The sequence below is a fragment of the Vombatus ursinus genome, unplaced genomic scaffold, assembly GCF_900497805.2.
Source record: "Vombatus ursinus unplaced genomic scaffold, bare-nosed wombat genome assembly UNPS02006779.1, whole genome shotgun sequence".
Classification (NCBI taxonomy): Eukaryota; Metazoa; Chordata; class Mammalia; order Diprotodontia; family Vombatidae; genus Vombatus; species Vombatus ursinus.
In genome coordinates this window covers 17,506,764-17,648,795 of record NW_020946557.1, presented here as the reverse complement: position 1 = coordinate 17,648,795, position 142,032 = coordinate 17,506,764, and the positions used below count along the sequence as shown (strand labels likewise).

The following is a 142,032-nucleotide window of genomic DNA, read 5'->3' as shown; positions in this document are numbered from 1 at the left end:
GAGAGAGAGAGAGAGAGAGAGAGAGAGAGAGAGAGAGAGAGAGAGAAAGACAGAGAGAGATCAGCACAACTAATCATTGTATTGAAGGTATCTGAAAACATGTGCAACTGTGGACTTCCCACCTCCATGAAGGGGGGGAATGGGAGTGTCATATTTTTTTTTTCTTCTAAGTCCTGCTTGTTCTTTAGAATTTTGCAACATTCACTTTTGATTATGTGCATGCAATTGTTCTTTTCATTTACATTTTGGTAGTCATTGTGTATATTGTTTTCTCGGCTCTGCTTACTTCACTCTGTATCAGATCATATAGATCTTTCTATGATTCTCTGTATTCATCACACTCATCATTTCTTATAGCACATTAATATTCTATTACATTCATGTACCACAATTTGTTTAGCCATTCCCCCAACAAATGGGGGAAAACTTTGTTTTCAATTCTTTTTCTTATAAAAAAGTGCCCCTAAAAATATTTTGCTGTGTATGGGGATTTTCTTCATATCAATGGCTTCCTTAGGGTATAAGGCCATAGAATCTCTGGGTGAAAGGATACAGACATTTTAGTCACTTTATTTGCATAATTCTAAACTGTTTTCCAAAACAGTTGTACCAATTCACAGTTCCCCCCAGCAATGGAGCAGTGTCTCTATCTTCTCACAGCCTCTCCAGCATTGACTATTGACATCTTTTGTCAACTTTTCCAATCGGCAGGGTGTGAAGTGAAACCTCAGGGTTGTTTTGATTTGCATTTTTTTTTAATATTAGTGATTTGGAGTTATCTTTCCTGTGGTTGTGAATATTTTGCAATTCTTCTTTTGAGAAAGGTTTGTTCATATCCTTTGACCACTAATCTATTGGAGAAAGGCTTATTCTTGAGATTTGATTGGCCTAGTTGGGCTAAGGCTCCGGCCATTGACTTGTCTTCCTGGTTACCTAAGGGCATAAAAGAGGCCAGCCCAGAAGGAATCAGTGCTGTCCAAACTTGGCACATCTCCCAGTGCCATACAACTCACCACATTCTGCCCTGCAGGCCAGATGAGTTTCTGTTTAAAGAAAGGAAGGGCCTCATCTACCAGTGATCACTCAGTATACTCTCCACGTGATAGGTAAATAAACCTCCTTCTGCTAAATGTAGATAATCCATGAGTGCCTCATAGTCTTCAGTCTCAAGCCTAAAGTATCAGACCAAGCTGAATCAGACCTGATCTGCAACACCCCACCCTTAGGAGAAAACTGAAGCTTATGGAGATTAAGAAACTTGCCCAAGGTCATGCAAGGTAGCAGATGGCAGGTAGCAATGTTGGGTCTTGAATCCAGGTCCTCTGCCTATAAATCCAACACTCTTCACCTCACCATGCTGCCAATACAGGCAACTATAACATACTATACCACGTGACAAGTGCCTAGAAGCCACTTTTTTAATGGAATTTTAATCCTGTCCATAGTTAAGTCGGGTGTCCCTATCACAAACCAGGACACATAGCACTACCTGCAGTCTTTGAAGAGGTAAATGGGCAAGGAATCAGGGCCACTATCTCCTTTGGAAGCGGTTTTTCCAAGGCAACGCTCAGACACACACATGGGGCAGTCAAAATTATCTCTACGCCTTGCTGCATATCTTCTGTGGATAGAGTGAGGGCCTTGGTCTCCTGAGCTATCAGTCTAGCACCTCTTCACACATGCCCACATAATTATACATCTGATTCTGCATTCTTTTCTAAAACAAAATTTCTTCTGAAGCGCAAGGCCATTTTGCCTCCGGAAGGATAAGACCAGGACTATAAAAAGGGGTTTGTTAGCACTCCATATCTTTTTCTTCAGACCGAGGTTTAAAGTGTCATTTCTGTTTCCTTTTTTTTTTCTTGTGTGGAAAGGACACCCCCTCCTAGACAAACCAAGAAGGAATGGAGCACCCCGGGAAATAACACACTAGGCTGCTGTTGACCCCAGAGGTGACAGATCAACTCCATAGAAAATGAGCCACATTCTTTCCTGAGGTCTGCACCTCAAAGACCTGAGCGCTTATAGCTAGATGATGGGAGAATTATGGAGAGGATTTGAAAACTGACAGGAAGTAATTTCACCTTTTGTCCTGCCCTAACCCACTAAGTCTGTGTGCTAGGAGCTTTGACACATGAAAAGGTTCGGAAGGAAAAACCATTCTGACTAACTCAATTCCTCCTCACCATAAATATAACCAGTAGGGTTTTGGGGTTTTTTTTGTTTTGTTTTTTACTCTTTGAGATATATTTTTGTCATTTACTTTGTTATATAATTTTCTAATCTTTTATAACAATACTTTTTGTTGTTCAGCCACATCCGACTCTTCCTGACCCCATTTGGGGTTTTCTTGGCAAAGATACTGGAGTGGTTTGCCATTTCCTTCTTCAGCTCATTTTAGAGATGAAGAAACTGAGGCAAACAGGGTTAAGTAACTTGCTCAGGGCCACACAGCTAGTAAGCGTCTAAGGCCAAATTTGAACTCAAGTCTTCCTGATTCCAGCCCTGGCACTCTATCCACTGCACTACTTAGCTGCTCTATAATAATACTTTACATCTATGTAATGCTTTATGCCCTTAAATATATTTCCATAATATTTTCACAGGAAATACCTCTAGCTTGCTTATGAGGTAGGGCAGATATACTCGGACACACACTGTGATTTCCATTTTATGGCTAATAAAATAGACCCAAGTTCACGCTTTACAGCTAAGAAAAATAGACTTATCCAAGGACACACAGTGAGTCAGTCAGGGATAGAGTCAGGGCTAGTGTTTCTGAGGCTCAGCTATACACATCTCGACAATCTCATGCTGGTATCATGACTAGGATTTCATCACTTTTGAGTCCTCTCAGGTACATAGCACTGAACTAAGAGGTTTGAAAAATACCTTACAAAATTCAGAGTAGGGAATAAATTCAACCTTCAACAGAACAGGCTGCAAACATTGCCAGTTAAGTGTAATGGAGAGAGCAGTGGGCTTGGAAGGAAGGAGGTCTGTGTTCAAATCCTGCCTCAGACTTTTTTTTTTTAATCACTGTGTGGTTCTGGACAAATCACTTAACCACTCTGTGCTTAGCTTCTTCATCTGTAAAATGAAGAGATTGGACTCCGTAGCTCTAACGTCTCTTCCAGCTCTAAATCCATGATTCTATGCCTGGAATTTTAACTTTCAGTGATTTGAAGTCAGTAAGCTTTGAAGCTTAGATTCAAACCTCTATGCTTGACTCCAGTCGTGGCTTTCTTTTTACTAGACCAACTTTGCATTTTGTGTATTTGGGAATGTAGTTCCTTGGATTTGGGGGACAACGTTCAATATGTATTGCATGCTCTGGGGTGACATCTCAAACTTCCTTCCCATTCATACAAGAAGGCTGGGCCTCCTAAGGGTAGTTGCTGCATTTTCCCTAACTTTCCTAAGGGTATCTCTGAACATTTGGGGACAGGTGGTTTTCTAACGCTGTTTCTCCACCACAGCACTCCATCTCTTGACTCTTAGTGTTTTCACAGGCTGTCTCCCATTCCTAAAATGCTCTCCCTCCTCACCTCTGCCTCCTAGCTGCCCTGGCTTCCTTCAAGGCTGAGCTGAACTCCCAATCTTCTGCAAGAAGCCTTTCCCAGTCCTCTTTCATCTTAGTGCATTCTCTCTGAGACTCTCTAATTTATCATCTCTCTTTCTCTCTATCTCTGTCTCTCTCCCCTTCTCTGTCTCTATCTACCTAATCATTTATATATAGCTGTTCTTATGTTGTCTCCCCCATTAGAATGTGAGCTCCTTGTGAACAGGGGCTGGTTTTTTAGCCTGTCTTTGTATCCCCAGAACTTAGTACAGTGCATGGCACATGCACTAATAAGTGCTTAATAAATGTAAGATGATGATTTGACTTGCCATTGTCCATGAGCCCCCCAGTGTACTTCTCCATGAATATCAGTTGATATCAATTAGCCAGCCAGACTTAAATTGCTTTAAAATGAGTATTTGCTATGGTGGTACACAAAATAATCCTCCTCTCCTCCCCTATCTGCAACAACACAGATTGCAGGTGAGGGACTCTTACACATTTCCTGGGTGAAGAAGGATGCCCAAAGGTGGTCTTGAAATTCATTCTTGCCTTATTAAAAAGAGTTAAAGGATATAGAGATGTAGAAAGTGAAGCCAGCACAGCGATTCAAACTCACCATCAGCATTCTAAGCACATAGAGAGTCCAAGAGGAAATGGGCTCCAGCTTGGAGCACATGTGATGCAGCTCCTAGAAATCCTTTTGGTTTGAGGCCTCAGGATGTTCTCCTTAGGTATGCTGTAGCTTTTTTGCTGGGCTCCTTGTAGAACCATGAATCTACCTTTCCTCATCACCTTCAGTTTCCCTTCTATTCCTGATACAGACACTTCTGCCAGTTACCCCTGTACTAGGGATATTGCTAAGATGCCAATGAAAAAATCCAAATCCTTTGGTTCACAGGGTCCTTCTCTGGCCAAGGAGGAAGAGGAAAAAGAGGCTGAGATTGGGACTGAGGCCCTTTTCTCCCCTTTCCCTCTCCAAGCAATTCTTTCTCAAGTGTTTGGCTGGAGGTAAGCTACCAGATATTCAAATCCTTCTGTTTTAAGCTGGCTCAATAGTTTGTAAATGTTCCACAGGGTATGACCAATTTCTCTCAACCAATTCAAACATACTTCTGGTACAATATCACCCCAGCTTATCCAATAGCTTTCAAAGACATCTAAATTAATCAAGGACTTTTCCCACATAATCTAAAGCCTCTAATTTATTGATTGATTAAATGGAGGTATCCATATCTTGTTCATACCTAGTGAACAATCAAGATGTGTTCTTCCCTGCTTAAGGTATCAGAGTATAGAATGTGCTTTAAGTGGGATGGGAGCAACTGTCTAGACTGACCACACTATCCTATAACATACCCTTACAAATACATGGAATAGCATTTGAAACATGAAACACATATATTTAACACTTGAAAGATGAAACACTTGCTATATTTAGAATATAGCAAGGGTGACCAGTTTTATCCTGGTACATTATGGAGTACTGTGGTCAGTCTAGACAATTGCCCCAATTGAACCTCCATAGAGAGCCCCTGGCTCCTGGTTAGTCCTTGTGTATCCTTGATTGGGAGCTGTGCCAAAGAAGATTGGTGAATCAACCATTAGTGAATCAACTATTATAGCCCCAAAACTAAGTAGCTCAGTATGCCCAGGTCCATAAGAGGTGCTCTGGACCATCCATCAGATCAAGGGGTTCCCCTGTTCACCCCCTGTTACCAAAAACATGTCATATTCTATGGGGTGATCAATAAAATTTCATTTTCTGAAATTTTTTTTACATCTCAAAATTGTGATCCTTTCACAGGGAATTTTTTAGATGGTTTCCAGCAACACTTAGCACTCATGGTACCCTTAATAAAAAGGACAAAAATATACCAGCTTATATTTTTATTTTTGCCAGCCTGCTTTTCCTCAAATCTACAGCATCAATTTTGCGTAGATTGTGAAATCAATAGAATAACTTTCCTATTTACTGGCTGGCCTGCTACAGGCTATTCCTTGGCATATTGGCAAGAGAATTCTTATTGGAGAAATTTCTATACAATTTTTATGTGAAATAACTTCAAGTGCATTAGGTAGAACTAATAACAACTTATATTTCACAGATCAACAGAAAAGCTATCATTAGTCCAGGATCACAATAATAGAGTAGGAGTTCTACATTTTTGTAGATAATACAGGCAACTTGAGAAATTGTATATGTTGATTCCATCATCTCCAGCAAATTGAAGTGGAAGATCGCCCAAAGACCGTGGAAAGGCAGGTGGTGGGCATGAGGAAGCACATTACAAATATGGAACCATGTGGGAGAAATGACATAAAGGATGTATTCAGAGAGACATGATTGGGGGAAAGTTGGACCAGTTGTACAGTGAAAGTAAACAAGAGATAATTAATAAAAGAACTTATGCATTTCACCAGTACCACAAAATGTCAGGAGATCTAAAGCAAGGCCCCTAGCACTTGAGATGGACATCTAGTGGCAGATTTGCCAGAAGACGTGGATAAGAGTTAGACAGGAAAGACAGGCAAGGGGGAGTGTGGTCAACATTGTTAGAAGCAATACCCACTTTCATGAGATCACAAGCTAAGTATCAAAGTAAGGTTTTTAAGGATAGCAACATATCAAATCTATGCCTAAACTCTTCTTGTTTCCTCCACACATCTCTTAAAATTTCATAGCCTTAGAATATGAGGTATAGAACTAAGAGGTCTGGGAAATATGGAAGAAAGGCAGAGGTATAAGACCACTCTTCACAGGACACAGTGTGCTTAGAAAGGGAGTCCAGGGAAAGCTAGGTGGCACAGTGCATAGAGCTCCAGCCCTGGAGTCAGGAGGACCTGAGTTCAAATCTGGCCTCAGACATTTGACACTTAACTAGCTGTGTGGCCCTGGGCAAGCCTCACCAAAAAGCAAAAACAAAAAAAAGAAAAAGAAAGGGAGTCCAGATCTTGAATTAGTTCAACTGTTCTTAACTATGGAAAAGTGCTGACTTGAGAATCAAGAATGTTGGCATTACCATTCACTTCCTATGTGCCTTGGGGCAAGTTATTTCACTTTCCTAGACCTCCATTTCATCATTTTAAAAATTAGAGGGCTGAATCTTTACAGTTTAATCTTTAAGATTACTTCTAGCTTGAATATTCTATGATTCTGCTTTTCTTTACCACAGTTTTGCTATCCAGGGGGAAAAGAAAAGAAACAGCAAGAACCAGCGAAATGCCTAAGACAAGCAAATGAGAGGCACCATTGCTCTATGTAGAGGCACCCCTCTCACCAAGAAATCTGGGCAAATTGTGAAATATGAAACATGAGGGACAATATGGTAGCAACTGGCTTGAAGACTACAGGCAGTTGACTTCTGATGTATTACATGACTTTGTGTAGACTGAATACTTATAGGATTAGAGATTAGAGTTAGAAAGAACCTCTGAGGTCCTCTAGTCTAAAATTCCCATATTAGACTTAGCCCCATACAGGTGGGAAAGGGAGCCATAAGAAATCTAAGTGACTTACCCAAGATCACAGGTAGTAATCATTAGAAACAGGATTTGAACCCAAGTCCACTTAACTCCAGAATCAGGGCTTCTTCCACTGTACCATGCTGCCTCCCTTGTGAAAATGGCAGCAAAAACGTTCTAATCTGAATCTTTCACCATAAACTCTACTTATAGTTCATCAAAGTTGCCATTTCCTTTCATCAGAGTCTCACTGGAGTCATGATCATTGCTCTAGGAGGGACCTTAGGCCATTGATTTCAGCCCCTTCATTTTATACATGAGGAGATTGAAGTCTTTAGAAGTAGATTGACTTGCCCATGTATCCACAGGTCATAAGGATCAAAGGCAAAATTTGAACCCAGATCCTCTGTACAGAGTCAGTGCTCTTTCCATTGTACTACATCGCCTCCAATGATAGAAGCCCTCCTCTCCCACTGTGAGACACTAAATAGTAATGATCCTTAGAGGTAAAAAGAAAAATATATTTTCCAAAGATCTCAGTTGTTTTAAACCCTGAGCTGTATTTGTATTCCCCAAAGTCAAAGAAAGAAGCTAACAAATGGAGGATTAAGAAATTATATTTTCCTAACTTATTTTGCCTCCAAAGATAAGAACAGTTTGGAGAACTAAATGCCAAGGGACCTCGGCATATCTACTGCCAGGATTTTGCTGCATGAGATTTTCTACTGGCTAGCTTAATCCAAATTAGTAGGAGCTTCAGAAAAGGCTTTTGGCTGATCTACAGCTGGAAAGGGTTTTGTCATGAACTCTGCCAAGTGCATAAGAAAAAAAAAAAAAGGAGGAGGAGAAAAGTGAATAAAGATTGGGGGAAGCAGATTTTGTTCCTTTTAGAATAAAATATAAAAAAAAAAACAAATGAAACCTCAGATTTAATTAAAATTCTCTCCATATTTCTGGCCTACCCCACAATTTTTATGTAACTACCCAAAGTTATTAAGTGCTTATTAAACAACAGAAAGAATGGGGAAATACTTTAAATTTTAGAGTAATGGGAAAGAAGGGAAATACAATTTTGAACTTTTCTTTGTCCTTGACCTTAGGACCAACAATACAACCTGCAGTTTGTATTTTGGGGCAGCTAGGGGTGGAGCAGGCCCAGCCCTGAAGCTAGTAAAAGTAATTTATCAGCTCCTCTGCACTTGGTTCAGCAGATCACAGCTGGTCCTTCATCAGCAGATAAATGTAAGGAACAATGAGAAGCCAACCACCCACCCAATTCAGGAAGATAGGACTGTGTTGTACAACTGGGTCCTTTCATCTTAAGTAATACTTCAATGCTGTAAATTGCTTTCAATTAACTTGAAATTATCTAACTGAATCTCATGAGGATTGTGTCATGCCAAACCTCTTTGCCAAAGATTCTTGTGATCTGTGAAAAGGAGATAATATTGCAAAATCAATCTTGGAGCATGACAGTAGATTTCAAATCCATGTATATCTGTCCTACATCCTGGGCTCTTTGTCACCTTCTGAAATTTCCAAATGATTATCAACTTCAGCTTTAGAATGTCTCTACCCTCTTTTCCATTCCTAAAGCTCCTATGGTACAGTGGAAAGAGCAATAGATTTGGAGTAATAGGACCAGGGTTAAAATTCCAACTCTGTCACTTACTACCTGTGTGATCTTAGGCAAGTCACTCACCTCTCTAGACCTCAGTTTGTTCCTCTGTAAAATTAGGGGGTTGGATGAGATGGCATCTAAGTTCCCATCAGGGTTAAATGTATGATCTCACAATCCACAATAATTTAGAACCTAAGCTGGAAAGGAACCTTAAAAATCGTCACATCCAACTAACTCCCTTACTTGATAGATGAGGAAATGAGGCCCGTGGAGGGTAAATAGAAGAGCCAGGTCCTTTAATTCCAAATCCAGTGCTCATCCCACCGTGCTGCTCCCATGTTCATAAACCTTTGACACTTCCCCACTCCTCTACACTCAAGCCATGCTGGTCTAACCAACAATCCCTAAAACATTAACACCTCTATACCTCTGCACATGCCATTTTGTTCATGCAGAACACTCCTCCTCTACACCTGGAACCAACCTATCATCAATGGTTCAATTCAATCATCTTCTCTACAAAGAGTGACCATTCCACTTCTTGTCTATATGTACCACCCATTTGGCACCATATGTTACCATATCTTGTTTGTCATCTTTGGGTGCATATGTTTTGCCTTCTCAATTAAGGGCACTCCTTAAGGGCAGTGACTTTTTCTTCTATTTCTTGAGCCACCAAGGGTAACTGCTGACCAGTTGCCCGATCCTTTTCCGTTAAAGAGGACTAAGTGCTGTCAAAGCAACTCATCTCCAGCAGTTTTGTGTGCCCCTCAACACCAGAGGGCACTCTAGGGTAAGACCAAGCTCTTTCTGGCTCTCAGAGAGCTGGCTACCTCTCTCCCCTTGCTCCATCCCTTTATGGATGGAAAGATTTATTTTAGTAATTTAAGGGTATGGTGTGATTTACTGAATCAGATTTTAACCTCAAATCCTATTCCTAGACCAAGAAAACTCCCCATCCTATCTATTCCTGTTGCATTTTAATTGAGGTTTATTATATGTAAATTATATGTAAAAGTACAATGTATGTATATACAGATCTCTCATCATAATTCTACTGTATTGTCATTTCTTTTTTAATTTTTATTTATTTTTAATTTATGGAATTAAACAAGCATTTCCACAACAGTCTTATTTTTTTTAAAAAAAAAAAGATGATTGTACATGAAACTGCATCTCTATTATGTACCTTTAAAATGTACATTTAAATTTCTTTTAAACATATAAAAAAGTTATCATGTAAATTTCCTTTTTTTTTCTTCTGTCCCCCACCCTGGGATTTAAATGATTGAAGAAATAATAATTGTATTGCCATTTCAATTGGCCTATGGGGTTCAGTTCAGGGAATGAGCACATAGAACTCCCTTGAAACTTCGACAGAATCCAGGGACACGGTGAGTCAGTACTTGGACCTTTGGGGGGTGAACTTTGTGGCTGTTTCTAGACATATGGTGGCCCAGCACTTAAAAGAATCTGACAGTCTGCATGACACAGAAAACTGTAAGTGATGCCCTTCTTCTTTCCCCCCATCCCCTACCAGATGACAGTGACAAGGTAGGGGGAGGAGAGAGGACAAAATTCCTTGTCAATTAAAAGGAAAGACAGCTTTTGTCTGGCTCTCTTCCTTTGATCCTCCAGGTGGCATCATGTAATTTCTGAGATTTACAATGAATGATAGAAGATGAGCTGACCCTTCCCCACCCCAATATCATGGGGATACTTTTCATATGAGCTAGAGTAAAGGTACTCCACTAAATGAGCTTCTAACTGGGCTCCTGGACCTTTTCTATTTTGTGTTTCTTCTTCTGAGAAGGTGACCAAGCATGGAGCTTGAAGTAGACATTTCCAGGCTTGGAGATGACTTTGTGAGTTCCAGAGGTCCAGAAGTCCTGGATCCATGAAGTGAGGCTGACTATAGGAAAGAGAAGTTTCTTCATCAGAGAGTAGGACCACTGAAAAGACAACAGGCCCGTGTCCTAGTTTACCAGCAAACATGGAGTTTTGGGGACAGTACAAAGCAGAGGTAAAATGTAAAATGCCTAATTAACAGTCCTGCAAACTGCTTTACGTCCTGATGAAGTTTTAAGTATCACTTTCTAGCAAACTGTAATGGTAGGATTAAGTTAAGTTACTAAATCTTACTTTAAATTGCTCTATCAACCTTTGCTTTTTGGGAGTCTTTTGTGTTTAGCATTTCTCTTTTTTGTGTGTGTGAGACATATACTTGATCCATACCTGACTTATATTGTACAATGAGAACTTTTTTACTTCCCATTTTGGGGAAACCGAGACATGAGCCAAAATGTCCTCTGAGTGCTGGGATAAGGGGTGTATGAGCTGAGGAGTGGGAAAATAGAGCCTAATCCCTCTCATCAGAGGCTAGGCTCTCCTAGGATTGAATCAAGTCATATGGCCTTCTTGGGTCTGGAGCAGAGGGGCCCTTAGTGGGAGAGGGGCAAATTGCCCTGCCCCTTGTGTTCTGCAGCAGTTTTATTGTTATGTTAGAAATAGAAATATTCAAGCAACCAGCGAAGACGCACAAAGTCTTCTCTCACCAGGTAGCCAATCCTTCATCTTGGTGCAGGTGGGCCAAAAAACCAAAAGCACAAGGAGACTGTTCTAATTAGATTCTAATCTCTCCTCCCCATTGCTACAGAGAGGGAAAGACATTATTAGCTTCTTAAAGTCCCAAGACTAGACTAGACACTAGTGTTCCTGGCTTTATCCTACTGAGCTCCTGCTCATCCTAATTTGCTTCCTGTCCAGTTTCACTCTGTTTTCTGCTGGTTATTGATTACCCTACTTTGACCACACCTTTCCCTTTACATTTGACTTAATATGCCATGTATTCTCTGCTTGCCCCTGGGCCTGGGCCTTATTCCCTTATTCCCAAGGGAATAAGCGTTTATATAGCATCTACTATGTGCTAGACACTATGCTAACAACTTTACAGATATTATCTCATTTTTATATAAAGATACAAAGACAAAAATGAAAAAGTCATTACCCTCAAGGCGCTTACATTCTATAAGGGGAAACAACATGGATACTTAAAAATATATACAACATACATACAGAGTAAAGAAAATGTTATTTGGAGGAAAGGAGGAATTAGAAGGTGAAAGGATCAGCAAAAGCCTTATGTAGGAGGTGGCCCTTTAGGTGATTTTTGAAAGAAACTAAAGATTCTAAGAGGCAGAGATGAGGAAGGAGTATATGAGGGACAGAGTCTGCAAAAGCATGCAGATGAGAGGTGGAATGTAGTGTGTGAAAAACAGCAAAAAATAAAAAGTGCCATTTGGCTGGAACACAGAGTACATGACCGGGAGCAAAGTGTAATAAGTCAAGAAAGAGAGATGAGATCCAGGTTTTGAAGGACTTTATAAGCCAAATAAATTTGTACTTGATCCCAAAAGTAATAGTAAGCCACTGCAGCCACTTACTGAGAGGGGTGACATACTCAAACCTGTGCTTTAGGAATATTATTTTGGCAGCTATGTAGATGAGGCATTGGAGGAGGAAGAGACAAATGAAGAGACCAATTAAGAGGTAATTGCAATAGTCTAGGACAGGTTTCATGCCAATTCCCATTTTATTTCTGTCTTTTCTTCCCCTCGAGTCCTGCCATTTAATGGCACCCCCTGCCATTAAAATTGTGAAGTCCTTGAAGGCAGGGAAAATTTTTTTTTCCTTTCTTTGTATCCTTATCTTTGTATCTTTCAGAAATTACCTGGAGTGCCAGCTCCTACATAAGGCTTTTGCTGATCCTTCCGCCTTCTAACGCCTCCTTTCCTCCAAATAGCACAGTGCCTGACACATAATAGGTGCTGTGTTGCTTTGTCAATTTGACTCTGTCCCCCTTCCCCTTCCCAAAACCTCATGCTGCCTCAGCTGCTGTAAAGTTCACATCCTCCCTCCCCATGTAGATGAATGTTTTGTGTCCAGCCATCGAGGCTTATCACCTAGGGGAAGGAAACATAGCTATGCTAATGCAACACATCCCCTATCCTCTGTTCAGTCTATAAGCATTTGTGGAATACCTACTATGTATAAGGTAGAATGGAGCAGTGGAAAAAGAGTCAGCCCCTAAATTAGGAAAACCTGGGCTCTCAGTCATACTTCTGTGACATACTGACTGTGTCAGTGAATAGGTAAGTCACCTAACCTTTGGGTACTCTAAGAAACTCTTTAAAACCATACATTGCAGCAAAAGTACCCACTTGCATTGGTGGAAGGAGTTTCTTCATGTGGGAGTTCCCTATACTAATGGAATCACAGCTCCAGTTCCTATCTCTCTACATAAAGATCCATGCTGGTGGATAAACTAAATAGGACACTGTTCTTGTCTTTAAAGCAGGAACTTGAGCAGCTAGGTGGCGCAGTGGATAGACCACCAGCCCTGGATTCAGGAGGACCTGAATTCAAATCTGGCCTCAGACACATAACACTTACTAGCTGTGTGACCCTGGGCAAGTCACTTAACCTCATTGCCTAACCAAAAAAATATATATATAAAATAGGAACTTGTATTTTTGCTCCTCTTCACCTATACATTATACTTGGTAGGCATTTTTCTGATAGAGGGGTTGATTAAGGTTAATTGGAGTTCTATTGCTCTGAAGACTTGAATCATAAAGCAATCTTCGATACTCATCTGTTCGTCCACGGAGAATAACTACAGACTTATGCCAGGTGATAAAGAATGCTAAATTCACTTGTTTCCCTATATATCACCCTCTTGTAGAAAGTCACTTTAAGTAGATGTTTTTATACAATTGAGTACTTTTTAATTACACAATTTTCACAAAATTAAATTTTATACAAATGTATAAAAATTTTATACAATTTTTTACACCATTTAAGACACGTTCTGTGTGTTATCACATGGAGAGATGGCTTTCAGTCTAACAACCAGAGTGACCAAACCTCTAACGAACTGCTGTGACTTTCCCTCTTGGGTGCCCTGCCCAATGTACCAACAGGAAAAAGAAAAAAATGGCCCTTTCTCCTCACCACCTTCTCCAACAGGCAACAGAATGCCTGTGTTCATTGGACCTAAATGTCTGGCCAGGAAGAAGGGAGAGGAGGAAAGAGGAAAACAAAGAACCCACAGTCCTGTTTGTTTTACACAAAGTTGGTGAAAGGAATAGAATATACGTATGTGTATATGTATATACACACACATATGTATGTGTGTATATATATGTGTATATATACATATATATGTATATATATTGCTTCATTTTCAGCTATGACTCAGTCCAAAAATGGAAGAGAGACAAGAAACCTCCTCCTTTACCTCCTCCCTTCTTGGGGCAAAAATGATAACATATGGAACACTAGGAGCCAAGGTTAAATAGTAGCCAGAGGTATGACTGGTGCATATTTCCCACTATAAACAAGGACAGAGAGGTAGGAATAAGGTGGTAGCAGCTTGTGAAAGATGTCCAAAATTATGGAGACCTATTTTTTATACATACTGTGCCCTATCATCATTCCACCATTCCTTGCTTTCCCAATCCATCATCCTTGCTCTGGCCTTCATTTTCTTGGCCCCACAGTTAATAAATTTATCTTTATGCTGTGTTTTGCCCTTGCATCTCTTTTCCCCTTATTGTACTGCTGTTCTTCCCTTTCCAAACTCTAGCCTGGGTCACCTTCACCTTCTTTGACTCCTACTTGGATGCTGCCAAATTCTGTTGGAGGAAGTCACATAAGTCAAGTGAACAAGTATTTATTATACATAATTATGTTGACCAGGTGCCCTGCAAATTTATGCCATTTAATCTCAACTAGCTTCTTGTTGTTACATGTAGTTCCTTTTTACTCTTCCCTGATTAACTCCATCAAACCTTCAATAGTCTTTAAAATCCTCTCTCAAACCACCAACGCAATCTATTCCACCGTCCATCTCAGCAGAGGATGACTCCTCATACTTTCTTAAGAAAAACAGAGGGCATTCATTGCGAGATCCCTCTTCTCCCAATCAAATGTTACACCTCAAATCTAGTCAACATCATCCCTTCCCAATTTTCTTCTCAGATGCTCTAGTCTCATTGAGAGAAATGGCTCTTCTCCATGCCAAGGTCAACTACTCTATTTGTGCCCCAGATCCCACCCTTCCTATCTCTTCTGGCAGTTTGACAGTCCAATTACTATTTCTCTCTCTTCTCTCTGTCTCTGTCCCTCTCTTTTTCTCCCACTCTCTGTGCTTCTGTCTCTGTGTGTCTCTCTGTCTCTGTGTGTCTCTCTCTGTCTCTGTTTCTGTCTCTGTGTCCATCTCTGTTTCTGTGCGTGTGTGTGTGTGTGTGTGTGTGCCCCTCCAACCTCTCTCTCATTTTTACTCTTTCTTTATGCATTGGATCCTTCACTATTGACTAAGAATATGCCTAGATCTCCCCCATCCTTTAAAAAAAAATCTTCACTTGACCTTGGTTTCCAACCCCACCACTTGACTGGAATGACTCTCTCCAAAATTGCCAATGATCTTTTAGTTACTAAATCCAAAGGCTTTTGCTCTGTCCTCATCCTTCTTGATTTCTCTGCATTATTTGACACTGTTGAATACACTCTGCTCTTGGATATTTCCTCTTCCCTGGGTTTACCTGGGACTTTTTCCTGGTGGTCCTCCTGCCTGACTACTCCTCAGTCTCCTCTGCTGGATCTTCATCCATGATGTTTAGCATAAACTTGAGTTCTGTCCTGAGCACTTCTCTCTTTCTTTTCTATACACTCTCACAATGACCTTATAGGTTCAATTATTATCTTCATATGATGACTCCTAAGGCTATCTTCTCTCCCCCGAGCTCTAGCCTCTTGTCTTCCACTGCCTACTCAATAACTCCACTTGAACGTCCCATAGGTATTGCAAACGTCACATTTCCAAATGGTGACCCATTCTCTTTCTGCCTAAACCCAACCTCTTCCTAACTTTCCATTACTTCGAGGGCACGCCTTCCTTCACCCAGATTTGCAGCCTCAGGCATCCTTCGCTCTTCATTCTCCTTCACCTACCCCATCCAAGTAAATTAGTAAGTATTCTTTATTCTCTTTCCGCACCATTTCTCATATGCATCCCCTTCTCTTCAGGCACAAAGCCACCACCCAAGTTCAAGCTCTTACCACTTTTGATCTGTGATATTGCAACAGCTCTCTCTGCTTCCAGTCCTTTCCTTCTCCAACCCATCCTCCACACAACTGCCAAACTGATTTTCCTAAAACACATACCCAGCCTCCACAAGACGCTTCAGTGGCTCCCTAGTGCCTTTAGGATTAAATACTAACATCTCTGTTTGGCGTTTTAAGTCTTTCACAATCAATTCACATCCTCCTTCCAGACTTATTTTCACATTACTCCTTCATGTAAGTTCTATGTTCCCCACCCCTGTTCTAGCCAAACTTGCCCATTTTATGTTCCCCATTCAGAATTAATGAAATTCCTTCTCCCACCTCTCTTTGAATAGGCTGTCTCTAGCCCCGTGTCTGGCATGCTTTTCTCTCCCCCGTCTGCCTCTTGGAATCTCCAGCTCTCATTAAGGCTTAGCTCCAGTGCTGTCTTGGACATTAGGCCTTTCCTGACCCCCTCCCCAGCTGTTATTGCTCTACATCCCCATCCTGAAGTTATTCTCTATTTACTTACCTATGCACGTATTGCTCCTCCTTTCCCCCACTACCCCAAGTAAATTATAAGCAACCTGAGGGTTGAGACCATTTTAGTTTGTCTTTGTACCCCCAGCACGAAATATGTGCCTTACACTTAGTAAAATACTTGAATGAATGAATGAATGAAGTATGGTTTACAGGACTTAGAGGTAGCCATCTTCTAGAACTGAGTACAGCATTTAAATAACGGCCTGAGCTCCAGTTCTCAGTCAGACACCACCGGTGAAACCATGAGCAAATCACAATGTCTCTAACCTTTTATTCTCATCGATGAAATGAGAAAGATAGTGCTGATACTACTATTTTGCAGAGTTTTTTGTGATTTAGCACCCTGAGTCTTTTCAATTCTATTTCTTTCACATAGTCTGCTTTCTTTTAAATCTGAACTGACTTTTGGGATGAGCTCCTGATTCCATGCTAAGTTGCACTATTGGTACTCTGCCAATACAAGAGTTCCCTTCTTAATAATTACCCAGGAGAGTCGGAGAGGATGTTTGAAAGAGAAATTTCTAAATTATTGAGCTCAAAGCAGAGTCCTTTTTTGGCAATTTAAAGTCTGGCATTACTGCAATAAGACTGTCTTTGTAAGAACATTCAGATGCCAGAAGGAAAATGTACTGAGTACATTCTAATACCCTGTGAAGTAGGGCTAAGGGCCTGAAGTTGCATAAGGGCAGCTGGCTTATCTTGACATTCATCTAGTAAAGCCTGATTTTGATCTGCGGCCCAGGTTACCTAAGATATTGCTGAAACAGTTTAACTTCTATCCCCTAAGGCCTTGTCACCATTAGCTTACTGATGGAGGGATAAGAGCCAAATACCAAGTTGGCCTCAGTTACAACAAAACGTCAATTGGCTTAACCAGCTGAGGTAAACAGATGAACATCTTCATGAAGACCCTTGCAGAAAGAATAGGATCAGGGTCCTTAGTGAGTTATTTCACCCCAGTATAGACAAGAACATGCTGCATCTGTGATTCTGTGGCTAGAAATGTGTTTATCCTTCTACTGCAATACTTGACACTCTAGACTTTCTGTTCCCAGACCACTCTGGTATTAAGGAAGATCTAAAATGTTTTAATGAAGTGCAAACACCACACCCTTAGCTTAAGTTTATTGTGTCCATATATATACATACACATCATGGATTAAAGGATTGGGTTGTGGGTTTTTTGGGAAGTGGAGGGAATGGTAAGGGGCAGCAAGGGACTGGAGAGAAAACTGCATCACTTGACAAATTGGCGATGGAAAAGTTTGAAGTTGGGGGCAGCTAGGTGGTGCAGTGGATAGAGCACCGGCCCTGAATTCAAGAGGACCTGAGTTCAAATCTGGCCTCTGACACATAACACTTACTAGCTGTGTGACCCTGGGCAACCCCATTGGCTAGCCAAAAAAAAAAAAAAGAAAGAAAGAAAAGTTTGAAGTGGACAGTCCTTCAGGGGGACCTGGGTTCAAATTTATCCTCTAATGCTTAATATCTCCCTGATGTTGAACTAGTCCCTTAACTGCCCTGGGCCTCAGTTTCCTCATCTGTAAAATAAGGGAGGGTTGGACAAGATGGTTGGAGGAGAGGTCTCTTCCAGCTCTAAATCTATCATCCTATGACCCAGAGGGAATAATTCTCTCTGCACAAGTAATGTGCTCTGCTCATTAATTTGTTAGAGTATTACCCTACTCTTATCTTCTCTGATGACCCAAAGTACTTATCCTGACACCAATAATAAAGGAAATCAAGTCCCCAGTTCTCCCCATCATCTATCTATTATCAGTTAACAGACAAGAAGAGACAAAGGCTATAGTTAAGAGGAGGCTGCTGCTGCCACACAATCTTCAGGTCAGAAATCAATTCAACTAACTAACTAAATGTCATGTGAAAAGTCCTCCCAAGACTCATCTTGGTGTGCAGCTTAGAGTGTGAGTCCTAACAAAAGGGAAAGGCTTCACGTCTGTTATATGAGGACTACACTAGTTAACTTCAGAAGGTTCATCGCCAAAAGGCAGGCCCAAGGATGCTGAATGTTTCTGAATATAGCAATTCACTAAGGAACAGAGTGAATGCTGTCTAGACTCCACAGTGCTTCTTAAACTGTGGGTTGTGCCCATATGGAGTCACGAAAAATTTGGCAACAATAAAAGGTTTCTGAATGTGCAATGACCAAAAATTAATTCAAAATCAAACACATAATTAAGAGAAGATGTTTCTGGCAGTGCTTGCCCCTGTTGCATGGCACAACTTCACTGCATTTTGCACTGCATGTGTCCTCAGGCCACAAACACCAACAAACGCTACTGAAACAAGGAAAGGGGTCATGAATGGGAGAAGTTTAAGAAGCCCTGATCTCCAAGACTAGTGTTAGAGTCAGAAGACCTTAGATATACACTTACATGACCCTAGGAAAGTTATCTAACCTCTCAGTGTCACAGACGACTCTCGAAAACCGTAAGTCACAAATATGTTGTTAATCTTCATCACGGAGGAAATTTCTGGAGGTAAGGAGATAAGGCTGAGTATTAAAGATTGTGAGAGACAAAAATAAGGAGGAAGTGCATTCCTAGCATGGCGGACAGCTTGCCCCAATTTAGGCAGGCAATAGATAGGATGTTGAGTTCTGGAACAGCTAGCAGTTCTCTCCAATTCTCTCAGCTGACTGCTCACACTGGCAACCAGATCACTCCATCTTAAAGTCTTATTTCCTGGATTTTAAAAATAACATCCTTGCTTCTTTCATTTACATTTTAATAAGAGTATAAAAAACACATGAGTCAAAAGCGATTTCCATGTCTCCATAAAGCATGTGCTTAGAGACTTTTAAAGCATATTTTTCACCCAATAATATAAACACGTTCACTTTTAAGGAATCCAATTATGCTACCTCGGGCTGTACCTCCCTCCAACCACAAAGCTTGGAATAAGATTCTTTTCAGTTGTAATATCCACCCCTCTCAAGTGTATAGAGAACGGCCAACTTTATGAGTGCACATTTCCTTAGCCCATTTCCTTAACAAGGAAACTATGATAAGATTGCCTTACCTCCCAGAGCTTGCAAACACTCTGAAAATGCCACATTACTAAATCCCTATCTTTAAAGGGTTTGTCATAGGCAGGTTAGCCTAATGCTAGGTCACACCCAGGGTGGGAAGCTCTTGAGAAAACATGGCAAAGAGTTCTTGAACTTTTTGTGTCTGCTGGTTACTTGGGCAAAGACCACCTATTCTACCTACTCCTCCTGCTTGCCACCAGACACAAAAAAATGCTGACCAGAATTAACAAGGGTGTTATTACCTTTGATGAAACATCACTCAGGTGGTCTGGTTTTTATTATATGTTAAATAAATTAATTTATACCAGAAACAAAACTGCAGACTTTTTGTCATATTATAAACATTAAAGAGACTGGTCCAGAGACCACCTGGGGGACCCGTACAGACCATATTTTGAATCACAGAGCTACAGGGCTGTTAAGTGGATTAATGTTTAGTTAATTGGCTAGGTGATATTCCTGCTGCTAAATACATAAAGAAATGAGCCAGCATCCACACATAACGTTGAAACAACCTACTTTGAAGTGATGTTGTAATTGCTACACAATATTACAAAATATATAATAAAATAAATTATGGATTCCAATGATTGGCTCCCAAGCTGGTGACAAATTAGGAGTTTAAGGGTGGTTCTGCTAACAAAAACTCCAAATAAATTCAATGGAGCTTCTGCAGACTCAAAGTTTAATAGACTGATTTTAATAATTAGCTCAATTAAAAGGATTATTTGGAATCTGAAGTCCATTTATAAGTTATATGGCTTTTATTTTTCTGTTGTTTTAAATGGTGACCAAGTTAAAATTCATTTTAAAATGCTGCAAAATTTTAAACTAAGACTAATTTTTGTTTGCAAAGCGAAAAAAAAAATCAGAAGGCTCAAATCTGTCATTCCAAATTTTGCCAGTTATAAAAATTCAAATTTACTCCAAAACAACTTCCAAATTTTTTAAAATAAGATACAGCAGTTTATAATAGAAATTCTTAAAATAAATCACTGTTGGATACTTTTAGATTTTCCCCTAGTGTACCACAAATCACATCCAGAAGCCCAAACAAAACAATCATTGAAATTTCTGAGACCTTCCTGCTGAGATTCAGAACCATAGCAGAAGAGGACAAAAGGAAGACTCCACGGAAGCAGGGAGCCTTCTGCATGAGCCGCACTGGTCTTTGGAAGGTGATGATCAAGGACCCACTAATGGGTGGCCACAACTACCAAAGGTAACATTAAACAAACAAACAAACAAAAAACCTTTTAAATCCACCAGCATCTGGATAGATTGAAAGACTCCACTTTACCACCACCCTGCTGAGGTACATTTGACCACCAAAGGCAAGGAAAGCCATTAACATCCTGAACTAATGGGGTTAGTGGTTTCCCAATGAGATACTTTCATGACACAATGTGGATTCAGCAAAGTTTCCCCTTCAAGAAAAATAAGGCTTCGATTTCAAAGAGCACTGATTAGACTTAATACCATTAGGGGACTATTACGGCATTTTTTGTTGTTGTTGTTGTTACTGTGCTTCAGTTGCTGAACCAAAAATTGTGGGCAGTTGTCTTTACCAAAAGTCAAGGTTTAGGAATGTGAGATCAAATCCAAGGTACAGATGAGCTTCAGATGTGAACAGGCTTCAGACAGTTTGAGAGCTTTTTGCAGTTTTAACAGGTCCTAGGGTTTTTTATTATCACTACCAGAAGAATAAGAAAACTTAACCAAGAAAATAACAACCACAAAAAAAAAAAAACCAAGAAACTACTGAATGTGTTACATGATCTTTAAGAAGCTGCATAAGTTTTATTGGTTGCAATGAATATTTCTTACAAATAAAAACTAAACAGCTAGACAAATCTACTAAAGAAATAATTCTTGATCACTTCCAATAAGTACTAAAATATACAGGAGACCCCAAATACCAAAATACCAAAATACCAATAGAACTATTTCCTTTTGCAAGTTAATGGTAAAAAAATATAACTTTAAAGTCAATCTTCATTAACCCTTGAAAATACAAATATAAATTAAATAATGTTTGCAAAAGACATGTACAAAAAAATCTGCTATAAACAAACCCACTTTCAAAAGAATTGCTCAATATACTTTGTCGTATTTATTTTGCTTTTCTATTTTAAAAAAAGTTTAAAACAGTACATGTTCTCTGGGTCATCCATGAATATCCAGATGTCTTTTCTCTTTAAACCCCAAATCTTCATTCTTAGTTCATTTGATGTAAACTTAATTTTCACTCCTGGCTGGATTTTTCTTCCTTGGCAATTCTTTTTGTTACCCCACTAAAATACTTTTCACGAAATGAATTAAGACCTTTGTATGGCAGAAACTGGTTATCTAATAGGTGAGAATATTGGTCCTGGTCCTGGTAGATGGGAAAATAGAGAAAAAAAAATACAATTCATTAAATTGTTTATATATGACATAGCAGAAACCCTATTAAGCAAATTCTCTATCTTTTCGTTATTCTCTCACTACAGAATATATTTTCAGAACACAAATATGAATAAAAGGATTGTGCCCTGAGAGTGCTTCTGCACAAATCAGACAATCAATAAGAATTGATTAAGTTCTCATTAGGTGCCAGGTACTAGAGATGCAAAGTGAAAGATGAAATCAGAGAAAAATGGTCACAAAGGGTTGCATTCATGTAATATCCAACGAGTAAATGAAACTTTTGGTTTACCCCTATATTCAGGCATTAAAATGGATAATACACACTATAGTGAGTGCCTTTTAAAAATGGTTAAGTAGGCTAGACTACTGAGAAATGGTGTACCAGGATGAGATATGTTGTTGTTGTTTAGTCGTTCAGTCATGTCTGACTCTTTGTGACCCCATTTGGGATTTTTGTGGCAGAAATACTGGAGTGGTTTGCCATTTCCTTCTCCAGCTCATTTGACAGATGAAGAAACTGAGGTCAACAAGGTTTGCCCAGGGTTAAAGAGCTAGTAAGTGTCTGAAGCCAGATCTGAACTCAGGAAGATGAGTCTTCCTGACTCCAAGCTAGCACTCCATCCACTGTGCCACCTAACTGTCCAGGATGAGATAATCTAAACCTGACAGTGAACAATGTTGCTAACTCCATTACTTCTCAACTAGACCTACTCTTGTATAAATCTATTTACCAACCACATAAAAATTGTGGGGAGGGGAGGATCCACTTAGAAAAAGGGTCTTCCTACTTACTTAAACAAATTTATATTGACATGCACATGGATTTATGTTTTTCCTATAAAGAGAATCAACTAGAAAGCAGAAACCTAACCTCTCAATCCTTAATTTTAATATCAAAATGGTAGCTACAAATGAATCTGGAATATATCAGCTGTCAGAATGTTTTCCTATTTCTGCTTATTTTATGAGAAATCAATATCTTAGTCCTACTTCATTGCTAGAGTTCATAAATACCCAGAATAGCTAATATGAAATTTCATTTTTTATACTGTTAGCCCATATGTTTTCCTAGGAACCATTTTAGCCACAACTAAATAATCCAAATTGTGCAATAAATATTTCATAGATATGTCTAGCTTTACTACTGCATTAAGCATAAATGCGCAACTACTTGAATTTTAAGATAAAACAGTATACATGTGTCCCAGAAGTTTGTCAAATTTTCTAAAGAACACCAATGAATAATTCAGGCAACAATACAAAAGCATAATGAAAATAGCAAAGAGTCAACAACTTCTGGGAATATACAATCCAAGAAACACGAGTTTGTTCCTAGCCACTTGGTGGACACTCAATACATAAACATTTTATCTTATTTTTCTCTTCTCACCAAAATAAATAGGACCAATTGAGGCACACATGGCTGGGGAGGGGAGAGGGGTGGATGAGAAGTATGGCAGAGGGACCTGCATGATGGGGTCACCTCAAAACTGGAAGGCAGAAGTGGATCATAAATACAATAATATGGATAGAAATCTGTGGACCTGTGATTTCACTGGTTTTGGAAACTTCCTGGTAAGGAAACACCTCCCTGTCAATGCAGATTGGTATCTTTTCTATAATTTATAATCTTAGAAAGTTGCCTAAAACAATGAGAAGTTAAATGACTTGTCCAGGGTAACAAAGCCAATATGTGTAAAAGGATGCATGCCAACCATACACTATGTGGTTGCAAATACTTATCAAATACAGATGTAATATACAAAATACTGGAAATGTGTTCTAAGATAATATTAATAATAGGTAACATTTATATAGCATTTTATGTTTTGCAAAGAGCTTTAGATATATGATCTCATTTGATCTTCACAATAACCCTATGACCTAGGAGCTATTATTATCCCCATTTTGCTGATGAGAAAAATGAGGCTGAATGAGATTACATAACTTGCTTGGAATCATATAGCTAGTAAGTAACTGAGGTAAGATTCAAATCCAGATCTTCCTGGCTCCAACTCTAACGCTATCCAATATGCCAAGCTACCTCCCATATAAAGGTTCTCTAAGATGCCATCCTTCAGCTGACAGTCAATCAATACACATTTTTAAGCACCTACTATTTGCCAGGCACCGTGCTAAATGCTGGGGATACAAAGAAAGGTAAAAAACAATCCCTATTCTCTATAAGTCTTCTCTTCATCTCTTACATACCAAGCAGGCCACAACTTCCCAAACTCCATTGGGGAAGGAAGAGACCCAAGTAATATCTCCCTAACTCTCAAGTGACTTGCCCCAGGACCTGAACGGAATGAGAGAAAGAGCTACTGACCCATTTTTCTCATCCACTACTGCCACTGACCCAGTACTAAAGAGATAGAAATTTTTCCCAGCCCCATTGCACCCAGGCCAACTTTGTGGAAAGTAGTTGTGTTCCCCGAGAACGTGTTATTTCAGATATCACTATTGACAACTACCTTAAAGACAATTAATGAATAATAAAAGTGTTAAAGGCTTATCTTATTTGATATATAGGAATACCCAGAAGAAAGAAAAGTCTAGTCAAGGAATTTCTATAAGCGAAGACCACCATAATGAACCAGTAGACTGGTTACAAATCAATTTCTACCTGAACCTAAAGAGATGGGGTTTTAACAAAAGCAAAAAAAAAGATCTCCCTTCAGGGCTAAAATGAAATAATGTGGTCTTTAAAATAAGGTGAATTTAAAGAAAGGTCAATAACTTCAAGGGTCATGGCTGTTATAGGAACCAATGACTGAAGGTGAAACAGGGAAGCCCCCGAAAACACAAAAGTAACGCTTTCAACACTTGCCTAATGAAGGAACATAAAATTACATAATATAACTTGCATTCTACATATAATTTATATCCCAAGATCTCCTTACAATGTCTTAAAATTTGTGCACTAGAACATAATGTAATATGTTTTATACTGACAGGATAGAGAAGCGGGAAGGATGTTGCTGAACAAGACAGAAAAAACCATTAAGTCACATATAAATGGCAACAGCACATTACATATATGTGTGCCAGTCTATATGAAGAGTTTATAAATTCAGACATTTATATGGTGCTTTAAGGTTTACAGAGTTCTTTCTTGTAACAACAATGCTGTGAGGTGGACAATGTTGTTAACCCCATTTTCCAGATCAGGAAACTAATCCTCAGCAAAGTTAACCTATATCTCCTGACTTCAAGTCTAGCACTCTTTGCACACACAAGCACACACACATGCATACATACACACACACACACACACACACACATACCCTACAAAGCTATTTATGACAGTAAGAATTTATAGTGCCTCACTTCAGATAAATTCAATTCTCAATCTCCTGCTCCTCTTTATCTACTCTTATCTTTTGTTAATGCCAGAGTAAACACTTAAGATGTTGATATTCAACTCTACATATCTTTCAACACCTTCAATGACTCTTCTCTATTCACATTCCCTGTCCATTCTGACCAAGTATGTCTGTGGCTTTGTTTCTACTCTCATCAGTTAAAACATCTCAAAGACAAAAGTGTTTCCTTTAAAGAGAAGGAGGACCTTCGTACAACACAATCTCCTATCTCTTTCTCCTTGACTCAGGATTTCTATTTGTTTGGACTCTGTATCTTGCTTCTCCAATTTCTTTAATACTCATGAAACTGCCTACAAGCTTAAATTAAATTAAATTACTATCTCAATATTACAAAGCCTTCATTCAAAAGAGCTTCTTCTTTTTCTTTAGGATTACCATTTTTCAGTGAGAAAGAAATGTGGAGGGAAAATAAAGATACCTAGAAAACTAAAGACTACTAAGAAAGGACGGGATATGGAGTAAGGATTACATTTGCCCTGGTTTGTTGTTTCACACCTGGATCCTTTAAGTACTAGATGAATACAGGGTGGCTGAGTGGCAAGAAAGACAATTTGTTGAACTAAGCTCTGTTCTCAGAACTGAGAAGTAATATGGCATAGTGGATAAATTCAGAAAGACTTGAGTTCATGCCCTGAATACACTGTGTGCCTACAATTGCAGGCTAGATGCTAACTTGCATTGGTGGAAGGAGTTTCCACACTTGTAATTCCTGAAATTAATCCCATCTCACCCTGAAAAAAAAAAAACGCTGACAAGGGAGAAGGAAAAGAGGATAAGATACAAACAGATAATTATCATACATGTTACATGATAAATACATTAGAGAAGTATAAGATAAATGCTATATGATTGGTAGGAGGGATTCACCAGATCATTCTTACAAAAGCCAACATTTGAAATGGACTTTAAAGTATGGATAAGAATACAACAGGTAAAGTGAGATAGTGAAAGTACTCCAGGCACAGGAAGCAGCATGATGAAAGGCATGAAGGCAGTAGAATGTAGTGGATATTCATGGGACAAAGAGTAGTTGAGTTTGGCAAGAATAGAGAGTACCTGGAGGGAAGCAATATAAACCAAATCTGTGAATGTAGGCTGGTCCTAGATTGTGGAGGGCCTGTAATGGCAGGCAAAAAAATGGAAACTTTATTCATTAGATAACAGAGAACCACTGAAGATTTTTGAACAGAGGCATGACATAATCAAATCTTGCATAAGAAAGGTTTCTGGCATAAGAAAACTTGCATAAGAAAGACTGGGAGAGGGGAAGAGGGAGAGCAGAGAGGTACAAAAATCTGTTGAGGCCATGTAAGATAGTCAGAACATGTAATGAGGGCTTTTACTAGGATAGAACAGTGGGAATAGTGAGAAAGGGATTAATATGTTGTAGACAAGAAATCAACAAGAGTTGGTATATGACTGGGTATGAGCAAAGAAGAGGGAAGAATCCATATAATCCTAAATTATTAACAAAGGTGGTGAATCAGACAAATTATAGCTAGAATAAATGCTTCTAAAAGAAAAATGATGCTCACCACAATTACTCCACAATGGAAATGAAAATATCTTAACCTTGCAAATTCGTGGGTAATTTTACAAATCGTGAGAAATATGCCACTTCAGAGTCTATAAAACCAACACAACTGAATAATATTCAATTCCAATTTGTACAAAATAATTGCTAAATAGTGTCCTGTAAAGAGCACTAGACTTTGAGTTCGACCTAGGTGACTTTAGGTAAATCATTTCATGTCTCCAGGTCTCCGTTTGCTCATCTGTAAAGTAAGAGTGCTGCACTAGATGACCTCTAAAGTACCTAACTCTAAAACCTATGATCCATATGGTTAATTTTTCTAAACAAAAGGTTGGTGGGGTTTACAAAACAAAATCAGATTTAAAATCTACTAAATAGCAAAAAATCTTAGACCTAAACTTTTAGACAGGATCCTGTTAACACAATGTCCCCACCAAGTCAATTTCCTGTACCATCAATATTGCTAATTCTAAACATAATCCATAGAGAGAAGTGAAGCACTATCCCCAAAGTAGAAATGTAATTCCAATTCTTTTATGTGTACCACTGCCCTCTGCTGGCTAAGATCAGAGAATCCTTTATGATCCCTTACCCCATAGGTTACAGTAACAGTTTAAACCAGAACTGATCACATATCCTGGGGCATAAGAGGTAAGGGTCAGGAACTTTTGGGTCTCACTGCTGTTAGATATCTGACTATGCAGCTCTCCATCATAAACATGATCCAAACAATCTTTTCCCCATTGGAAGGTCTAGTCATTATTCATACCAACTCATTTCTTAAATATACAAATACAGTAATTGCAAGAGATTTTACATTCCACTAATCTTCATCTATGACCAACCAAGAACTGAAAAATTCACTTTAAAACAAGAGTAAAGAATGGACCTTATATGCAAATGAATCTTTAACTGTTTACATATATATATAGTATATATATATATAGTGTATATATATATATAGTGTGTATATATATATATATATAAAATCCATCAAAGAATAAAATGGGATGTCCAAAACAAAGGATAAAAGGCATTAAAAACAACTGACCTCAATTCCCAAAGCATACAATGCCACTCCATGATGTAATAAATATTAACATAAAGGTTCAAAAATGCCAAATTAAAAGAAACTTCATGGAATATTTTGTGTATACACATTTAAAAATAGACACTTAACCCAGGGCTACTGAAGTTGAGGATGAGTATACAAATGCATTTCTCAACCTGAGCATACACTTCTGAGAATTAGACATAGGTCTTGGGACAATGGGGGCTAGAGCAAGAGAACACAAAGAATAAATCCAAATAACCTTTTTTTAATCATATTCTTAAAATCTACTATTCAATTCCTCTAATCACCTAGTCCTCAGAGAAACAAAAGTTTTCTATAGTTCTTAACTTTATGGTGATTCTGACACCTTGCTGCTGTCCACTAGAAAAAAGTGAAGTTAAATCATCAGCGTCACTGGTTGAAAAAGTTTAAAACTGGCTCCACCTAATTTTGATATTATAATACTGAAATTAAGTGAATCACAAAACAGAAAATTCTGGATTCTGGAGCTATTGGTCATATTTACACACACACACACACATACACACACACACACACACACACACACACACCCCTCTACACCCTTTTTCATAAACAAGTGGCATTATTTAATTAAGCAAGAAACAAATGACTGTATACTGTGTGCAAGACACCAGGCGCTGTGAGGAATACACAGTAGTTTGACAAGACCTACTCCCCACATAGACTAATTCCTCTCTAACTCGGCCCTAACTCTCCCTAATACTTATTTCCTTTTGACTTCACTTCCACTGGACCCCTTGGAACTTCCATTCAAATATAAATAGTCTCCTCTTTACTCTCAGTCTCATCCTCTCATAACGCAACCTGTTTGCATTAAATTAAACCTGACTTTTTTCTGAGGACGTCACAGCCCTTCAGCACTCTCTCCATAACTGACCACTTCTTGTTTCATTCCTCCTCACACCGACTCACTCCATAAACTGGTTGGGGTCAGCAAGTTTGTTATACTCCTTATTCTCCACTGCCATTTTGGACTCTTGAACTGCCACCATCAATCAGTAACCCTTTTCCTAGGAAACCCATGCAACTCTTCCTGCAGCTACACACTTAACTAGGTGGTCATGCTTTATAAGTCACCATTACTTGGAAGAGTTCTACCCCCAAGAACTTCAGTTCTTTAAAGTCCCTCTAAAACCATAATCTCATCTTTCCACTTCTCCCACACTATCATTCCTAAGCCATCTCATCATTCTCATCATGACCAGCTATCTCCTGATCCTTTTCTGTTTCCTCAGACTATCATCAACATTTTGGCATCAAGAAACTAAAAGCGGGAAGATACCAGAGAGGTTCTCTGGTCCAACCTACACCTGACTGAATTCCTTATGCGTCACCATAGACAAGTGATCATCTGTCCTCCACCTGGAAAATTCCAATGAGAGGAATACACTGACTACTGAGGTTATGAATTCTATTTCTAAACAGCAATCATTGCTAGGAAATGTTTCCCTTATAACAAGCCCAAAATCTGCCATAAGAACTTCCACTCCCTGCTTCTAGTGTTGTAATGTGGGGCCAAAACAAATAAAAAAATCCCTATTACATACGACAGTCCTTTAAATACTTTAAGACTGTTACCATGTCTCCCTTCTACTCTCTCTAAGTCTTCTTTACTCCAGGCTAGATAAGCCCAGTTCCTTCAACCAATCCTCTTATAACAGTTCTTTTCCTTTTTTATACAATGCATCCCTTTGGCTGTCTGGTGAAGCCTATGGATTCCTCAGAATAATGTTTTTAAATATATAAAATACATAGGATGACAAAGGAAATTATATTTAATTATCAAAATACTTGTAAAAAGTTGCCAGACCCCTATTTTATGATATGCATTCCAGTACTCTTACCATCTTAGTCACAATCCAGCTTATATCCTTTCTAAAATGTGACACCTCGAACTGAATATAAGTCCAGATGTAGCTTAACCATAACAAAATCATTCCATTCCTTTTCCTGAACACTATGCCCCTCAAAGTCTCTTTATAGAGCTTTGGGCTCTGCCATGTATCACTGTTGGCTCATGTACTGAGGCTATAGTTTATTAATGTTCCTCTTAGCCCAGTTTCTTTTTTCAGGAATCATTACCTAGCTATATTTCTCCCATCCTATCTTTGTAAAGTTAATTTTTTGAACCCAAGTGTAATGCTTTGCATTTATCCTCATTAAATCGCACCTTCCTTGATCTGGCCCATCGTTCTAGCCTAATAACAGCTTTGTGGATCCTGATTTTGTCATTCAACATTCTAGCTATCCCTTCTGGCTTTACGAAATCTGCAAATTTGATAAGCAAGCCATCTAAGGCCTCATCCAAATTACTTCCCTATCTACAGAGTCTTAAATCAAAAGTAGGCCATTTCAACAGTGTTTTATCATAAACCCTTAAATGTCATTTTTTGGCTAAGAGCTTTTCCCATTCCTACTCCCCAAATACTATATGTCGCTATACTGAGTCACAATACCATAATGAATCCTTTTATTCATCTTTTATTGAGTCTCCATCATATTCAAGAAGTTTGGCAATGGAGAAGAAAGATAACAGTCTGAGATATTACCAGGTCAAGGAAAGTTTTCTTGTAAGATGAAGTGAGTTGAGTATTTTTGTAATCAGAGACAAAGGAGCCATCAGAAACTAAAAATGGTTGAGATAGAGGATGATTGATGAAGCAAGGTCCTAGAGGGGACTGGGGGTAGATGAGAGGAAAGGTGTCAAGACACAAGTAGAAATTATGCTTAGCAGTAAGAAGAGGGCAAGGTGAAGTGAGAAAGTTATTGAGGTACAGGAAGGAGTTGGGGGAGCCTGTCACATGAATGTTTGTATTAAGAAAAAAAAAGTATGGAATTGACCATTGATTGGATATGGGGAAGGAGAGAAAATAAGGAGAGAAGAACATCTAGGTTGTGAACCTAGGTCACTAGGAGAATGGTAATACCCTGGATGATAACTGAATCTAATGCCTCCTTTAGGCTCATAATGTAACCAGACTGGGTTAAAGTGCATATTACTTCTAGTCTCAACTACTGCAACGGCTTCCCAACTGATCCCTTTAACACTGGTCTTTCCCCTCTTCAATCTATTCTTCTAGCCACCACCAGAGTAATATTCCTAATATAAACATTTAACCATGTCAGTCATACTTAAAAAAAATTTTTTTAAATAGATATCTACTGCCTACTGATTTGTCCTGCAATTCAAAGCCCTCCACAGGTGGGCTACAATTTACCTTTCCAGGCTTATCACAGATTAATCCTAGGCAGATTCCATGATCCAGCCAAACTGGTCATTATTCTCCCATTCTGACCTTTCTCAATTCTTTTAAAAGCCTAACACACACACACACACACACACACACACACACACACACACACACAGCGGCCATTCTTTTCAAGCTTTAACAAAACTGTTAAAAGTGCAATGTTTTTTACAGCATCATCGAAGTTAGCCCATGTATAAAATGCCTTGATAATTAAGTCTTTTATCAAACTATAAATTCCATGAAGGAACTGCTTCGACTTTAAGATTCATCTCATGGTCTGCAAATGAAATATACTTAACTCAACATTTAGTTGTTAAATGGCAAATGGCTACACCTATTTAGTATGCTTTATGTAATTAGCATTTGAAACTATTTATCCGACATAATCCTCACTGAAATTAAAATCCCATCTTTCTGATAAGTTCTCTACCAAAAAAACAAAAAACAATAATGTTTGTTAATTTTGCCACATAATCATAACATTAGTGACAATTTCCAAGGATAATTTTCAAATTATAATATGGCTATTTGTAGAGAACAGGTGATTGTCCCAAAAAGGCATCATTTGGAACATGGACAATCAGAAACTCAATACTAACCTAAATAAATCTATAATGATACTAGAGGAAACCAAATGACTTTTACTTTATTTATGAGTCAGGTAAAGTTGTTTCTTTACTCACTGTCACTCCTTGATAATGTGATAATGATTTCTTCCACATCACTGGCACAAACTTTGGATCATTTATATTTTCCTAAGTGACAGCAGTTTATATAAAACAGCAGTTTCCATTGCAAACTTCTGAATACAAATGGCTTATGAAGCATTTTATGATAAGTGAAAGCCAGTGATGCTGACAGCAAAGTGAAAACCACCTAATGTAATACTTACCTAATTTTGTCAGCTAACATTAAGAAAAGACTCTTTAATTACAGTGGAGACTGGAGGTATGTGATATATTCTTAAAAATATTAAAGTGACAGCAACAAGGGAAAAAAGATGAAGAAGGGAGAGGAGGAGTAGGAAAGCAGCAGGTAGTTTTTCTTTTTTAAATTAATAGAGAAATGAAACATAAATGATGTTGCTGAATTCAGTGGGCCTCAGTTCAGCTTCAGGGTAATTACCCATGTCCGGCTTTTGTTTAAAAATCCTGCTACCCTTATCAAAGCTTCCTACTGTTCGACATCTGGTACTGGACAGTAGCTATAGAAACCACTTGTGCTGAAGTTATACAACTATAAACAGCACTAAGCAATTTCCAAACCAAGGACAAGCAGGTCAAAAGTCTGGCACCCAATACTGGTAAATAGAAACTCCCAACATTAATCTTAATGAGAACCTGAATGTCACAAGGTGAGATTGGAAATCTTTATTCAGTAAGTCTGATGCTTATATATTTGCAAATTTGTTCTCTTCAAAAGTTCATTTTTCAGTTACTCTCATCTATGCCTACATCTTTTATGGAATTTTTTTAACATAGTCCTAGAATTCTAAACCTTAAACAATATTCTCCACAAAGTATTAAACTTTAATGTCCAGGACTCTTAGCATCAACTACAGGAACCAATTGTAATGATGATAGCTCATAGTTCTATAGTTTAAGGTTCATTCACAACGAAATTCAGATACTTCAGGTATTGTCTCCATTTTACTGATGAAAGAATTGAGACCATGAGAAGTTCTATGACTTACTCAAGGTTACATGGCTAGTAAGTGCTGGAAGCAGAAATCAAACTTGGGCCTCTCCATCCTTTTCATTACATCAAGCTGCCTCTCTCAGAATGAGACTTACTAGATTTCTAACAAAAGGCTCTGTACTCCTCAATATACCATGGGGTACCCTACTCAGACATCTATAGCTTTATGTAAAATCTCAACAGCTAAACTGGAGGCCTGAAAGAGCACTAGGCAAGAGTTTACTGCCAACTTAATGCACTTGCTATGCGTTTAATTATATCAAAGAAAATGTCTTCCTTACCGAACCAACAAAAAAAGGTTATATTTTTGCCTATACATGCCAATAGAAACAAAGTATTATAAATAGAAATTAGAATTATAATGGATTTTTATGGTTCGGCGTTTTGCAGGAGGGGTGTGATGGTCTGTATTTGACTTAAGAAAAATGCTAGGAAGACTAATCTAAATTAAATATTAAATAAAGAACAATAGGAAATGCTACAACATGAAGAAAATGTTATTCAAGTAATTACACAATGGGCAAAGTACTGGTATTTCTATTTCAGCTTAGAATACTGCTGACTACAAGATAATAAATGTTGATTAAACAAAATTGAAATTTACCTCCATATCCATAATCATGACACTACATATAATTCTTCCATTTCCCTTGTTCAAAATTCACTTCCATTTCTATTTTATCATACTATGAGTCACACTTATACCTAGGATTCTACTATCACTGGTTCATGAAGAATGAATTTCTAAAGACTGTTTAAGTGGAAGAGAATATTGTTCATAATGATTGACCCTCTATTTCCCTTCAGAGAAACAAATGATCCTGTAAATAAGATTGAATAATAACCAAATTATGCCAGATGTACTGGGATCCAAGTAACTCAAAGGAAAAACAAACTGGCCATTAGGAAAATAAAAAGTTATCATACTTGTCTTGGCTTGAGCAGGAATCAGAGTTTATAACCCAATGTAAAGGAATATAAACTGTATTTATCTATATCTCCCTATGTGACATATATCACATATATGTATACAAATATATTTCTCCTAGGCAAATATTTCCCAAGGAAATTGTACATCCCTCTACTATATAATATTTAATATAAACTCATCATCATAAGGTTTAATTATTGCTCTCCAAGACATTCTTAAATCATCTCTGTCTCTGGGGATACCACCATCTTGCAAACAAGTGACCTCAAGGTCATCCTTGATTCCTCTCTTCTCTCTCACGTCCAAATAATTGTTACAATCTGGACAGTTCTTTCTCCACAGTTTTAAAATAGGATCCCTTTCTCTACAGCAAAATCCCTAATCTTCGGCCACATTCCTGTCTGATTTATTACAATCTTCTCATCACCCTTTCCATTTACAAGAGTATTCTTCCCAATATATCCAAAACAGAGAAACTAACAACTTTTGCCTTGTCCCTATGTCCACTTTATTTTCTGAATTAGGGCCTCTGTACTAGTATATTAACCTATCTATGAGAATAATCACAACATCTTGTACAATACACTTATAACATTTTTCTGAAATATAGTTAAAATATTTATAATAAATACAGGTGCTTAAACAATTTAAAGAAATAGATCCCTGCTGAACTACAGTTTTAGCGAAAAGAATGTTTTCTTTTTATTTATTTATTTATTTTAGGCAATTGAGGTTAAGTGACTTGTCCAAGGTCACACAGCTAGTAAGTGTCAAGTGTTTGGTCTGAGGCCGGATTTGAACTCAGGTCCTCCTGACTTCAGGGCCGGTGCTCTATCCACTATGCCATCTAGCTACCCCTCAACAGAATGTTTTAAAATAAGAATTAGCATAGTACACAGAATATAACTGTTTACATTTTAGCAACTTTCTTTCTTAAATTTACTAGAAATAAAACTGAGACTAGAAAAAATAGCACTTTGATATGTGCTAAACAAACTTGGGTTTCAGCATTTTCCTCATACTAACTATAGATGATAACGACTACATAAAGAAAGCAAAATGCTAATCTACTGATAATCATCACAAAATGAATAGCACTTTAACTCCAGCATGGAACAACAAGGGCACTTGTTCTTCAAAAACAAAAACATAAATAACCTGAAGATGTACAAGTTAAGACAACAAAATTCCTTAATATCCATTAAGAGCTAACTATGAATTTCATTGGACCCCTGAGACAAAGATATTTACATAGCACCTTAAGTTTTATGTTTTAAAAAATGTATTCTCCAAGACAAAGTATTATTCTCATTTTCCAAATAAGGAACCCGACGTTCAGAGACTAAGTGATTCACTGATAGTAGTACAACTTAATGTTAAACTCAGGTCTTTCAACTCCAACTGCTGTTGGTCCTCGCCTGTAAAAATTCACAGTCTAGTAGAGGGAAGTAAGGTAACTATACTGAAAAAAATATAATATACTTTAGAATACAAGTATATACAATGACAACAATATGGTAAAGACAAACAACTTAGGAATTAGGAACTGTAATCGGTGCAATGACTAATTAGGATTCAGGAAGACTAATGGTAAAACATACTTTCGCTAGACTATGCATATTTGTAATAGGTGTTTTACTTTTCTTTCGTTCTCAATTGGGGAGAGGATTGGGGTAGAAGCATGAAAAGAAAGATTCTTGCTGACTGAAAATATTTTAATATAATTTTTTAAAAGAATATAAGTTTACATAAGAGAAGAATAAAATCAGAAACTAGATCAATAATCCCAAAGGGCACTTACAAGAATATTTTTATAGTTACAATCTTTGTAGATCTTTAGCGGGGGAAGATGTGAGAAGATAGACACATTATTAATTTATCATTAAGACATACATCACTGGGGAAGAACAGATTACTCAATTTGTTTTTGGCTCTATAATGGACCTTTATTGAGTTCATCTGGGTTATCAAGAAAACATTTTTTACTACTGAGACCCAGTCAAGTTTAAATAGTCCATCCAATAACATAACACAAATATATTTTTTATAATCCACATTTTCACCAACCACCAATTTCAAAACTAGTCTTTTCAAATTTAAAAACAGAAATTTCAAAAGGGTAAAAGGAACAACTTATATCAACATAACAAATACACCCAAGTTGCAGTGATGTTAAACATGTCTAACATATTACAATCTAGAAATGGAGAGAAAATACACAAAAGTATAAAAATTTATAATTAATGGTATTCTGTAGCCAAAGTCAATAGTGCTGGACAAGCACAAGTGCAATTTGTTAGAGAAATGAGACCTGTTTGACAGTTTTATGTCATCTCTTGTATTATAAAGGACTAGGACCTTTAAAACAGTTACATACATTCCTCTTTACAAAGTGAAGGTAAAAATAAAGCAATATATTTCCAACTAAGCACCATTACTTAACATAACAAACAGAGAATACTTGTAATGAGTTGTAGAAGACTCTAAATGAGGCAATAATGAAAATAGGAAATTCAATTCTTAGACAGCAAAGATCATGTTACAGGGAACAGCTATAGGATGCTTCTTGGCAAAGTAGCATGAGGCGGCTAGCCAATTATTAACACTAACATTAATGCCTATAAAGTACCCTGGAAAGCTTCTCTTTACATCTTTGGTATGTGGTTTAAAAAAAAAAAAAACCTAAAAGATACCTCAACTTTATCCCTACTGTTTCTTTTTAGTCCCAAATGAATTTGCCTAGAGGAAGATTATAACTTTAGAAAGAGGATGAAATACACCAAAATAAATTAAGCTCCAGGAGGGAAAACAAAAGTAAAAGGTCCACAACAGATCTTATTTCTGCCATGAAAATAGAAATTATGGCCTTATTTTGCTGGTCAACTAAGCTTGAAAAAGTCCTATAAATTATTCCTGCTATGTCTCACTTTCCATTTCTTTGGAACAAAGTTTCAAATAGCCATCATCATCCAGAGTCAAGGGACAATTTATAATGTCTAAACAACAACAAAAAATGTTCATTTGATTTGTTTTACTTCCAGCACAATACTGGTGGTAAGATTACACCTCTGCTCCTTCCCAAAGTACTGTATGTCATCTATACAAATGGCGTAGTTAAAAAAAAATAAATCAAACATGCCAAATTTATACAGCTAAATGAATGTTGACCTCTTCAACATAATCACCAAAGGAGATTTGCTTATTCCAATGATGCTACCATTGCTCAAAACACTTTAGGAGGAATTCCTTGATTGGAAATGCCTTCAGAGGTAGCGTCACATTCTTCTGAGTGTGCTCAATGATAGCAAATATTAATTTTTGAAATTAAAAGTCACTTGAAGCCAAATACAGCTAATCAGGTGAGTGATCAAATCAAATAATACTTTGGGAGGCAAAAAAGGTGATGGGATAAAGTAATGAGACCAGTAAGTTTGGCTTTTATTTTTTCATGTCTCAAAACATAACTTTGAAAGTCATCTGTTAGGATAGGCAACTTACAAACATAATCATGGAGTAGGGTCAGGCTCTATGACTCAGGAAATAGAATACCTCCCCCCACACCACAGTATTTCTCTCATGAATTAAAATCTTAAAGGGTGAGGTTCATCGGAAAAAGGCCCCTCAAAAAATAAACTAAATAAACAAAAAGATAGAGAAAGAAAGAGAAGGCTGATCTGTGATCACTAAGAGATGACTGGTACATAGTAAAACAAAGCCTTCGTCCTTCAAAAGCCCTTCCTTGAATGAATTATACAGAATGAACAAAGCATTTATGTGTGTGCCAAATAATGAAAGACTAGGTTTCAGAATAGCCTAAAAGGTTAAAATATTAAGGAGAGAATAGAAACAAATTAACAGTTCTTAGATAAGGACATCACAAATGAGTGCTCAAGTTAAGAGGAAAGCTCAAGGATGGGAGTGGGACAAGGAGAATTCAGATAATTTCATCATCTGAGCTAGAAGATGGGTAGATAGATGGCCAGATAGACACAGAAAGAAAGATATATATACACACACACATAAAAGGGAAAAAAGATAATAACAATTTAAGCATACTCAATTTGGGACAGGAAAGGAAAACAAGGCAGAGGAGTAAATCTATAGGTTGATCAATTTATTGGGATCAATACTAGGATCAAATTATTGTAAGCAAAACTAATTGCAAGAACCACGTGCTAATTTAAGGGAGGAGAGAAACCACTAAGTTAAATGTACTTTTGGAAAAATTATATTTTAAAGGCCTAAAAGTTAAAGCATAGAGAAAATAGAATATTATCGCATTATAATAAAATTTAAAAAGGACAGTTTCAGAGAAACCTAGAAAGACTTCTATGAACTGATGCAAAGTGAAGTCAGTAGAACCAGAAGAGTAATTTATAGAAAACAATACTGTAAAGAAGAAAAAAAACTTTGAAAAATATAAAATCTCTGATTAATGCAATGGATATTAGAGGACTAATGATAGAGCTAGCTACCAGAGAGGTGATGGATTCAAGATACAGAATAAGATATATGTTTTTGGACACATAGTGGGTACTTAGTAAATGCTTTTTGGAACAATCAATGTGGGATTTTGTTTTGCTTAATTACACATACTTGTTATAAGGAGTTTCACCCATCCCAGCTATAGGGTGAGAGTTGGGAGGGAGAAAGAATCTAGGGATATGATAGACTAAAAAAAAAAAAGAAAAAGAAAAAAAACAAGAGAAAGAAAATAGAGTTGATGAAGCACAGTTTTTAAATGAATGAAAGAGAACAATAAATAGAAAGGCCAGAAAAAATCACTGACAATCAGGACAGCTTTGAAAGTTACATGCTGAATGTATTACATATTTTAAAAGATAAACAAGCCTTACATAATATAGATTCACAGTTTCATTTACAATCTTCTTCTACTATTATACTATGTAGATGTAAATATATTTAGTGTTAGTTAAGTTCAGAATAAAAATAAATTTTTCAAAAAAGAAAATTTATGCTCCACCAGGCCTGGCTGGTGGTATATTTACACATGGAGATATTACTTTATTTATCTTCATTCTGTTATTTCTAAATTTATATATTCTTCTTCTTTCTCCTTTTAAATATGCCCCAGAAAACACATACACACATTTACATCATGGTCTAAATGGGAAAATTGAAGTATATACAAATTTCTTAGCATCCCATAATATCTTTATCAAAATTAATAATGAACCAAAGCAGGAAGTCATTTCCTGATAGCTAACTGATAAAAATATATGAAGTCTCCAAAAGAATTGCAAATTACAAAAAAATCATATGAGAGAATGTTCCAAACAACTAGTAAGAGAAATTAAAATTAAAAGAATTCTGAGGTTTCATCTCACAACCCTCAAAGTAGCAAAAATCACAAACAGACAAAAATAGTCTATATTAAATAGGGCAGCTAGATAGCACAGTGGATAGAGCACTGGACCTGGAGTCAGGAAGACTCCTCTTCCCAAGTTCAAATCTAGCCTAAGACACTTGCTATCTATGTGGCCCTGGGCAAGTCACTTAACTTTGTTTACCTTAATTTCCTCATCTGTAAAAACAGCTGGAGATGGAAATGACAAACCAACCACCCTAGCATCTCTGCCACGAAAACCCCAAAAGGAGACACAAAGAGCCCCCCATGACTGAAAAACAGTTAATCAACAAGTCAATGTTGAAAGTGCTATGGAGAGGCAGGCAAGTCAATATTCTTGCTAGTGAAGCTGAAATGGTTCTGCCTTTCTGGAAAACAATTTGTAAATATGTGAGAAAAATTACTAAACTATTAATGCTTTTCTGACTCAACGGTTCCACTACTGAAATCTTCAAAGGGACCAAAATAGAGGGAAAGGTATCGTATACACCAAAATACTTACAGTAGCATTTTTTGTGGTAACAAAATACTGGAAACTATATGAGTATCCATCCATTGGAAGATGGCTGAACAAATCACGATGTAGGAGTATAATGGAATATTATTGCAACACACGAAACGACTAACATGAGGAATTCAGAGAAACAAATGACAGCTTGTACAAACTTATACAGAGCAAAGTAAGCAGAAGCAAGAGAACAATACTCACAATGACTAAAGTAATGTTAATAAAAACAACACTAAAAGGCAACTGAATTCAGATTAATTGTAATGGCCACTCTTACACCTGGGGGTATGATGATGAAACACCCGTCCCTCCTGACATGGAATGTAGCATGCACTATCAGAAACAATGGTTGCATCAGCTGGTTTTACTTAAGTGTCTTTCTTTGTTATAAGGGAGGGCTGAATGGGGGACAGTGTGTTTAAGGAAAGATGACTGTGGTATGAAAAAAAGAGGCAACAATCGGACTTTTAAAAAAACAATCCATACTTCTAAAAACACCAGACCGATTTACCTCAAAGTCTTTCACCTTTTCCATTGTTATCAAACGCCTTGCTGTATGACTGGAAAGCCTCTGCTCACAGTTGCTAATGAGTTTCAGGCAAGGGTGGCGTGGTATTATCTCCTCCATGTATCTGGAAAGAATAAAGCCACTGAAATAAGCTTAGGAACATGTGTGCCCCACACTGAAAAATAGGGATAATTCAGCTGTACTTATTTTACACACTCCCACCACTTTACTTTAGTAAAGTAGCATATGCTAATTGCTCTCAAAATTCATGACAAAAATATACATTTATTTAAAATAACAGTATTAATAATAATAATACAGAACATAAACTCAAACAAAGAAAACTTATTTGTGGTATATAAAGAAAATATACAAGCACTATAAGATATTCATTGAACCAGAAATATGTTAGTAGCTCCTTCATTACAATTTACCTAAAATGGGAAAATGCTTTAAAAAAATTTTAGGTTAGACAATGAGCAAAATATAACTAAGTCTCTTAGTAATATTCTCTCAGTTCTGGAAAAGCACTAGACTGTGAGACAGACGATCAATGTCTTGACCCTATTGTTACATTAACAGCCAAAACTTAGTAAGTTGCTTAAAAGAACCTTCTATGAAATAAGGGCAAGCTGAACTAGATGATGATTAAGATTCTTTCCAGTTCTAACATTCTATGATGCCTTCTTATATGAACCCTTGGCTTCACTGAATGTTAAGTTGCCTTATATATTCTTATTTTAAAACTTTAACTAGAAATCAGGATTCAACAATACAAAATATGCCAAGAATAGTACTAAGACACCATGTCTACTTAAATAAAAAGAACAGATGTTCTCAGGGTATTTTTAGTTAAGTTGTGCTTAAGTATAAATTTTAAACTACTTAAGTCTCCAAAATTAACTATTTCAAAGTCACTTTGCTAAAACCTATTTCTTCCCCTGCGAAATAATCTTTAGAGATAACATAGTATACCTAATTCCAAACTGGTCATCTTTGGATAAGGTTTACAAGAAAACTATTATATCCTTCAATAAGTTGAATAAATAAATTTTTAAAAATATAGGTAAAGGACTAGAGATATAGAATCAGACATGATTCTATGCCTCAGATACAGTCATTATCTTGATTTGTACTACATGGTTATACATATTTGTCATAAAGGATGATGTTTACTTGGTGGGAAAGAAGATGGTAGGTTAGTGGGCAATAATAGCTATGAAGGGAAAACAGCTTCAATAAAACACCTTTAAAACTAAACAGAGGGTGGGGCAGCTAGATGGTAAAGTTGATACAGCACCGGCCCTGGAGTCAGGAGGACCTGAGTTCAAATCTGTCCCCAGACACTTGACACTTACTAGCTGTGTGACCCTGGACAAGTCACTTAACTCCACTGCCTAGCTTCCCCCCCCCAAAAAAAATACACAGCGGGTAGACTGGATGAGTGCAGAAGGGGTCAAAAGTAGAACAATCTGTTACTACCTGGTTAAACATATACTTAAAAAACAAAAGAAACATGTGGTAGAAAAAAAAAAGAAACGCGGTAGAAGTTCAGTTTCATGTTCCCCTCTTCCTTCTCCCTCATTTCTTGAGATGTTTGTGATTGTCCATGATTGTTAAAATCACAATAAAAAAGACTACAATAAAATATAAATTTTAAAAATTTTATAGCACTATTTTTTGTGGTAGCAAAGAAAGAGAAGCAAAGTAGATGCCCATCAACATGGGAACAGTTAAATAAAATGTGGAATATGAATGGAATGGAATATTACTGCACTGTAAAAATCTATGAGAATAAGAAGAAAAGTATAGGAAGACATAAACTGATACAACATTAAGTAATCTACACCAGGAAAACAATTTGTTGTTGTATATATACACCTTTGTGTATATAGATATATATGTGTATGTGTGTACAGACATAGATAAATATATACATTTTTATATACAGATATACACAAACACATACATAGAGATACACTGACTTATGCACCTATTGGATGAGTGGTTTTGCTTTTGTCCTCATATCCACAGTATTTAGCACAGTGCTTTTACAGAGAAGGAGCTTAATAAATGCTTGTTGACTTGGATTGTTAAATTCATGTATTCTGTGTTTTATCTCCATTCTCATACTGTTCCTGTCCATCTTTAAGTCTTTCATCAGAGAGATGACTGAAATCTACCTCATCTTTCAAGGACCAACTGGCAGATCATTTGAATTGTGACCGCTGAAAAAACTTGGAATGGGAGAAGCACTATGAAATCAGAGATGGGCATTTATCCCTATTTTCAAATAAGAAAACAACATGGATTCTGCAGATTAGAGGCCATTCAGCATGAGCTTACTTTTTTGGCAAAACTCTAGACTTTTTTTAAAAATAGTTAGTGGACACCTCAAAAACGAAACTGTGATCACAAAGGTTCAGCATGGCTTCCTCAAGAGCAGGTCATGCCAGACTGAAGATCTGGGAAGAGGGTGGAAGTGGAGATATAGAATTTGGATATAGGTAAGAGGTAAAGCTAAAAGAGCCAATGAAACCACCAAGAGAATATACAAAGAGGGGAAAAGAAGACAATGAAGAAGAGAACCTTTAGTTATACATATTTAGAAAGAGACACTTTGTCAAAAATTATTAAACTAAGAAGCTTGCAGACAAAAATATCCAACATAACATCCTTTACTATCTTTGAAATACTGTAAACAATTAAGACAGCCTCTAGCTTTACTTTTGCAAAGGTGAAAAAACTAGCATAAGGATTCTAAACTACTGCTTTACCAGACAGAATTTCAAGCACAATTAAAAGCTGGAAAATAAACCATGGAAATGCAGGGTCATATATTTACTGCTAAAATTTATCCTATAGAAAAAAAACTATATGAATAAATACTATAGAAAAAGGACATCTAATTCCCTTTTAAAACTCAGTTTGCCTAAGCCAGAAGGAAAACACTTCCACATACATATGTGCCAATAAACTCCTTCTCTGACAGATGGTATATGTACAAACCCACCTGTCATTTCAGACATCAGCAGACCCCAAGAACTGATCTTGGTCTTCAGTCTCCGTGTGTTGCTTATTAGCTACCCAGATACATACTCAGAATAATAAGATCAGTCTAGACAAGGAAGTCCGTGGTCTCATTAGCTATTATATCAGAAGATGAGCAAAAATAACTTCCAATAACCTAACCCACTCTAAAAAATTCATTAATCTCAATGCATGTTACTTCTAATATGTAATGGGCTTCCTATTATTCCAACAAAAGCAGACTCCATGCCACTGCTCTTTAAAACCCTGTTTATGATCACGATTATGAGAGGCGTAATATGTGGCATAGCAAAAAGGGCAATGGACATAGGGTCAGAAGAGCTGACCCTCTCCCTCTCCCAGCTACACACTCACTAGCTGCATGGCCACGGGGTAATGAGTTATCCTTTCAGAGCTAAGTTTCTATATCTGCCAAATAGGGCTAATAACACTTGCATGCCTGCCTCACAATGGATTGTTGTGGGAAAAGCACTTTGGAAATATCATAACACCATATAAATGTAAGTGTACAAGCTTGACAGAAAAAGAATTACAACAATTCTAAAATAACAATTATTTCTTTTTCAGTTTGAAAAAATAAACTTCTTTGGTGCCTGAGACTGATGATGAAAGATGATTTTCATTACTTATACAAATACTTTATTATCTCTAATCATTAACCTAGAAAATATTTTTCTACAAAGTATGATTATTTATAAAAGCAAGGGAAACCCCTAGAACACTGAGAGACCCCCAGATACAAAAATCCTGGCAGAATATAGACAAAAGCTGAACAGGATAAAAAGGCACAGATACACATATCGGCAAGATGACAGATCCATCTGAGTATAACTACATCTGTGCCAATGACAAAGTACATAACTAGGGCTTTCACAAATAAAACTCCCATTTCAGTTTAACCTTTTGTTTTTCCAAAAAGCTTTAATGTACTCATGACGATGACCAATATTCTGAGAATACCAGTTAAAGAATTCTGCCAGACCACTACTGATCTGTACCTTCGTAAAGTAATTGACAACTAGGCTTTGGTTAAATAAGAAATTAGACCTCTGGTACAAAGTAAAGTGAAAAGGGCCCAAGAGTCAGTGTTTTAATTAGTCTTCAGTGGGTACCCAGGGACCTTCCCAAGGGTCTCTGGACCTCTAGTAGTAGGATGATGATGAGAAAAAATTTTTTGTCGCTTTTGGATCTGCTGAACCTAGCACACCATTTTGTATATCACAGGCACTTAAATGTGTGTGGAGTTGAATAGCTACAAACAAACATGTCTATGCAAGTCTAGGCTTTCCATGTGAAATTACTTTGGAATTGATGCATTTTGTTTTTACATTACAAATATTTACAGATTATTCCCACTTCGTGAGAGGTCTCTTGCAGCAAAGTAAAACAGTTAAGTAAAACTAATAACGTGATGACTTTATCTGAAAGTACACGCATTTCCCATCTGCAGCACCGACTCCCATTTCTCTTTTTTTAAATTAACTAAAATCTATTTTCTCTCCCTCTCATCTTTCACCTATTTACGAGGTAAAAAAAAGAAAAAAATTCTTATAACAAATAGGCACTGTTAAGCAAAACAAGGTGTCTCAATGTCTGTTAAAAAATGTGTATATTTATATGTGTGTGTGTGTGTATACATACACACATGTACACATATATACATAAAAACACACATATATCTAAGTATGCCCTTCAGTCAGTTACTTCTCTATAATAGATAGCATGTTCTATCATCAGTCCTCTGGAATCATGGATGACAATTGTACTGACCACAATTCTCACAGCTCTCAAAAATATTTTTTACGATGTTGTTGCTATTGTATAAATTGTTCTCCTAGTTATATTCATTTCATTCTTCATCAGTTTATAAAAGTCCTCAAAATGGTTGATTAAAAATTGGAAGCCACAGAAGGATGGGGGAAAGGATCAACAGAGAAGGAAAATGAGAGAGAAGAAAGAAAGGGAGGGAGGAAGGAAGAAAGTGTGAAAGAGAAGAAGGAAGGAGTAAAGCCAAAGAAGATGGAAGAAAGCAATGAAAATCAGCAACACTATCAGAAAACAGCAGATTCTAAAAGCAGGAAAGATAACAGCCAGGAACAAAGACTAGAAAAATTAAGAAAAGTAAGAAGAAAGTAGCCTAGATCAGTAGTGGAGCCAGTGATAATGATTATAAGTGGTGACAGAGGCAGGGAGCAGCAGACAATGAACCTGGAGAAGGAAGCTTCCTAAGACACTGAAGCTGCAGCAGCTCTGTGGTTTGCAAATGGCATCAGTAAACACCTCAAAACAATAGCTTTGAAGGTCAAGAAAACCTCTACTTTATGTGTATCTGGGAAGAGGAGAAGGGAGTACCAGAGCAAATGGTTTCTTGTACCTTATCAGCCCCTAAAGCTATAGAAAAAGGAATACCAAATGGTACATAATTCAGAAGCTAGAGGTATTAATATACCGTATAAACAGTAGAGTGACATATTAAGTCATTTAAGTCTATTCCATATCATTTATGGATGCATCTATAACTAGAGTTACAGCATAGTACAATAACAATGTTGATTTGGAGCCATCAAAAAAAAGCTAAATTAGGTATGGTATATTTTGAGGTTTATACATTATAGTTCATCCTACAAAATTTCTCTCGGCTACTTAAAGAAACTCAGACATCCAGAATAATTCCCTCTCTAAGAGTTTCAGACAGGTAAGAATTTATTGTATTATTAATTAGTGGTTTTCCCAACAAACAAATTCCTGAGAAATAAAGTACAATATCCATTTTCTTCCTAAGGAAATACACACAAATATAAGATGTGAACCCAAGTATGTCTCTTACAATAAAAAATTATAATTTGAAAAGTTCTGGGTTTCCTTGATAAACGAAAGCTACACTGTACAATATGGAGTAAGATGAGTTTTTCTTTTAGCTAAAGTACTGAGAGTGATATATGTTAACTTAAGAAATCCTATACTGAGTCAGAGCAATCATCTATCCACTCTGATACTTTCTCTGATGGAGGCACTAAGGATGTGGGTTGCCTTGTATGATGTCACCTCGAAACAATGTAAAGTAATCCAAACATCCCTAGCATCCTTTAACTTTTCATGGCTCTATCATTCCGAAATTTATCAAACACCTTTCAAAATTTTTATAATTTTGGCCTAGAATATTTCTTAGGATGATAAGTTCTGTCACCCACCCTGTGATGCAGCATTATCCTTTTTACTTGCCCCCTCTATCTCCTCCTTTACTCCAGTCTCTGAGGAAGAGTAGCCCCTCTTCTCACCAAGACCAACCTATCTACGCTTGATCTCATCCCCTCCTATCTTCTTCAGGGTATTTCCCCCATCATTATCTTGTCTCTTTCTAATCTTTAATCTCCCTCTATAAATTAATTATTTCCCTGATGCCTATAAATATATCTTAGTCTGTACTGTCTCTGTCAGCCATCTTCCTTGGAAAAAGCCATCTGCCCTGTTTCTCTACTTCCTCTCCTTTCGCTCTCTTCCAAACCTTCTTCAATCTGGCATCGGACCTCAGCACTCAACTGAAACTTTTCTCTCCAAAAGTACTGATGATTTTTTGATTGTCAGATCTAATGTCCTTTTCTCAACCCTCATTCTTTTTACCTCTCCACATTTGACACTGTTGACTATCCTCTCTTCCTGGACACTCTGTCCTGGGCCCTCTTCTCTTTGCTCTCAATATCCTTTGATTGATGAGTCTCATCAGCTCTGATGGGTTCAAGGATCATCTCTATTCTGAAGATTCCAAGATCCATACATTGAACCATCATCTTTCTCTTGAGCTTGAGTCCCAATCATCAACAGCTCATCGGACATTTTGAACTAGATGTCTGGGAGGAATCTCAAACTCAACACATTCAAAAGAGCGCTCATTACCTTTCCCCAAAAGCTTAACCCTCTTAGAATTTTCATATTACTGTTGAGGCACCACCATCTTTCTAGTCACTCAGGTTTGCAGCCTCAGTGCCATCCTTGACTCTTCACTCTCATTTACTCCACATATACAATGAGTTGTCTAATCTTGTCACTTCTATCTCCATGTTTGTCGTACACATCTTCTCTCCACTCAGACCACTACCCCTCCAATTCAGGCCCTCATCACTTTTGGACTGAACAAAACAATAGGCTCCATATTGGCCTACCTGTCCAAGTGTCTCCCCACTCCAATCCATCCAACATACAGCTGCCAAAGTGATTTTTCTAAAGGGCAGGTCTGACCGTGTCACTCCCCTACTCAAGAAACTCCGATGACTCCTTGTTACCTGAAGGATCAAATACAAACTCCCGTTTGGCATTTAAAGCTCCTCACATCCTGGCCCCTTCCTACCTTTCCAGTCTTTTTATACATTATTACCCCTCCTGATTTCCTTCAAAACTCAGCTCAAGCTTCACCTTTTGCTGACGGCCATTCCTGGACCCCTAATTGCTAGCACCTCCTCTATGACGTATCTACTTTGTATAAACTTACATATGTCTATAAATGTACATGTTGTTTCTCCATTAGAATGTGATCCCTCTGAGGGTAGATCTTCACTTCTATCTTTGTATCCCCAACACTTAGTACATTATCTAGCTACAGCTGGGGTCTTATAAATGCCTGTTGATTACTTAATTTGTTAAAATTACTCTTTCAATCCCAAATTCTAGTATTCTGAAATTTTCACCTTCTGCCCTTCTATTCTTCAGTTTTTCAGACTGAACCCTACTTTTTTTGTTTCTTCTTATGTGAAAGCACCGTCCTCCTTGGGTTCCCCAACTCTATACCTTTCCAGTCCCATTACATTAGGTGTAGCAAAAAGAATTTAATTGGTATTCTAATAAACTCCTATAACTCTTATCCAAAGACTTTACTGTGGACTAGAGCACACATCTCTTAAAATTCTAGTTTTTAAGTAATATTAAAGAATAAGCTGAATAACAAAAATAAACCAAAAAAACAAACCCCCAAAACAAAGGATCTCAGGATTTATAAAAGAAAATAAAACTTACACAATAAATACTATGTTCATGTCATTAATATCTCTAAAAAGTTAATATAAAATAAAGAAGTCTAGTAAAGAAATTAAGTAAATACTAATTGACAAGTACCAGAAGGAAAGTATAAGGAAATAAATAATCATAACTTTTAGCTTAAAGCATTCTGAGTATGATGGAATATTACCAGAACCACTAAGAAAAAATGTTAAGAGTACTGGCTACAGGTTATAGGAAGAGAAGGCAATGAGAGTAACCCCTCTGTTGTAGCTTCTCCCCCAATAATAACATTCAGTCTAACTGCTCACATTTACCTGGAAATCTAAATTTCCTTACTTTATACCTCTACATTCATTGCCACAGCACTTTGTTTTATGCTCCAGAATCTTACCTGTTTTTAGAAAAAATAACAAGCTTTGTCCTAATAAGTAATTAATAGGGTAATTCTGTGGGTATCTCTTAAGGCTCCAGACCCTCTTCTCTTTGTTCTCTATACTTTATGACTTGGTGATCTCATCAACTCTGTGTATCCCTGCTCTGGTCTGTGTAATCATTTTTCTTTTCAAAAAGACCTCTTTTGCAAGGCAGTTAGGCGGTACAGTGAATACAGCACTGGCCCTGGAGTCAGGAGGACCTGAGTTCAAATCCAGCCTCAGACACATAACATTACTAGCTGTGTGACCCTCTGCAAGTCACTTAACCTCAACTGCCTTGCCAAAAACAAAAAAAAAAAACAAAACTCATTTGGGGATATAGCCTATATTGAGGTCAATTTATAATATTTAAATTGATTAGATAGGCAGGATCCCAAAATAAAAATGTCTTAAGAGCCTAAAATTAAGAGAGAAGCTACAGTGTGTTGCAGGCGGCTAAGCTTTGCATAATAAAGCATTCATTCAACAAATATTTATCAAGTCTAAATAAACCAAAGAGCTAGAGAGACAAAGGCCAAATAAACAAGATTGTGCTGTGTATAGAAACTAAAGGCTTTCACTCCACTTGAAATACCAAGACTCTTACTCCAGACACAACTAAAATTAAGAAAAAAAATCAAAAATACAAGATAATCTAAGAACATAGATATACTAGAAACAGAACAGAAAGATAAAGTTCTCCAAAAGATACATACTCTGGTATATACACTGGCAGCCAATAGACTAGTCTTCCACCAAGTACAAGAGTTTCTGCAGCAAAATTTAGAAGGTCTATAAACATATCACTCAGATGATAGTTGAAAGAAACAGGGATGTGGCTTTCTGGGCTAAACAAAAAATACCAAAATAATATGCTTAATGAAAGACTGTGAAGATATTTTTTCAAGATAAAGTTAAATAAAGAAAAGCAACAAGCATCCCAAAGTTAGAAGAGTTTAAATTTTAACACGTACATAGTTACCTAAAGTTTACTTACCATTTTTCTATTCCTTTTGGTATTTCTTTCTGTGAACCTGTTTTTCTAGAAGATTCTCTGATACCATAGGGAGCTAAGCAGAAAACACAGGTAACACTGATAGCCAAAATTCATCCTTGTAATTTCAAAAAATATACCTACATTGAAATAATAATGTCTGGGTAATTTTTCTACATTCTTGTTAGCAGAAGTAATTCATTTAAATGACTAACAAATATTTATTAAACTTCTGTTATGTAGAAGACACTGCTTGATACTGGAAATACCTAGATAAAAAAGGTCTTTGTCCTTGCTCTTAAGAAGCTTTCATTTTATTGGGAGGCGGGGAAGGTGGGGGTGGGAGTGGGTAGTATTATAGCATAGACATAAGTAAATATAATAAAACTAACAGAATAATTACGGAAAAAGAGAGATCACTATAATGTTTCTGAGAACATGTGAGAGAAAACATTTTCAGTAAGAAAACTGAAGGAATGAAAAGAAGATACAAGGTGGCCAATGAATGAAGACTTGATAGGTGCCTCATTAAAAAGGCAAATCTGGTTCATTAACTATAACAGTGGAGAATAACACCACTTTCATAATATGGAAAAATCGATTTCCATCTGTAAGCATGTATTAAGAATCTACTATGTGTCAGGCAATACACTAGCTTTTGGGGGTATAAAGACAGAAACAAAACAGACTCTGAGCTCAAGAAGTTTACATTCTATGGAGGTAAACAACTTGCATGTTAAGTGTATACAAAATAAACAGAAGGAGGTTGGGGAAGGGGGTAGCACTAACCACTGGAAGATCAGGAAAATACTATTGCAGGAAGTGATGTTTGAGATGACCTTTGTAGAAAACTAGGGATTTTGAGAAATAGAATTGAGGAAGGAATGCATTCCAGTAAAGGGAGACAGCCTGTACAAAGACATGGAGACAGAATGAATAAAGGAAAAAGCATTTATTAAGCACTTATTATGTGCCAAGTGCTGTATTAAGTACTAGAAGATGGAGTGATGTGTTAAGGAATAGCAGCAAGGTCATTCTGCCCTGCCTGAAGTGATGCATAATAAGGATGAGGAGGCAGACTGGAAACAGTTTAAGTGCCAAGAGAGGAGCCTGCAATAGGCAGAATGATAGGGAGTAACTGGAGTTTCCTGAACAGGGAAGTGATCTGCTCAGAACTGTGTTTTAGGAATATCACTTCTGCAACTATGAGGAAGACAGATTGGAGAGGAGAGGCTTAAGGCAAGGAGACTAACTGGAAGATTATAAAAATAGTCCAGGAAAAAGGTGGTAAGTAGGCAAGGTAAATGGAAAGAAGGGAAAAAGAAAAGGAAAGAATGTACAAAATGTCGTGGAGGCAGAATCAACCAAATCTGTAACTGCTTGGGTATGTGAAGAGAGGGAGAGTGAAGGCTGGAGATAACGGAGGGGTTGCAAACATTGGGTGAATGGAAGGACAGGGCTTTCCTGGATAGAAACTGGAAAGTTCAGAAGAGGTGGGTTTGGGTGGTGGGAAAGGTAATGAGTTCTGTTTTGAACACATGTGGTACGGTAGACAGAGTACTAAAGCTGGAGTCAGGGACTTCAAATCCTACCTCAGACACTTATTGGTTGTGTGACCACTAGCAAGTCACCTCTGCGAGCCTCAGCTTCCTCATATGTAAAATGGGAATAACAGCACCGGCCTCCCAGTGTTGTTGTGAGAATCAAATGAGATATATGTAAAATGCTTAATACAGTGCCTGGCACACAGCAGGTATTTAATAAATGCTTATTTCCTTCCTTCCTATATCAATGGAAGGTCGCTGTGAAGACCAAATGAGATAACATATTTTAAGTAAATACAAGGTAATTTAAGGAGTGGGATAACACTAATAACAAAGGGGACCAGCAAAAGCTCCCCAAAAGAGTTGCGTCACATATAATAAGTATTTTTTTTACCCTGCAAATATTTATTCTCTTACACATCAATCTCTTTGAGGTTTTTCCCCCATTTGGTTTATTTCTTCTTTTGTTTTTATTATAACATTTTTTGCTATCTTTGTTTTCACATAGTCTACATTTCCTCTGGTATCCTCCCTCTGACTAAGATTACTATTATTACTAAAGTAGTATTATCAAATTATCCCATATCCATGGGAATTCAGTTTTCCTCTTATTGCATAGTATAAGATATCCCGTGAACTTTGTTTAGGTAACAATAAGTGCTACAAAAATACAAAGACTTCTATTTAAACAAACATGCGATATTTGCATGTTGTCTTATTAAAAATCTCAGGTTATAATTGTAAATGAACTAAACATCTTGCTTCTAGTTTTTTTCTGAAGACAACTGAATTATCCTAACCATGAAAATAAGTGTATATGTACATACGTAGAGTCAAAAAGAAATTAGGCTAAGGGAAATTAAGAAATTAGAAACTAAACCATGAATCATGCTGTTAAATTCTGCAATCCTCTTCAATCAACTACTTGTGCTACTTCCGTATTTTTTTCCCTTAGGCTTCGTAGAAATACCACTGATAAGTTGTGTATCTTGGTAAATGTTTTCCCCAATACATAAAGCTACTTTGCATAATTCTAATTGTATGCCTACTATGGTATAGAAACATACTTACGATCAGTGATAATTGCATCAAAAAACAATCCCTTCCTCCAGGAAGGCTTAGATGCATCTGCAATGAGGACATCAAGGTAGTATTTCTCTAAGCCATACTGGCGAAGATTTGCCTTAATATTTTCATCCGGACCTCTCCATTTCTGATTTTTCCTACTAGCCTTTCCTAATGAATAAAAGGAATGGGAGGAGAGAGAATGTCATGTGTGACAAATCATTCTTATTCCTTATCATGAAACTCATAGCAGCACTTTTAATTCTTTGTTCCCCAAAGAAAAGCTACTGATAATTTCATTTACATCTTATTTATCCAAGTAAACAATTACTTTCATTCAACTCATTATAAAACTACTTCACTACAATAAGATACATTATACATTGGGCTCCTGCAATCATTCTATCCTTAGGCAACAAAATACAGGGCCTATTTTCATGAAAAACTGCCTTCCTGGATATTTTTCATGCATTAGGAACTAAATCACCTTGGATAAAGGATAAAACAGGCCAACTCTTAAAATTTATTCTACCCTTTAACACAGTAGTGCACTGTAGAATAAAGACACACTATAATATTTTTAGAAAAAAATTTTAAAGAACTTTTGGGAAATTTTTCCTAAAGGAAATATACCTACTATATGAAAGAATGAGAAAATAATAATTCACTTGAACACTGTATTTCAGTACTTCAAGAATCTATAATTTCTTTAGCATGGATATCCCCTCCACCAACACTGCTACTGTGACACAGTCTTCAAGAGTTGCTGTGGCCTCTTTTTGTAGTAGCAAAGAACTGGGAACCAACAAGATGACTATCAACTCAGGAAGAGCTGAACAAATTATTGTATATGAATGTAATGGAATGCTATTGTGACATTAGAAAAGATGAAAGGGATATGTCAGAGAAGCCTGGAAGGACAGAATGAAGTGAACAGAACCAGGAGAACCACTTAGACAATAATGATAATATATTAAAGACAAGCAATTTGAAAAACTTAAGTACTCTGATTAATGGTATGACCAACAACAATTCCAGAGGACCACTGATGAACAGCGCTACCTACCTCATGACAGAAAGATAATAAATGTAAGATGCAGGATAAAATATACATTTCTTGAAATGGCCAATGTGACAATCTATTTGCTTAATTATGTATATTTGTTAAAGTGTTTTGTTTTTCTTTTCTTTTTTTTTCCCAATGTGGGGAGAGGTAGTGAAGAAGAATAGGAAACTAATGCTTGTTAACTGAAAAATTAAATTAAAATTACATAAAAAGGACTTTTGCTATAGCCAAAAAACTCATTACTCTAAGAACAACCTGGTAATAAGCCTCTTTGAACTTAGCAAGACTGATCCTCAGACAAAAGATATGCTATCTTTCACCAAGTCTATATTCAGTGTCACTTTATCTACCCTAAATTTTTCTTGTGACTGTATCTTTTCTATGTTACTAACATATAAATATAAATATGACAATAATATAACAAGCTTCATTTGCTCATTGTAAATGTTACAAAATCTCTTCTATTCAATGAGGAAAAAAAGACAAGTTATCAAGTAGGGACACTTAACTCTGGCTTGCTCTAACAAGAGAAAAAGATATAGCACAAGAAAATCTCATCCCATACGTTGTACACAAGGCTAACTGACTACCATCCTCTCTAAGGCTCTCATTCACATAATAAAGTGAATCACAAAGAACACCTCTTTCCTAGAAAACGGTTCATGGAATAACTTGCTTCTCCTTACAAATTGTTAGGGAAATAAAATAAAAAACAAAGACAAAATAGCGCTACAAACCATTCTGTCAAATTTACTCTACTGAACAGCTTCTTACGGCTAGTTCTACATTTAGCCAACTCAACAGAGCAATTTTGGTTTCACTGTAGGAAATGCTTTAATCAATAGCTGCCAACTTTTGACTAATAGTACTAAATTCGCCATGGCAAGATTTATAATACTGCCTCCAATATGTCAAGTAAAAGAAAGCTATAAAGGTCACCTAGGAAAGATGAGTTATTGTTATCATATTTATTCATCTATGTCATCCCTCTCACGTACATTTGAAAGAAAAAAATTAGAGAAGCTGGGAGTGAGGGAAGGTAAGAAGAAGGAAAAAAATGTTTTTCTTGTCTTGGAGTATTTGTCACCTACTTTGGTACTAGTAATCTAAAGATGACTATATCATAATAATACCAAGAAATTTCTTTAACATACTATTATCTAGAAAAAGAAACTTTTAATATAATAGTAATACATATTAAACTATTTGGAACCACAACTTACCCAATCCATGAATTGTATTGTAATCTATGTCTGTTCCACATACATAGGCCCCAAAATGAGCAGAGGGTATCAAGAGGCCACCTGAAAATTTAAGAGATGATAACAGTGCATGACTAATTAGGAACAAAGTTCTCTATTCCCCGCCCTTCCTCCTCTTCACTTAATAAGTTCCAGAGAGCCTTAAAATACAGCTGTATGAAAGGTATACTGGATTTATTAATCCTTGCTAGTAAATTAATCTGAGCTCACCAGAAAATAGAGTATAAATTAGTGTGCTCTTATCATTACTGAAATGTATTGTTGATATGCAATTACTTCTTCAACAATTTTTTTAGTATCTCCATTCTATTCAAAGGGGCCCCTACAAACATATCCCGCTCATTTCTGAAAAATTAGCTCATGGAGTTTGCTACACAACCACAGTTGGCATCCTTCCCCCACATTAAAAAAAGGACTAACTTCTGACATTTGGGCTTAATTCTCAATGAAGTCACAAAACTATAAATAAATATCAGAGGGCAGAATTTATGCCACTCACGTGCCAACCCCTACCAAAACGAAAGGAAACATGTTAGGACAAGTTATAGCTTCTCAAGTAGATCATTATGTAATTTTCCTTCATATTTTAAAATAACTCTATTTTTCAAAGTTAAATGTCAGCATGAAAAAGAAAAATAAACACAATAAAAAATCTGAAACTTTACGTATGTCATAGCCCACAGCAGAATAATCTGTCAAACTACACATTTGCCCAGCCTATCTATAATTTGACAGAGGTGACATGATTTAGGCTATAAAATATACACTGACTTGGAAAAGAAAAGATATGGATCTTCAGCCCCAGAGCCTTCTCAAATGTGATCTCTCACGATAAAATGGGTAGTACCTCCAGAGAATCAATTGCCCTCTCCAGAGAGTCAAAAACATTACACCTGTATTATGTGTATATGTATGTATACACAAACACACACACACACATACACACACAGAAAGAGAGAGTCGTCCTTTAAACACCACTTAGAATAAAGTATTGAGATTCGTACAAAAATACTTTAAAAAAGGAAACAATATTACCACTAAAGAATCCTGAAAGTGAAAGATGAAGAGAAAAGAAGTTTCAAAAGTAATCTGAAAACTAAATCCAAAGTCCATTCATAATGAAAAAAAAAAGATTTAAGTGAAAGATAAGGGAATAAAGCCCTGATTAACCTACTCATAATAACAGAACAGTCACAGTAATCTTTATGAAATGTGAGTATAAAATGTGTCATGCTGAATGACTTGTAATATTCACACTATGACTTGAATTACTATAATTCTGCCCAAGGACATAGATACTCACCTAAGAGAACTAGTTGCCAAGGGAAAAAGAAAAACTTCCCTGTGCTTCCTTAAATACAAACTTATCTACTTGGCTACAATCAGTTTTGAGAAGACAAGATATACTTTATAGTACAGTATACTGCTCAAAGGACATCAATAGTCGGTTTAATTGTTTCTTTCTACTTTTTAAGCTTCTTTAAAAAATGAGCTGGTCTCACTGACTTAGTCACTGGATGATCAGTGGCAGCAGGCGGCCACCAAGGTTGCCGCACATCATCAGAATTAAGTTTATAAGGTTTCCGCATCAGGAGGACATGACAAGATTCACCTGCTTCTTGCTCTCCTTGCAGAGTCTGGGATGCCTTAGCTTCACACGATTTAGCAGGAACATTTTCAAACAAAGGTAACATCTTATATGAAGAATTTTAATTTAAAAAACACTACTCAATGTGCTATCCAAGTATAGCCTGGTTACAACTGATAAATAAAATCTTTCCATTTCTGGATATTTAGCTATCAATCATAACATGGAAACGAATAGTTGGTCTTTGGTTTATAGATAAGAAAAGAGGTGAAATAAAAAAGAAAGGTAGAGTCTAATCATATTGTCAGTTATAGCACTTAAAACACATACAAACAATATGAAATGCCATGCACAATTAAATCGATTCAACACGATTAGTCTGAAGGAACAACATTAGCAGAATGACATGGATAATACTAAGCAAAACTGAATTACACAACCAGACTAGTTAGTTCCATAAATGTCCACACTTTTCAATACTACACAGTGAAAATTAGTACTTTCTTCAAAGAGTTTACAATCCAGGGAGGTCAGTTAGAATTATATCTAATTTGAATTTTGCCAACTTGGAATTTTAATTCCAATTCCATTTAACAGAGACTAGGCCATTGGCAAGGTCAAGGGAAGAAGTCAAGTTTACAAGAGTTTAAAATGAGAGTTTCCCACTCTGGGTGCCATGCATCAAATCCTGAATAGTGAGGAAAAAACCAAGAGAATCTGGCTCAGCACTCATTGTCCAACCCGAATAAATACTACACTATTCAAAGAGGAACAACTGAGGGTATCTCTTGTGACTTCACAGCACTGACCCCTGAAGCTCTCTGTAATATAAGTGTAGCTTACAAACAGAAAATTAGAGTTTTCCAAACTGAAACCTTTATTTTCTTACCTTCTGTTCTATTTTCACAAAGACAGAATAACTATAGTTCTAAATAATCCCATGCAAACTTATGGGAATTAACCCCAGAAATGTTCAATTGTACTTCAACAGAAAATGAGTGCATAATAAATTTGTTCATTATAACCCTATACTGCATCTGGCATCTGTTATCAGTAGTAACAATAATGAAAGCTCAAGATTTGCTAAGTGCTTTACTAACACCATCTCAGTTTTATCCTCAGAACAACACTAGGGGAGAAGGTGCTATTATTATCCCCACTTTACTTTGTGAGGAAACTGACCCCAGGATCATACAGCCAATTAAAGTTCTTGAGGTTAAATTTGAACTCAAGTTGTCCTGACACCAGTCCAGCACTCTATTGAGTATGCTCTATCAACTTTTAAGAACTTGACTAACACTGACCCAAAACCAATATTATCTCATCCATTTGGTAAAAAAGATAAGAGTATGAATAAGATAATTTATGTAAAAATATATATAGTTAGTGAAAGTGCTGCAAATAATTCATAAATCTGCATTTATAACATAATTCACAAACAAAAAGAAATCACGAAAATATTTTAAGTGTGAAAATTTACTCTGAGTATACAGCAGGCATTAAAAAGATACTTTACTGATTGATTAATCTTCCACAAAATTTTGTTCTCCGGATGTGCTTGGGATATTAGAATAATCATATTTCCTACTGATAGTTATTAAAAGTAATTATTTCATTCCTTAAATAAAAGGAGATATGCATGTTTCTAAAATCCTGAAAAATTTGGTTGCTGAAATGTAGAGGAAAAGTGTTTTTCTACACAGCTCATAATGTCATTCTAGAAAACAGTAGCAGATTGTCTAAAAGAACAAGGAAAGTTATTCAAATGAAAAAAGATTAAATCTTTCTCCTTCCAGTTTCCTAGAAGCTTTCTAACCTATTACTCTATAACCTTGAGAAAAACATAGCCTGTGAGTAGAGGCAAGATGCTGGGCCTTTAGAAAACCAAGTTCATTTCAATTCTGCTTTTCTATAAATAAACATTTTTAATATTAAATGTTGGAAACAAAATAAATGTCAAAGAAAAAAGAACCAGAGCTAGAGGAGGTGGAGCAGTGCGGGTAGGAAGAAATAATGCCAAATCTATCATCTAACTTTGAGGAAAATGTGACTTCAGAGGCAGGACTATTTCATTTTTCCAATCCTCACTGCCATCTATAAGAAGGCAATAAAATCAGTAACAAACAGATTAGGCTTAAGAATTGTTCTCACAGAAAAATGAAACAATTCATTTAACTATCATTGAACTAAAACAAGTTGAAATTCTAAAGCTATGCCTGAATCTTAACAGGTCTGTACATCAACCCACTTGGTTTAACTGCTCATCTCTCTGCCTGATGTCATGGTTCTCTTCGAGAATGAAGGACAAACCACACAACCTTCCACTAATAAGCCTAGGAGAATGACTGTTAAAAGAACCAAGACGCTTTTTCTATCAATCTTAATACCTCAAAACAACTTCAATACACAAGTCTACTCTCATCCACAATAATAAAAGCAAGTGAGAACTTTTATTACTAGAGAAATTCATCTTCTATTCATCTGTTTTAACTTGCGTAGTCAACAGAAAGGACTTTTCACTATAATACCTGGAAGAATCAGACTTTCCTCTATGTCTGGTTTAATTTAAAACTAAGCTAATAAGACTTAAGAAAAAAAAGCCAAACCATGACACTATGTGCCTATACTCTCCAAGAGTTCCTCCCACTCCACAAAGTATTATAAAATTCCCAAGATAGGGCCTAAATAATGGTGAGGATAATGGTCAGTAAAGAAAGATATGGGGTCATAAAGGTAAGGGAAAAATATATAAGCAATGTGGTAGGAATATATTATCTGTATAAAAGATTGAAAAGATGGAGGTGTTGGTTAATTGGGAAGGATACAAATTAGTGGGCTAATTCATTAACACAAGCATATAAAATAATTCCCTAAATTACATATCTCTAGTTCTTATATCATTTTATTATGATATACTAAAAGGCAGCATAGCATACTGAGCCCTGGGTTTAAGTTGTAACTCTGACACATACTATTTATGTGACCACAATGCCATCAGGATGTCCAGAAATTATACTTCAAGGAACTCTGAAAGGATTATAATAATGAGAAATTGATATCTGGAATTTTCCCTAGTAGCATCCTGGTATCATTTTCTCATTACCACAACAATCCTTATGGAGCTCATGATGATGAAATTTCTGGCCATCCTGATAATGACCGGGGGGCTCCAATTCCATAATAACTGGGAAATGGCATTGTGGTCACAGATAGTCTTTTCCCCAAATTATATTCCATCAGTCTCCACCTTTATACTTTACTTTTCTGCCAACTCAATAGTAAACTATAACTATTTTTAAACTAATCACTTGATTATCTCTTTGTGAAGTGATTATAATTAGTTATCTGATCAGGGCACGCAAATCTTTCTTTCTGAAATAGAGTCCTTGAAGCCCAAAAGATTATCATGTTTCAAGACACTTTGGTCTTTCAAATTTAACTGTATTATAATGTATGAGCTGAAAGCTCCCCCTACTGGCTCATCCGACATTACAAAGGATTAAAAAAATATATATCCTCTTTACTTTTTAAGAAATTACTATTTTAAAAGTATTTTAAATCTTGGACTTCACAATTTTCTTTTCGTAGTTTCTGTTTTCATACATGTTTCCACTCAAATGGCAAATGAAACTCTTCAAAAGTTCAACTTCTTTAAAATATGTTTAACTTGGTCTCATCTAAAAGAACATCTTTGATAATGTTTTCTAAAATAATTAAATAAAAATACCTGTTCCAACAAATGGATCAAAGACAATGTCATTTTCTTTCACTTTCCCATGATTAGCCATGATGAATGATAACCCAGCATCCATGCTTGTGTTTCCAATAAAATGTCTCTTTTTTACACTGTATGACTCAATAAGTTCCCTCTGTCCATCTGCAATCTGTGTCAAAACAGATTTTAAATTAATATGAAGACCAGTAAAGGACTGCTTAAGACAGACAACCCGGGCAAAACCCTCATGCAAAACATCTTGATGCTGATGAAAATGAATTTCCTAAGTACAAGATGGGGAAGGCATAGTTAAACAGCAGTTTATTGGAAAAGATCTGGGTGTTATAATGGATGGATGGCTAGTTCCATATGAGTTTGATTTACAGACAAAAACCTAGTGCAGTCTTGGGCTACATTAAAAGAGGAATAGTTTGCACAAATAAAGATGTGATAGTACCTTTGTAATGTGCCCTGGTCAGATCACATCTGAAGCATTAGTTACAGAGGATGGTGATGGGCCTTGAGGCCAAGTCATATGAGGATCAGTTAAAGGAACTGGCGATGTTTAGCCAGAAGAAAAGAATCAGTAGGACATAACAGCAGCTTTCAAATATTTGAAGAGCTGGCCTGTAAAAAGGTGATTAGGCTTGTTTTATGTAGTCCCAGGGACCAAGGGTAGGAGCAATGGGTAGAAGTTGTGAAGAAGCAAATTTAAATGTCAGGAAAAACTTTGTAACAACGAAAGCTGCTCACTCTTTTTGTGGTGGCAAAGAATTGGAAATTGAGGAATGGCTGAACAAGTTGTAGTATATGAATGTAACAGAATACTATTGTGCGCTAACAAATGATGAGCAGGTGGATTTAAAAAAAAAAAACCAGAGGGGCAGCTAGGTGGTACAGTGGATAGAGCACTGGGCCTGGGGTCAGGAGAACCTGAGTTCAAATCTGGCCTCAGACCAGACACTTGACACTTACTAGCTGTGTGATCCTGGGCAAATCACTTAACCCCAATTGCCTCAACCAAAAAAAAAAAACTGTCGCCCACTAAATCACAGGGGGCAGCTAGGTGGTGCAGAAGACAGAGCTCCAGCCTTGGAGTCAGGAGGACCTGAGTTCAAATCTGGACTCAGACACATGATATTCACTAGCTGTGTGACCCTGGGCAAGTCACTTAACCCCCATTGCCTTGAAAAAAAAAAAACCACCTGGAAAGACATGAACTGATGCTGAGTGAAGTGAGCAGAACCAGGAAAACACCGTACATAGTAACAGCAACACTATGTGATGATCAGCTATGACTGACTGAGCTCTTCTCAGCAATACAATGATCCAAGACAATTCTAAAAGACTCATGATGGAAAATGCTACCCACATCCAGAAAGAGAACTGATGGAATCTGAATGCAAATCGAAGCATACTATTTTCACTTTTCTTTGGTTTGTTTATTTTCATGGTTTTTCTTTTTGTTGTTTCTTCTTTTGCAACATGACTAATGTGGAAATATGTTTTACATGATTGTACATGTATAACCTATATCAAATTGCTTGCTGCCTTGGGGAGGGGGAGGGGAGGAAGAAAATTTTGGAACTCAAAATCTTTCAAAAAATGAATGTTGAAAATTGTCTTCACATGTAATTGGAAAAAATAAAACACTATTAAACAATAAAAGTTGCTTAAAAGCAGAATGGGCCACCCCAGGGTCCCTCATTGGACTGGCGGGCCACTTGTCAGATATGGTAAACTGTGGATTCCTTTCTAATGTATGTTGGACAAGATGGCCCCTAAGGTCTTTTCCAACTCTAACAATTCTGAGATTCCATGACTCAGATTCTTTCCAATTCCCACTGTTTTAACCTTTCCTTTTAGTAAAGGTAATGGAGATGGTTACGGAAAAGTTCCTCACCTACAGCATGACATCTTTACATTCCTCTTATTCCCAAAACAAACTCAGATTTGAGCTTGAAATAGAATCAGCGTTAATATCACAAGTGCATAACAGCCAACCAATGGAAATAATTTACTTTTTCCATATCCGTACACTTCAAAAGTAAAGTTATTCAGTTAACACTTGCTATAGAATCTTTCTCACTCAATGATTTTAGAAAAGATTGTTCTTTAATAACTATCCTTGCATTTTGGATGAAAGAGACAAGACACAGTGGGGAGAAACATAAATAGCACTGGGCCTAAGAGTTCTGTCCCCATTTAACAGTTATGTGACCCTGGACAAATCAACTTACCTTTATTGACCTCAGGTTCCTCATCTGCAATACAGGGATAATGCTACTTGCATTATCTACTTCACAACAATATTGTTGTGAAGCATTGTAAACTATAAAGCATTTTATAAATCTGAACTACTATTATGGAAAGTCAATAAAAGTAGTCTCTATAATTGAGGTTCTTACCTAAAATGACACAAGAACTCTAACTTTTATCACTTCTGTAGAAATGAAGTATGATAACATTTTTCTTCATGTCTTGTCTTAATTATTTCTGGGGCACAATTCACAATTGTGTCTAAGGTACAGACAACACAATTCTAATAATACTAGCCAGTTCTGGCTATGTTCAGGTACCTGCTCACTGCCCTCTGTCCCACTAGGTTACCCTATTTCTTCTCTGAGTCATGAGATGGGGAACTTCTCTTGACTTTGTCCTATATATACCTGGATGCTTAGACCTAATTAAAATTCTATTTCCACTTACGTAAAAATTCTTGGCTCTTCTGTACCGTGGGCCTCTAAGGAATGGGGCAACCTAGACAAAGAGCCAGTTATTGTTGAGAGTTTTCGATACAGGAGCTTACCCACAGTAACTGAAGTAAGGTGGCTTGTCAGATCAACACAAGTATTTCATGTGGACTGCTCACTTGGAACTTGGAATAAACTCCAGGTATCACCTTAGTCCAGGTCAAGGAAAGGGGGAACTCTTCCCAAAAAATGTTTTCAGCTCTGGATTCATATGGTCTAGATTCACCCTATGGATGGTCTACTGTCAAAGAGGCCTTATTACTAAGCCTCTAGATCACTGTCTCCATCCCAGAGTAAAACTCAAGGGAAAAATCTTTAAAAGAAAAAAAAGCGTAGCAGTGCATAGCTACAGTCTTTGCAGCTGGGGAAGCTAAGGCTGATGGAGAGCTTGAATTCAAGAGTCCTGAGATACAGAACAGCTAACGTTGATCAAGTGTCTTCACTAAGTCCCACATCAATTCAGTAAGCCCCAGAAAGCAGAGGACCACAAAGCTGCCTAAAGAGGTGTGAATCAGCCAGCTTCCATTGCAATAAGTATTGGGATGGGGCCCATGAGTGGCTGCTGTACCTCCAGCTTGGGCGACAGTCAGGGAAAAAAAAAAAGGAAAAAAATGTTTTGGGGAACAGTACTTCCTCCTATTTACTACTTCTAAGTCTGAATATCTTCCTCTCCCTGCTTAGTGATTATACCTACATGAGTGTGGACTACGCCATTCAATATTTTAGCTGTAATGGTTTAGTTCTTTTAAGCTTTTAATAAAAAGGAATCAAATTTGTAGTGCTATTTTTTCCTAAAGATAAACAGAAATATAAAGAAGTAATGTTACTTACCCATCTACCAAAATAAATATTAAGTGGTTTCTCTGGGATATGGTTTGGATCCAAGCCATAATCTTCCAGGATAGAAAATACATGCTGTGGATCTTTTAAATTCACCTTTCCTTCAAACGGCAGAAATTCAAGTGCCTAAAATAAAAAAAAAAAATTCTAACATCCTAGTAAATAAATTAAATTTAATGTTTATTTTATTATTTATAATATTGTTATATGTTAATAATAAATTTTTAAAAATAAATTTAAATGAAATTCATTAAAATATTTCAATAATTGTTATGCTGAGTTAAAATTATACAATTTTAAAGTCTACTTACATCTATTCGCTTGACTTTTTCTTCTTGTGTTAATGTTTTATTAAATGTGTGAATCTTTATTTTATATGTAGTGTCTGAATGTAGAAATGGAGCCTAAAATAAAACAGATAATTTTCTTTTAATGTCTGCAATTCTACTTTAACTATATGTATTCTTATGCAAGACACAGCTTAATACATACCATCTTTTCCATGGGATAACTTTTTAGAGAATTGTATAGTTCTTCTGGAGATTTTCCGTGACCCCATAGTTCAAATATAGACCTGGAAATTTCATGATCAAAGTTACTTTCTGCTTGAAAAAAATCCCACCAAAAACACAACAATGATTTTTGTTTCCTTCTTTTTCATTACTGTACATTTAAATAAGAGACTTGGGTCCTAAAGCTACATATAATTCTGCTTCTGCAACATCCAGATTTGGAAATTAAATTGTCCTCAGCTTAAACAGGGAAGTCATCTGAAGATGTATATAGCAGGAAGGAAAAACTTTTCTAGAATCAACCAACTATTTTTTAAGCATTCATTGTGTGACAGGCACTGTACTAAGATCTAGAGATACAAACAAAAAGCAAAAACAATTCCTGCCCTTAAGGAGTTTACAGTCTAGTGGGGAAGACAGCACATACAAAACGCAGCACATATAAGCCTGATGAATACCGATGAAAAGTAGCCTTAGAGTGGAAGGCACTACTGCTGGGAGAAAAGTGATAGAGGAGAGATTTCCCTCCAAAGGGTGTACTGCTGCATCTTCAGAGCCAAAACGAGAATATCAGGCTGGTTATGCTACAAAAAATGGTATTTTCCCCAGTTTCAACCCAGTTTTTGGTCCTTGTTCTCCAAAACTATATAGAAAGTATCCCTCCCACTAATGTAAATTTCTCTGATGGGCTCATTAATCTATATGGTACATAGTATTATATTCAAAATTATATCTTGCCAATAATTCAGAATGACTGAAATATAGGCATACAACAATAATTCATACACAATCTAAATCAAATTACTACAAACTTTAAGGGATATTCAAGTGACCTGAATTTGTTAACTATGCCTAATACTTATTAAAATTTACTGGGCTTTAAAAATATTTTTTTTTGTCAGAGTGGTATTCAGAGTAACAGCATTTTATCCTTCATCCTTGGCTGTAACTGTTTTAATGCAAAAAAAAAAAAATAGCAACTTAAAAAACTCCTTCTCCTGAATAGTCTAAATGTTCTTTTGAGATTGTTTAACTCCCATTTCACAATACTACATTTGTAGAGCACTTTGCTGTTTACAGAATTTTTTCACGTATAATACAATAGAAAGATGATGATTTTAGAATCAAAAGACTTGGGTACAAATCAGATTCTTACTAGATGTATGACTTTGGGCAAGACATTAACCTCTGAGCCAGAATTTCCTCATCTGTAAAATAAGGAGTTTATACTACATGAGTTCTAAGGGCCCTTATAGCCTTAAATCTATAATCTCATGAGCTGTAGAACAACCCTATGAAGCTGGCAAAGCAGGTATTATTATCAATATTTTACAAATGAGAACATGGAGGGCTACAGTGGGTTAACTGACATGCCCATGGTCATACAGAAAGTAGGTATCGACAAGAGACCCAAACGCAGGCCTTCTGACTCAAAGTGCCCTTCCTCCCTTTTCTACTACACAATAATAACAATAATAATCTCTTACATTTGTACAGTGTCCATCTTCTCTGCATAAGTTGTCAAAATCACTAATTATTCTATCAGAAAATTCAGCAATGTGAAATATATAGGCTGCCTTAAAGGGCCTTTTTCCTCATTCAGGGTGAATTTTCACAATGAGTCTTAAAATTACTGTATTTAGACATTAACTTAATATTAAGCTTCTAATCACCTTAACAAATAAAATTAATAGTAAGCTATCACTTATTTTTAAAACTACATCATTAAAGCTTTTGAAAAGGATCAGTCTTTAAAAGGCACTTGTAAATCCAGATCAAGATGGAAGAAGGATTTCAGTCTCACAAAGCAAAAGGTAATCAACTAAAAGGTTTGTCATTTGATTACTAAGTTCAATTATCTGAACAGTAACTGAAACCAGAATTAATTCTGAAAAAGAAAAAGCAGTTTCAGGACAGTGTTTCACTGTCTGTAGTTTCAAAAGGTCCTAACTCCTAAGTAGGCTATAACTTCTAAATAATTCTATAAAAAGTCTTAATAATAATAGTACAACTATATGGAAAGTTTGCAAAATGTTTTGACATTTTAGAAAAGATCCTCATACTCAAAAAAAAAAAGTTAGGAGTTATTGCAATACAGAATCGAACACAGACCAAAAGCTATTACTTTACCTTTAAGTTAGTTCAGGAACTTTTCAAAGATCTTTACATGTATATGCAACAAAACACTTTTAACGTCAGTGCTTGTTCTTCCATTGAACTTATTGCAGAAGGAGAAAGACAATAACTCCTCACTTATATGTTAACTTCAAGTATCTAGAACTTCATTGAAAGTCAGTAAGTAAGCAAAAAACATCTACAAGCAGTCCTTAGGCAAAGTGCTCAATGCCTTCAGACCTCACTTTCCTCATCTTTAAAGCAAAAGGGTTGGACAACATGATCTCTGAGGTCCATTTTCCCTCTGAGATCTACAAATAATTATGGAAAAACAGATATTAATAAGTCCATGCACCAAAGTTTATTTGCTTTACTTAGAGAAGAACTTCTGGGCCGCCATTTACATATATGTGTGTGTGTATATGTATAGTGTGTATATGTATACAAACATACATATGCACACACATTTTTTAAGTTGTATACACTTTTCTAAAGAGATTGGTTATCTGGTTTTCAGGGTTATCACAAACTAAATACAGTTACAGGAAAGTAGCAAGAAAAAATTGATAGGTAAGAGCAAAAGAGGAGAGAAAAATATATAAATAGCTGACTATAGACTTAAAGAAACTAAGGCTATTCTGAGGTTATTCAGTGTAGGACTATTCAACAAATAGTCTTACACAACTTTATAACCCCTATATCACAATATAACACAATAACTAATGATCATGATGATGACCCTGAATCAGTAAGGGGCAAACTATGTTATAGAAGCTATTTACAAAGACAGAAAAGTATATCATGTATTTTTTTTTAAAGGAAATTGGGGTTAAGTGACTTGCCCAGGGTCACACAGCTAGTTAAGTGTCAAGTGTTTGGTCTGAGGCCAGATTTGAACTCAGGTCCTCCTGACTTCAGGACCGGTGCTCTATCCACTGCGCCACCTAGCTGCCCCTATCATGTATTTTCAAAAACTTGCCATTTTTTTCTTTTCTTCTTTTTTTTTTTTTTTTTGCATGAGGCAATTGGGGTTAAGCAACTTGCTCAGGGTCACACAGCTAGCGAGAAAGCTTGCCATTTTTTTTGGAAAGGCTCCAGTAAAAAGTCTGGATGCTACGGTGAATGCATATATGTGTATATGTATGTGTGTGTGTATATATATATATATATATATATATATACACATATACACACACACACACACAAAAGCTCACTTATAAAGCTAATATTTCCATTTCCATTGAACTTATTGAGGAAGGGGCTAGATAATAACACCTCACTTATCTGGTAATATGAAAGAATCATTTCTGTGAAACATTTTGTTCCCCAAAATTGCCAAATAACAGAATTATTACTTCACATAGTTACAATGTAAAAAATAAACAGATCTAAAACATGTGATTGATGGTAGCAGTACATGAAATCTGGCTAACAGAGAAAGATGATTTTGGAATACATTCTCCCGAATTCCAAATTCACCACAGAAAAGTATAAAGTGGATGACAAATCTGCAACTAAAGATGCACATTCTGTCATACCATTATGCATTCACGTTCCAATATGCACCACAAGTCAAGAGCTTTTATGTCTAAGAATGCTCAGCCCCAGAACAGAAAAAATCACACCTAACAAATCATATGGCTTTAGAACATTTGATATTTAAATAATGACAACTTATAAAGTAATTTAATCAGAGAAATGTGTTCATAGTAATGTGACATTTTAAACAAAAATGACTAGTTAGGGAAAGACGGTTCTCTAACAAAAACAAATCAAAAAGATTAGCTTTGGAGGTTTCAGTATTTTGTATATGAATACCATTCAATATCATAGAATTTGTACACAATAACAAAAATAGCATAAATGACACTTTAAGGCTTAAACAGTAAATGTATCTCGTATCACATATATGAGAAATTCACCAAAGTTAAAATAAGACATAGTCTACAAAGATATGTTCACACTACAATGCTAAATAGTACAATCCTAGACAAAAGAGAAATCTTTGAGCAATTTGCTGAAATATTCCCCCCAAAACCTCAAGAATATCACAAAATGTTCAATTTTCAAAAGGCTATATGATACTCTCACTTAAGAAAATGTAGTCCATTAAACATTTTTGTTGCGATGCAGTCATTTTTCAGTCATGTCTGACTCTCTGTGACCCCATTTGGGGTTTTCTTGGTAAAGATACTGGAGTGGTTTGCCATTTCCTTCTCCAGCTCATTTTACAGATGAGGAACTCAGGCAAACAAAGTTAAGTTATTTGCCCAGACACAGTAAGTGTCTGAAGTCAGCTTTGAACTGATGAAGATGAGTCTTTCTGATTCTGGGCCTGGCACTCTATCCACTGTGCCACCTAGCTGCCCCTTCTACTATACGTAAATTATTACTATTATTATGCTTATTAATACTGTTTGTTAAATTTTCAAAAATAAAAGATATTTCTTTAGTGAAATAATCTGTGTCAGTAATTAAATGTAATGGCATTTACATTAGCTGTACAGGTAATTATACCACTACACTGTTAATTAATGGTAAGACAATACAATTTGGCTTGCTGAGTATTTTACTACTGAAAATTCTTATAAATAAAGAATTAGCTTTGACTTAGGAATTCATTTCCCTAACAAATAAAGTTGGCAGAACAAATATGTTCAGACAGTCCTCACTTTTCTCTGCCTTGTACTTTCCTGATGTGTTCATTCAACAGTATTTCACTTTTTTGCCAACTTCATCCATTCATTTATCAGCTTTAGGATCTGACTATCCAAAGTATTCCCTTTTCACCCTACATAAACTTGCCTTTCTCATGCAGAGAACCATCTACTTATGACAGCAGGTAGCTATTACTCATATATTACTCATATACTCATTACTCATAAAAATGTTATGTACTTCTTCCTTCTGTTTCAGACTGTTTTCCAGGAAAGCACTATAGCAAAAAAAAAAAAAAAAGCAGCGATTGCCTGTAATTACCTAGAGGATATTTTAGGAGGATGTACAAATGAAAGAAAATTACACCTTTTCAGAGTTGCTCTTACTTTGCACATACTGTCCGTTTCATTAAATTTCTGGCAATATCTTCTGAAGGAATGCTAAGAATCCAAAATGGAGACTGAAACAGAAATAATAAAAACAGTAAGATAATTTGGCTGTATGTGGCCCTAAGTTTTGGTACAGAAGAAGATAAAGAGAGTTCTAATTTGCCTCTTTTATGAGGAAAACCCAAAATCCTACAACCAACACCCAAACCTGACCTTTCTATAAAGACCAACTGAATACAATAGGAGAGCATTGGCAAACCAGCCCAAATAATGTTAAAGATTTCATTAAGATTCTTTCTCATTTACCCTTTATGCAGAAGCATCCATTTCTTAAAGACTGAATTGCAAACAATACCCTGGAATATAAATTACCTCTTGAATTATCCTACATGGAAATTAAGATAATAATAAGCCACATTTATTATCAGTGTTTGCAAAGCACTTAATAGTCTTCGAGAGAGCTTAAGGCTCTTGCCCAAGGGGATGTAACCAACAAATTTTTGAGGCAGAATTTGAAAACCAGGTGTCCCTCACTCCAACTGCAGCATTCCATACCATGCTACCTCTCCGAAGAGTATTTAAATGACATATCATTTGCCATTTTCTTATCCTTACAATTTTACTTTGGACTTTGCTACATTTAATTTCCCTTAAAGCACTGATCTTCCAATAATATCCTCTCTTCACCGGGGCCTGGAGTTGGCCCTGGGTTCTAGAAGAGCATGCCAGTAGAATGCACACTCCAGCAAGTCTAATCAACTTGAAAAAGTTTTGAGAATGGAACTGGTGGCAGAGTTTACTTCTGTCACTGAAGGATTGTCCTAGGTAAGTTCACAGAGACTGCCCCGAGCCACAGCATCTCACATAAATACTGGTGACAAATGCTTGGAAAACCTTTAATGTGCAATGGTACAAGAAATCCCTACAAATTATGGATCCATGAAATGTTACAGTAAAGTAGGAAGTCATTAAATATTTGCTGTTGTTCAGTCACATCCAACTCTCTGTGATCTCATCTGGGATCTTCTTGGCAGAGATACTAGAGCAGTTTGCCATTTCCTTCTCTAGCTCATTTTATAGATAAGGAAACAGGCAAACAGGGTTAAGTGACTTGCCCAGGATCACACAGCTACTGTGTGTATTATCACTTTACTTTCTTGAATAATGGCATACATTAAATTTAAAAATAAAATGCAAAAAGAAGTTTGCAGTCTAGTAGTTAATAATATTCATTCTAGTTCTTTAAAATCATAGTTAATCAATATTAGATAGAATTATCTTCAAAAGAAAGACGCTGTGTAAGAATTAAAGTCTTCTATAAGAAATGGAAAATTAAGTGAAAATAAGTCCAAGAGTAAAAAGAGAAGACTTTTTTTTAAAAAGGTCTTTACCAAGAGTTCTTAATCTGGGGTCCATAATCTTGTGTTGTTTCTTTTTAATTATTTTGATAAATGCATTTCAATATAATTAGTCTCATTGGTAATCCTATATATTTTGAGAATTCAAGTAAAAAAAAATATTCTGAGAAGGGATCCATAGGTTTCATTAGATTGCCAAAGGGGTCCAGGACACAAAAAAGTTTAAGAACCCCTGGTCTATACTAAGTAGGACACTTTTTCAAAATATGCTTTATCTTCTAAAAACACCTAAGATTTTAAAATGCTCTCACAAATATAAAATGTTCCAAAGAAAACTTAGTTTCTTCCAGTAAAAAGCTAGCATTGATATATACTGTGCACAGTCTTGTGAATAAGATAAACTCTCAACTTACATTTCCATGGATTTCCTGATGGCTGCTGAATCGACCTCCAAAAAGCGAAAGTAAAGACTTTATTTCCTGTTGTGAAAATTATAGGGGAAATTCAATTTATTCTTCATATTAAACCTGTTACAATTTCAATTACTACTTCTAAAGATTATGAAGAATTTCAATGTTTTTCCTCTAAAAATATAACCAGAATCTTGCAATACACATAGCAAATATATGTCTATGTGTGTATATACATAGATAGATAGATATAGATATGTAGTACAACAGTTTGATGAGGGAATTATGGGAATTAAATGAACCACACTGACTCTATCTTGTGAATCAATTCTGGATCTAGCTCAGTTCCCTTTCTATTCAGTTAAGGGGCTAGTCCAATTTTTGTCTTATAAGAAAACTTTATTAAGTTATGGGAATTGCATTATTTGTGTGGCTGGGAAGCAGGACCACATCCACCTGCTACTCAAGAGATCCTTAAGTAAGGACCAAGGTGATGCTGACCCGAAACCCAAGTCAGATCCAAAGATTAATATGAGGAGTTTTCTCACAACTATACATCTCAAGCAACCCATATGTCTTATCTGTAAACGGGCCCTGGACTAGCCAACCAGTTACTGTTTCCATGTTTCTTTGATTGAATATAGGCACTTTGAGGAAGCGAAACACCTCTTTTTCTTATTTTCTGGGAATTGCACCTGTTTGGTCTCTCCTTCCCAACATGGAAAACCCCTAATCTTTCTTCCAATTAGAAATCAAATTACCTAATAGTATATCCTGTTTTGCATCCTGTTTATTGTTATCCTTTAATGCATAAAATCTGTCTCCTCCTGCATTTGGGGTCCAATGCTAACCTGAGGAAGGCCTGGTCCCAATTTCTTAGAAACTGGCATGTATTGCTTAATAAAGTGAAATGCTCCAAAGATCAAATCTGTTTCCTCAGTCAATTATTCTTTCACAAGCCACAGTGAAATTTAGTGTGGCATGTGGATAGAACTGCCCTTGGAGTCAGGAATGCCAGGTTCAAGTGCCACCTCTGACACAGATGGGCTTGTGTTACCATGGACAAGTTTTTAATCTCTCAGTGACTCAGGAAGCTTATGAATATTACAAATTGCAGATACATTGCTGATTAACATTAGAAAAAGGAATTTCTACACCAGGAGTTCCTAATGAGTGAGATTGGTGAAGACCTCTCATAAAATCTAAACTTAAATGAGTAAAATAAGGTAAAGACCCGTAATAATAATATATGTGTATCCAGGTCAGGAAGGTTGTAAATAGCCCGGATAAATATGTTCAAATTGTTGCAAAGACAAGTATAACCGCAAATTGTTCCAGGAACTGAAATGAATAAATAGGATATACCAAGAGGATACTTGAAGGGGGTGGGCAGGTACAACCAGTGTAACGATTCTGTAATTTCCACTGCTGTTGCTGGGGTAGTTTTGCCACCTTTAGACTGCGCCCTCTGAAGGCCAGCCAATGGGATAAGAGGTAAGGGTTAGGCAGGGGTTGCGGTTAGAACCTATAAAAATGCTTGTTTGGCCAACACCACCCCGGTCTTGCATTGAACTACCTTTAGGTGCCAGTCGCCCTTTCTCACGAGATCGGAATAAAATCCTTTCTACTTTCTACCTGGAGAAGCCTCTGAATTAATCTGGGTAAGGGTCGTAGCTGTCCCACACACCAACAACAATGAAATTACACATTTAGAGAAAACAAAAATAATGGGAGATAATGTAACGATTGGGCAAAATGCTTAACCGAAGTAACCATCACCAGCACTCAATTTCTTCACTCTTACTCCAGGGCTTCTTTGTAATTGGAAAAAAAAATATATGCAGTCAAGATGATTTCACTCAATATATATAATATGTATATGTATACATAAACACACACATACACACACACATATATGTAAAACAATAATAATAACAATAACAGCTAACATTTATATAGTGCCAGGCACTATGCTAAGCATTTTACAATTATTATCTCATTTGATCTTCACAACAAGCCTGGAAGGTAGGTACTATTATTTTCCCCATTTTACAGATGAGGAAAATGAAGCTAACAGAGGTTAAGTGACTTGCCCAAGTTCACACAACTAGTAAGTACCTGAGGCTAGATTTGAACTCAGGTCTTTCTGGGTCCAAATCCAGAGCTCTAGCCATTGTACCCCCTAGCTATACAACTTAAGATGATCCTTACTCTAACTCTACCTTAACCACTCCTCATCTCATTCCAGAGAGCAACTACTGTAAATGTTCTGACAAACTCACCTCCCTAAACCCTTTAGAGCAGATGACTGTGCATATTTCTTTGAGAAGGTGGAAGTCATTTGGTTTATACTCCATCAATTCAGTTCAACCCAACAAACATTTACAAATCTCCTATTATGACCAATGATAAAGCATGCTACCCACATCCTGACAAAGTGGTGATGTACCCAAGATGCAAAATAAAGTACATATTTTCAGACTTGGCCAATGAGGGAATTTGTTTTGCTGGACTCTTCATATTTGTAACAATAATTTATTTTGTATATGGGGAATGGGAGAGAGAAGACTAGAGTAGGCCAAAAAGTAAAATAAAAATAAAAATCAACTGATCAGAGTGGGGGAGTGTGACTAAGCCCGTGACCAGCCTATGCAATTTCTGTTTGGGTGAAATAGGGAGATTCAGTCTTTAAAAAAAATAAATAAATAAAGAATTCCCAGAAGTGAAGGCCAGAAAGAATCACAAACAAGCAGAACTCTGAAAGTTACACACTGAATTTATTATAAATTTTCAAAAAAAAGAAAACTGTACAAAACAGAGATTCACAGTTTCATGTGCCATCCCTTTTTCCTACTGTACTGTGTAATTTCCTAGTATGCAGGAAATTATCATTTTATTCAATATCTAAGTTCAGAACATTTTTAAAGATGCTATCTAAAACACTATGTTAGGTACCAGGGATATAAAAAAGGCAACATTCCCAGGCCTAAATTCTTCTAGAGAATATACTGTATATACAAATGACATGACACAAATGCTGATGAGAAGACAAGGTAAAAGACTGGATGCCTCATCTAAGGAACAGCAATTAAGCCACTTTAGCCAGAGAATAGAGTGCATGGAGGAGAGTAATAAAAAACAAATCTAGTTAAGTCAGACAGTGATTTTTATTATTAATTATTAGTTATATAAATCACTTTCCTAAATTGAACCATCTTTACATTTTCAAACTGGGAGCTCAAGTGCCCACACTGGGACCCTGGGTTTGCGATTAGTGAGCATTCTCTTTACCGTACCCAGCCCCAGACCTACCTTGCCATGTCCCAGCCACATCTAAGCTGAGCTGCTGCCATGCTCCTCCTTCCCCTACTTCCACCTCTAACTCTAAGAAAAGTAATCAAATTACACTACCAATTCTAAAAAGGATTTGCTCTAAGGGCTCAATCACCATTTTACTTACTTCCAAGTCCAAAACACTCTTCCATTCTTCCTGGTCCAACACTCCTCTATGCATACTAACTTCCCCTATCAGAATGTTAGTATTTCAAAGGCATGGACTGTCCAGACCAGGAGTGGGGAACTTGTAGTTCAAGGGCCACACTTGAGGCCCTAGAGGGCCACATGTGGCCTCAAAGCCGCAAGTTCCCCACCCCTGGTCCAGATTATTTGTATCAGATTCTCCAGCTCTTAATGTGCCTGCTGGCCCATGATGAACACTATCCATTCTCTCATTCCTAGTATGATTCCACCCTGGTCATAGTGAAAAATTTGTAATGCTGTGCTATAGTCATTTTGCCAATATTTAATTTAATATTGTGTATCAATATTTATTAGTATCACTGGTCTCTGCTTTCTCTGTTCAAAACCACACTGAACTCATAAATGAATCAAATAAAAGATGCCTTTCTTCCCCATTTCTTAAATAAAGCTCTTTATCCTGGAAGTTTCAATACATCCTTGGATGTCTCACATTGGAAGTACCTTCTTTTCCAGCATCCTCTCCCTCTGATTGGCTGGTTCCTCCTAGAACCCCCATTTTAATGAGGAGGCCCAGACATCTCCAAGAGGCAGATATCTAAACATTGTCTTCAACTCCTCTCCTCCCCTACCCTTTTAAATATTTTTATTGTGCTTTTTTCTCTCATTAGAATGTAAGCTCCTGAGGGTAGGCCCTGTCTTTTTGACTGTTTAGCATAATGCCTGTTGCCAGTTAGTAGAAGCTTAATAAATTATTGTTGATGACTTTAGGGAACAAGGATATATATATTTTTAATGTTCAACAGAATTCACTTTAAAATTTATCTAAGCAAGGAATTTTTAACCCCTTTTGAAGTTCATTTGTTGCTTGTTCAATTTCTGAAATTGAGCTGTTTAGATTCTTTGTTTCCTACATGTTTTTTTTAATAGGAGTATATCATATATTTGCAAATGTTCATCCATTTCAATTAAATCTTTGCTTTTGTTGGAATACAATTGCCTCTAATAGTTTCTGAAAATATATTTCCTCTTAGAACCAGAACGTGGCCTGTTTTAAATGCCATACTGACAGACCTGCATTTTATGCGAGAGACAATCCTAGGACTCATTAAAGATTTTTTAAGAAGGAGAGTGAAGTAGTCATATTTATATCTAAAGATTAATTCTGGTACAGATATAGAGAATTGGAAGGTAGAGAAATTGGAAGCAAAGAGTCTGATTAGGAAGCTATTAGAATAATCCAGGCAAGTGATGATCAGACACTGAACTAGGGCAGTAGCTGGATTAGTTTAAAAAAAAAAAAAGATAAGTGATGAGTGATATGGTAGAAGTAAAACCAATGACATTTGGCAACTGGTTAGATTGAAAGGCTGAGTATATGTCTTCTTCTTCTATAAACTGAGAGAAGGAAATGTCCCTTGCATATAAAAGGCAAATATTTATTGAAATCAACTTTTCATTGTGTTGATAATCACTGTGAGAAGAAATGAGGTCCCACCTGGCCCTCCTACAAACTGCCACATTCAAAACCTCAGGGTCATCCTGACTCTTCCCTCTCCCTCAGCCCCCATTCCCAATACTTTTGCCTGGCATTCAAGGTTCTCTATGATCTTATGCACCCTATCTTCCTCATCCTCTACCTTCCACACATTCTAGCAAAAATTAAGTACCCAAACACATACTTCCCTCCATGCTTTGATACCTTGACTCATACTGTTCCCTATTCGTAGAATGCTCTCTCTGCCCAGTTCACCTACAGAATTCCTGAACAAATATTAAATCTCAATTCAAATGTTAATTTTTCCACAAAGAGGACCAAAAGCTAGGATTAAAACACAGGTCTTCTGATACCAAATGTAACACCATTTTCCCCACACCATGTGACTACTTGCTGGTCCCCCCCCGAAGAATCCAGAAGCCTTGCAGACCTCAATTGGATAATAAGGTGTGTTGTCTTTTTGCAATATGTATCTGAGACATAATGTATAACCAATGCTTATCAAATTCACCAAGTAGGCCAACTACCACTTCTACAGATACACGTCAATAAGACAAACACCTATGATGTCATCAGGGCAGGATCTCCCAATGTGAAAATTTCCTCCACTGATCCAGATCAAAACCCAGCTATAATTTGCAGTCTTAGGCAACTGTCTACACAAGTTGCCTGAAACTTTAAAGAGGAAAATAGATTTGCCCATGGTAAAAACTTGTAGATGTAATAAGTGGCATTTAAACCTGTGTTTTCTGACTTCACATTCAGCCCTCTGTCTATTATGCCTAGCTGTCTCTCCACCGCTGATGAAGTGAGAATAATACCAGCCAAAGAAGCCTAGATTGTAGCTTTCATGAATGAATCCCAGGTTGGTTGGGATTGGAAACTAGATGACATTCCTCTAAATGAATAAGTGGCGTTTTCATCTTATCTTCAGGCAATGACATGGTATATAAGAAGTGAAAAACTAGCTATATGGACAGTGCGACTATGAGTAAAATCCATCTATAAACTGAAAGGTGAGTATTTCCTTTGCTCTCTCTGAACATACCATTCTATTGCCCTGGAGGTCACCTCTCTTTTATTCCAGTCTTTGATTTAAAGTCCTTTTCCTCTCCAAGGACAACCATTTTACATGACCTCTGGATCCCATTCCCTCCTACCTTCTCCGACAGATTGCCACTATCATTCCCCTTCACTCTATCCTTCAATCTTCTCTAATGCTTCCTTCCCTGTTACCTATACACAACCAAGTCTTCCCCAGTATTAAAGACTCTCTCTCACCAGATCCTACCATCACCAACAGCTATTGTCCTATAGCTATCCTTTTTTTCTCAATTAAACTCCTTGAAATAGCTATTTATTCTTGTCATTGTCTTCTGAACACTACAATCTAGGCTCCAAAGTCAACCTTTTACTACCTTGGTGTCACCCTGAATTCCTCTCTCTCACCTCACATATTCAATCAGTTGCCAAATTTTTTCTATCTCCATACCACCTCTCTCATACTCAAAAAGTCACCACACCTGCTTAGGCCTTCAGCCCCTCTCTCCTACTGTCTTCTCACTGGTACCCTCCCTACTCTAATCCATCCTCCACAAAGCTGTGAAAGTAATTCTTTTAACCTGCCAATCTGACCATATCTGTCTCTGACTCTGTCTCTCTCAGCTTCAGTGGCTACATATTACCTTTAGGACCACATATGAACTCCTGTTGGGCATTTAAAATTTTGACTCTTTCTTTCCTGGCCCCATCCTACCTTTCCAGCCTTCCTAAACATTACTCTTCATCATACACTCTATAGTCTAGCCATAGTGGCTTTCTAGATCTTACACAAAATGCTTCATTTCCCCTCTCTCCATGACTTTGCACAAGCTGTCCTCCAGGCCTGGAATACTTTCCTTCCTCACCTCATGTCTTGCAATACTTGGCTGGCTTCAACACTCAGCTCGAGTGCCATCCTCTGCACAAGGCTTTTTCTGGGTCACTTAGCTGCTAGTACTTTCTTCCTCTAGGTTCTTCTGTTTCTGCTATCTGTTCTGTGTATACCTACATAAGAGCATCATGTCTTCTGCTTAGATTGTTAACTCCTTTGAGGGTTGAAACTGTTTGTCAGGACCATCTTGGGATTCTATATTCAAAATGGCTTTGACATTGATCTCTTCCCTTTCAATTCTCACAATCTGCACAACTGGCTAGGAGTTCATCCTAACCAAGAAGTTCAGGGCTTTATTACCTACCAAAGGAACATCACAAGTATTGTCAATGTGTTGCCCCATTAGAAAGAGTACTGGATTTAGAGCCAACGAATAGAGTTCAAATTCTGGCTCTACTACTTACTATGTGGCCCTGCTATCTGTAAGTGACCCTGGGCAAGTCACTTCCCTTGTCGGTTTCCTCATCAGTAAAATGATCAGATTGAACATTGGAAAATGATCTTCCAAGCCCCTTCTACCCTTAATTCTACACACTGTAGCTATGCCTGAAAAAGGAGGGCCTGGCATAATTAGAATACTGGAAATCTGAAGAAGACTCAGGTGCTCTAGCTCTACTAGACTGTGTGCAATCTTAGGTGAACCCAACCTTTCTAGAACTCAGTTTTCTCCATTAGGTTGTGAGGCTCAAAAGAGATAATGGATCTTTGAGCTCTATGAAAATGCAAATTATCCACCAGTAGCCTAGCCTCTAGGGTACAGGTTCATAGATTAAGAACTGGAAGGGACTCTGGAGCTCAACAACTCCACTACACTAGGTGGCGCAGTAAACAGAACGCCAGGCCTGGAATAAGGAAAACTTGAGTTCAAATCCAACCCTGGGCACTTAGTAGCTGTGTGACTCGGACAAGTCATTTAAGCCTGTTTGCCTCAGTTTCATCTGTAAAATGAACTGGAAATGGCAAATCACTCCAGTATCTTTGCCAAGAAAACCCCAAATAAGGTCGAGAAGAGTCAACAAGACCTAACAGCAACAAATACACTGCTTTAAGGTTTGCAAAGCTCTTTTCACATTATTTCATTTAATCCTCACAACCACCTAGGGAGGTTAGGTGCTACTATTCTCCCTTTTTTTTTTTTTCTTTTTTACAGATGAGAAAACTAGGGCTTAGGGTGATTAAGTGACATAGCTGGTGATCGTCTGAAACAGAATTTAAACTCAGCTTTTCTTGATGCAAGTCCCAACGCTCGTTCCACCCACCTGTCCCAATGCATTTTATAATTGAGGAAACTGAGGCTTAAAGAGGTGAGGCCATTCGACTTAATTAATGTCAGGGCTGGGAAATGAACTACAAATCCAGCCTTCTTTCCACGTGGCCTCCCATCTCTGCATCTCTCTTAGTACCAAGCACCGTTACCATACACACAGTAAGAGCTTAATAAATGCTTAACAGACGAAACGAAAGTAAGGAATGGTGGATGGACTTGGAACTGTTTCCCTAACAGCCCCGGGACCTGGCCCTGGGGGTGGAAATAAGGGGCCCCTCAGTTTTGGCTGGAAACACGTGCGGGGGCAGGGCACTGTGCCTTAAATTAAGCCGCCGGAGACAGGCGGGGGTAAAAAGGCGGCACTCTCAGAGCGGCACGCGCACGCGCGTTCCCTCTTCCTCCCCATCTCCCCCGTCCGCCACCCCACGAGCCCCGCCCCCGCGACCACCCTCCGAATGATGAGGCTGCGCGCGCCGTCCCTCCTCTCTAACCTCCCACTCTCAAACAACACGAGGAGGAAGCGCGGCACTGACCGGCAGCCGGAACTCCAGGTGCTCCTGCGCCAACAGCAGCAAGTATCGGTTCAGCGTGCTGGGAAGCGCCATGTTCCGCCGCCGCCGCAGCCTCCTCCTCAGGCGGCTCTGTGCGCATGTGCGGAGCGGGGCTTGGGCGTGGTCGTGGGATCCGAGGCCACGCCTTCTGTTGGGGTGAGGAAGAAACTGTCCTGGGAGGCTGAGCCTAGAGTATATTACAGTAGCACCCACTTCTCCTCATTTTAACAAACACTTATGTTTAAAAGCTTTTTAGTGTTTTCTTATCTCCTGGATTTATCCCGCATCCCTCTCCCCTCCTCGCAGAAAGCCATTCCTTAATGGTAAAGAATTTTTAAAAATCAGCTAAACCAATGAATCTGTATTTTTCTGCAGTGTCCCATACCCATGGACCACCCTCCTTGCAAAAGGAAGGGGGGAGGCATCTTCTTATCTCTCTTTTTGGGGGAGGGTGAACTTTCAACCAGAATTAATTAAAGTCAAAGTGTATTGAAGCCCACTGAAGCCAATTGTTAATTTTTCAGGGTGAGCATTTATACCTGGTATTGTGCAGTCCTACAAATAAGAACCTGATTGTCTAGATTTTAAAAAGTGTTAATAATGCAGATTAAAAGTGTTTGTGCATACATTTCCCCCCCACCTCACAGCCCTCCATAAACATTTACCAGCGTGCTCCTATTTTGCTCTATAAATATTGCCTAAGCTTAGCAGGAGTGCTGAAGTGATGTCATCACCAGACTAGAGGCCTGGTGGCTACAGCTTAATAATCATCATCATAATAATAGTGAATTGCACTTATAGAGCACTTTAAGATTTGCAGAGTGTTTTATATACATTATCTCATTTGAGCTTCACAACACTACTGATTAAGCCTATAAAATACCAAGCACTCTGCTAGGTGATGAGGTACAGAAGGAAAAAACAACAGTCCTTGAGTTCAAGAAGCTTAGTCTGGGGAAAGGAGGGAGGAGGGAAGACAGTACTTGTACATGGATAGGGAAGATAGGAATGGTCAAATAAATTTGCTCTGCACTCAGTTAATTATTTAGATAATGTCTCAGGCAAGGAGAGGAGTGGACACAAGAAGTGAATGACTAAAGCTACTTACTACTTAAGTGACATTAGGAAAGTTATTAAAATGAGGGTGCTGGATTAGCTAATAACTAAGGTCCCATCCAGCTCTCATCTTATGCTTCTATGGTGATGACAAGAAATGGGGAAATTGGGAAGGAGAACCAGTTTGAGGTTTGGAACATGTGAAGTTTGAGGTGACCACAGGACATGGAGCTGAGTTAGGCAAGAGGTCAGGATCTTCTCCTTTCCTATGGCTTCAGGTGCTTTGGGGAGAGTGTTAGGTCTAGAGTCAGAAGACTTCGGTTCAAATCCTAATACATGTGTGACTTTGGGCAAATCATTCAATCTCTCTGGGTTTCAGTTACTTCAGTAATGTGGTGGGGCAGGAGTAAACTACATGAACCAAGGTCCCTTCCAGCTCTGAAATCTATGATCCTATGACTTTTATGTGAATGACTACCAAACCTATGTTTCTAATTATAACTTCTCTCTAATGCTCTGATCCCAAATTTCTGCCTACTGATATCTCCATTCAACATGCATGAAACAACATTTCATCTCCCTCACCTCTCTCCACCCTTAAACCAGTTCCTCCCAACTTCCCTATTTCTACTGTAACCACTAGTCATTTTTAACTCATCCTGTAAGGGTCCCAGCATTTCAGGCATTCCAGTGTCTTGGGTAAACTAACAATATTGAGACAAAATAATCAAGGATTAAAAATGAATTTTAAAAAGAACTAGGCAAAATCAATCTGCAATTTGCCAAGCAAATAGAATGTAATCTGCAATGTATATTTTCACCCCTTTGCAGTAAATCTTGTTCCTTTAATAGATACAAAGAATTATACAGTGTTAGAGCTGGAAGGAACTTTAGACATAATCTAGGATCTACTCCCTCACTTTACAGATAAGAAAATTGTCTACTCTGTAGTGATTAATTGTGCAACCAAAGAGCTAAATTGTTTGCTTAGACATAGAAAGAAAACAAAGGAGTCTACAAAATATATACTAAACTACCAAATGAACTAATTGTCATAATAGTTATTAATAAAGGACTTCATAATTAACAGAAATATGAGGATGTTTATAAACTGAAATTTTGCATTCCTGGTATCTGGCCCACAGTAGACACTTAATAAATATTTGTTGATTGATTAATCAATGAGCAAGACCAGAGAAAGAAACAAGTTTAACCTAATAAAGACCAAACATTAAGAACTTACTCCCATCTTCTGTATTTCTTTATTGTGTGGTTAATTTTACTTTTACAGCTAAAAATCTTGATGCATATTAATAACTGACATGATAATCTGTTAAATACAATAGCTCAAAAACAGTTGGTCTTTGACCTTAAGGAACTCCTTAATATATCCCTTAATAATATATCCCCTACCCCCTTTACAGAGATCTCCAAAGATACCAAACCTAAGAATTTATTTCATTTGTCTAAGACAGGAGTTCTTAACCTGGATAGATTTTGGAAGGTCCATGAACTTGGATGGGAAAAAAATACTGTATATATTTATTTTCACTAAGCTTTCACTGAAATTTAGCATTTCCTTCATTTTTTCAAAATAAAATGTTATTCTGAAAAGAGGTCCTTTGGTTTCACCAGATTCACGAAGCAGTTTTTTGTCCTGCTTAAGAGGCATTTTACATTTCATCTTGGCTCTGCACTGTACAAATAATTCCCTCCAAGTCCGGGTCATCTAACGATCCATGCCTCCTCTGTAACTCCTCTTAAAAGTGGTCATCCTATCCAATCTTAGAGCTCCTGCTACTGCTATTCAGCTCTAATGAAGGAACCCAGAAGTTCCAGCTTCCTAAACTCATGAGACTGCTTCCAAGACTGGAAATTGCCATCTGAAAATCACTGTTTGGTCACCTATGCTCAGGAAAGAAATCAAGCAGAAAAGATAGTCAGGGATGTTCATCTCACCTAGCCAAGTTCCTACTTTAGCTGCCCTGAACTTGCAGATGATAAGCTGCTGGGGTGGAGGGAAGGGCAGTCACCCTCCCCACTTCTACTCCCCTTCCATCCTCCTCTCTCAAGAAGCCTAAGGAAAGAGAGCCTCTTGACAAAGGCTGAGACTGTTTGGAGAAGTGCTAGAGGAATGGACATTAATGCCTACTGTAATATGCATGAACATCATACTGTTTTCCTACTTTAAAAAAAATGTTATGGGGGAGGATGGAGTGTTTTTAGTGATATATATTTATCTTATCAACCAATCAACAAGCATTTATTAAGTATCAGGCATTGTACAGGAACTGGAGACCCAAATACGATGAAGCGTTCCTCCTCTCAAGGAATTTACATTCTAATAAAGGAGATAACAAGTATATTTATAAGTGCATACAGGATAAATATAAAGATAATAAATACAAGTAAATACAAAAGTTAAGGTAGTTTGAGAGAGAGGACACCGGCAGTTAGGAGAGGAAGGGAAATCAGAGAAGGTTTTGTATAGAAGTTGGTGCTTGAGCTGCCTAATGAAGGAAGAGGGATTCTGTGAAGCAGAGAGAAAGGGGTGCATCCCAGGCATCAAGGATAGCCAATAGAAAGGCACTGAGATAAGAGATAGAGTAAGGCACTGAAGAAACCAAGAAGGCCAGTTTGTTTGGATCCCAAAGTTCAGGAGAGATAGTAAGGTACAATGAGGCTAGAAAGATAGATTGGGGCAAGGTTGTTTGAAAGCCAAAGAGCAGAGTTTACATTTTATCCTAGAGGTGATAGGGAACCTTACTGAGTAAGAGGAATTACATGGTCAATTTAGCACTTGAGGAAAATTCCTCTGGCAGCTATGTGGAAGATGGCTTGAAACAGATAAAGACTTGAGGCAGAAGAAATCAATTAGGAGGTTGCTGAAATAATATAGGTGAGGAGGACCTAAGCTATGGTAGTGACTGTGTAAGTAGAGAAGACTCAGACGTGAGAGATATTGGAGAGATAGAAATAGTTAGATTTGACAGCTTCTTGGAATATAAGGCAAGGGAGAGTAAGGAGTCAGGAATAACCTCTGGATTATGAACCTGAATCACTGCGGGGGAAAATGGTGGTGCCTTCAACAGAAATAGGGAAATTTTTAAAAGGGGTGGAGGGGAGATAAATAATGACCTCTCTTTTGGACATGTTTAGTTTGAGATGTCTGTGGAACATCCTTTTTAAATGTCCAATAGGCAGTGATGTAGGACTTAAGCTCAGAGGAGGGTTGGGAACTATATATGTATACACATATATACATGCACACATACATACATATACAAATATATTATGTATACATATTTGACTGGCTATCCTCTGCAAAGAGATAATTAAAGCCATTAACAATAAATACTTGATTTGGTGTTCCAGCTGAGTTCTAGTGCCAGCACAAGCTCTATAACCTTGGATAAATCATTTCACTAGAACGAATAATTTCCTCTTCTGTAAAATACTGGACTTAGGCTTAATAAAAGGATTTGTTCAGTAAAACTTGAACTCAGTTAAAATGCTGCACCCAAGGACCTAGAAGGCCACATGTGGCCTCGAGGCCGAATGTTCCCCACCCCTGGGCTAGAAGATGACCTCTAAGGTTCTTTCCAACTCTGAAATTCTATGATGCTTCAATATAACAAAAAAAAATTCAAGGTAAAAGAAGCTCTATTTTTGCTTATGAATCCTCTTTTACAATCTTCCCCTCTCAAATTCTGCATTACCCCTCTCCCGACTCCTCTCTCATGTTATCTTTTATACTCTTTGTTACAGTCTAAACTACAAACACCAGGTAACAAAGCCCTCTCTAAATAACGTTTTCTATTCAAGTCTTTTGAACTCTGTTGAGCTTCATCCACCTTAAAAAATAACGGAGGATATAGAAATCCCACCTTATTTTAGTCACTGATGTGTGGCTCTATAGGGATTGGTCAGTTCTACTGTCCATCTAAAATGAGATCTGCTGCATTGAAAAGAGTGCCAGGATGAGGAAAGATTGCAGACTTTAATCTCTACTGCTGAAATGAACAAATAAGAGAATATATGACTTAACTGAAGACATTCAAAGGTAAGTTCTTTTCTAATAAACATATCCAATGTAATAGGTTCGTGTGTAATTTATTATGATTACCTCACTTAGAAATTGGGGAATCAGGAATGTAAAAAAAAAAACCCTCTTGGTAACAGACACACCCTTTATTACACCATGTATGGCTTTCCTGGGTTAACTAATGTTGCTCTATGACTAGAATACCTTTTAGGAGAGTCCTAAAGGAACTGTAAAGAATTTTTTTCCTTCTTAATACTCATTAGAAAGGGCTGATGCAGGCATTGTGGTATGTGCAAAGGAAGGTGTGTACAATACAATCCAAAATTTTTCTAAAAGTAAAAAAATATATAGAAACATTTTCTTTTCATACTTACATTTATATCTTGCTCAAGAAAGAAATCAAGCAGAAAAGGTAGCCAGGGGTGTACATCTCACCCAAGCAGGTTCCTACTTTAGCTGCCCTGAATTTGGCAGTGACAAGCTGCTGGGCTGGAAGGGAGGACAGTCACTCTCCCACCTTCTACTCCCCTTCCATCCTCCTCTCTCAGGAAGCCTAAGGAAAGAGAGAAAGAAGGACGTATGTAAATGATGGTGTATTTAACTTTTGGTTCTGAAGGCATTCAACTATCTAACAGAAAAAGAGAGCCAAGACTATTAGGACCCAACAAATATCTTAACAATAGATGCAACATAAAAAGGAAAATTATTGTTTCCAGTGAAATAGCAATCGAGACATTTTCCATCCCTACCCCCTGTCTTAGAAAGGTGAAGATTGAATTTTCTGAAACCGGGGTGGCTACAGAGAGGACAGCCGGAGTGAAGGAATGGAAACATGCAGTACTTGTTTCCATCCTGGCAATGTGGCAGAGGGAGGGCTCCTCATCAAATTCTGGAGTCAGCTTTCTAAAAACTGATCCTTGGTTCAGCTCACAACCTTAGCACACCATATCACATCACGTTGATTCTTTTTGAGTTCTTCAGTCTTCACAATCAATCAGTCAACAAGTATCTATTGAGTGTCTGCTATGTACTGAATAGTATTCTAGAATTACAAGACATGATATCTTTCCTCACGAAACTTATGATGTAATTGAGCAGGCAAGATGCCACACATGAAAGAAACAGAGTTCTGAAGCAAGGGAGATCAGTGATCAATTAGGGTTATAAAAACCAGAGAAGGCTTCAAGGAAAATGTGGAACTGGAGCAAGACCTTAAAAGATGGGCAAAATTTGGATAGGTGGGAGAGAGAGGGAATGAATAGAGCAACATGAACAAAAGCACGGGATGGGGAAGAAATGAGCATATCAGAATCCTAAAGCATTGAGGAAATTAACCTAATTAGAACAGGGAGAACATGTTCTCTCTCCTCCACCACTCCACTTCACCTCCTTCCTCAAGGGTGATTAAGACTTCCTAATTGCTATGGCCAGGCAACTAGTGCATTACCCCAGGCCACAGGAATCATAGGGCACTGACACCCCTTGCAGTCTTTCAGCAGCTAAAAGTGGTAGATATTGGCACCTAGTTAGGAAGAATAATAAATTAAAATATGAAGTTCCCAAGTAATACCTGCAGTGAGCTCTTTCTTTGCCATTTACGGGATGGCCCCTTCTTAGAAGCCTCTCCCAGGAATGAGTCTCATGCTAATGCCCCAGAGTCTCTGTCTGTTACCTTGGTAGCAGTTACTTCCTTTGTCCTTTTCCTCTGACTGACTGCCACTTCCTTAAAAGCTTACATATATAGCAAAGTTGACTATTAGTTTGGTTGTCTGCCTCACAAGGCTATTTGGGTTTTATTACAGCTTTTCTTTTTTTGGTCAAGTTTCACACCAACGAGTTGCTCTATGTTTAGCTGGAACTTCTCAAGAGATGGAGAAAAATAAAGAATGTGGGGTCCACTCTGCCACAACCTCAACAAATGCTGTGGATGACCTCAGGAAAAACTGGCAGGGTTGGATCGAAAACCATATTGATTATCAGAAATGTAATCCATTCAGCAATGATGCCAGGGCCACAGCTATCAAGAAAGGAGACCCCACTTATGGGAGACCACCTGAAGGTTCTAAAACAGAGCAAAGAGGAAAGGATGCCCATGTTCATGTAGAGAAAGAGCTGGAAGAACTCTACTGGATCATGAGAAACAATGGAGAAAAAGGAGAAGATGGAAGCACCAGAATGACATTCAAACAGCTCTTTGAAAGGTATGCCACCATTTCCAATAAGGTTGTGGGACTTCTTCTAAGGGCCAGAAAGCACGGAATGGTTCATTTTGAAGGAGAAATGCTTTGGCAAGGACGAGATGATGATGTAGTTATAACATTACTCAAATAAAATGGTTTTATTGCATATAATAACCTTTTTTTGGAGGCAGCTAGGCGGCTCAATGGATAAAGTGCTGGGTCTGGAATCAGGAAGACCTGAGTTCAAATCCAGCCTCAGACACATACTAGCTATATGAACCTGAGCAAGTCACTTAACCTCAGTTTGCCTTAAGCCACTGGAGAAGGAAATGGTAAACTACTCTAGTATCTTTGCCAAGAAAACTCATGGACAGTATTGACGTGTTATGGTCCACAGAGTCACGAAGAATTGGACATGACTGAATGACTGAACAACAAGCCCATTGTTACACTCAGGTATCTAGAACCTGCATTCATATCTACTCAAATTAATGCTTCAAGCTCCTGCTCCCTTTGAAATTCTTCCCTAATCAGCTACTATAAATCACATGCTATCACATGGTAAAAAGGGACAGTTTATTTTAAAATACAAGATAAAGCCAGGAAAATGCATTTTTTTTAACACCTATGGTCTAAACTTAAGCATCTCCCTTAGAATAGAAGATTGTGAGTCCAGCCAGGGCCTAGACTTAGCCCCTTGTTGCTGCTGCTCTCAACCTGGTATTCCCTGGGACTTGAGAAGTTAATACTTTGCCTCTTGGGCAACTATAGAAGATCCTGCCTCTTGATGTTGGCTTACTACTACAGATAACCATAGGAACACCAAGTCTAAGAATCTGCTGCCAGCCAGCACTGAAAGTATGATGTCTGCCCTTGGTGAGCAACATGGGACTATATCTGACTACAGTCCTGCATCACAGGACAGAGAGGAGAAACCTCAGTGTCTACAAACTGTAACAGGATGAGGGAGAGAAGGCTCTTTCCACAGCCATATCCTTCACTGATTTCCCTCAACTCCTCTCCAAACCTTGGAGGTGCTCCTATGCTGCATGCCCATAGGAGCTACTCTGGTTTCAAAGCCTTTGGCAAGAAGGCAAATGTCCAGATAGCCTTCTTTACAAGTGAATCAGTAAATGTTTTTATATTATATTCTCTTTTGAGAAGTTAGAAGGATCAATCACCCATATTTTAAAGAAATACAGACATGAAACTGTCAAGTGAAGCATACAAAAAAAGTGAGGACTCTTAGGTCTAAGTTGGTTTTTTTCATCTGTCTATTTGCTTTGTGTTTTGTTTTTGTTTTTGTTTTTTGAAACATTTACCTCACAATAGTTTGTTCTCTGATAAATTTAGAAAATGTAATGTTCAGGCTTGCAAAGTTCGGAGCTTTGATGATAAGGTATTATAATTAGAAATGCATTTCTCTTAAATCTGTTAAACATTTTTGGACATATTTTGGGAGTCACCATGGATTTTCCAAGCTCTAATTCTTAATGAAAATACCAATAGTGCTAAATTTTATTTAGTTACTATTGGTAAGAGGTAATATTGGTAAGAGGTAGGTTAGTGTAATTTAGTGGTGTCAAACTCAAATAGAAACAGATCCTTGAAGGCTGCATATTGACTTAGAAATAAACTGTAAGTTAAAATTATCTTGTTTTATTGTATTTTCATTTATTTTGTTAAACATTTCCCAATTACATTTTAATCTGGTTCTGGTCTCAAGGTTTTGCTGGCATGTGGGGCCAATGGACCTTGAGTTTGACACCTCTGTCAGTCGCAGAGCCAGGAAGACCTGGGGTCAGTTCCCACATTTGAAAAATACTATTTGTGTGACCCCGGACAAGTCACTTAGCCTCTGAGTGTCCCCAGCAACTCAAAGATTATAAGTCACAGAGCAGGTGGCAATCTGCACTGGTGGAGAGAGTTTCATCACTGGAAGTTCCCTCTCTATAACAGTGAAAGCATAGAACCAATAAAATCTCAATAATGGACTGAGATGTGCCAGTCACTTGAAGATGAATGAAGGATGACAAGTGGAAATCATGAGCACTCCTTATCCACTTTATGTCAGGACAAAGTGCAGAAAGGTGTCAGCATTTCAGCTGAACCGCCATGTGCTAAACTTATCGTAGCATCCTATCACTAGAGATGGAAGGGACCTCAAAGATCATTTAGTCCAATTCCCTCATGACAGACGAGAAAACTGGGACCCAGGAAAGGTAAGCGATTTGCCTAAGGTCACACCGGTAAAGGTCTGAGGTACTTTGACTCCTGAGTAGCACAGAATGGACAGGCGTGGATGGGTTGCCATTTGCATCACTGCAGTGAATATCCACATGAAACCAAAGATCCAGGTGAGCATCTGAGTATTAATCTTAATGTCACAGAAGACACTAAGGTGAAACCATCTTTCCTAAGTACCCGCCTCACCTACTTCATAGGGTTATTGTGAAGATCAAATAACCTAATGTATGTGAAATCTGCATAACACTATGCAAGTGTAAGTTATTTTTGTGAACCATCCTTTTCACCCCTTCCTTACCACAGGAGAAAAAAAGTGCCTTTGCAAATTGTCATAAACCTCTTCACCTCTAAGACACCAAGCTATCACAGAATTCTGGTACCACAAAATGTAGAGCAATGGCTATTATGAAGTGCGCTATCAAGAATCTGGATAAATTTTAAATGTCCTTTCCTCATAGAATGAAAAAAAATCTGATTTCATGGTTATAAAGAAGAGAATGCTGGGGGAAAAAAAATCCTTTTCCTTGACTAGGATATTCTTATATATGGAAATTTCTCAGGCTCATTCTCTTCCTAACTTTTGCTATATGCTACTAGTAGCTACTAGCTACTATGCTACTAGAAAAAACATTCTACTAATTTTTAATTCCACCAGCAATCAACAAATGTACCCATTTTCCCGTAATCTTATTAGTATTGAATTTCCTTACTTTTATTACTTTGGTCAATTTAATGGGTATGAAGTGTTACCTCAGTTCTTTTAATTTGCATCAATTTAATGTGGAGCATTTTTCAAATGATTATTAAGAGTTTGTGCTTCCTCTTTTTAAATTGTCCTTATCCTTTGACCATTTGATTCATAGTTGACTAGAAGGGACCTTTATATATTTTTTAACAATTCCTTCCATCATATTTCTATCATACCTAGAAAGGACATTGTGATTAATTGTCATGTGGCTCGCCACCATTCTGGTGACTTCCCAAACAAAAATCTCCTTCAGTGGCCACCATTTCCCTATGTGTGCTGTTATCCCACATCAGAATGTAAGCTCTTTGAGGGCAAGCATTATCTTTTGGATTTGTATCCTTAGCACTTAGCACAGTGCTAGACATTTAGTAGGCACTTAATAAATGCTTTTTCATTCATTCATTCAAATATTTTGTTCTGTTATTCTCTTTTTAATTTTAATTTTATTTTTGTTGTGCAATTTTTTTGTCTTCATGTAAGCAAACATTTATCTCTTATTCCCTAATAATTTCTCCTTTTTAATAGATTGATAATGCCTCCCTTTGACAACTGAGGTAAGCAAATTATTCTATTTATTTCCATTTTCTTATTCCATCTTTGTATCCACAGCATGTAACCTCTTATCTTGTATTGTATAATAAATGCTTGCTGAATTGAACTAACCTTGACAAAAATGCAAAGAGCAGAATGCAAAAGAGCAAAAATGCAAAAATCAGAAATCTATTCGTAGCTGGCTATATTTCCAATTGTAAAAGCTTACAATAGGAGAAGAGAGAAGAGAAATCAAAGAAGAAACAGTAAGAGGGGGGGAAGAAAAGAGAGGAAAGGTATAACCTCCTCCTTCCCTTTCTTCCTACCTCTTTTTCTGTCTTTTCTGAAAGCCCACAGCTACCTAGCAACCACTTTCTTATTGTATGGACTTACTCCACGAACCAGAGGATGGAAGCATTCCCTGAGAACAGGTAGAGAACCAAAAATGATTAGAAACATGATAGCAATGTTTCCCAAGTGACAGAAAGATTTTGTTATAATAATTCACATTTATATAACACTTTATGGTTTATTAATCCTGCTCTTCTCTTGGTGAGGTAGCTTTGTATTTCTATTTCTTTCTTTTTTCATCTAAACCTGTGATTTCATCCATAGAGGGAGCCTAACTATACCAAACTACCTTTCAAGATAGTATTATTGTCCCCATTTTATAAATGAGAAACAGGCTCAGAGAGGTTGACTTACCTTCAGTCACACATTGTGTTAATGAAGTCTATGATAAAGTTATTGACAAATGACATTAAATGTAGAAATGTTGTAGAAAGAATCCTTTCTTTTGCATCTCCCATAGCACCTAACACCATACCAAATGCATAGGCAATGCAGCCGATGGCGTTAACTACAAATGTGTTGTGATTACTTGGCCGTGCATTTCAAAATAACTGCTAGAAATTATATAAATGAATCAGGGTCTTTCAGTAAAAAATTTATTCCAATCTATCACAGGGCAGAGAGATGTAGGTTACTTAGTTTACTTTTTTAAAAGTTTACTGGGGGCAGCTAGGTGGCACAGTAGATAGAGCATCAGCCCTGGAGTCAGGAGGACCTGAGTTCAAATCTGGCCTCAGAGACATAACATTCACTAGCTGTGTGTCTCTGGGCAAGTCACTTAATCCCAATCACCTCACCCAAAAAAAAAAAAAAGTTTATTGGACATAGGAATCTTCAATTTTCAACCCTCTGTTTACTAGTCTGGATTTTTCAACTTGCTAGCTTAATTATGTTCTCTTTACTCAACATTTATAGAAAAGGACATGAAATTTTTCATGCAATAGCTAACAGGCTTTTTTCACATATGAAAGACCCCTGGAGATGAAATTTGTGGTGATTAATATGTAGTAGAACCTTGTCTTTCAGCAGATATACATTGGAAAATTCTCCATTGACAGGGAAATATCAATAATATTAAACTTTATTGTAGTAAAAAATAAAAAGTGGAAAGGAAGAAATGGAAGATATGTACATGTCTATGCTTCCACTGCTTTGTTACCTTTTGTCTTTCTTTTCTCACATAAGATCAAGGACAGGGATTATTAATAAAGATGACACTGGGCAAAACGGGACAGGTTTGATGGAATTAAACAGGACTGAATTGGACTGACAAAACTGATGTGGGGGAAGCTAAGTTTTGCAGACTGGACTCAGTAGCACTCAGGAAGGTAATAGGGAGAGGAGGAGAAAGGGAGGGAATTTTGAAATCAGAGAATACTTGGTTGGGGTGGTAGAACTTGAATACCTAAGGTAGAACATGAGATCACTGGAATGCAAAGAAAGGACACAAGAGGTAAAAGAGATTGTAATGGGAAATGGGAGGGATCATAGATGTAGAGGTAGAAGGGACCTGTAAGGGAGGAAGGAAACAAGCACCTACATTTGAAGCATTATGTTCAGTTCTGGGAATCACATTTTAGGAAGGACACTGATAAATTGGAGAGGGATCAGGAGGCTGAAGGGATTCAAGAATGAGCAGCCATACATAATAATGAGTTATTTCTCATTAAAGGTCTTCAAGCAAGGGCTCAATGACCATTTGAGGGGGTATGTTGATGAAGGGATTCTTATTTAGATATAGGTTGAAATATAGGGCCTCTGAGGTCCCCTCCCACTCCGAAATTCTGGGACATTACGAAGCTCTTTACTTCTTAAATGATTACTGAATGGAATTGGATTCTCAAAACTAGACTTTGGAGTGAGAAAAAGTGCAGTAGGACTCCTATAACACGTCTCATCTACAGTATGTTATTTATATAAATAATGGAGTAGGGAAAATCAGCTTTTTCAGCTATTGAAATATATCCTCCCCCCAAATCCCATTTAAACAGAAATATACATGGAAAGTGTTTCATACTACAGCTATATGAGGTAAATCCCCAGCAGGGGGACAAAGGAAATGAGTCTCTAATCCAAAACCATTTAAATGAGAACACATAGTTCTTTTCCTTGTTGAGGAAATATTCTCTCTTTTAATGAAACAGAGATGGATCACTCAACAAAACTGAACAAGAATTATTTCTGTGGGGAAAAAATATTAGTTCATATTGGTTGCTTAAAACAAAACTTTTATGTACTTTTCTTTCTCTAACAATAAGGAACCACTATTGAGTCCATGGAGACTGAAATACTGTGCCATTCAGTCCTGGTGAAGCATGACCCTCTTACAAAAGAGAGGCGAGGCATCCTGTTCTCCCAGTCTTTTGGCTTATTAAATCTCAACCCTGGAGACTTGAGGAAATTTTAACATATATCATGGGTTATGGCTCCCATCTACGATTTCCTCAAATAAAGAATATTAAATAAATTGTACTCAACGTACAATATGAACATTACGATATATAGGCAATTTGTTCCTACACACAGCTAAACATGTTAAGTCTCACAGGGCGCATTAACAGAATGACTTAAAAGAGGATTTATTAACCTAATTTGTAACTACAATTATAATCTGCTGAGAGGCTAATACTTAAATCTCATGAGAACATTAAAAAAATAAAAGTTTGCAAGACTGCTAATTAAGAATTTTACATTTTACCTTGGTCCTGCACTGTCCAAACATAGTTTCTGGTAAAAGAGTCTCAGGCTTAGGCTAATCCTTTTCTTGTCAGTATCCACCTCTTTAAAAATGCTGGAGTAGTTGTAGGGGACTCTTCTGCTAATGCCATTTAACTCCAACTAGATGGGACCCAAAGTCTCTACACCTTTCAAACTTATATATACATATACATATACATATATGTGTGTGTGTGTACATATATATATATACCTTGAGTATAATCTGAGTATACCTGAGTTTGATCATCTACTCAGGTAAGGAAACATAAAGCTGAAAAGGTAGCCATGTTCCCAGACATAAGTTTGCCTGTTTCCATGCTCATGTGAGAGCAGCAGTGGAGGAGAGGGAAAGATTGCAGCCCATCCACTCACCCCTTTCATGGGGAAGCTAGGAAAAGAATGCACTACTGGTCACATGGGAGAGTTGAAGCAAGAGACCAAGGCAGAAACTGTTTCTTGTAATAATTGATGTAGCATCCTACACCCCAGCCAATTTCACAGGACAGGGGACCACATAGGGCTTACTACATCATACCAAAATGTCAAGCCTTCAAGAATTAGGACACTACGTGACTGGAAGCAAGTCCTAAAGTTCTCATATAATAAACCAGAACCAGGAAGCTAACTCCAAGTATGCTACTTAGGAGGGCAGCTAGATGATGCAGTGGATAAGAGTGCCAGGCCTAGAGTCAGGAAAACCAGAGTTCAAATCCGACTTTAGGCACTTAGTAGCTGTGTGACCTGGGCAAGTCACTTAACCCTGTTTACCTCAGTTTCCTCATCTGTAAAATGATTTGGAAAAGGAAATGGCAAACCACTCCAGTATCTTTGCCAAGAAAACCATATGAGGTTATGAAGAGTCAGACACAACTGAAATGACTGCACAACAACAATATGCTCCATGGATGGTCCCCACTATACTTGGGATGGAAGAAAATGAATCTTGAGTAGTCACTGAATGCATTCCCTTCACCTTAAGCAGGCTGACAGTTAATTCTTGATCAACTATGAGTGTTTGATTTGCTTGATACCTAGTTTTAGGGAACCACATATATGGTAGAAGGTTTTGCCTGAATAGTCTAGTTAATTAGTTCTGTGCCAAGGATTCCCTACTCTACCCTGGAAGTCCTCACTTTATAGGCAGGTTCAATAAAAGTGAAAGATAAATATATTCTATATTCAATATCCAATGTAGACTCCATGTAAGGATGAGATAAATGATTAGAAGCCAAATAATAAAGCATTTAATAATAGCTCATATTTATGCAGCTTATTATAGTTTGCAAAGGACTTTCTACACATTTTCAGATTTGATCCTTACAATAACCCTGTGGTGCTATTAGTATATTCATGTTACAGATGAGGAAACTGAACCAAGAGAAGTTAAGTGACTTGCCCATGGACGCACAGTAAATGCCCGAGGCAGGATTTGAACCCAGGTTTTCCTGATTCTAAATCCAGCACTATAATCTTTATAAAACGTAACAGGAAGAACCAAGCAAAAACAATTGTTATTAAATGTTCATAAAGCATTGGAAAACAATTCCAATCCCTTCTCCCCCTTCCCCAAGTTTCCTGTGCCAGTGAGTAAAAGACAAACGAGAGGAAGAAGCTCAATATCCCAATGACGCTGGATGGAAGGCTACCTTGAGTTGCTGAAGCAACAGCTCCCTAGGCCAATTCTTGCCTCCCCAGCAGTCACTGGGCAAGGCCCTTGTCTCCTACCACCCACATCCACAGCAATAACTCCATCCCAAAGGCACCACACTCACTGCTTTAGTACTTCAGGTATTATTTTAACTTTAGAGCTCCCAAGTCTGATGGATGGCTAAGAGCTAATGATTCAGTACTTTTTAGATTCAAATTGTCTGGGCCTCAGCTTGGGGGCTATTCATCCCACCATTCATCTGTTTCATAGTTCTGCCTCAATGTCAGCATAATGGCCCCTCCAGCAGATATTAGAAGAATCATCCTTGGTCCTCTCCACAGTGAATCTCCTGGCTGCAGCAATCTGGTCCTTACCTCCTACTGCAATTTTATGAATCCAGAGACAATTACACTCACGTATCCCCCTTATGTTGGTCCTTATAACTCCCATCATTCCGTCATGTAAAATTGATCTTTTATAAGCCTCAACGATAATGTTGTTGTTTGATTGTTCACTTCTGTGTCCAACTCTTCATGTCATGGGGTTCGACTGTCCATAGGGTTTTCTTTGCAAAGATATTGGAATGGTTTGTCATTTTCTTCTCCAGTTTTATGCCCGAAACAGTTAAGTGACTTGCCCAGGGTCACCTAGCTAGTAAGTGGCTGAGGCAGGATTTGACTCCCAAATCAGGTATACTGCACGAACAAAAAAAAGGTAAGATGAAGGGGTGTGAGCAATGAGCCCTTTGCTAACATTCTTTCTATTATAACAAAGCTTTTGCATTGCTCCCACCCATATTTCAATTTCCCATTTTATTTGTCTGTGCTAGCAGTTATAAAGAACAACATCACATGGTGATGGACCCCTGATGGTACTGATTACCTTAACATTAGTATACAAGAAAAATAAAAGATTTTTTCTTAAAACATTGTGCTGCTAGTGGATATAAACCTTTGAATTTTTGTAAAAAACATAATAATTGCTATATAAAGAAACTTCCTCTTTGAAATCAGCATGTGGTATAGGTGCAAGATGGAAAGTGATTAGAAGGATGGAAGCTTAATAAGAAAACACAGATCTTGGTTGTCCCTGAGTCTGTAAAGAAACAAATAGTAAAACCAATGTCCAGACCCTTTCTAGTAGATCAATTTATCTTTCAACAACCATTCAATACAATGGAAATACAAGCAAATAAAGTACAGATATCTCAAAAATTCTCTTGATTTTCCTAGTTTTAAATGTACAGAAAATTATATAAAAAGGAATCATCTAGACATATAGAAAGACATAAACCAGAGTTAAAGAGAATACCAACTAGTACAGTGGAAATTTTTCCTTGCGGTCATCTCTTAACCCTGACCCAGTAATGCCCACACTAATTCACGTGGGGAGCCCTGCAATAAAGGGGGCAATCTCTACCTTTTTTTGTTCATTCTCTCCAATCAATCAATTTATAAGTAAATTAGGATTTATTAAACATCTATTAGGTAGTGGGTACTGTTCTAGATGCAAGGGATGCAAAAACAAAAATGAAATAGTCCTTTCTCTCAAAGTGCTTATATTCTAATGGGGGAAACATGTATATATGTAGGTATAAACAAGATACATACAAAGTAACCTTACAAACAAAAGCACAAGCATTTAGGGAGATCCAGAAAGGCCCCCTGCAGAAGATGGAATTTAAGCCGGGGCTTGAAGGAAACCAGGGATTCCAATAGGCAGAAATGAGTAGGGATGGCATTCCAGGCCAGCGGGACAGCCACTGCAGAGACAAGCAGGGAGACAGAACATGGTGTTGGATGAACAGCAAGTATGTCGGTATGGTTGAACTCATAAAGTAAATGAGAAGTAATACGTAAGACTAGAAAGGTAGGAAGGGGCTAGGATAGGAATTTTTGATGCCAAGCAGAGAAATTCATATTTGATCATAGAAATAATAGGGACCCACTAGAGTTTATTGAGTAGAAGGTTAATCAGATGAGACCTGTGCATTCGGAAAATCACTTTGGCCACTATTTAAAGGATGGATTGAAGTGGACAAAGACTTGAGATAGGGATAACAATTAGGTGCTACTGCAACAGTCTAGGCAAGAGGCAATGGAATACTGAACTACTGTGGTGGCTGTACATAAAGAGAAGGGAGCTTATACGAGAGATGTTGTAGAGACAGAAATGATTTTGTAAATGATAGAAAAGATTTGGCAAATGATTGCATATGTAGGGGGTCAGTGTCAGGATTACATCAAAATTGTGAACCTGAGTGACTACACAGATGATTATACCCTCAACAGAAACAGGGATTTTCAGGACGGGTGAGACTACAAAGCAGAGGTGGAGGTAAGTTCTGTTTTGAATATATTGAGTTTGAGATGCCTATGGGACATCCAGTTCAAAATGTCCAATAAGCAGTTGGTGATAGGGGAGTGGAGCTCAGGAGAGAGACTGGGGCTGAATATCTACATCTGGGAGCCATTTACACAGAGATGATAATTGAACCCATGGGAACCAATGAGGTCAATAAATGAGTATAGAGAGAAAAGAGGAGACCCAAAATAGAACCTTGGGCTATATTAAGTTAGTGGAAATTGTATCAAGGAAGATCCATCAAAGGACACTGGGGAGGAGGGGTCAGATAGGTAGGAGAGAACCTATAAAGAGCAATATCATGAAAACCCAGAAAAGAGAGTATCCAGGAGAAGAGAATGGTCATGAGTGTGAAATTCTGCAGAGGTCAAGAAGGATGAGGATTGAGAAAAGGTCACTAGATCTGGCAATAAAAAGATCACCGGAAACTTTGGAGACAACAATCTCAGTTGAGTAATGAGGTCAGAAGCCAGACTGCAAAGAGTTTAGAAGAGAGTGAGAAGAGCATAGAAGACAAGAGTGTAGATGGTTTTGTTTTGTTTTCATTTGTTAGGTTTTTGTTTTTTTTTTTCCCAAGAAGCTTACCAGAAAAGGGGAGAGAGAGAAAGGGAGCATGAACATCTTTGTAAACAGCAGGGAAGGAACCAGTATGTCCTGTCCCTACTGGGTCTGCTTAAGAGGTGGAGGCAGTGGGCAGAGGTACTGCTGGTTGATGGTAATAGGGAACCAGACTCCTGATAAGCTTATTAGGGAATGCTAAAGTAGCAAGGAAAGATCTCCATAGCTGCACAGGGTGTTCCCAGAGTAGGGGGGGGCCAAAAGTCACTACACAGTATTTAAGGAAAGACTGATAATCAGAGATTGATAAAGAGGGGTGGATAAAAAGGGCAAAATCTGTTGGAGAAAACAAGAGGCCATGGGATCAAGGACATATGAGTACAAAAGTTTTGAAGAAATTAAATTGATCTTTCACTCCCTGGCGGCTTTCAAGTGAGGAAGAAGAAATGCGGTGCCCCTGGGTGGGGAAATAAGCCTTCCCCATTAGCTCCAGTGGGTGCCACTTCTGCTAATTAGCTGGTTCCCTTAGAGCCACATAAATGTGAATTATTATTGTAATATAAACTCATAGGATAGGATCTTTTCAGACCAAATAAAGCTATATTAAAAACCAATACACACCACATCACACATCACACACACACACACACACAGTGTAGATATCTGAGAATTCTTCCACAAAATTTTTGTATCTAGCACAGTAAATATGTGAGGAATTATCAAGAAGTCAATTTTTGTGTTGAGACATTTTAAAGATTTTTTAATTACATGAACTGAAAAGATGACAGTCTTTTATTTTTCAGAATAAATATTTGTCCTTATTCATAAGGGGCTAGATATTTATAATCTAGGTAACTGCTGAGCTACTGACAGGGAACTGTTGAGGGAAAAAGAAAAAGTGTTGCCCTTTGAGAACAAGGTTTTAGCATGTAGGTGGCCTATTTTATTAATTTCAGCTATTAAAAGTATCAAGGATCTGCCAAAGTACATTAAGCAATTGGAATCACAGAGTATTGGAATGAAAAAGAGACTTGGAGATTATTTCATCTAAGCACATGGCACAAAGTATTGAGTGCTGGACTAGGAGTAAGGATGACCTAAATTCAAATTCTGCCTCAGATTCTTTAGCTACATGACACAGGGCTAGTCACTTAATCTCTCTGTACTTCAGTTTCCTCATCTATAAAATGAGGACAATAACATCACCTACCTTCTAGAGTTGTTGTGAGGATCCGATGAGAGAGCATATATAAAATGCTTTGCAAATCTTAAAGCACCATACGAATGCTAAGCTATTACTATTCTTAACAGGTTCAGTTTCCCTTTGAACATTTCTAGAGACTTCCTAGACGGGGCAGCCCATCTCACTGTTGGACAAATTACTTATTTTAATATCTTCCACATCCAGCTACTGCTTTTAATGAGCTTTCTCAAGATTAATAATGAAATCTCCAGAGTAAAGTGTAATTCACAACTGTTAGACACTTATGAAATCTTATTTTTAACCTTTATCTTGAAAATAATTTTCATCATCTTATGATCTTCCCCAGTCAGTGGTACCAGAAGCAATGCACAGAAACTGAATAGGTAGATTTTGGTTCCATTAAAAACAACAACAAAAGAAAAACTTACTTAGAATTAAAATTGTCCAGAAGTTGAATGAGTTGCTTCCATGTCTCATCAGGGGAGGTCTTCCTGAGGGAGACTGTGACATTGTAGAAAAGGGACATTTGTAGAAAAGATGGTTTCTCAGGCACCGATTAACCTGACTAGCTGTCCTCTGAAGTCCTCTTTAGCTCTGAGATTCTGTAATTCATTTTCCTCACTTTAGCCGTAAGATCACTGAACACTGTTAACATGTGTAGTGCTTGGCTCTCTGATAATGTGAACGCTACACCTTTTTTGTAACCCACTTTGACTCAGAGATCACACAGCATATAGTTTTAGGGTCAGAAATTTAGAGATCATTTAGTCTAACTCACTTATTTTACAGATTAGTAAATGAGGCTAAATAACTTGCCTAACTTTCTCACAGCAAGCTAGTGGCAGAGCTGAGAGTCTCTAAAGGATCCAATCCCATACAGTTAAGAGCTCTGTGTAAATTGAGAATTTTCTTGGACATGGCCAATGCAGGGACATATTTGTTACAAGAGTTTTATTTTCTTTTTAAATGTGGGGGAGAGAAAGGAGAAATTCATCAATTGAAAAAAATTTAATTAAAAAAAAAAAAAAGAAAAAGCTCTGTTAGCTTGGATTGGTCACAACACAATTTAGGTAGGGGATTCTGCTCCAAGAAGAACAAGGCATACTCTTTTTATTTCTTGTCCCTTTCATTATTTCTCGTCCTTGGTTGTATTTGTGCCTGGTCCCTTCACCACTGAAACTATGTATCCCATTGTCCAGGACAAATATGCACAGTCATATGTTTTACATAGAAAGGAAAAAGAAGTCAGAAATAATTGAAATAAAAAACCCGGTGTTCAATAAACTTGAAATTACCTAGAAAAGAACTCCCTATTTGATAAGAACTGTAGGGAAAAGTGGAAAGCTATCTGGCATAAATAAGGATTAGGTCAACATCTTACACCGTATCCATAATAAATTCAAATACATACATAATCTCAATGTTAAAGATCACATTGTTAAAAAAAAATTAGAAGAAAAGTAGATCTTGTTCCTTTCATAGCTATAGATGAATGCTTATCCAAACCAGGCATAGAGGGAATAGCACCTACCTCACAAGGCTGTTGTGATAAAACAGATGATTTGGACCACATGAAATTAAAAAGCTTCAACACAAAAATTAAGACATGTCTGATTTTTTTGAATGTATGGGCTAGTTTAGCTGAACTGGTTTTTTTTTTCTCTCACTGAGAGAGGAAAGAATGATACATTGGAAAATGTAACTGATGTAAAAACAAAAGACATCAGTAGCACTTTTTTATTATAAAAATTTATTATTGGTTTAGTACTTTTTCAAACTATGTATTCACACTCAATCCACATTCAAAAATGCATGAAAGAAATATTCTTCTTGAAATTGCTTCTCATTCACAGTGATTTTTTTTTAATGTTTTATTGATGCTCTTGCTTTCCTTATATTGCTGTTACTTCTCAATGACATGCCTTCCCCCCCCCCCAATTCTACCATCTCCTGTATCAAATAAGTGCAAACAAAACAAATGAACACATTGGCCATGTCTGAAAATACGTATTTCATTCCATACCTATAATCCTCTCTACTGAGACACCAGAAGCATCCTTCACCACCGATCTTTTGAAATCAGGATCAATCCCTACACTTATCAGATACTCAAGTCCATCCATATTGTTTTGTTCTTTAAAATTACATATATTTTTCCAATCAGCAAAAAAACCTTTTCCCTCTCCCATCCCAACTCTGTTCCCAGTTGAGAACATAAGAAAAACAAAACCCCCGTTACAAATATGCATAGTCAAGTAAAACAAATTTCTGCATGGGAATGTCCAAAAAAAATCTCATTCCTCTCTATCAGAAGGTGGGTAAGCATGTTTCACCATTAGTCTTCTGGAACAGAGGTTGGTCATTATGTTGATCAGAATTTATTCTATTAAACCTATTTGTCTTTACATACTGTCACATTCTCCTGTTTTGTTCACTTCACTCTGCATCAGTTTATCCAAGTCTTCCCAGTTTTCTCTGAAACCATCTCCTTTATCATTTCTTACACCACAATAATATTCCATTACATTTACATACAATTCAGCCATTCTTCAATTTATGCCCCCCCCACCCATTCCATTTTTTTTACCTCAAAAAGAGCTATAAATGTTTGTAAATCCTGTTTGTTTTGCATAAAACTAATCCCTCCCTTAACCTACCCTCTCCCTACTTCCCCTATTTCCCTTCTCTTTCCTGTTTTGTAAAATATATTTGTGTATGTATTCTTCCCTATTTTGACCAGTTCCAGTAGGAGGTAGGTTCGTGTGTCAGCTACTTTCCTTTACCCTCTCATCCTTATTTGTATAGATACTTGCACATCCTGATTGTGAGATAATTTCCCCTAAACCTCATTCTCCTATCCACCTTATTACCCCAGTGCATCCATTTTCCTTCCAGTTCTTTATAATTAATGTAGCTTTATGCTATATCACTGTAAGAAAAAAATCAATGTTTTATTGCTTTGCATATATGGAATCCTATTAAATTTTAAGATCCATTTCACATGCACCTCATCATAAGTGACATGCATAGTACAAAACAATAAACATTAATGAACATTAACATCACCAAGCTCTTAGTCTGGATTGGAAGAACTTCACTCGCCTTTCCCTACTCTATTCTTCTCAAGACATAACAGATCCACTCTCACATCTTGTCTAATTAGATTCTCTCTATGACCCCCAACTAGGGTTCAGGAGACCTGTATCATTACCCCATATTTAAATTAAGTAATTTATTCTTGTTTAGTTCCTTAGGACTGTTCCTTAGTGTCTCCTTTTTTATGTTTCTCCTAACTTTTGAATGTTTCAACTTCAAAGTTTCTCCATCGCTCTGGTCTTTCATCAGGAATGCTCAGGAGACATCTATTTTATTAGATGTCCATTTTTACCTAAGTACAATTATGTTGTTTTGTTGGGTAAGTTATCCTTTGCTGTAAGCCTGTATCTTTTGTCTCCTGGAATATAATATTCCAAGCTCTCTGTTTCTGTAACATGGTGGCTGCTAAATCATGTGTGATCCTGACTATGGCTCCTAGATACTTGAATTCTTTCTTTATAGCTGCTTGTAGTTCTCTGACCTCAAAAGCTTCAGATTTTGGTCATGTTCCTGGGAGTCTTCATTTGTGAGTTTCCTTCAGGAGGTGACCAGTGTATTCTTTCTATTTCCTCTTGCCCTCTGGTTCCAAGAGATCTAAGCAATTTTCTTTTAAGATTGTTTGCAAAATGATGCCTAAGCTGTTTTTTTCAGTCATGGCATTCAGGGAGTCCAATGAGTCTTAATTTTTTTCTTCTTAAGCAGCTAGCTACTTTTCCAGGCAACTGTTTTTGCTATGAGGGATCTTCCATTTTCTTCTGTTACATCTTTTGACTTTGTTTTAATATTTCTTCTTGTCTCATGGAATCACTGGTTTCTATTTGGTCCATACTAATTTTCAGGGAGTTTGTTGCTTAGGCAAGGTTTTGTACTTCTTATGCCAAAACTGTTACTTCCTTTTCCAATTCTTTCCTCCATAACTTTCATTTCTTTTCTATGTGTTTTCTTCTAGTACTCTCATTTCATTTTAAAAAACATTAACTTTTTTTAAAATTCTTACTTCATCTCTTCCAGAAATTCTAGTTTAATTTATGCCCAAGCTGTGTTTTTCTTTGGGTGTTTGTTTGTATATGTTGGGAGGTTTGTCTTGAGTGTCTTTGTCACCCTAATAATTTTTTATGGTGGGATTCCTTTTGTGTTCACTCGTTCTTCCAGTCTACAGCCTGACTTCAGACTTGAGATGTTAGGGCCAGGCTCTGCATACTTCTGGACAGAAGGTCTGCGCTTGTTGTCTTGTGGCTTTTTGGGGGGGGGGGGTACTGAGTGTTGTGTTATTCCAGGATCTCAGAGACAGCTCAGACTGGGAAACTATAAGCTTTCAGTGCTCCCAAAGTGGCCTAATCCAGGGCAAAGTCCAACCTGGAATTGGGTAGTGGGTAACAAATCTGCCAGTTAGCACTGTCTCCTTTTCTGTGCTGCAGTATGGATCTGAAACTTCCTCCTGCTCTGATGCACATGCTGTCTCTGGGTACTGCAGTGTTCCACTCAGTTCACTTATGGCCAGACTCCAACCACAGACCTTGCTTTCTCACTATGAATACCTGGGCTGGGAAAATGACTATTTCTTGGATTTCCCCATCAGTATCCAACCTGGTGAATTTTCTAGATCTGTTTGGAGAAGTTTGGAGTAGAGAGAGCTCAATGTACTTTGTGCTATTCCATCACATTGGCTCTACCTCCACATCATTTTCTTTACATTACTGTGGTCATCTTCCTATCGGCTTAGTCGATTGTTCCCTACTGGTTCTACTTTTTTCTTTACCAGTTTACGTAAATATTCCCCAGTTTTTCTGAATTCTTAAGTCATTTTTTTTTACAGCACATTAATATTATATTACATTCATGTATTCAATTTGTTCTGCCATTCCCCAATCAAAGGGCACCCATTTTCCATCTAGTTCTTCATAAGTAATGTAATTTCCATGATATATCATTTTTAAAAGTCCACATTCTATTGCTCTGTAAATATAGAACCCTGTTAAATTCAGAGACCCATTTTGCCTGCATCCCACCATAAATGTGACATACATAGCACAAAGCAACGAGTATTAATCAAATGCCATAAATCACCAGGATCTCAGATAATCTGGATTTGGAGGATCTTCAATTTAGGCTCTAGTCTTCAGGATGATTGTTCCAAGGGTTTCAGAGATTATCTAAAATTCAAGTAAAGACATCCTAGAAGATGAACTAAGTAGGTTTTTTCATTCTGTCCTGCAAGAACCCTACATTTCATATAACATTTTGTAAAAGAAATTTGACTTTCGGTGTTCTATGAATTTTTTTGCACGGTAAGTTGGTGTGAGATTATTATAAGTACAGTTCACTTATCTTATTTTAATCTGCAAATTGAACTCTTATCTTCACACTATAGTAGCAAATTTATTCTGAGTACAACTTAAGGCAGCTCCAAAAAATGATAAAGAGTGTTGCCATTGCACATGGAAACTATGTTACTTGTATAGTCATTATACTGGGACCCATAAGAGGAACAACATAAAAAGGTAATCTAGATCCTCAACCTTCCTACTCTAATATTGAATTATTATTATTATTCTTTCAGGCCTCCCCTTAACATGACTGGTATTGAATTGCGTGTTTTGCTTGACATTTGTTTTAGATATCAATAAATCTTTATTCCCAAGAGGGTTGAACTGGGTTTAGCAACACAGAGATAGAAAATATTGGGGAATTAGCAAATACTGCTACCATCAAGAGGAAAGGTTCTTGGTCTTCTTTGATCCAATAACTACACTATGAGAGAAATATGACCAGAAAAGGGCTTTGGATTTACCCTGAGACTGTAAATTTCTTGACAGCAGGGACAGCCTTTGTGTCTCCAGAACTTAGTACAGGGCTTGGTTTATAATAAGATCTTAATAAATGCTTATTGACTTGACCCTAAAAATGAGGAAAGCAACTTATCCCTGATGAATACTGGGGTCTTATACACGAACAGCAATAATCCCTCATTGTGGATTCCTCTGCCACTTTGATTTAGGACCACTTGTTATATTCACCCAGGTTGCTGGAAGTTCCATTTGACCTGCATAATTGTGTTGAGCAGAGCACCTCGCCATCTTGTTTTGATCCAGGATATTGGTTGGGTCTAGAATCATAGTGCATGTGGTCACCTGATCCAAGGGATATTTAATAATTAAAAATCATTTCTGGGCACAGGGGACTGGGGAACCCTGTCCTTTCTCTTTCCTGGCTCTGTTCTCAACTATAGGACTGATGAAAACAAAACAGCTAGAAACATGTTGACTAGTCCTTGGCCTGTTGGACCTGGTTATCTCATTCTAAAAATTTTAACACTCAGCTGAGCAAAAGGAGTAGAGGCATTAGCAACAGTGGTAGCAGAGATTATGGCAGCATCATGGCCAACTCCACTAACTAATGCACTAGATTCAAACTGAAGAGCCTCTCCTGAAAATAATCTGTATGGTGAATGAATGTTTGTTGAATTTAATTGTCTTGTTTTACTCTCAGTCATGTCTGAGATCCCGTGAACATCTAAACCTGACCCATTTCTAGCTCTGATCTAAATATGGGCCTGTATTTTATACAATAAAATAATATTCCAGAAAAGCATAACTTGACACAAAGTATCTTTAATTTTTACTTACTTTTCTCTTTCACATTATTTTATGTGGCTCATTACTAACAATCTAGCATATCTCACAATTCAGTGGTCACAAAGTACCACAGTATTCATAAGTAATGTCTTCAATACTACCATAACGTTTTTGCAAAAGCTTATAAATTATTATTATTTATTGCTGTAATTATTTTGCTTACCAAATCTTGAAGATAGCTAGTGAGCCCCCTTCAATCTATTTTACTGAAAAGGCCAAGTGAAAAGTTTAGTAAACTGAAAAACATTAACTTCAGGAAACAAATATGATGGGCTTCCAATAAAAATAGTGTCTTCATATTTTCCTTGGGGTTTCCAGTTGGGAGAGGGAGAAGAAAAATTGTTATCAGATAGTTTATTGTACCTAGATACACACAACAACAGACTACCTAGAAGAGCTCACACTACTCGGAAAAATCTATAAAACTGCTAACAGCATTATCATTGTCTGTTAAATATGCATATCTAACTAAGACAACTGGAGTCCATTAAATCAGTTTAAATTAAAGAACCTGGCAAAGTGCCAAAAAGGTGAGATGGAAGAACAAAGCCCCTTTCCTGTCAAGTGATTTATGATGACAGATACACAGACATTGCTTTCGCTGATAAGGCAGGTTTACTACAAGCTCTCTCCAGAAAGCCAGGCCAAAACATACCTTGTATTCAATCTCATTTGCTGTTTTTAGCTCCAGGCATCCCAACTCAGCAATGGATGGAGAACTTAGAAGACCCAGGTTCTAGTTCTTCTTCTGCCATTATACATCTTACTATGTGACCTTAGGCAGGTCGATTAACCGTTCTGGGATTAGGTTTCCATATAAAGAGGGGGGTGAATCAGAGGTTTCTTCAAACTCAAACATTCTCTATCGGTGAACAATCCATGAGTCTACTCCCAAGTCTCCAAAATCCAGCAACTAAAATTAAATCTCGAAGCTCATTTCACTCTTGAACTAATAATAATAATTATGGAAAACAGGATTCAAATGAATGAAATCCTTCACTAAGCTATCTTCATTAAATGCCAGATTTGTTTGGTATCAATATTCCATTAATTAAAAGTACTATTTTTTTAGTAACAAGTAGGCAAACATCAATAGCTAAGACTAAATATCATTCCATTCCAACACAGAGGCCCTAATCCTTACATATGCATTTGTATTCATCATATAATACTATAATCCTCTAGAAGTAATACACTACTATTCACTCTTATCCACCATTTTGAGTATAAACTAGAAAGAGATGTACTAAAATGGACTAGCACCAAGACAATGGCACTTCCTTATTTTCAGCAATGTACACAATGGAATAAACTATCAGGAATAGGAATTTTATTTATTTTTGTCCAGATCGATGATTTCATCAGTGTAAGGAACTGCTGAATGGAAACTCTCTACCAATACAATCACAAACACATCTCTAAATTTCATCTTAGACAGTTGCACTGGGAACTCTCAAGGGATCGTGAGAGTTTAAGTGACTTGCCCATGGTCACACAGCTAGCATATATTAATGGGCGGGTCTTGCTATTTCTAAGGCCAGTCCTCCATCCATTATACCACGTTGTGTCTCGTTGATTTTATAGGCATCAAACAAGATCCCCTGTTTTACTTTACAATTTCTATAAACCCTAAGCATGTTTTTTTTTTTTTGTGGGGATGATAAGGGTAGTTGGAAGAAGTGGCATAGGAAGAATAAATGCATTCATTTTTGATTCAGTTTCCTTCAGACAGAAGAAAAAATGTGTCATTAAAAACAGTTCCTGCCAATTTCAATACATTCATATCATCAGTTTCTATATTATAAGAATTTCTTCCCTAACCCATGTCATTACAGGCAAAATCTCATCCATTATAACAAACTCTAATATCTAGTTTTAAAAAAATTAATGAGTACTATTACTAGAAATCATGGTCACAGCCTTAGGAAGCTGAAGATGAACTACCTGGAGAAAGGTGAACTTTAAAAAGTGGGAAGCACTCTGATCCAGTGGAAAGGTAAGTGGTGTCTCACACACACAAGCAACATTTTGTCAAAGTATTAAGATAATACTTAAGTGGGATGAGATTAAAGGGGATGAGAAACAGTTACTGCTGAATTAGTAAACAGATCTGGGAAAAATGCTTGGTATAAGTCTCCTCTCCTTTCCTATCCTGTCATACAACAGCATATAACCAGGTAATTATTACAGAAAGTAACTGTTATAAATACTTAATAAATAATAAAAGTGGGTTTTTAAAAATAACTTGAGCAGAACTTCTTGGTAGTGTGACCTTTTTTAGAAACACATTAAAAAATCACTATTAGTTAGAAGTCATCCATTCAGAAACGAAAATAACTTATTATGTGTGTACACACACACATCTATATGTATAGAACCATTCTCTATCAGTTCGAATGTGATTTTACCTATACTGTTTCCATTAAAACGTTCCCAAGGTCATTAAGAAAGTACTTATGTTAACTATGATCACATGTCTCATTAAGATTCAAACACAGGTTTTCATATCTTTTCAGAGCAGAAGATTCTATACTGATTCAGATGGCCTGTCACTAACCACATCAAGCTATACACTGGCAAAGAGATCCCTAAGCACCGAAGTTTTTCATTCACTGTGAGCCAAGATCAAGACAACCCTTCAACTGGTAGCACGTCCAGCCTGCAGCCGTTCAATCAGCTGATCAGCCTGCAAACATCAAGAAAGAAAAATGTCATTTGCTCCGCCAAATTATCCATAGTGAAGGCCCATTATATACAAGTAAATGTGCTGTCTTTCTCTATGGGTTCAAAAAGAACAGGGACTGGCTTGCTTTTCCCCCAGTACTCAGAAAGTTTGCTTTGCACACAGTAAGCATTTAATAAATGCTTTTTACTTCATTCCGATGCAAACCCTATACAACTGAATTGGCTTCTGCTTACTAGAAATTTTGGTCAAAGCCCCCAAACGTAATGTAAATTGTTTCACATTGGCAAAACAGGCTTTTATTGGATAGAATGCTGGACTTCGGAATCAGGAAGCCTTACGTTCAAATCCTACTTCTGACTCTTACGAGGTGTGTGACCATGGGTACATGGGCATATCACATAACCTTTGTGAGCCTAAGTTTCTTCATCTATAATATATGGAAAACAATACCTGTAATGCCTACCTCACAGGATTATTTTGAGGCTCAAATGAGATAATACAGGTTGTTCCAAAGTCTTAGTGCAGTCTTTGGCTACTTATTAAGCTATTACAGCATTTTATAAATTTTAAAGCACTTCATAGGTGTCAGTTATTTTTCTTTCAAATTAACAAAGAAGTTAATATGTAATTAAAGGTGCAAGTCCAAACTTTTAAAAAGCAAACTAAAACTTCTTTTAAAACTTCATTTTTAGAGTTTTTCCTCAACTAAGGTGGACCTTTCAGTAGGTCTTGGTAGAATACTGGAGTATTCATTATTGCCTTTATTTATTCTCTCTTAGAACCACTCTACTATACATTAACAAATGCCCATTTATTTCTACTCATTTTCTCCAAAGAATATAAAAAGGCTTCACTTTGTGAGGGAATGTGATTTAGAACCCTACAGATATCTTTTTAAAAACAAACTAAATAAAATCATTTGGAGAATACAATTTAGATGATAAAAGCTGACATTTATAAAATATGAGCTTCCAGATGTCAGACACCATTTAACTTTTTAGAACTAAACAAGCATATACTACTTAACGATAAATTAAGCAGGTACAGCCATTAGTCTTCACCAGGGGTGCCTAAAAGCTAAGCCTGGTCAGTTGTTACACAGCTAACCCTAAAGATTCCAGTCACCTCTTATATTTATTTGAGAAGCCAAAGGGCCAGAGTCATATAACTAAAACAGCTAGGGCTTATTTTTCTCAAGCCTCAAGAAAGCTCTACTAGTTTAGGCAGAGGACCCTGGGTCAGATATGACCACTGATGCTCACAGACTCTCCCTAACTAGCTTCCACAAAAACTAACCCATAACCTACTATTAAAAGCCCCCTTTACCCTTGGGGAAATTTTCTTAGCTCCCTTCCCTTGTTCCCTCTAACACAATTGTGATGGATTGACCTGTCAGTTGAGAATAAAACTACTCAGAGGAGGGGAAGTTATAGGATTTGGAAGGCAGAGAAGGGACTGTTCAATCCTTTATAGCTTGACTATTGGTAAGTTAACAATACTTACTGTGATGAACCAGTATGAATTGAGTCTATAAACCAATCTGGATAAGAAGCCCAGTTGATTGGCTGGTGCCAGGACATGAAGGTGCAAATGGGCTATGGAGCAGAATGGAGGCCAGTGGAAACCCATTCTGAAAAAGAGGAGCAGAGAGTTAGAAGCTAACAAATTAATTTGGGACCATAATTTAACTTTCATCTACTTGAAAAACATTATCCTAGGGAGATGCCCTAAGGTTGGATTTGATATTCAAAATTAATTCTCCCAGAAAGCAGTTCATAGTAGCTTAGGACTTTCAAGTCTTTAAAGATTCCATTTGTGCTCCTTTTATACATAAGACTCCTTCCAAAGCAGTGGTTCTCAAGCTTTTCCATGGTGGCGATTAGAATCCTTTGGTTTAAAAAAAAAATGGCAGAAATCTCATAGTAAAATTCTCTAAAATTGTTATATTAAATGCCTACTAACAAACAAGGTAAAGTTCATTGAGGGGGAAAAAAAGCTTGAGGTGTTTCAGGATTCCTTGCAGCACAATTTAAGAAATATCACTCCCAAAATAAACCTAAAAAACAGAGCCATGAAAACAGTGAAGTATAAAAACCAGAGTTGATCTATCATTCAATCAGCAGAGGGCACTCTTGTCTTTGTTAAAAGCTGAGCCCAAGCCATACAGCCCAAGTCTTCTCAAGAACAATTTCAGCAGATATTAAAAACACATACAGGTACACTTCATTTTGAGGAAAACATTACAGATCAAATCTATGCAAACATTTGATTTTACTCTGAAAATAAGGATTTGGTTTTAGGGGGTTGTTTTGCTCTCTAAGAGTTTACAATGTGTTTAAGATATTTTGTTTACATAAATTCTGTTTGTATACAACTTTAAAGGAACATACGTAGTGAATAAAGGAATACACACATTCATAACAACCCTTCATCCATCCAACAACATAATAACAAATTTTTACAAAGTGCCCACCACTTAACAACCCAAACCACAAATGGCAGTTACTGGGCTGACAAGTGAGCAAGGCACATCATAACAAGGTTTCTTTATATATCAATAATCACTACTAGATAGGCTGTGGGAAAAACAGGCACACTAGCACATTGCTGATGGATCTAAAATTGGTCAAACTGTTCTAGAAGGCAATTTGGAATTATCCAAAACGAGTGACCAAATTCTCCTTACCCTTTGACCAAGAAATTCCACTAATAAGGGTATTTCCCAAAAAGGTCCCATATGGACCAAAAAATTCATAGCAGCACTTTTTGTGGTAGCAAAAATTAGAAACAAAGAGGGTACCTGTGAAGTTGAATCAGTTTTGAGACATAAGAGTAATGGAATATAATTGCACCATAATAAATAATGAATATGAGAAATGTAAAAGAATTAGGTAAGATTTGATATATGTATGAAATAATGTAGAACAAAAAAAAGCAGATTCAGAGAACAGTATTTATAATGACCTCGATGGGGTGGGGGGGATGTTTTGGTCCAGACCTATAATTTAATAGGTAACTCCGAGTGAGGAAACCCCCTTCCACCAATGCAGATCAACAACTGACCAGTAATTAATATTTTCAAGGAGGTGCTTGGGGCACTGAGAGGTTTAACTGATTTATCTAGAAACACAAAGATAGTACGAGTACAGCCCTGGCTTGCCTAGATGACCCTGCAAAGGAAAACAACCCTACAAGATAGCAGACTGAAGATTAACGTAAAGATCAACCTTCATTCCCTTAAGCCCGAGTTTACTCTACTATAAAATTATGAAGGCTGGCAATTTCATCTCTAATGTCCCTTCCAGCTCCATAGCTAACTGTGTTTCTCTAAGGATGAAAATTATACCATTGTTACAAAGGTGTAAAATGTTGCACATGCTATCAAACATGATCTGTACCTCAGCCTGTTTTGCTTAACTGTTTTTCTTGGTTAAAGGGAAGTGGCCTATGGGACAAGATATTGGAAACAGCAATGATGTTAGAAATGAATAAAAAAGTTTTATTTAATAAACAAGCAATTCTCCTTTAGGAGGGGAAGAGTGGAGGCTATGGAGAGAAAATCTGGGGTGGCAATTACTGGAAGAAATTCACTACAAGGTAGAACTTGCCAAAGAACAGTAATAATTGTTAATCTAATCTCACATTTCTATAGTGCTTTAATGTTTTTGGAGCACAGGTATTTCCCATTTTTTTATCTAGATTAATCTTAACACCTCTCAAGCTTAGTTTTCTCAATTGTAAAGAGTGGGAGTGGGGCAGGGTGGGAAGGTGTTAGAGACCAAAAAAAGAGGACTCATATGTATAAAAAATATTTACAGCAGCTCTTTTTGTTATAGCAAAGAACACTGGAAACTGAAGAGGTGCTCATTAATTGGGAAAATCAACAAATCATGGTATGTGAATGTAATAGAATATTATCGTCCTGTAAGAAAGGGACTGTTTCAGGGAAACCTGGGAAGACTTATATGAACTGATGCAGAACGAAGTCACAAGAACAAGTTATAAAACAACAACACTGTAAAGAAAAACAATTTTGAAAGACTTAAGGGCTCTGAACAATGTAATGGCTAGCCATGATTTGAAAGAACTGATGATAAAGCATACTATTCACCTACTCAGAAAGAGGTGATGGATTTAAGGTACAGAATGAGACAAGGATTTGAGTATATGGCCAGTGTTTTGTTCTATAATGCCCATTTATTACAAGGACTTTTTATTCTTCTTTTTCCATTTGGTGAGGGGGAAGATAAAAGGAGAAGGGAAGTAGAAGGGAGATAAAAAGCTATTAATGGGATTACCACCCACCCCTAAAAAAAGAGGAAAATAGAAGGCTAAAAGGGTCATTGAAGTGTTTTTTAAATGCATATAAAAGAACAGAAGGAAGTCCAGAAATTTCCTTCACAGTCATACAGGACAGTTTTGAAAGTTACTTGTTAAATTTACTATATGTCTAAAAGGAAAAGCAAGTATACAATAAGAGTCACTGTTTCATGTGTTGTCTTCTTTTCCTATTGATAACCTGTACAGGAAAATGTTCATTTTATTATTAAGTTCAGAATGATGTTTTTAAAATAAAAATATAAGGGCTGGCTTAGATGCCCTTTGAGCTCTAAATCCATGATCCTATGATTAAAGGTACAACTCTGAATCCCAGAACCAGATGCCACATAACACTGCACCTTCCCTGTGTGTGTGTGTATGTGTGTGTGTGTGCGCACGTGTGAGAGAGAGATAAAGAGAGAGTGTGCAAACTCTCTAACATTAAGAACTCTTTAAGGGCAAAGAATATGTTTCACTGATATTTGTATCTTTTGCTCACCCTCCACCCCCTTGCCTTAGCAGCAAACTGCCGCTCACACTGTAGGCAATTAATAAATGTTTGTTCAATTGAATAGGGCTTCCAAAATATCTCATTTGGGTCTTTCTGTTGATATCTTGCAAAGTCAGAAGTTTTTGATATTGAAACAACCTATGGGGGTTAGTGAAAACATTGTTAAAAAAGCACTACGGCAGAATTTTGCGTAAATTCTTACATTCATTCCTTTAGCAGTCATGTGATCAACTCCAATTCAATTATAGTAAAGAAATTAGTGAGAATACAACATGCAGTACAAAGTATGCACGTTAGCAATGAATTCTTACTATCAACTTCAGCTTTCAAAAGATAAATAGATTTTCCATTTGAGGTACAACAGACTGTCAGCTTTGCTTTCGTTACCTGATGAGTAATAATCTTTTATAAAATTAATAATTCCCAATATGGTCATAGCTGGGTATACTCATACCTCACATCACTCAGGTCAGTGACATTCTTCTGCTGAAGAATGGTTTTTCCAACAGTAACCATTTTCTCCACTGTAAAAAAAGAAAAAGAAACTACCTTTAGCAAACACTAATATGTCAAGCATACTAAAACACATACTAATAATTCTTCTAACTCTGTATCGTAAGTTTTCAAAAAAAAAAACTAATGAAGAAACCTAGAGAAAATGGAGAGATGACCTCAGCCACTTTTTAGAGCACAAGTAACTTCTCCCCCCACACAAAAAAAAATTCCATTGTTTGGGATCCCCATCTTACCAGAAAGGAAAATAACTTTACTCAGAGAAACACTCACCGAGGGTCCAGACCAAAAATAAAGTACAAAGGAAAAAAAATGTATTAGCCAGGGCCACTACGGACTTCCCTTTTCATCACTAAAGGAAGCCCAGACCCCACATAAAATTCGTCTCCAATGTCTAAACTAGCAGGATAATAATTAATGGCAACAATATACCATTAAAGGGTTTGGGTGACTACTTAGGAAGCAAGCACGTCAGGTGAAAATTAAGGCATCTTCACAAGTAAAATACTGCTTATCTGGTTTTCACAACATCATAACACAGAATTTCTTTTAGGTGAAAACATAACAGACAATCTAGGCTTCACCAGAATATTTCTTACATCCTAGTATGGTGATATGAAATAATCATAAAAATTAAAAATACAATTACACTAAATTTTCATTCTTCTGAACGAAAAAAAAAAACCGTTGTAATAACTAGGATTTTGGGGGAAGAAAGGTGAAGGAGAAGCATATTCAGTTCTTTGATGAGAGATTCAAAACGAAAGGCAAGCATTCTGCTTTTAGGGACTGATCAAAAAACTAAATTTCAGGATATGCTTTAGGGTCAGTTTAAATTCAGCCCTATCTCCTATACTTTGAAAATCTACAGGGCTTTCTAACCTGGGATCTATGAATTTATTTTTATTTTGATATCTTGATAACTAGATTCCATTATAATTGGTTTCCTTTGCAATCCTATGTCTTTTTAAGGCAGCTGGATGGCAAACTGGCTAGAGTTTTGGGTTTAAGAGTCAAAAAAACCTAAATGCCAATCCTGCTGTGTGACCCTGTTAAATCATGCAACCTCTCTCAGCCTCAGCTTCTTCATCTGTAAAATGTAAACAATAATAGTACTAAGCTCAGAGTTGTTATGAAAATCAAATGAGATAACACAAGTAAAGCACTTTGCAAACTTTAAAGTGCTATATAAATGCTGGCTATTATCATTTATTCTGTATTTAAAAACTTTATTCTGAAAAGGTGTCCATGACACAAAATAGTTTAAGAACTCTTTACCTGGAGCAACATACAAATGTCTGATGCACTGAAAGATCCTAAACTACCTTTTGGATCAAAGATTACATTTTATTTAATGTAGTGAAGTGTTTATTGAAATCTAATTCCTCGAAAATGGTTACTACCTATTGGCAATGTTGGGATCAGCAATCAGTCACCCTGATTATTAAATATATTAAATTAAGTAGAAAGCCATATTTCCCAAACAATGCATACGAACAGAATTTATTGTGAAAACTGACCTATCATGAAAATGTATTTAGACTAAACAATCAGATTATCTTTCCATGTTTGCAGAACATAACAAAACAATGTCAAGTTATAATAGTTGTTGAAACAGATTACATAAAGTTATCTCTATTCACTATCAACCTGCTGCCACTCTGTAGACAAATGAAGTTTTAGAATAAACTGATCTCTAACTCAGCGATGACCACAAACATGAACCTGGAACCTTTCGATAAAAATAAAGAAACACTAGCATTAAATACTGGAGAAGAAAATGGCACACCACTCCAGTGTCTTTGCCAAGAAAACCCCAAATATCACAGAGTCAGTCACAACTGAAACGCCTCAAGAACAACAAAAAATATTAAATCTGGTCCCGTTAAATTCAAAGAGGCCCAGAGCTTGGCAGGGAAGCAAGATACTAGTTACAGATTAGGCACATTTTTAAGGGAGGCATCATGATAGTACAAAGCACCTGGTCTAAAGACAGGGGCCCTGGGTTTGACACACAAGACCTGGGGCAAGTCACTAAAACTTCCTTGAGCCTCAGTCTTTATCTATCAAATAAGGGGGCTAGAGTAAGTGACCTCTGAGGATCCTTTTAACTCATATGTCTATGATTCTATGATATTCTGAAGATCAGAATAGCTCCAAGACATTATGCAGGTACCTTCTGGAATCTAACCCAATTTGTCTCTCATGCAAGGTATCTTAAAATAGTTAGCCAACTGATCCCAGGCTCTGATAAGAATAATCACGGCAAACTTTGAGCCCAAGTAACTTAAAGGTATAAAAGGTTATGGTGTAAAAAGGCAGCAGAACTGGGAGAAGAAAGCTTAATCTATCATAAACATAGACTTAAACCTTTCACCCATAGCAAAAGTTGATCACTAGGTCCCAAATTCCAAGGTTCCAGTGTTTTAGTTACCATGAATTTATACTATGAGCTCAAAAGGTAAATGTAGCAAACTAGGTTCAGCATAGAACGAAGGAAATAAGCATTTATAAAGCATCTCCAATCTGCCAAGCACTGTGCTAAGTGCTTTACAAACATTATCTCATTTAAGCCAGTTTGTGATCGTATATCACATAGAGCCAAGCCATACCATGACATTTTCAAATAAAACTAATATTGCTTTTCTAAAATTTCCAATCCAAGATGATATCACCATAAATGATATTATTAAAGTCTTACCTAATGGTACATCTTCTTTCTTTAGGGTTTTGCAGTTTCCAATGTGCTTCTTTGGCACCACGAGATAATGGTGTGGAGCCCCAGGTCTGATGTCTTGGAAGCAAACCAGGTCTTCAGGCTAATGGAATAAAACATTCATTTTCTTTTGTTATTCAATTAATCTTTTAAAAGCATTTTCTGGTTCTGAGGCACATGAGCAACAAGATGGCAGACTAGACATTTTCTCTGATCTCTACAACCTCCAAAACATAAATTATGTGCCAAAGATAAATTAAGTTCAGCTGTTTCCATGGTCCAGGACACCCAGAATCCAAAAGAAGGCTTAAAAAAAAAAAAGAAAGAAAGAAAAGAAAAAGGAAGAAAAACAAACAACATCCCCCAGGAACTAACACTCACTGACCCTGGGCTCACTTTGCATTGTTCCCCTACCTCCCAAATGCTTCCAGCAGTGAAGCTGCACTAGCAGACGCAAAAACAGGACACAGACTCATATCAAAAGCTATCCCAGTCTCCCCTCCCTCTTTCCTGTACTGTGGAGACATTACAGAAGTCTGGGTCCCACCATCAGTTTAGCCATAGCCTCAAAACAAAAGCATTTTGGGGGTTGCAATCCAGAAGCACCAGCACTACAAAACTCTGAACTGCTGCATTGGGTCAGAGAACTGAGGAACAGAAGGAGTGAACAGAAGGTCACCAGGGGAGGAATCTATGGTAGGGACCGCTCCCAAGCCTGAGGGAAGAGCACAGCATCCAGCTAGGGTCACTTCTGACCATTTCAAAGTCAGCTGGGGCAAAGACCTAGGCTGATGAAACATAAATTGCCTAGTATGGAAGGAGGCTAAGATGTTTTGAGATCCAGTCTGGCAGGAAGCCACAATCAGAGGGGAGGGAGTTGGGAAGCGAGTGATAAGGAAAATAGACGAGGAAGACTAAAAGTACCAAAGATCCTAGGAAGAAGATAACTCAAAGACCTTGAACATTAACAGATAAATCAACAGGAAAAATAGTAACAGAAAGAAATGTGCTCTCCAGATCTCATAAACAAGTTCGGGCATCTATGAATAAACACTTCAAAATAAAGGAAAATGATTCAACATTTGATGAGACTGAGGAATTTGAGAACACGGAACCACAAAATGCTTTTTCTGAGCAGTTTAAATGAGAATTATGAGAGTAATCAACAGAAAAAAAACTTGAATCTACAAAAGCAAGCAACACCAAATTAATAGAGGGGGAGAAAGATTGGGAATGCATATACCAGAAGTGAAGAACAACCTAGAAGAAGAGAAGCAAAAAAAAAAACAAAAACAAAAAAAACCATTTAAAGAAAATGTCACTATGTAAGCAAAACATACAGAACTCAAAGACAGGATGTACAGTGACAACCTAAAGATCATAGGTCTCCTGGAAGAATATAACATAATAAATGGACACCATAATGAAGAGAGTAATAGAAAAGAACTTCCCAGAACTTCTGAACATGGAAAATGAAATTTCCATTGAAAGAATTCACAGATCGTCTCCAGAATAAAACCCAAGGCTACAAACTCCAGGACACAGAGTGGTTAAATTTAACAATTCAATACAGAAACAAGAAGTTCTGTAAATATTTCCTAATGCTGTTTTGGCACTGCCCAGAAACTATAAATCTCAATTCACTGGAAGTGGTACTTAGATTAAAGCTGAATGATGCCAGTTTCACTCAAAGCAGGTTTTAGAATTATACAGACAATTTCTATAAAGAAACCCAGAAAACTAGTTTCATGAGACCTTCATTTATCCCAGTGAACAAGAAGGCTGATTATAAAAAAAGGAATCATGAAAAAAAAAAAAGCAATCATAAGATGGCCCAGTGCCACTTCATTATCAAGGATTTCATAGTTCATGTTTTCTCTTCATTGCTAATGGTATATGTGTTTTCTCTGACTCAAAAACATATTTTAAAGTTCTGGTTATCATAACATAAAAAGTAATGACTTTTTTTTCTTTTGCATTTTACTTTCTCTTAATTCAATCTTTTCTTCCATTATAACAAGAACTTTGCACTCTATCTGGCAGTCACTGATCCAAGTGTTACAGTTTAACTTCTTTTTTGGGGGGGAATAGGTTTACAATCACTATTTTTCTGGTTTTCTTCTACAAGCCATTCAAAAGACTTTCATTTCCTGAAAGTATATACCAATCAATCAAAAACAGCCTTCGCTCCATTTTTTTTGTGCTTAATGAGATCTAGGCATAACCAATAGATAGCCTGCATACTCTGATGGTATACTCAAATCAGAGGGCCTCCAACACACTGGGTGGATCCTTTGTGGTCATATTATGGGAAGGCAAAAATAAGAGTCACACAGGATGAGCAATGAGGCTACAATAACCACATCAAGGAGATCACAGATATATTATCATGAATTAGAATATATATGGCATTGCTATATACAAGAGACCTCAATGCAGCAAAAACTTAGCTTTGACTGGCCAACAAAGTAAAAGTGTTTTTGCTCTTATAGGATATTCATTCACTCCTCTACTAAGGAAGATTTTATTCCCTCATTCATTTAATGAGACATTAACTGAGCAACTATTGTGTATCAAGCGTGATACAGGCAGAGAGAGGTATACAATTTAAAAAGATATGTTTTGGAGGCATGACCAATGTGGAATTTGTTCTAATTGACTATGCATGTTTGTTACAAACGTCATTCTTGTTCTTTTTTCAATGAGGATGGAGGGGGAGAGAAAATAGTTTTTGTTCATCGAAAAAAATTAAATCAAATTTTAAAAAAAGAAAAGATATGCATGGTTTCTACCTTCATGTAGTTCAGAGTATAGGAAATGGAATCATGTTTTATTATCCTCTTCTCTTTTATAAAATTAAAATTTAATTCAGTGCGCATGAAAATAACACATGTAACAACCTTTCTGAATAAACATTTTCCTAGAGTCACCTATTTCCTACTGGGTTTCTTTTCCCATAGTCACCATAACTTTAAAACAGAATATGAATAAAGGAAAGCAATTTCACTGGCTAGCAAACTTGGCTTCAATGAAAAAACCATGAGAAGTGCTAGTGCCCTTTGACCCAGTAATATTATTACTAGGGTTTTACCCTAAGGGGTAAAGGGGGAGGGGGGGGCCTATCAATCAGGAAATGGCTGAAAAAATTATGCTGTATGAATGTAATGGAATACTACTGGGTTATAAAAAATGATGAAAAAATTTCAGAGAAACCTGGGAAGACTTGTATGAAATGATACTGAGGAAAACTGAAGAGAGCCAGGAGAATGGTTTATATGATTACAACATTTTAAGGACAAACAATTCTGAAGCAGTTAAGAACTATGATTAATGCAATGCCCAACCATTACAACGATGATGATCATGCATGCAACCTGCATTCTGACACAGAGTTGGACTCGATGCAAAGTGAGACATATATTTTTGGAAATGGCTTATGTGAGAATTTGGTTTGACTATGTATATTTGTTACAAAGGTGTTGTTTTTCTTGTATTTCAATGGAAAGGAGGGGAATATAAAATGAGAGAGAAAATAAAAGTTTATTAATTTTTAAAAGCACAAAAAAAAAATAGAAAAAGGAAAAACCATGATTAGGCAAGTACTATATTCCACATAGATTCTCCCCTAAAGAAAACAAAACAAAAAAAATCCTGCCTGGCAGTAGGTTTCAGAGAATGGCTTCTTTGTCTTGCTGTTCCAACCTCCAGCAAGCAGCAAGAATGGAAACAGGAGAAGACAGCAAAAATCCAAGTATTAAATGTTCCCTCCTGTCTCATGACTGCAGCAAATAACCCAATAAAGACTGTTAAAATGGGTGTTAGGATATCAGCTGCACTGTCATCTACTCTTGGAACACCTTCAGCAGAGAGACTGTTTTGATGATACGAAGTCACCAATAAAAAAAAGCTTGCTCCATCATGGCCACACTCCCTGGGCTACATCCCTACACCCAAGTTCCTCCAAATATTAAAATGTTAAGGGTACATTGTATCTGTTTTTCCTTCTGAATTTAGGAGCCATTTAAAGAAGGGTGGCAGAGGAGTATTATTCATATCTGCCACCCTTCTTTAAAGGTTGTGTAAGGCTGCATAAAAGACTCAGAATTAAAAGACCTGGATTATAGTCTTGGTTTTAATATATACTCTCCAGATGAACCTGGGGCAAATCACTAATGTCACTAAGCTTAAGGTTAATTACCTATAAAATGAGGGAAATAGAACTTTCATTACATAGGAGTTGAGAAAGTTAAAAAAAGGGCTTAACTGCCTTCAAAAAGTTCAAGGCGCCAAATCCAGATGAACTATAACCATGGTATTGAGAAAACTGTAAGGTATGATTGCTGGGTTATGGTTAGTGATCTCCAAAAAATTGAGAGAATGGGGGCAATGCCTCAGGACTAGAAAAGAGCACATGTTATCTCAATTAAATAAAAGTTTGATCTCATTCATGGCAAAATTCTAGAACATCATATAAAAGGAAGGGTTAGGGGACATCTAGGATAGGGAGTAAAGACTACACATGCCAAACTAAACTAAAGTGCAATCAAGGAAATGCTATACCTTGATTTCGACAAAACACTATCTCATGCTACCCTTGTAGGAAGCTAGAGAAGATATAGCCTAGAGAAAAGCAGACTTAAAGAGCAGTCATAGCAGGACAGTGACAACTTGGAGGGAAATCTCTTTAGTGGCATGCCCCAGGGATCTGTCCTTGGCCTAGTACTGTTTCACTTTTTTTTTTAAAAACAATAATCTGAATGAAAGCAAAGATGGAATGCTCATAAAATTTGCAGGCAACCCAAAGCTGAAAAGGATAGCTAAAATACTGGATGAGAATCAGGATCCAAAAAAAATTCTGCCAAAAAGAATGGGTCAAAATTAGTACGATAAAATTCAACAGACGTAAATGTAAAGCCCTACATTTGTAGTCCTCTCAAAAAAATCAGAGAGAAGTACGGCAGTTTATATTAAATAGGTCTGCAAATTTTAGTGAATTTCAAGCTCATTATGAATCAACAACTTGACAGTCAAAGCCAAAAAAAGTACTAATTTATTTGTTCTTAGGCAACACTGAAAGTTATAGTGTCTAGACTATGGGAGATGACAAGTCTTACTGAACTCTGCCCTGGTCAACCATATCTGGTATAATGAATTTTTAAGGTACTGACATTTTGAGAAGCAGCATGGTATAATGTATAAAATGCTTTTCTAGGAGTCTGGAAAACCTAGGTTCGAGTCCTGATTCTGACACATATTGGCTGTGACCTGAACAAGTCAACTGACCTCTTGGTTGCCCTGCCCAACTCTAAGGCTTTAGGTTGCAAAGACCTGCTGTACCTTCTCAAATTAGTACAGGGGGCTCCCTTATCAAGAATTCCTCAAACCAAAGAAATCCCAAGTCTAGTGCCATTTCCCATTCCCAAAGACACTTTAAGAAGTGCACTGACAAGATGGAGCACATTCAGAAGTAGAAATCAGGATGATGAGGACTAGAAATCATGACATATAAAGGGCTGACCAAGGGAAAAGGAGGATGTTTTAGCTTGAAAAGGAGAGATTTAAGGGAGCCATACAAGATGTCAAGAAGAATTTGAAAAGCTTTCATGCAAAAGAATTGAACTTGCATTACTTGGTCTCAAAGGGTAGGACTAAGAACAATGGATGGAAGTTACAAAGAGACAGATTTAGCTTTGATTGAAAAGAAAACTTCCTAATACAGTTGTACAAAAAACAGAATGAGCTGCCTTGGGAGGTGGTAGGTTCCCCTGTACCGCAGGTCTCCAAGAGGAAACAGAATAACCACTTGTCAGGCACGCTGTTGAGGAGATACCTGTTTAAAACTAGTTTGGATCAGATGGATTCTGAGGTGCCTTCCACTTTGAGATTCTGTGACAACCCACTGGATAGTTGTGAAGAAATCATTTCTTAAACCTTAAAGCACTAAGACTGGTTATTATGTAAGAACTTTTCATCCTCTTCTTTCAGTGCTTTCCAGCTGAAATGCAAATGATGTGATTTAGATCTGAAATGGTATAAAAATGTTAAAACAGATCCAGTGATTTGATGTTGCACTGTTGTAGTTCTCCATGGAGAATTTATTAGAGGGTGTGAGCAGAAATATCACAGTATGAAATGGTATGGGTGGATCACACTATGATTATAGAATCAAAGCTCAAAAGGACTTCAGAAGCCATCTAATCCAATTCCCTCATTTTATAGATTTGGAAACTGAGGCACCGAAAGTTTAAGTAACTCAGTTCTTTCCACTGATCTACGGTGGCTACCAGTGAAGGTGCCATTGGAAGGAGTAAATACATTCATGAAATTACAGAGCCACCAAATTAATGTACCCGACTCCCCTATTATCTGAACAAAATTCATAGGAAGTACTGGTAGCTGAGAATACAGTTGGAAAACCATTAGTCTAGGATGGTAAAAACAAATAGTTTTAAATTAGTAGGGTGAAGGTATAATTTTTTTTTAGGATTATGTATCGAGCCTATTAATCTAAAGCCTATAGAAGAGATTTTTACACGGAACTCTTAAAAATTCACTGCCATACATGAAGTCAGTCATTTAACAAGCATTAAGCTACTATTTTACTATGTGCCAGGCATTGTGCTAAGCACTGGGATTACCAATACAAAGAAAGATAGTGCCTGCCCTCAAAGAGTTTACATTCTAATGGAAGAAGGGGCAGGGATGGGGGAAGAAGAGGAAAGAAAAAGGTACTGCAGAGCAGGGACCCAGTAAAAAGTCTGGAATAGGGGAAAGAATGAGACAAGGCAGGCCAGGGAGCTCTCCTTAAGTGGAGCTTCTGGGAGGAGCCATCCAATCAGAGAGAAAGGCTGCAAGGGCAGAGGGTACTTCCAATGAGAGAATGGCAGAGGTTTAGAAGGACAAAAAAAACCCCAAAAAACCCAAAGACAATGAAATGAATGAGAAGGTCTTCATATGCAAAACAGAAGTTCCTTATCCTAAAAATGTCAGTGGCTTGAATAGATCAATTGCATATGAAAAGGCCAGGGAGACAAAAACTTAACTCAACAACACAAACTACATTCATACCTTTGTCCCTAATCACTCTTCTGCATGACATCCCCAAAAGGATGCCCAAAGACAGCTGGGGAAGTAGGACTGACAGAATTAGGCCAAATCAGCCCCGAATGAGTTCCAGTGCCTTAGGAAGGGCAGAGGCTTTTAAGCCACAAAGGATGGTCATCAGAAGAGGCTTGACCCTACTTCCGGTCAGAAGATAATCAACCTTAGAGCTGAAATTCTGAAGCTAAACATTATCGACCACAGTGAAAAAGCACTGTGGCACTCCAGCTGAAGAGTACTTATTATTACCCAGCCAAGATAGTGGCTTAGGTGGAAAAAAATATGCAGCTGCCTATCAAAATGGGAGCCCAGAGAGTCTAGTCAAAGATTCCAGAAGAGATTCCCTGCCCTGAGAAAAGCCCAGCTGTTGCCCAGTAGCATGGCTTGCCCATCCAGATCAAGGAGCTAACGATTGCACACACTGCACATCCTAGTACAGCAGAGCCCGGTGAGGAGTTAACAAGGCTGCCAAAATGACCTGTTTGATCCAGCCAATGCTTCTCCCTACTTGGAGGTGGCACTGCTGAACAAGTGAACAACTCATCCATCACTACTGCCATATCTCCCAGTCAATCTTGTGAAGACTGCATTAAAAAAAAGGGCATCAAAGACCTGCATGCAGTTTTAGGGTTCTGAGTTCCCTAGCATGAATATGTTCCCTGCACATCTACCTCTACCTCTCTATAACCGTACTTTAAGTTTGTATGGACAGTATACCCTGGTGTTGGGACAAACACTGTGTAAACCACCCTTCATGCTATGCCATCAGTAAATTGCCTTCAATAAGGAACTAAGTTCACTGGCTGGGAAGCATATATACTAATGTGGGCTCATGAGCTGGTTAAGGGGTTAGTACTCATGGGTTTACCCCTAGAACTCTGAAAGCAATAACAAGCCAACCTGCCAGCGTGAATGCACCCACAAGAAGGTGTTTTAAAGTAGTTTACCCACACCCACAGGTATCAATGCTTTCCTTGGTTTTAACTCTAATTCAACTGAGCCACTAAAATATGACATATGTAGACAAAAACTATTGTGTTTTAGAGAAAGTTGGCAGATAACAGCAATAATATCTAAGGTTTTAGATCAATCTGATCTGAGGGCAGTTTAGCACTGCAATATTATCCTGGCTAGATTCAGGTATAGTCAAGCAGAAAACCAGAAAAACACGCTTAGTTTTGCCTAAGCATTTCACGGTTTAGAATATTTAAACTGATGCCCAATTTCTTCAGTGAAAGATCTCTTCTACCTATAGACTACTATGCATCACTGTGGTATTGATATGACTCTAGGTCCTCAAAAGCTATGCCAGCAGAAGCTCTGGCAAGTTCTACTCACCTGGAAAGGCCTTATGTCTGTACTGAAAAATGGACCGTGATCATGATAGATAGGGACTACCTTATTTTAAATGCAGAAAGACTCTTCAACAAGATACTGACCTCTCTGGTTTAAAAAGGCAAAATAGTCAGACCCAGAATGTGAAGAAGTATCATCTCTATTTATCTCTTCAATAAATTTTTCAAGATTCTGGTGATCCCAAATACTTCTGAGCATCACTTCACCCAACCTCATTAGTTGCAGGTATACTTCATTTTAATCAAGTGATATGTGAAATTTCACTCATAAATTATAAATTAAGATCACAAATTTAGTATTGTAAGGGACCTCAGAGGTCTAGTCTAACCTCCTCATTTTAGAGATGAGGAAAACTGAGGCCCAAAGAGGTCCAAAGTCACACATATAGTAAGTTTAGGAGAAAGAATGTGAATGCAGGTTCTCTGACTCTAGAGCCCATGCTTTCTGTACTCTCTATCACTACTGCCTACTTCACAGAATTACTTTATATAAAAGTACTTATTTTCTTTACAAAAGGATCCACTAGATCATTCTTTGAAATGGTGAACTCATACTACTGGTGGGCCATTTGCTCCTCCTTGGTTTTCGAAGAGGACCAATGACATCACCACGATGTCCTGGGTGATGTCTTGACTTGTGTGTAAACTGGATTTAAGTGAGGCAGAGTTGCACAAAGTTGTGAGCCTCACACTCTCTCCTGGGGTCACTTAAGTCCAGTGGCAAAAGTGTAATCATGGTATGTGAAATAGTTCATGCACAGACTATGTGTACAACAAACTTAAACTGAATTTAGTAGAATGGGGGTGGAGGGTAGGGAAGTCTAATGAACTCACCGTGGCATTTTAAATGACTCATAAGTTCCTTTTCAGGACGACATCTATGTTTTAAAATAAGGGGGTATATATCTTTTATTCATAGGTACAAGTTGCTATTTACATGTTTCCATTACATGCTTTATAAATTTATCCTGAGTACTTTTAAAAGAAGGTATTATTTGCAATTTTTCCTTTTCCTCAGGCCAGTACATTCATCATATGAGAAACCTTGATTTTTGTTTCATCATTTCCAAACATCCGATTAGCCCAATATGAGCTGTGAAATAGACTCCTGATAGAATAAGTGGAGCATGATATGAAACAGAAAAATCTGATGGCATAAATAATAGAAAAGAAACAACCCTTGGAGCAAGCCAGCATGTTCCAAGTTTGCTTTAAGTTAGCTGCCAGTGATTTTGGCTAGATTAATACAGAATGAATACTAGAGATTTAAAAAATAAACACACAAAAAAAGTAAACAACCAACTCTGGAATTTTATTATTCTAAGCCAAGGAGGATAAATTCTACTGGTCTTCACAATCTCCACAACATTAAAAGGGAGTTTACATTTCCTTGCCTTTCCCAATTAAAACCAGAGGAGTAAGTGATATTGGGTAACAGTCCCACCTTTCACTGGATCTCACTGATTAGTTGGGAAAGTGAACTACTGGAAGAGACCTCAGATCCCCATGTCCAACCCTCTCAGTTTACAGACAAGGACACTGAGGCTCAGGAAAGTGGAGTGAGTTTCCCAGGGTTATACCAGGAATAAACTGAGCCAGGTCCTCTAACTCTAAATCTAGCACTCTTTCTACAACCTTTTCAGAGAAGTCAGCATTTACTTTAAACATTTTGCCACTTAACTTTCAATCAAAAAGGAAGCAAAAATACAACTATTTAATTTTTTAAATGCAAGTGAAAATGCACATCAATTTGTAAAATGTTAAACAGCCTATTACCTTTTTTCTTCCCTTTGTTTTTTTGTCTCTCCGTACACCTGTATGTGGGTAAAACTCTAGCTGTCTGCCCCTCATAAAATTTTATGTCTTTCCAAATTTCCTTTCATAGAAAGAAATAAAATGATACAAAATTTATATGGAAAAGAACATATATTAGAGTTGGAGGGATGGGGAGGAAGGAGAAAGGTCAAACTTTCACAACCAGGTTTTGATTACACTATAAAAACAAAACTGACACCGAACAAAACAATAAAAAAGCTAAACAGGAGAAGAGACAATCTAGAATTAGACCAAAGGGATTCAATAGATGAGTGTCTGAAAAACCCAAGGATTACAAAACGCAGGGGAAGGGATCAAGAGAAATTTGTAAAAATTGGTAGAATTAGATCCCATATAGAATTTTCCCCCTTTTTCTGCAGTACTATATTATATAATACCATAATAGCAATTAGATCCATTATCTAAATATCTTAAAACACATCACAAAACATCAGGAAAAAAATGAAATTAGTTGAAATTGTGGTGAGAAAGAAGTTTTTTTTTCCCTAACAAATGAAAGATATTGTAGGAGACAAAAGAAATTTTATTATGTAGAAATAGGATTTTCACATAAAAACAAAATCCCAAGTAAAAAAGCAATGGATTAAAAAAAATCTTTGCACTGAATGTACAGCTGATAAAAATGACTTCAAAAACCTATAAGAAATTCACACATATTTATGTGTAAAAAAACTTTAAAGAGGCAGTGCTGGAAGGAAATTGTTAATAATCACCTAAAAAAACACTTGAATGCTTAAAAAATTAAATGCAAGTTAGAATGGTGAAGTAATATATATATACCCTTCAAACTAGTAAAGATAATTAAAATTATAAAAATTCAATATTGGTAGTATTGTGGGCACACTGGCTGTAGTATTACACTATGGGTGGAGCAGAGAACTGGTGCAATCTTTCTGAAAAGCAAATGGCAAGAGTACCCTTTGAGCCAGTAATAGTAGGTGAATATCCTAATGATGTTATTTAAATTAAAAAAAAAAAAAGGCCCTCACTGTGCAAAATGATAAAATTTGGGGGAAAAAAAGCCCCACCTAATCGCAAACAGTCCATAGGTACAGCTACTGGAAACAGCAACATAAATTCATCCTGTTTCAATAGAACAGATCAACACCCTTTGAAAATAAATAAATAATAAACAACCAAAATAAATAATATGGAAGAGTTGAAGCAGAATCAGAAGAACATACACATCCACTACCATTATTACTCAGTATCAATAAAAAAACAAAAAAAATTTAATTATTAGATATCAGAAGAGGACACAGAAGTAAAGGAGACATTTTTGTTAAAGTATGTATATACACATACATACATATAAATAATAAATAGTTTGTCATTTGTGATTGTGTGTTTTAATTTTTATTTTATTTGAATGTTCTGTTTGATGATCACTAAGTTTACAATCTATTTTTAAAAATTAATTTCTATTTCTTGACTCTTTTGTATCCCCAGCGTTTAGCATTGTGCCTGGCACACAGTGGGCGCTTAATAAATGTTTGTTGATTTTATTATGCCATTTGCATTGATATGCCACATATTCTGCCATCCACAATGCTGGTGGACGTTTATGCGGTTTACAATCCTCTGAAAGGAAAAACAGTAAGCAGCTACTATTTAAACAAAGCTTTCCTCCTTGCTATCATCACACACCTCATTTTATTTTCTAACAGCGATATCTTGAATATACTATACTTAAGAAACTAAATACTGAAGATACTAAAGCCATTTTGTAAACAGAAATGAAGGCGTCCTCAATACACCAAACACCTTTTTTGGAAAAGCGATCCTTCTTTTCGAAAGACTCGATAAGCGGCACCCAGACCACAGCTAGCCGGCGGTCAGTGAGTTACCTTCCAACAGCTGGACCCCCCAGCTGAGGGGAGATACACCAGTCTCACCTGCACCCCCAAACTGGGATCGGGGGTCCAAGTCTGTGCCAGGCCCTCCTTGCAAAGTCCCCAGCCCCAGTACAATGACACACGGGCATAAACGTAAGCGCTTAGAGATCGAGCCAGGCTCCGCCAGCGCCGGTGCCCTCCCTCCCCCGCCCCCAGCTGACCTCGCAGGGCAGCAGTTGGGTGCCGGGCTCCTCCCGCCGAGCGATCCGACAGAACACGCACTTGCGGTCGTAGCCCTCTCCGGTCACACAGGCGGCCGCCCCTTCATCCGCGCCGGAGTCGCTCACGGCGGGCGGAGAGGGTGGCGAGTCGCTGCTGGGGAACCCCTGCTCCCCGGCCATGGCAGTGGCCCAGGGCTGCCCGACGACGCTCTGAAGCTGGAGGAGGCCGCCGCAGAGTCGGCCTCGGCCCCGCCCCTGCGAGGCCCCGCCCCCTCCCGGGCTCCGCCTCCTTGGGCGGTGCGTGGCATCGCCTCCCGCTGAGCGCGAGGAGCTCGGGCTCTGGTGCCCGCTTCCGCGTGAGGACTGCGTCTGGTAGGGGGCGGGGTAGGCACGCGAACAGGGCTGCCCCCTGCTGGGGCCGCCGAACCTCCCCAGCGGGTCACCCGCTGTTTTGCGAAGAATGTCGAGGGCCCCAGAAATGAGGTCACCAAGGAGAGTGGAGTCTGAAGGAAACAGTGCTGTCATCCTCCTCATCCTGGCTGTAATGCACCAGATGGGGGATGTGTCTCTGCCCTGTTCCTTAATTTGTTTTTTAAGTCATAGGCATTTGGCACAACAAACTTGCCAATTGTGTTACCATATAGTATAGCAATTTCAAATTAAAAAAAAATTGGGGGCGGGAGGGGTGGGGAGAGAAGGTTTGTGAGATTTTTAAGCTGCCTGTCGCTTTATGCAACTGGAATCAGGAGGTTTTAAATTCAAGAACCCAATTTCTGAAATTGTTTTCAGTACAGATGCTTTCCAAGGTTTTTACCCTTATTAATAAAAAATAATTAAGATTAGTAAATAAAAATTTAATAATAATTCTTTATTAAACATAATTTTATTAATAATTAATTTTGAAAATTCTAATCCTTTGAGAAGGTGGGATTGCACAGGTGTGGGATTTTGCATGTGTCATATCTTCGATTTATCAGCTTTGCTGAATTTCTTTTCTGTAAAGGTCAGTTTACCGTGATACATGAGAGCTAGTGTGACAAAAACACTAATTCGACTTACCCTCTTCAAGGCACGAAATCAAACTCAATTAGGCAAAACATGCAAACAATACCCTCTAAGAACTAACCACCAACCTGAGCCTTATTCTGGTAAGCTTCTTTGACACTGGACATAGTACAAAGTTCCCTCTCTTCCCACCTTGAGGCCTGTCTCCCTCTAAGGTGCAGAGTGGTTGAGGTGGTCTTCTGCAAGTCAATCAGCTCTGCCCTTGTGCAACAGGCTTCCCCCATTACTCTAATTTTAAGCACATTGGGAAGGTAGACTCAGTTATAGTCCAGAAGCTAGCTAATATCTGGGGCCTTCCCATGGCTTTCTTATGGCTGTAGATAGGGGTGGCACTGTTATTTACCACATAATTTGATGGGTAATTGATTATGTAAACTACTGGTTAAGTTGTTTGTATTTCTACTGATGTTCTGTTCTGTCAGAGGGTACACATAGCTTTATCAGTTTAAGATACATACGTTGTTTACAGCATCATACCATACAAGTACTTACCCTACTGAAAAAAATAAATTACAGAAAAACAATTTATTCAGAACAACTCAATCACAAAATTGCAGCAAGAGTTAAAAGGAAAGTGATATGTACTTTGCCAATGTCCCAGGCTATTGGCCCAACAGATGGGACAAGTCATTATCCATCTTTGTTGTTTTCTGATTGTTACCAGAAAAGATGTGCTTTAGCTTGGATAGTGTGGTACCAACATCGCTCATCATAGCTGAATTTTGTTGCCTTTTCATTTATGTTGTTATGGGAAGTAAACATAATATGACATTATCTTGGTTCTTCCTAGTTCCTTCTTCCTTAATTAGTCAGATATAAGTCCTCCTTCATTTCCTGGAATTCTTCATTGTCCCACCCTTATTGGCTATAATTGAAAGGTCAGATGGGATGGGTGTTGATACATAGGCCAGGTAGGTGGGAAGCTGCCTGACACAGGGCCAGAGATTGAGTATGTCAAGGGGAATTCCTGTGAGCTGCCTGGAAGCTAGAAGCAGGTTATAAGCAGGTTTACTCAGCACATACTCATGACCAGAAATTGCTTGAGCAGTGAAAGGGATAACACTTTGTGGGTTGTTTTGGCCATATAGGGAGACATATGGGGCTAGAATGGTCCCTGCTATTATAAACATCAATCCAGTTGAAAGGCTGACCCTCTTTCATATTACCAAAATCCTTCTATGGTCAGATGAATTTGAGCCAGAACATAAAGCAGGCTAAGGAAGCAAGGTCAGTATTCTCCCCCTACCTAGCCTGATTTCCAATTGTTATTGTGTATATCTGCCCATAGCAAAACCAGAATATTATGATGCTGTATTTTGGCCAGCAAAAACCTCAGGATCCTTATATGTACAACCATGCTTTTTCTTAAAAAAAAATTTCTGAACTTGACAAACACCAAATAAATTGGGTATTTCCATATGCATACAGAAATAGAAAATTGTACACTAAACTGTAAATCTCTATTGTGTACAGTTTGCTTTTCTTTTAAAATACATAACGAATTCAACATGTAACTTACTGTCTTGCATGTGTGTGATTCTTTCTGGCTTTCTGTTGTCCTCTGTATATTTTTTAATGCCTCATTGAGGCTCTTTTCTTTTTTTTTCTTTTTCCTTTTGGCTACCCTATCCCTGGTCCTCCTCTCCCTCCCACCAACTCTCCAAAGTTCACTAAAAAAAAAAAAGAGTGAGAGAAAAAAAAGAGAAGGAAGCTGGGTTTTTTTTTTTTGAGGGGGGTTGGGTTTTTTTGTGAGGAGTTACTCTAGGGTTACTTTCCTTGACTTGGCACAAGACAAGAGAACAATGGAACAATCAACAAACTCATTCTTCCAGCCAGAACTCAAATATAGATTTCCTTTTTTCAGATATATTTGTAACTTGTTTAGTAGCTTGACTGGAAATCAGCACCCCACTTTATACTCCTATCTGAGAATACCTCCTGGACAGTCAGAGTTGTTAAGTGGTGGTGCCCACATGCAAATCCTGTTGCTAGAGGAGGCTAAGGCTAGTGAACTCTGGAATTCTGAGCTGCAGTAGATCGAATGCAGAGTGTGACTACAGTATGGTGAGCCCTGGGGAGCAGAGAGCTAACAGACTGCCTGCGGAGGGATGAACCAGCCCAGGGTGGGAAAAATGGAGCAGGTCAAAGTTTTAGTACTGATCACTATTGGGATTTGACCTGTGAGTATAGGTCAGACTGTGTCACCTCTGCCCTCATTCAACTCTAATGGTTCTTTATTACTTCTAGGATCAATATAAACTCCTTTGTTTGGCATTTAAAGCCCCTCTCAACCTGTCCGCTTCTTGCCTTTCCAGTCTGTTTATGTATTGTACCCCCTCTCCCCACTCCCTTCAAATATTCAACATTGCAGCTAAACTGACATACTTGCTGTTTGTCACACATGACAGATCCTGCATTTCCTACCTCTCTGCCTTTGCTCAGGCTATCACCTCTGCTTCTTGGAATCCCTGTCTTCTTTCAAGACTCAGCTCAAACACTTCAAGAGAAAGAAGCATAAACACACTTCTTCCTAAAGAAAGAAGAAAATGAAGCAGAAAAGACCAAATGTAATCTAACGAGGAACTGTGTCATATGTGTAACAGGAGGCGCTTCCATGTGCATTGGGCACTGTATGAATCGTATTTTGCATTTCTTTTTCATTTACATGTTGCTGATCCCCTGGATCTAGCTCTCCATTTAGCGGTTTGCAAGTGGGTGAACATGTTTTACAGGGAGAGCCCAGTTCCACTCATCAGCCCCTCACTCATCACTGTTCTACTTATCCCCCTATACCAACGTCTCTCAATATTACATGTTGAATTATAAAGACTTTTGTTGGAAATTTTGTATATTGATTGAAGTTGGTTGACAATATGTAAGAGAAAAAAATGTTCTTCTTACATCATCTCCTCTTATCTCTAGAGTAGCCTGGGCAATGCCTTTTGTTTGCTTTATCAGGAGGATTCTAGGTAGTCCCCATTTTTCACCATAATTTGATTCAATAGAATGAAAACTCTGTAAGGCCAAGTAATGTCTCACTTTGCTCTTTGTATCTCCCTGTGCTTAATGCAGTACCTGGAATATAGTGGGTGATTAATAGATGCTTATTGATTGATTGATTTTGGAAATGACATCATAAAGTAGCTCATTGTAAAGTAGAACCCATTTTCCCATAGAAACATTGCATTCCAGAGTAAGAACTTAAGTAAAATTTCAAGTAAATCATAGCTGTGAACAATTTGTTGTTATAGCACTAATATTCTTTCTTTTTTTATACTGTTAACTATACTATAAAAACAAACAACTTTGCAAGTCAAGAGCTATGATCAATACAATGACCATCCATGATTCCAGAAGACCAATGGTGAAATATGCTATACACCTTCTAAGAGAGGTGACAGTCTAAGAAGGATTCATATTTTTGTAAGTAGCCAATGACAGAATTAGGGCAACCAGATGGCATAGTAGATAGAGTAGAAGCCCTGGAGTCAGGAGGACCTGAGTTCAAATGTGACCTCACATACTTACCCTATGTGACCCTGAGCAAGTCACTTAACCCTGTTTGCCTCAGTTTCCTTATCTATAAAATGATCTAGAAAAGGAAATGGCAAACCACTCTAGTATCTTCAGCAAGAAAACCCCAAATAGAATGACAAAGAATTAAAAATGATTGAATTTGTTTTGCTTAACTCTGGATATTTTTTAATTACAAGGAATTTGTTTTTCTTTTCTCTGGAGTTTTTCCAATGGGGTTAGGAAGATGGAAGGGAGAGAAAATACATTTCTGTTCATTAAAAATTTTAAAAAGGTAGAATGGTGAGAGGAGTGCTATGGATGTGGAACTTTGCATGTACTACCAGATGAGGTCACTGTATTGTTAGTTTTAACCTTTGTTTTGCTTTGTTCTTTCTGCAGACTACATTGTTGACTTATCTCCAATGGACTTTCTCTACCATGCCATAGAAACTTCTTCACCATGGAAGCTCATCCCGTTCCTGGACTACTCACATTGAAAGTGCTCTCTGCCTCTGAGACCTCACCTTTTGATTGGTTGGTTTTCCCCAGAACCTCTAATTTAAGGAGGAAGTCCAGACCAAAGACACTTTTATCCCTAAGCTGCACTACTTCTTCCTGCAGCAGCACCCCACTTACCTCCTCCAGCTCCAAAGGGAGCTGTGTATTGTCTCTTTCCATTAGAATCTAAGCTCCTAAAGAGAAGAGACTGTCTTCTTTTTTTTTTCCAGCTTCTATTTATATTCCCAGAACTTAGCACAGAGTCTTGCACGTAGTAAACACAATAAATAATTGTTGACTGACTGAATGAGGACTTCTCAAGGAGTGGAGGTAATCTGTAAATATTTGTTATATCAGAACGAATTATCAATAAAATCTTCTAAAAGAGCAAGAATGCAAATATTACAAATCTTTATATTCATTCCAAATAGTAAAATTGTACTCTAAGAATACTGTCATTGAATTTTAGAGCAGGAAGGGGAATTTAGAGATTGTCTCATTCAACTCAATCATTTTGTAAATGAACAGGGACCCAGAGTGATTCACCTAAGGTGACATATTTTAGTGGTACGTATTGGACTAAAATCTTGGTCTCCTAATTCCCACTGGGGTAAAGTCCTTTTCCCGCTACAACACACCACTTCCTTTCTAAAAGTAATGCTGATAAAAGAACACATTGATGATACAAGTGCCCCCACATATCTAGTACATAAAACTACATTTCTATGACAAATCAAGAAGGAAATATTGACAGCAGTAAGATTAAGAAACATGTAACACTTGGGCCCATCCTCATATATGAATCTCCTGAAAGCCATCTCAAATTCTAGGCACACTGTTCATCAGCATCCATTCAGAAACTATACCTCATGAGTTCCCACCAATGTGTTTCCTTTCCTAAACCAACCAGAGGACACATTGGTTTAAGACAAAAGCCATTTAATTAAATAGAGTAGCAAAATAAGGGACAAGAAAAGTCTCTATACATACAGGGGGTACCCTCCCACAGGTTAGCACCCCACCACTGGGAAAGGGGACACTCATAAGGAACAAATGTGTCCAGGACTACACATTCTACTAGGGTTGTATCCCAGCAAGGAAATTTCTGCCTTATTTTCAGAAGAAGATATCAAAGCTATCTGTAGTCATATGAAAAAAATGCTCTAAATTGTATTGATTAGAGAAGTACAAATTGAAACAATTCTGAGGTACCACCTCATACTTATCAGAAATGACATATGCTAGAGGGGATGAGGGAAAAATAGGTACACTATTAAACTGTTGGTGGAGTAGTGAAGTGGGGCAGCCATTCGGGAGAAATATTTGGAACTATGCCCAAAGAACTATAAAACTGTTCATACTCTTTGACCCAGCAATACCACCACTAGGTCTTGTCAACTGGACCAGAACCAATCTCTGACCTGTGGGTGGCCAGAGCCAAACAAAGCAGGCTAGAGACAGGAGAGTCAGGAATCAAACAGAAGTTTAATTTCAAAGTAAGGAAAACAGGTCTGCAAACCGAAGTCTTCCTGGGAGGGAGGGCTAGTGGTTTGTGGCAGGGGTAGGGCTTCTGTACATGAAAACCACAAGAAAAGCAGGACCCAACACAGTCTTGAATAAACAGTTCCCATGGTTGGCATTTCTTGGGACAATACAGGTATTCTTGGGTCCTGTGGGAACAGGTCCCAAATTAGAATTTTTGAACCTTGTGATAGTTCAGCAGGGTACAGAACCAGAATTAGCGTGGAGGGAACAAGGGTGGTAGCACCTGGTTTGGTTCATTTAGCATTATTTCATTAGTTTATCACATTATTTCATTAGTTCATTACAAGCACAGGGGTTGATCAGATGTCAAGAGATTTGATTGATTGCTTTCTGCTGCTGCCTGTTGTCTTTAGCTCTAGCTCTCTGGACAGAATCTCTTGGGAAACAGGGGAGCGCCAACAAATCTAAATAGTTCCTGATTAATATGAAAATCATAAATCTTCAGTAAACACCTGATGTTGGTCAAAGCAATACATTTTGACAGGTGAACACAAAGGATGGTTGTTATGCCAAACTCAGAGCACAGCCTGCTTGCTGGGTCTTAGCTTAGAAAAACAGAGTGTCTCCTAATATCTTGTCAGTCTGTATCCCAAAGAAATCAAAGAAAAAGAAAAAGGACCTGAATGTACAAAATATTTATAGCAGCTCTTTTTGTGGTGGCAAAGAATTGGAAACCAAGGGACTGAACAAGTCACGTTATATGATTGTGCTATAAGAAATGATGAGCAGGGTAATTCCAGAAAAACATGGCAAGAACTATATAAACTGATGCAAAGTGAAGTGAGAAGAACTGGGAGATCATTGGGCACAGTAACAGCAATGTTGTAATGATGATCAACTATGCAATACTTGGCTACTCTAAACAATAGAATGATCCAAGGCAATTATAGAGGATGCATAATAAAAAATGCTATCTACCTCCAGAGAGAGAACTGATGAACTCTGAGTGAAAATTGAAGTATAATTTTTTCTTTATTTTTCTTTCTTTTTTGGAAATATTAATAATATAGAAGTGCTTTATGTGATTTCAGACGTAAAATTGATAGATATTGCTTGCCTTCTCAATAAGTATGGGAGAGAATAGAAGAAAAGGAAAAAAATTTGGAACTCAAAATTTAAAAAGAAAAAAATGTTAAATAATAAATTATAATGTTAAAAAAAAAGAGAGAAAGCCTCTAACTCTAAGTCTTCTTCTTACCTGTTTCATCTCCATATAGGTGACATATAGCTGCTTTGAGCTTCCATCTTTACTGAGCTATGGTATCTCTGCTGAACTAGCCTTCTATGATACTGTTTTCTGTTGGCATTTTTGTTTGAGTGCTAGTATCTTCAATGAACTGCTCTCTGCTGGTGTCTCTCCTAAGTAGAGCCACTCCTGTATAACTTTAAAATTTTCACAAGGGAGATATTTTTAACTCTTTCAGTGTAGTACCTCTTTCAGCTCTTCTGTGATTTAAGCCACAGTCACAGGCAATAGCTAGTCAGTCAGAATGCAGAAGTCATCAGATTTAGGTTAAATCTGCCTAATTTTTAATCCTTGGATCATGAGCACCTCAAGGTCACCTAGTCCAAACCTCTCATATTGCAGATGATGAAATTGAGGCACAGGAAAGTTAATTAACCAATTCCCAGATCACTCAGGTAGTGGAATTTGAACCCATAGCCTCTGACTTTAGAGTCAGTATTCTTTCTGCAAGTCAGAAAATTCATTTAAACTCTTAATCTTTATCCTTCATCTTTAGCCTGGGTCCCCACAGTCATCATGGCAGCAAAAAATGCCAGTCCTGGTGAGAGCTGTGGTGAAATTTCTTGCAATCTCCATTGCTCCTCCTAATTCTATGCAAATCACTTTAGGAGCAAGACTGAAAGGGATTGGGTGGAGCAGGATAAATTTGTGCTTTGCCCTATTGCCCCCTACCACTAATCTTAAACCACCAAACTCTGGTCTCCCTCACCCAATCTGCTACAGTTTATCTGAAAACCAGAAATTCCTCCTTTCTCTGAGACTGGAACTGGCTACACTAAGTTCAAGTCACCCTCAAACAGAAACCATAGACCATGGATGTTTTAAAGACCTCAGGAGCCTCCCCACCCAGCTCAACAAAAAAGCCCCTGAGAGGTTAGTCAGGAACACCTGAAATACTCTTTTCTAACTGAATATCAACTAGCCACCAATTCCCCAGGCATTCCACCCCCCACCCACTTTATAAAAGCATCCTTTTTGTTCATTGTCTTTCCCCAGTGCAGGGATTGTCCCCAGGGCCTAGTACAGCAACTGGCACACAATACGGTACTAAACAAATATTTGGGCAGCCAAGTGGCACAGTGGATAGAATACTGAGCATGGAGTCAAGGAGAGTCCTCTTCCTCAGTTCAAATCCACTTACTAGCTGTGTGACCCTGGACAAGTCACTTAACCCTGTTTGCCTCAGTTTCCTCATCTATAGAATGAACTGGAGAAGGAAATGGCAAACCACTCTAGTATCTCTGCCAAAAAAACCCCAAATGAGGTCAAGAGTCAGACACAAGACTAAACGACAACAATAAATGTTTATTGACTAACCAATTCCCCAGAATGAATCAGCACCAGTCCCTGGGGCCAAAGGATCCGACTTCTCCTTAATGCCTGGTCCTGCTTGACTCAGATAAAAACCCTATAAAAATCCACTGGATTTTATTGGTTTTGCAGAGCCCAATTTCACCAACAGTGAACTTGTTTCCACCCTCCCTGATTGTTCCTTCTTATGATGAGTATTCCCATCAATGTAACTAGCTTGTTTTAGTGACTCTGCCATCTTGTATCCGCCATGTTTCCTTGTCCTGAACTTTGGGATTCCAAATCTTACTCAGATTGCATTGAGGCAAGGATCAAACTAAATCTTGGATCGTCTAATAAAAATTTCACATAGGTGCTCCTCCTCCTTTACTATCGGGCTCTGACTTCATTGAAATAGGAAATTCCTTTACCGTTGTAAATTAGCAATGTATGGTTTCTAAGAGTTGTCTGAGACAGAGATAAGTTAAATGACTTGTCCAGGTCATATAGTTGGGGAGAGGGGAGTTGAGCACAGGTCTTCATGATTTGGAGTTCAGCTCCCTAAAGATTAGGCAACATCTTCTCTCTTGGAGGCAGCTAGGTGTCATCTTAGATCTAGGCCTGGAGTCAGGAAGATTTGAGTTCAAGTTCTACGTCAGGGAATTACTATCTTTGTGACCCTGAGCAAGTCACTTCACTGTCTGCCTCAGTTTCTTTATCTGTAAAATCAGAATAAAATAGTCACTACTTCCCTGGGTTTGTAAAGACCAAATGAGATAATATGAACAAAGTGCTGGCACATTGTCAGTGCTTACGAAACGCTTATTTTCTTCCTTTTATTAATTGGAAAAGAAACAGCTTTTGGCAACTTAGGCACATTTTGACAGAAGTGGATATTGTAGATAAATGGCAATGATTGAAGCCTTCAAATTCTCCAATTACTTTCTCTCCTGAAGTGCTAATTTGGGAGAAGTATTCAGCAATATCCCACTTTATTGAACCACTTGGCTTGATCAGAGTAAAAAAAAATGCAGGAAAATTTCTCAAGAGAGATTATCATCCCTTTTCTATTTTTACAAAGCAACAGTCCCAATAATCATTGCTTCACGGAGAAGTGGTGGTATCTTTATTCTGAAACAACAAAGAGGCACATTCATAGGATCATAGATTTAGAGTTAGGAGAGGCTTCCGAGTTCAACTGATCCAATTCCCTCATTTTACAGATGAGGAAACAAAGGCCCTGAAAATTTAAGTGACTTAACTAAGATCACACAGATAATAAGTATCAAAGGAAGTCTATGAACCCTCCTCTTCAGACTCCAAATCCAACACACTTTCTACTCTACCACAAGAGTACTTAGTGACAGAGAATTTCACTTTGCTCTTGGTTGGGGTAGGTAAGGGGTTCAGTGGATAGAGTGTGGGCCCTAGAGTCAGGAGGACCTGAGTTCAAATTTGACTTCCCACACTAACTGTGTGACTCTGGATAGGTCATTTAACTGTGTTTGCTTCAGTTTCCTCACCTGTAAAATGAGCTGGAGAAGGGACTATCAAACAACTACAGTATCTTTGCCAAGAAAACCCCAAATGGGGTCATGAAAAGTAAACAATAACTAGGTTAATGATTTATTTGAGGATGGAGGACGTGTGATAATTGAATAGATTCAAGTTACTTCAGTGTGTGATGATTAAAAAATTCCAAGAGACATAGTTTCTGGATAATTTAATAATTTTTTTAATAAGCCCAGCACGTGTATTAACAAAAGGAAGGTCATCTGACCTTCTCTCTTAGGCCAAAGACCCCTAACAGCAGTGGACTCACAATTTATATGCCCTTTGAAAAGTAGATATTCCTGAGGGGTGGCAATCAACTCTGATTGGCTAACAATTTGTGAAAAAATGGATATTACAATGAAAAGCTGGGCTATATTACAATGAGGGTTTTGGGGTCTATGACTTGGATCACCCAAATCTTGGTCAAAGAGATAACAATTTCCATATCACCTGTCTGACAAAAGAGAGAATCAATACTTCCCAGACCTGTTTGAGCAAACATGATGAGCAGGAATGTACCCATTTTAGCCCAGACTTAGAATTTCTCTTACTGTCTGATTAGCTCTTGGCCTGGGTAAATCTTTAAGAGAGATTTCCCACACTGGTTGGACTTCTTGGTCCTAATACAATAATGTTATTAAATAAAAGAGGAAAAATACTCTTTTTTTCACAAGTGCAAAGAAGTATCAAAACACTAGTGGGAAGCATTCTACAGTTGTATAGTTTCCAGGGGAGTCTTTCAAAATACCTAAGGGTTAGAAGTAAATTTTAGCCTAACCCTCTGTAATGATAGAATTTCTGATATGAAAAAGTAAAAAGACATAAAAGTAAAAAGAGGTAAATCCAGGATTCTACTGGTCAGCTTCTTACATACATATAGCTGTGGCATTTACATTAAATAACAAAATAATTAACATTTACATAGTCAGGAACCTTTACTATGCACTTTATATGTACATTATCACTTAAAGTTTCATAACGCTGGGAGATAACAAGCATCTGTTTGGTGTCAGACATTGTGCTTAGCTGAGGATACAAAGAGAAATGCAATAGTCTCAGTGCTAGAGGAACTTATATTCTATTAGTAAGTGCCACAGGTATCATTATCTCTATTTTGTAGTTGCAGAAACTATAAAACAGAGGATTGAGAGGATCCTTTAACCTAGGTGTTTATACTCTCCACTGTACCATTTCTGTCTTTCCCAAAGAAAATCACTTAGTTGTAATGTTGATAGCTACTTGATAGCAGATTGTGTTCCCCAGAACATATAACACAGTGCCTAATATGGAGTTGACATTCAATAAACATTTGTTGATCATAATATTATATCCTTAGGGCCAGAAGGGACTTAAGAGATCATTCAGTCTTGCTCTCTCATTTTATATATGAAAAACTAAGACCCAGAAAAGTTAAGTGACTTGCCAGAGGAGCAAAGACAGAGGTGAAATCTGAATCCAGGTCCTTTAACTTCAAATTCAGTATTCTTTCCACTGAGCTTGATTGAAAAAAATGGAATAATATTTTATAAGAGAGAAAAAGCAGGGGAGAATGTTGCTACAGTTTATTCATATTACAGGAATGCTGTTCCTAAAATGTCATTGTTGATGCTTCTTCATAATAAGCCCTCTTCCTAGGACTACACAATGAAACAAGTAACTGCAAAATGGGGCATGAAAATCCAGAGCTGGTCTGTCCATTTTAATTTAATACTTCCCTCTGTACTTCCTCCTCTGCTTCACTGCATGGGAGAACAAGCCCTAAGATCAGTCCAGCTGGTGATTCATCCTTTTCTCTGTTGTCATCGGTTGTGATCAGACTTGAATTAGTTTTTTTTATTTTTTTTAAAATTAATTTGTTTTGAATTATCATCAATCACTTCCATAAGCTTTTGAGTTTTAAATTTTTCTCCCCCTCCTTTTCCACCTCCCTCCCCAAGATGGCGTGCAATCTGATATAGGCTCTATATATACATTCCTATTAAACATATTTTCACATTAGTGATATTGTAAGGAAAAATTAGAACTAATAGGAAGAACCACCAGAAAGAGGAAACAAAACACAACAGAAGAAAAAAAATACAAATTGTATGCTTTGATCTGCATTCAAACTCCATAGTTCTTTCTTTGGATGTGGATGGCATTTTCCATCATGAGGCCTTTGGAGATGTCTTAAATGCTTGCATTGCTGAGAAGGGTTAAGTCTATCAACGTTAGTCATCTCACAACGTGGCTTTTACTGTGTACAACGTTCTCCTGGTTCTACTCGCTTCACTCAGCATCAGACCATACAAGACTTGAATTACATTTTATCTCTGCCCTTTCTGACATGGTTTATGTCCCTCTTAATGAGTCC

General features: G+C 37.4%; 2 protein-coding genes across 6 annotated transcripts; both read right to left on the bottom strand.

The window, feature by feature from the left end:
- Positions 1–21,199: 21,199 nt before the first annotated feature.
- TRMT11 (tRNA methyltransferase 11 homolog) lies at positions 21,200–79,566 on the bottom strand. 5 transcript variants are annotated; one of them, XM_027848608.1, is made up of 13 exons: positions 79,473–79,566; positions 70,768–70,833; positions 68,994–69,067; positions 63,815–63,896; positions 63,634–63,726; positions 63,314–63,448; positions 59,742–59,898; positions 54,388–54,468; positions 52,105–52,269; positions 49,493–49,565; positions 49,212–49,343; positions 40,043–40,163; positions 21,201–21,727 (listed from the first exon to the last, which is right to left on the bottom strand). In XM_027848608.1, exons 1-13 carry the CDS (start codon positions 79,542–79,544, stop codon positions 21,596–21,598), a joined length of 1,383 nt encoding a protein of 460 aa, XP_027704409.1. In that variant the 5' UTR covers positions 79,545–79,566; the 3' UTR covers positions 21,201–21,595. The 5 variants fall into 5 exon arrangements, 4 of the variants coding, with proteins under 4 accessions (XP_027704411.1, XP_027704409.1, XP_027704413.1 ...); XR_003567929.1 differs by lacking the exon at positions 21,201–21,727 and adding an exon at positions 47,251–47,370 and having other exon boundaries at positions 40,078–40,163; XM_027848610.1 differs by lacking the exon at positions 49,493–49,565 and having other exon boundaries at positions 21,200–21,727; positions 49,212–49,338.
- Positions 79,567–105,831: 26,265 nt separating this feature from the next.
- On the bottom strand, positions 105,832–129,179 carry HINT3 (histidine triad nucleotide binding protein 3). The gene is made up of 5 exons (XM_027848650.1): positions 128,966–129,179; positions 116,603–116,720; positions 113,843–113,912; positions 110,061–110,187; positions 105,832–108,557 (listed from the first exon to the last, which is right to left on the bottom strand). Exons 1-5 carry the CDS (start codon positions 129,143–129,145, stop codon positions 108,510–108,512), a joined length of 543 nt encoding a protein of 180 aa, XP_027704451.1. The 5' UTR covers positions 129,146–129,179; the 3' UTR covers positions 105,832–108,509.
- Between the last annotated feature and the right edge of the window lie 12,853 nt (positions 129,180–142,032).

Bases quoted from the DNA above. Each gene is read 5' to 3' on its own strand.
- TRMT11 (XM_027848608.1), bottom strand. From the start codon at position 79,544: ATGGCGCTTCCCAGCACGCTGAACCGATACTTGCTGCTGTTGGCGCAG. The intron at 63,727-63,814 runs GTATGTATTAAG...GTTTTATTTTAG, and splicing joins GTTATCCCATGGAAAAGATG to GCTCCATTTCTACATTCAGA. The intron at 49,344-49,492 runs GTAAGTAAACTT...TTTTTTGTTTAG, and splicing joins CCAAAAGGAATAGAAAAATG to CCCAGAAAGCCACATCCCTG.
- HINT3 (XM_027848650.1), bottom strand. From the start codon at position 129,145: ATGGCCGGGGAGCAGGGGTTCCCCAGCAGCGACTCGCCACCCTCTCCG. The intron at 116,721-128,965 runs GTCAGCTGGGGG...TTATTCCATTAG, and splicing joins CCCAACTGCTGCCCTGCGAG to CCTGAAGACCTGGTTTGCTT. The intron at 108,558-110,060 runs GTAAGTATTGTT...TGATGTTTGCAG, and splicing joins ATTCATACTGGTTCATCACA to GCTGATCAGCTGATTGAACG.